Raw genomic sequence first — 144,179 nt, forward strand, 5'->3', positions numbered from 1 at the left:
AGCTTAAGGGCATCTTCAACGCGGCCCGCAAATTTTCTCTCACATTCGTCCGCGGACACGTATGCAGGAGGTTGTTCCTTTTTTTTTGAAAGTCCACACATTCAAATAGCCGCATACATAGAGTACAAACGTTTAAATAGCTGCATGCATAGAGTACAGACGTTCAAATAGCCACATGCATTAGTAGTTCAAATTTTAAAAAGCTCAAATATTACATTCCAACGTTGTTGTCCCTTTTAACCGCCCACAGATGCTCAATCAGATTTTCCTTCAGTTGCTCGTGAGTTGCTCAATGCCAAATTTGTTGATGCATGTGAATAAACTCTTCAAATGTGGTCGGATTCTGGTCTGGAAGTTCTGTTGGATAAGCCATGTTTTCAAATTCTAGAGCTGCGGCAGCATCCTCATCCTCATTCTCGACGATCATGTTTTGCTTGATCACACAACGTGTCATCACCTCCCACAAGATCTCCAAATCCCATTGTTTGAAAGAAGGGACAACTTTTTTAGCTCGGCAAATCATCGAACAATTGCCGAGCGTGGTGAGTCTAGCAGTAGTGGATGGTACCTGGCAGAGCCGTCGGAGGAGAGGGGTTGAACGGCGACTGAGGGGAAGTGGGGTGGAGCCCGGCTAGAACGCTGGAGCTGACGGAGACGTAGCGTTTCGACAGGGGTATGGCGTGACAGCGGGGGTGGTGGAGCAGTGGCAAAAGCAAGAGAGAAAGAAGGACAAAAAATAAGGTGGATGGAAGCGCGAGTCCGGTAATGGTTTTGAGAGGGCAGGAGTGTCGGAGGCGTACGTGGCTGCTGTCCGGACTCCGGTTAAGTCTCTCACGTTTGTCTCCATTTTGTCGAAAAAAATATGTCTAGACTGGTCGGCGGATCGATACGGACCCCCACTGCATGGCAAACCGTGTTCGGGCCGTATGATGCGAACTTATGGAGGTGGTACGAGGGTCGGCGTTGGAGATGCCCTAATAACCACAGGAGTGCTACGTCACCTGATCCATCGTGCCGCCACCAGCCAGCCCGGTGTGCCGCACCGCATCGACCGGTCACTACTCCCTGCCCACTAGCATGAACAGTCCGGTCACCGGTGGCCTGGCGTCTGGCGTTCCGGCCCGGGAAAACGAAGCTCCCAATACCTGCCCGGCCGAGCGAGACGTGCGCGCGTGTGAAATATCGTGGCTCGCTCGTCAAAGCTGTGGTCAAGCGCCCGTGTCTTCACTTCATTTTCCCCGCAAACCCCGACCCCGACCCCAACAATTTCCCTTTCTTTTCTCCCCGGACCGCGTGCCCCCGCCCTGCCTCTGCCTCTGCACCACCCCCAAACGCAAATCACATTTGCTCCAACCACTATATAAACAGCGGCAGCCCTCCACTGTCCGAATCACTCCCTCCCCCACACCGCCTACTGCTCCAGCCCACAAGGCCACTGCTGTCTGCTGCCACTAGCCAGCACCCATACGGAGCCGGCAGCCCGACACCCCTACCCGTTTCAGGACACAGCCGTTTTCGCCGCGGAGGACATGGACCAGCTCCCCAAGCTCGCGGCCAACTACGCGCCCCTCAGCCCGGTGGGCTTCCTGCCGCGCGCCAATGCCGTCTACGGCGACCGCGCCTCCCTCGTCTACGGCCGGGTGCGCTTCACCTGGAGCCAGACCCACGAGCGCTGCCGCCGCCTCGCCTCCTCCCTGCTCCTCACCCTCGGCGTCCGCAAGAACGACGTGGTCTCCGTGCTCGCGCCCAACGTGCCCGCCCTCTACGAGATGCACTTCGCGGTGCCCATGGCCGGCGCCGTGCTCAACACCGTCAACACCCGCCTCGACGCCGCCGCCGTCGCCGCCATCCTGCGCCACGCCGAGGCCAAGCTCTTCTTCGTCGACTACGACTACGTGCGCCTCGCCAGCGACGCGCTCCAGCTGCTCGCCGCTGCCGGCGCGCCCGTCCCGCTCGTCGCCGTCATCGACGACCTCGACCGCCCCACCGGCGTCCGCCTCGGCGAGCTCGAGTACGAGGCGCTTGTCGCGCACGGTGACCCCACGGTGGAGCTCCCGCAGCTCCAGGACGAGTGGGACGCGGTCACGCTCAACTATACGTCCGGCACCACGTCCGCCCCCAAGGGCGTGGTCTACAGCCACCGCGGCGCGTACCTGAGCACCACCAGTTTGCTCATGTCCTGGGAGGTCGGCACCGAGCCGGTCTACCTCTGGACGCTCCCCATGTTCCACTGCAACGGCTGGACCTTCACCTGGGGTATGGCGGCCCGCGGCGGCGTCAACGTCTGCATCCGCGAGAACCGCCCCGCCGAGGTCTACCGCGCCATCGCCCGCTACGGCGTCACCCACATGTGCTGCGCGCCGGTCGTCTTCAACATCCTCCTCGAGGGTGGCGACGCCACCGCGCGGCTCGCGAAGCCCGTCAACGTCCTCACCGGCGGCGCCCCGCCGCCGGCCGCGCTGCTGGAGCGCGTCGAGAAAATCGGCTTCAACGTAACGCACGCCTACGGGCTCACCGAGGCCACGGGCCCCGCGCTGGCGTGCGAGTGGCGCGCCCAGTGGGACAACCTGCCCATCTCGGAGCGCGCGCGCCTCAAGGCCCGGCAGGGCGTCAGCGTCCTGTCACTCGCCGACGCCGACGTCGTCACCGACGACGACGCGATGGCCAGGGTGCCGCGCGACGGGAAGACGCTGGGCGAGATCGTGCTCCGAGGCAGCAGCATCATGAAGGGGTACCTCAACAACCCGGAGGCGAACGCGCAGGCGTTCAGGGGCGGGTGGTTCATGACGGGCGACGTCGGCGTGGTGCACCCGGACGGGTACATCGAGATCAAGGACAGGTCCAAGGACGTGATCATCTCCGGCGGCGAGAACATCTGCAGCAAGGAGGTGGAGGAGGCGCTGTTCCGGCACCCGGCCGTGGCCGACGCTGCGGTGGTCGCGATGCCGCACGCGCACTGGGGCGAGACGCCGTGCGCGTTCGTGGTGGCCAAGGACAAGGCGGCCGGGGTCTGCGAGGACGACGTGATGGCCTTCTGCCGCAAGCGCATGTCGCGCTTCATGGTGCCCAAGAAGGTGGTGGTCTGGGACGTCCTCCCGAGGAACGCGCTCGGCAAGGTCGAGAAGGTGAAGCTACGGGAGGAGGCCCGGAAGCTGGTGCCGGCCGTGGCAGTGGCGCCGCCGGCACAGAAGACGAAGGGGAAGCCGACGACGAAGACGGTCGGCGGAGGGCGCCGGGACGAGCACCCGGTGGAGCAAGTCATGGCCATGTCAAGGCTATAGGGCATGCAGAGCGCCATTGCCAACAACAAGCATACGTACGTTCCTACGTGCATTTCTTCGTGATGATGTCGTACGGTTTCAAACCATGGTGGTTTGGTCAGGTAATTAAGAGATCTACGTGTGTTGGTAAAAAGTGTAGGAACTTGGCACCATGCATGCAGGCGTGCCAACGTTGCAGAAATAAGCAGGGAGTGCGGTTAAGACTTAAGAGAGCTGTGAAAGCTCTATTCTGTGTATAGGATGGAACGAGTCTGTATTAGTGCAGTGGCACCAAACTGTTTTTTACTCTGTTTTTCTCTTATTTTCTGATGATCAATTGGAACTTTCATATATGTATACGTTGTAAATATCGAGTGTGGAAATGTGAAGGAAATCTTCGTGTCAAATTCATCTGTAAGAACTTAACCGAAAGTCTAGTAAGTATAATCTGCCCCCTATGCCGTTAGCTACCATTTGACGAAACCTCGTCAAAGGTGGGAAGCTCCCGCATTGCATTAAAAAAAAAAGAGCTGGTCCAGCTAATAAAGGAAACCGGACGAAAAAACCATACATGGTACGGTTAATCAAGGTAAACCGGCAAAGACCACACACTTAGCTTCCATTTGCGTGTAAACATGCAAGGCCACACAAGTCTTATTAAAATGGGATCAACTAACCGCTCCTACTGAACGCCATTTTCCAAAGAGTGATAGTGATACCTCTTTTGTTTTTGCGGAGAAGAGTGATAGTGATACTACTCGCCAGAAATTACCATCTCCTGCTCTCACACGGTTTACGCTAGCTGCAAGACACAGAGGACACCAGGATATTCGTTGAGAACAGTGACAAGAGCTCTCGTGATTCTCGTTTCAACGCATTGTGAGGGTGACGCGCTGTACGAACTCGATTAAATCTATTTGCTTGCTCAACCATCTCTCGTGTCCGGTTGGCAGTTTGGATAAAAGAGAGCGACCACGACCCCAAGCAGCTCATGTGCGGCGTGTGAGCTCCAAGTCAAGCACTTGGCTCTTAGTTTATTCCTCTGCTGCTATAAGCACTGCCTTCGATCTTGGCACGTGTTGCATTGGTAAGAAGAAGGATTGGGAGCTTTGTGCTGATGGCAGTCATTCTATTTCTATTCATACAGAGGCAGCAGCAGCATTCATTCATTCAGCAGCAACAAGTCAACACAAAACAGCAGCCGCATTGAGCAGAAATTCAGCACAAAACAGCAGCAGCATTAAGCGGCAGTTCAGCCCAAAACAGCAGCTAGATTAAGCAGCAGTTCAGCACAAAACAGCAGCAGCATTAAGCAGCAGTTGAGCAGAAAACAGAAGGAGCCCATGCCCAGATTTACAGCAGTCCGTGTGGCAAAGTGGAACAGGGTGTGCGGCGCACACGGTTTTTTTTTTCTTCTCATCTGGCTATCACATGGACACCGTTGTGAAAACCCTAGGGCGGCGACGGCGCTCATGGCGTCGTGTCCTTCTTGAAGGCGCCGTAGGCGCCGTCGTGAGAGCTAAGTGGTGCTGGGCACGGCTTGTGTTCGTGGGCAGTTGCAGTTGGCGTGCCCCTCTTCCTCCAGGGGGCATCTGCTTCGGGGGATTAGGGTATCCCAGATCGGACGATGACGGGAACTATGGTGCCGTTTTCCTTCTTGAGGGCATCGTTTTGAAGCGGGTGCTATTTGGAAGGGCCCAGAGGCGGAGCGGGGTTCCATCTTCCGCATCGATGACGACGGATCTCGGCGGCAATGGTGCAGTGGAGGCTCGATGTTCGATGCGGGTTGACGGACTCGCGCAGGAGGGCGACGCTGTCTGGCGTCGTGGTGGCGTCGACGGCAGAGAGGCCTGGCAAGGTCGGTGCATCAGTTCTGCTTTGAGGATGGATCGATGGAATATGGAGGTCACGCCCTTGCAGCGTGCGATGCTCACTGGGAGTGTGCCGGACCGGTGTGTGACCCAGTTCAGATAGTTGCTTGGATGGGGCATCTGGCTTTAGATGTTAGGCTTTGGTGCGATGTCTGTTTGGTATTAGGCCCGGACATTCGGCACACCTTCATCAAGGGGATAGGAGTAGCAACAGGCGTTGCCAAGACGGTGGCTTCAGACTTATTGACGTATCACCTTGTATGGTCTTGTGAATAATTAATAAAATGACTGCATACATCGTCTAGATGCAGAGGCCAGGGGTACATCCTCCTTTTTCTAAAAAAATCACATGGACACCGCGGTGTGTGTGCGCGCGCCACAAACATCGAGCAGTGGCGAACAAAAAGGGGAACGAGGGCTTTCCTTGTGCGAAACGGGAGGAAACCTTTGTGAGGTTGACACGATTCAGACGAGATAATACAGCCCCGCAGCAAAGAGAGAGAGAGAGAACAAAAATCTGAAGGAAGTGCCTCGCTTATGCATCGCATTACAGGGATGTCTGTCTCCGATCCCAGCGGCGGCGTGGACAAGGACCGGCGGCGCCTGGGGTCAACTGATCGCCGTCGTGTTTCGTGTGCGTGGCCAGCACTGTGCGTGTGCGTACATCTGGTATTCTCTGCAGAAAATAGCATGGGAATAACAGGCAGGACAGCAAAATACCCAGCTCCTGTAGCGCACTGTTTCGGCACCGTCTCTCATCAGACTCAGAGTTTGCCTCGTGATACTCCTGCCTGTTGGCCGCATGGATTGATGATGCAGTGTGGAGTGATGTTGTGGTTTCCTGAAGATTTGCCAAGGTATCGTATCGAGACTGACTCAAACATGTCTGGCTGGCTCTTGGTCACGCCATGAAATACTACTTTCCCTTCATGGACTAAAGCAGATCGAGCATGGTCACGCCATGAAATACAATGCTGTATGTTTCAAATATTCTTTGGAAACATGATTCACTTTGTTTGAGCGAATTGTTTCCCTTTATTGAAAGTTTAAGATTACATGGGATACAAACGCCTGGAGGTGGATTCCACAGCCACACACGGGTTCCAGACAACACTTCCTTTATGATCCTCTCGTTTTCATGGTTGACAGATGAACCCTTTCAGTCTCCCAAAAAAAAACCCCCCGCAAAAAAAGATGAAGGAGATGAACTCAAAGTCAGAGATATGGGCCCTCACGTGACGAATGAAGGCCCAATTCGTCCTAATATCGATCTCAGCCCAGCCTCGCTGCCTGGTTTATGTGTCCGGTACTCCCAACGTGCTGGGCTCTATTAAGCCCCGCTAGCTGGCTGTTGTTTGTTACGCGCCTGTTGCTACCGGCGCCATGACGACAGCCACCGTGACCTGCTACGCTTGGAGTTGCTCGACACACCAATGGTGCGGGCATCATCACTGTAGGAACCATGGGCGCCAACGGGATCATCGGAGGCGGCGCGCAAAGAACCAGCCCCGGTTGGACTTGGATTACCCCTGGAGCAGCGGCGGCGACCGGCACCGGTGGCACCACGGCTGCAACCCCCGCGGGCTGCGTCATGCTGCTGCCGACGGCGACGGACATCGCCTGGACTTGACGCTGCAGTGACTTGATGTACTTGATTGTAAGGTCTAGTGTCGAGGCTTGGCTACACCGCTGAAATGTGCGGACGGTGGATCGTGATCAACAACTTAGTAGGTACTCGTATTTCCATAATTTTTGTTCAAGTTCATCAACTAAATATGAGGCATGGCGACGTGAGCATAGTACCTTCTCGCATCCTGGAACGAGACGCCGCAGGGTCTTTAAACACTTGTTTATCTTGGATCTTCGTCTCTGCGCATATATGCATGCCAACAATAATGTTTGGATGCATTTCTATGTGTAATCACTAAGGGGATCAGATTGTCACGATGGAGCTAGTACCTTTTCTGTTTGGCTGTGTGTTCCTCCTGTGGCCTTCCTCCTTACACTGGAGTCGCTTGCTGTGTCCTGTGTCAGACAACAGTTATTTTTCAAAATAAAGACAAATTATCTTCCATATTGAGAAGAGAAGGACACATAAGTACCGTTGCCATATTATTTTCCACTGTCTTCCCGCTGTTCTCCTTCAACAGCTTGTTCAAGTCCTCCGATGTTATCACCCGATTATCCGACCTCTGCCCGGCAATATCGTTGTCACCAGCACGATCTTGACCACCACATGTGATAATCGGGTGGAGCCACGTCGCCATTTTGTCCTCGGAAGGTGGCACATGCATCACCTCAGGCCTACGCGAACATGATGAGATGGTGATGCCTCCTCCTTTCCACGCCAACTCGTAGAGATCCCCGCTGCAAAGCAAGATATGCATGCGGGCTAATTTAAATGATAAACAGGTATTTATTAACAGGCTGTCTAGGAGAAATGCCATGATACCATGCACCTACACTCACATCCACCCCTCTGTGGTTTTTGCCTTGCAAGTTTCCAAAATTTGTCCCCAAAAAAACGGTGATGCATAGGGGCGAATATATAGTCACTTCTAGGAAAATCATAAAAAAAATACGACCATTTAAGCCCTGCATAAAATCAGAAAAAATCATGGCGCTACATGGTTAAAGGGGCGAGCTCCAAAGTTCGGAAACCATGAAAGTTTGCAGACAAGTATAGATGGGGTACACGTACAACATCTTTTTTTCTTTCGAAAAGGGGCATTGCCCCCAGCCTCTGTATCGCAATGGTGCGTATGCAACCATATTATTAAACGAAGTCTCCAACAAGTATGCAGTGCGTTACAATATCAAGAAAAGACTTGTAACACGTACAACATCTTACAATCGAGTCGATGCAATACACATGGATTTTTTTTTTCATACGATCCAGATTGGATCTGGTTCCACTATCATCAGATAACGGAACAAGTACCACGTGACACATGTAATAAGCAATCTAAATTATTCACAAATAAAAGATAACAAAACAAGTCACAGAGTACCATAGCGTCTTGGCGCAAGAGAAAAACATAAAAAGGTAAGCTACCAAGCAACGAAACACCCCCACCCCACGTTACCACCCCACAGGAGAGGTGGCCAACCTGCCGTATGCACCGCTACTGAAGTTTTAAAGAGCCATACGCTACCACGCTTACAAGGGGCAAGGGGAAAAGCACACCCTTTTGCACACCCCTAGATCAACGCACACGCAGGGCTAGCTTGTATGCATGCATGCACGTATAAGTTAAGGAGCGAGTAGATAGCGTGTGTACTTGGAGTACGGGCAGTCGCCGGACTGCTCGAGGAAGTTGCCGGCGCGGGAGGCGGGGACGATGGCCTCGCCGCGGTAGTCGCCGGAGCAGGTTGTCATCGATGCCCGCCCGAGAGTACTGATTGAGCACTTGCTTCTGGCCTTCTGGTAGCTTCCAGGAGGTATCGTATACGAACGATGTTTTGTGATGTCTATATATATACCTACCAGCTGCACGGACCGTAACCCATCTATGCCATTTCTTTCCTATAAAGGAGAAAAAGCCCATCCAAGTATCCTACTTGTAGCTCTCCTTTTAAAAGGGAAAAGAGCTCCTTCGCCGATTCCTATTGATAGAAAACAAGGTACTCCCAATAGTTGGAGTATAGGGGTATATCACTTACCTAGACGCTCTCGGGCTAGAGCGTACGGATGCATGCATCCATGGGTAGGTTCCAGACGTTTCCATCATTCCTTGCCGACTTGCGCGTCTGCTCCATCGGTAGTGGTTTCCCATATGCGCATGTCACGTGAAACCACGATCGTTCGGCCGATAAGCATGCATGGAACTGCGCACTCTCACTGTGTGTGCTCTGCATGGTACTTACGTGCGCCGCTGGTGCATGCATTCTTTGCATGCCAGCGTTGCATACTAGCTACTCCCTCCGTCCCATAATATAAGAACGTTTTTGACACTAATATAGTATTAAAAAAGTTCTTATATTTTGGGACAGAGGGAGTACCTTTTTGACTAAAGTACGTACCTAGTGCCCAGCCATGTCATCTACTTCTGCGAGGGCGAAAATGTCCCACCTTCAAAATTTTGTTTCCGCCAAACACTCTTCATAACCACAACCCCACCCCCAAAAGTTTTCAAGGTCTAACTTTGATCCAAATATTTTTACAGGAATTTCATAGGATTAGAATCCTTAGGAAATTTTTCTATGTTGTTTGTTAATTATTCATAGAATTTAATCCTATAGAAAGTTTCCTAAGGATTTTTTTTACTATTTCCCATAGGTTTTCTAGCATCTACTAAAACTTATTTGAAATAATCCTTTGCCTTTTTTATGATGCAACCAAACAACCAAAATCCTGTAGGATTGAAATGAAAATGACATTTAAATCATATATTCTTTCTATCCTTGCGTTTTTAGAATTTCAAGGTTCAAAAAGGCCCCCTACTTGGGCAACACTACCTTTCTAAGTTCACCGGTGCAGGGAAGCCTATGAGTGATGTGTCATCCATGCGTCACTAACAAGAAAAATCATGCAGTTAGTATCATTCATGTGGTAGGCGGCGTGCCCTCTGCATGCCACTAGTAACACACATACTAAGGGTCCTATCGGGTTTCGGTTTTCTGTGTTTCTTCTTTCGTCTTTCCTTTTTTTATCTTTATCCTTTTTCTTTTGTCCAAGATATATCTACTTTTTTCATTACACAATTTATATTTTTCATATACATGTTGAACATTTTTAAAATACATGTTTTGAACTTTTTTCAAATATATGTTAAACATTTTTTAAATACATGTTGAACATATTTTAATGGCATAAACATTTTTCTGGAACTACGTAAACATTTAAAAAAAATTATGTATATATTTTTTGAATGCATGAATATTTTTTAAATGATAGGTACATTTGTTTTGAATGGTATGAAACATTTTTTTGAAGTATGGATACATTTTCCTTATATTGTATTAAAATTTTCTAGAAATGACACAAACATTTTTTTCAATGCGTGAACATTTTTTTGAAGGGTACAACATTTTTTGTTACACTACATACTCATATTTTTTTGAAATGAGACAAACATTCTTTTTAATGCTTGAATGATCTTTAAACGACACATACACAATTGTAATGCTATCATATTTTTTAAATATGCATAGATTTTCTTATACTGCATAATCATTTGCCTTAATTTTCAAGAACATTTTTCGAAACTGTTGAACATTTCTCTTAAATGTGACGGACATTTATTTTGAAACAAACAACCATTTTAATACACTTAAGCATTTTTTTACGTACATGAACATCTTTTTTTTCAAACACGCTAGTTTACCCGAAATAGTGGAACCCCCCCCCCCCCCCCCCCCCCCAAAAAAAAGAGAAAACGGAAGAGAAAAACCATTGAGCGTTTGTCATGTCCATCTTTCGTTTTGTGAACATAGTAGTTGCTCGCCTCTTTTTTCTTCTAGAGGAAGTGTGTTGCTTTTACATGGATGTGCGTTTTTTAGTGGAAGGGAGTTTTTAGGGGAAACGATGTTGCTTTACTGATTAATGAGGTCCAAAGGAACTATTACAATATCATGTGGCTGCAGCAACCAGACATGTCTAATCGAGGCCAAAGAAAGCAAAATTTGATCTACGCTGTCCGCTTCAAAATTCCTACTTCTAGTCTCATGAATAAAATTACAACCTTCAAGCTCTCTCTGCTCTTCTTGATTTCCTTAACGATGCACCATGTTTCCCGCCCATGTCACAACAAATGCCGTTCTCCACCGTTCTGCAATCCGAAGATATAAGGATCGTCGTGAGGATGAGGTCATTTGCCAAGGCCATCACCTCTCTGCAGGCCAATGATTCAAGAGATGGAGCATCACAGACACCTCGTACTGTGATCGAAGAAGAGCCAAGATAACGACCGTCCTCGTCTCGACAAATTCTTGCCACTTGTCCTCTATTTTCAAGTGTCGCCACAACATCAACGTTAAGTTTTGGCCCTCTCAGAGGGGGGGGGGGGCAGATCCAGGGTTGCTCGTAATTGACTGGAACATGCAATACCACCCTCGGCTTGTCCTTGGGAAAATACCCAAGCTCGAATAGAAAGAAGTATGTTGGTAGCTACGAACAGGCACATGCGCTATAGTCATATTGTTTTTGGGCCACGAGCATTATTAGGACTTGCAAGAAGGTAGAAATAGATTTTTTTTTTTAGAAACTAAGGTAGAAACAGCAGCTCCCTCCAAAAGGGACCTCCAATTTATGGACAAGCGGGATGCGAAGCGCTGAAGCATGCACCCCCATCTCCCCGCGTTCCCTTTTGGGCTAACTCATCTATAAGGCAGGCACCCTTTTTTCATTTTTCTCTCTTGTTTTTTCTTTTTAATTTTTGTGCTTATTGAAATCATATTTAAGATTTGCAAGAAATATTCATATTTTTTGAGAAAACCCTAAAATTTACAAATGTACACGAATTTTAAAAGTTGTTTATGGATTTTAAGAATCGATTTTTCGCTAATTTGAAAAAAATTGTTCATTGAGTGAAAATCTTCATTGTTTCATGAATTTTTGGTCGAGTCAAACAATATTCATGAAATTCTAAAAACGAATATTTTTTCTTTTTGATGAACAATATAGAATTCAATGAACAATTTTTGAATTGGATGACTTTTTTAAAATTTAGTGAACAAGTTTTGAAACTGATAATTCAATGGACATTTTTTGAATTTTATGATTATTTTCTAATTTTGTGATCAAAATTTCAATCTCAATGAGTATATTTGGAATTTTGTGAACAACTTGTGAATTTGATAAAACAAAAATTGAATTCAATGAGCATTTTTTGAATTTTTTAAACAATATTTGAATTTGATGAACACAAAATATTCTCAATTTGAAAGAAATGTTTGCTAATCCAAAAAATGTTCGCGAATGAAATAGAAAAAATAATGAAAAATAAAAAATAAAACAAAAAATTTGAAAAATAAAAAATAAGGTTAAAAACATGAGAAAAAAGAAAAAAACTATTGGGGGAAGGTTCTAGAACAACAAAAACCGAGAGATGGATCCTGCGCTGGGCCAACCCCATTCACTTAGGACGCGTTCGGTAGGCTACATCAAGCCCAAGCAGGCTCTAGCGGGCTAAGTACTCAACTGTTTGGTTGCTTGGCCTGCACGCAGAAACTGGCTCGCACGAAACTTAAAGCACTCTCAGCAAGGCCCGTAGGGAATGCTCAGATCGACCGTTTTTCCAGTTGCAGGCTCGGCCTAGTGTAATTTACACTATGAGGAAGATGTGAGATGGGCTTGATGTAGCCTAGAAAACGACATGCAGATCATGGCCTAGATCTTTTATACGGTAAAACAGGCTCCACTAGGCCATGCTCCTCTGAGAATGTAACCAAATACGTCCTTTGCGAGGGGGGGGGGGGTGGTCAAGTGCCTGTCTACATACACGGGGAATAGGAATCACCCCTCTAAAGTGAGGGCGCTGATGTCTTGCCTATAGCGAGCATTTCGTTCAAGGCGAGTTCCATATGGGCTGGCTGACCGCGTCGCTGACCAGAGGCCACATGCCATATTCTCGTTATTTTTATGGTTTCTCTATCATTTTTTTATGTTTTTTGTTCCCCTTTTCACTTTCTTTTACATTATTTATATTTCCAGTTATTCTGTACTACAAAAAATACTTTACATAAAACATTTCAATAAATATTAATCAAGCATTTTAAAAATGTACAATGTGTATAGATATTTTTTTATCATGTACACAACGTGAAATGTGTATAGAAAAGATGTTGTCCATGTAATTAAAAAATGGTAATCCAGTTATTTTATTTGTTTTGAATAAGTGTACGAAAAATGTTAAACTTGTAATTGAAAAAGATTAAAATGTGTACATAAAAAGATTCACCATGTATTCCAAAAATATTTAACTTGGGTTTGAAAAATGTTAAATGTGTATAGCAAAAATATTGACCATATATTTAAAAAAATGTAGACTTGTTTTGAAAAAGGTTAAATGTGTCCAGAAAACATGTTTACCATGTATTCAAAGAATTTAAACTTGTCTTTGATAAATGTTAAATGTGTATAGAAAAAATGTTGACCATGTATTCAAAGAATGTTAAACTTGTCTTTGGAAATGTTGAACATGTATAGAGAAAATATTGACAATGTACTAGAAAAATGTTAAACTTGTATTGAAATTTTTAAAATGTGTATAGAAAAAATATTGACCATGTATTTTTTTAAAAATTTGTAACTAAAAAATGTTAATTGTGTATAGAAGAAATGTTTACCATGTATTCAATACATTTTAAACTTGACTTTGAAAAATGTCAAATATGTGGAAAAAATGTTTACCATGTATTCAAAGAATGTTAGACTTGCATTTGAAAATGTTAAATGTGTACGGTAAAACTGTTGACCATGTATTAAAAAAATTAGACTTGTCTTTGAAAAATGTTAAATGTGCATAGAAAAAAATTGGATATGTATTAAAAAATGTTAAACTTGTCTTTGAAAAATGGTAAGTGTGTGTCGAAAAAAATGTTGATCATGTATTCAGACAATATTAAACTTGTCTTTGGAAAATGTTAATTTTTTATAGAAAAAATGTTGATGATGTAATCAAAGAATGTTAAACTTGGCTTTGAAAAATGATAAATATGTATAGGAAAAATGTTGACCATGTATCAGAAAAAAAGGAAAATGGATAAGAAAAGAAAAACCAATAAAAACAGTGAAAGAAACAAAGGATAACAAAAATAAAAAAATAAAAAACTCGGGAAGAAAAAGGAAACCAAACAAAGAACAAAAGGAAACGGAAAATGGAAAAAACCTTGAGAAAACTGAATAAAAGTGAAGCAAAAAGAAAGATAAGAGAAAACAAATAAAAAAGGGCAACCGGAAAAAATCAATGAAAACCGGGCTCAATTCGCCTCAAGTATATCCCCCCCCCCCTACTTCATTCGTGCTCTTTTTTCCTCACCATTTTATTTTAAAGTGTGCGTCAGTGGGGCCGGTCCTTTACCGTTGAAGGTTACAGCGAGAGTTCCTATTGTCTAGCTTAATGCGAGATATAGTCACCGCGCCAAAGTGATGGGTTGTATTTTTGAGGAATCCAAGAGATGGGCTCAATCCAACAACAGTCAACTCTTTTTGCGTGGGGCTATGCCCATCAGACTAACTCCTGACGTGTTAGAGCATCCCCAACAGACGCGCGGTACCGCGACGCGCTAAAAAGTTCAGCACCACTAAAATAGTGTTTTTGCGCGTGGGAGGTTTAGCAGACGCACAAAAACACGGCGCCCAATTCGACGGCCCCACATGCAGCAGCCCGCGGCACAAGCCGGCGCCCCAAATTTGCAGCCAGCCCGCATGCGCTAAAGTTACAGCTTCGTTTTTGTGCGCGCTCTATTTTACAGCTTCTGCTGGAGCGCTATTTTTGGTCTCACGCGCGCTATATAGGCATCTTTTTCAGCGCGAGGCTTGTGTAGCGCGTCCGTTGGAGATGCTTTTATTATTACCGTGAGCTAAACGGAATCTAGCTTAAAAAAGCTTGTTTATAAGAACAAAAGCCGAGTGCTCAAGAAGAAAAGCTGAGATGAACACGTTGAAATCTGTTACTTTGCCCCGCTTTCCTTTTCTGAAAACGAGCTAGCTTTGTCCCGCTTTCCCGCTCCAATCCTTGTCACAGGCACGCACCTGGCGATCCCTTCCCTTGCACCTCCGCTGCGGCGATCCCTTGCTGACATTCCGCACGTCGGCACCGACGCGACTAGCCCAGCTTTTACCTATTTCGCGCCCTTTCCGCTTTATTCGCGATACGCTTTTGCCTCAGAAATCCGTCGACCTCGATCGAGATCGATTCGCGCGTGTGATGCGGACTGGTCGGATCGATCTCTCTCGATGGAACGAGCATCAAACGGTAAAAGGGTAAAGCGCCGCCGCTGCACCGCGCACCCTAGCAAGAATGCTACTGTAGATACGTTCGCCGGTCACCGGACCGAGGCGTGCGCAGCGGGGCCGCCGTAGCTAGCGTTCCGTGTTCACCGGACCGGAGGCGTTGGCGACAAAACCGTTCGCCGCTCTCACGGCGAGCCAACCAGTAATCCTCGGCGCCGTAGGTCACGTGAATTTGCTGTAGCGGCTCACCTTAGCTCGAGGACAAACGCTCGTAGCAGTTTCAGTAACGGCTAGTTGCTGGCTAGCTCCGCACTGTAATCGCCGAGGCGCTGGAGCGTGGCCGCAGCGGACGGTAGCAAAGCACGGCAGCCGTCCACGTTGCTTGGCGCTTTGTCGCCTTTTCCTTTGAGGCGCACACTTGCTCCTCTGACTGCCGCGCGCATCGGTGTGCGTGACCACCCGATGGCCATGGCATCGCTTGTGCGTGCGGCGCCGTGCCTCTATATAAGGCAGGCTCCCGGGCTGGGCTGCTCACACACAACACACCAGCTCTATCCCTCCCACAGCACCCTGACTTCCAAGCTGTAGTGGACCGATCCATGGAGGCTTCACGCAGGCTCCTCTCGGCGGCGCTCCTCCTCGTGCTGCTGCTCGCCGCCACAGGTACGTACATATAGATATAGCAGCGGTGCTATGTGCCGATGTGTGTGTGGCATTTGGTTTGGGTCTGAACTTCTGGAGTTCTGATCTGAGTGGGGTTGCAGGGGAGCTGGGAGGCCCGGTGATGGTGGCGGAGGCGCGGACGTGTGAGTCGAGGAGCCACAGGTTCAGGGGACCCTGCGTGCGCAGGTCCAACTGCGCCAACGTCTGCAGGACCGAGGGCTTCTCCGACGGCAAGTGCCGCGGGTTCCGCCGCCGCTGCTTCTGCACCACCCACTGCCACCATTAACAAGCCTCTCCTCCGGGTGATGCCTTCTTTCGGGTGGCCTTTCTGCGATCGTCCATGCGTGCGTGTCCATGAATAAATCTCAGCTTGTCTCGGCGAGCTGGGTGCGAGTCCTTCTTTGTTTTTTGTATGATTATTACCGAACCTGTGTGCACGCGTTGTTGTTTCTTGTTGGGTTCGTCCTCAGAGTTGCTGTGAGGTTTATGGGATTATCCCAGTCAATCCTTCTCTCATGTAAAATTTTTATTTTCGGCAAATCATGAGTGTTGTATGCGTGTTCCCTCAGTAACTCACTCGTTGTGTATACAATTGGACATGCATGTCACATGGTGCCTGTAGTTGTGATGTGCACGCTGTACCTCCGTGTGATCGAGATCGATCGATATGATCGATGCGCCATGTGTGCAGTGGCAGCTGACACCCGGCGCTACGCATGCGCAAGGACCGCTGCGAGACCTGAGCATTTCTTGGGCCGGGCTTTAAAAGGCCGAACCCCACAAATCTAAGCCTGAGCCATGCCCGGTCCTGAATAAGCGAACACTATTCTATTTTTTTCTATCCCCTTTTCGGGTAATGAATAGTACTTATCTTCCTATTGAAATTAATATATATTAACACATGAGTATGATTTTTAATGAAACCTTATTTTTAGTTTCTTAGAACCACAATGTAGGCTCAGAAGCTCACAATCACTATATATGTGGCAATTTCCCAATAGAAAAAACCCATGTGTGCCAACATTTTTTAAGAAAGATATTGATTTCCATTTCATTAACGAAACCCCCGCATGTCCTTACAAGATACAAACTACTAAAAGAGCCATGGAGGCCTTTATTTTGAAAATTTAAATATCCTATTTTTTCAGTTTCAGAAAATTCTGAAAAACATACACATGTATGCAAGGATGTAATGTGTATGTGTGTAAAATTTCAGTATGAAATTTCTTGATTTACGAGCTGCAATTTTTTTTATGGACTATGAGGATGAACAATACATATGCTAAAAAGCCCTAGATTTGTCTTTTTTTTTCTGTAGTTCTCATTTTAACCTATTTTGACCGGAAAATTTGCACACATGTACATTGTGTATATAGGTATACGTGAATTTGTTTTCATAATTTTTTGAAACTGAAATACGGTTAAGTGTACGTACGAATCTACAAAATACGTACAAGGTATTTGTAAATGATAAAAGTACTACAACAACAACTCAAAACAGGTGTTCGACGGTGGACCTCTTTCATTTCGCAGGAACATGGGAATTATTAATGTACAGTAATATATTTACAATCATGATTGAGCAACTCAGCAACAAACAAAGGGGCCTCAAGCAGCCAAACATTAGCCTCTACACCCGCTCCTAGCACTAGCAGCTCATGCAAGTTGGTGAGCTGCTCTGTGTCTTCCTCTGTTTCACAAACCTGAACCGAAATTCAGAAAGTTCAGCCGCAGTATCTCTAACATCAGCAAGCAGGTGTGCATGGCGCGACCATAAGTTGAGAGCCTGACTCCACTTGAGGCCAAACTGTTCCCGGGCATTGCTGGGATCTGCACATGTTCCCGGGCAAACTGCTATGCAAACATGCAGGCCAAACTTCACCGGGTGGGCACGCTAGAAAAATCGTGCTCGTGTCCACCGGCCGTATCGATGCGTTCGGGAGGGAGGAAGCGGCCATCCGTCCAGTCATCGGCGTCGCAGACCACGCGGATTTGTTGTAGCAATCCATCCACCTTGCTTGGACACAAAGTTCTGTTAGCGAGCTTCCAGCGCCGTGTCCTGGAGCAACGGACGGTGGCAATTGAAGCACGCGCATACGTGGGAGGGATACTACCCTACCCTACCCTACCCTACTTGCGGGTTGCGGCCTTTTCCTCTTTGAGAAGACGTGCACTCCGACTGCTGCATCGATCGTTGGTTGTGACTCGTGTGACCCCATTGGCATCGGTTCTATATAAGCTGGGGGTGCTCGCACAGCAGCTCCGTCACTCATCCCACCCTGATACCCTCGTAACAAACAAGCAGTCATCGATGGAGGCTCCACGCAAGCTCGTCTCCGCCGCGCTCCTCCTCGTGCTGCTGCTCGCGGCCACAGGAGAGATGGGAGGCCCGGTGGCGGTGGCGGAAGCTCGGAAGTGCGAGTCGCTGAGCCACAGGTTCGCGGGCCTCTGCCTGCGCGGCCACAACTGCGCCAACGTCTGCCGGACCGAGGGCTTCCCCGGCGGCAAGTGCCGCGGCGCCAGCCGCCGCTGCTTCTGCACCACCCACTGCCGCTAGTAGCCTAGCTGCATGCATGCATGCTGGCACCTTTGTGCGTGTACCGTGTCCGTGTCCATGAATAAACCTCAGCTTGTCTACTATCTTGGCATGCAGGCCGAGCTGGGTATAAGAAGCAACTTCTCCTTGTGTCCGTTCGATGTTTGGGTTCGTCCTCAAAGTTGCAGCGAGGTCCCATGTTTCCTTTCACGTGTGTTGTGTGCGTGTAAGCGTGTTCTCCCTCTCACTTGCTCTGTACACGAAACGACGTGCATGTCGCATGCTACTTCCGTGTGATCGAAAGCATGTTTTTTTGTTTGTTTGAGAAAAGTGTGATCGAGGCATGTGTGCAGCAAGGAACTTGACAGCTGCCACCCGGCGCTGCTCAATGCTCATGCACGATGGACTGGCCACGCGTAAAAGGTCCCGGCCTCTAGGAGTGGGAAGTTATGGTCACGGGCACCATGGTCCCCTTTATTAAAAAAAAACATATTAAGAAGTAAAAAAATTATCTGTGGAAACATGTATGTGTGCACTACGGATCCATGAAATTTTGTTTTGAAAAAATGTAATGTGTAAGCTGTAAAACATAATCTGGCCATATACTGATTGACTTTGTTCCATCGTTGAAAACCTCGTATATATTCTGTATATTCGATCTAAACCATTATGATCGTGCGTTAAGCAAGACTTGACTTGTTGCCATGGAGGAGAAAAGAATTGCTTGGAGGAGTGATTTTGCATCTCCCTAGCTACAAACTGCATGGGTAGTGACCCAGATGAAGCCAAGTTGCAAGTCCGTGCAGTTATTATGGCCTAATTAGTAAAGTCAAACACGAGTGTCCTATGAGCAGAGTTCTGTATACTGTCTGAATATCGCTAGGCTGTTTCTGCAAGTTACAAAGGGCATTTTGGTTTGAGAGTTATGCATCGGCCCCATGTGTGTTTCATACTACCGTTGATGAGGAATCCCCACATCATCACACCGAGATCATGGTAGGGTCTTGAGCAACATGATGAAGGACTCATGCCTCGGCAGAGTAATCAATTCGTTGATGCGAATTAGGTGGCTCATGGGGCCTCTGGTTTAGCCAGTGGAGTGCCATAATTGAGCGTCACTGCCCTAACAGACGCATACTGTCAGGCTCGTCAGCAACCTTCCAGAACACGATGGGCTGGGCGTTATGATTACCGTTTAGGCCAGACAAGGACAAGGACGGCCTCGTTAGTAGTAGAAGACACCAACCAAGTAATTATACTACGTAGTAGACAGCCATGTCTTGTGAAACTCTTAAGTATCCACATGCGAAAGTAAAATGTTGTGAAATTTTGCACATACATAATATACATGTGACTGTGTTTACAAAAAATTCCAATTTTTTGGTGTTTCACCAGCGCTGGTTAAACGTGTCCCCGCACGTAAACCAACTGGGCCGGCCTATAATGCATTGAAACATTCCTGATTTTTGTGCAGCTTTGTGGCCAATTCTAAGAAGCTTCTAGAAGCACCGAACAATTTTTGGGAAGCTTCTGACCGATTTTTTTTCTTTTCTTGGTTTTTTATTTTTATTTTTTATTTTCCTTTTTTCTTCATTTTTCATTTAATGTATTTTAAACTCACATTTTCAAAAACAATTCAAGAACTTTTTGAAATCCATGAGCATTTTTCAAATTGGTGATTTTTTTATAAATCCGTGAACATATTTAAAATATTTTTCAGATTCATGAACTTTTCGAAATCTGAATTATTTTTACAATCATTGTTTTTTTTAATTTGTGATTTTTTTAATTCATGACTTTTTTTCGAGCCACAATAGTTTTTCAAATATGAAAAAAAACTATCTTTAGTCCAAAAGTCAACGGTCAACCGTCCGACCAGGTCAACCATGAAGAGTGACTAGGCGTGTGCGCTTGATGAGCGAGCTGCTCGCTCGCATAGCTAGCCCAGCCCACACAAGGGGGCGCGTGAGCGCTGCCTCGCTACCAAGCGCAACGAGTGCTAACTAGGAGCTTTGACGGCAAATACCATAGCTGGCTTCTCTCTTAGTGACGAATTTGCACAAAATGACCCCTTTTGAAGAAATCTAAGCCCAAGAGGCCCCTAATTCACCTATGGACCCCCTCCAGGGGAGGATTGCGGTTCATATATTAACTTTGTCAGTATTGTCACGATTTCATCTGCTACTTATGTCTGCCGATAAAAATTGGTCCATATATTGCCACATATAAAGTAAACTAGATAGTAGCTCGTGCATTGTAATGGGGCACAATATTTTCTACCCAACCGTTGTGATTTATTGAACATTTTATTGTTTTATTATAGTTACATACTAAATGTCGCAATTGAATCAATACTTATTGATTTACCAAAGAAAACATGATTCTATTAGTTGCTGCATTTTTCTAAATCGTTTGGCTTAGATTAGGGGGGTAGCTGCAAATCAAACATGTGGCAACTCTAACGAGCTTGCAAAACTGGTTGTGTGACAAAGTATTGCAATCTTATTATACCAATTAAATATGTCTACATGCATCTAGCTGTCACCAAACCAAACACTAGCTTTTTGCCTATGTGTTTCGTCCCTCGAATTTTACTATGCCACGCACGACTCAATATTTTTCTTTGACTTTTTTGCTGTGATACATAATAATGATCACAAAAATTAGCTTCAACTATAATGAATTTTCACTAAATAAGATTGAAAGAGTGAAAAATCACTCCCTCCTATATGTCTAATCCTCACATATGCAACAAATATAGATCGGCCTAAGTATCAGAGCCAGGCATTCCAAACTAAAAACATTGAAGGAGCGTAAACATCAAGAACCACCATCACCCAAAAACAAATGAAGCAAGGACTAAAACTATAAATTCAAGAACTTGTAGGGGCCACACGGACTGTTCGGAAAAAAAAAATACCTTGAGAGCTGTGATATTTTTAAAACGAGATCAACCAGCACTAGCCCTTAGCGGCATATTTTTATGGAAGAAAATCTGTAAGCATCCGGCAGAGTATACTGCTTTAGCATATGACAAATCTATTTTTTTACGGGAGCATATGTACAGATCTACAAAACACACAATAGGTGGTAGTTAAAATTAAAATGTATGGCCATAAATGGTAAGGGTAGCACACATCTCAAAGCTTTCCCCGACGCTGGATTCTTTGCTGTTACCTACCGGGTGGGCACCCCAGAAAAATCGTGTTCGTGTCCACCGGCCGTATCGATGCGTTTCTGATAAACCGCTCGCCGCTCCCTACCCTTGCTAAGCTCACGGCAATCCAGTCGTCGTCGTCGTCGTCACAGACCACGTGAGTTTTCTTGTAGCAATCCATGGCGTCGCCGGATCGACCTTTGGCTCGTTGCACGTACTCCCACCGATCTACTTGCGGCACATATTTGTCGCCTTTTTCATTTGGATGCAGCTGCATCGCGTTCGGTTTGACCCCATGGCTTCGGCAGCTTGTGCGTGCCGCTACATAAGCTGGTGTGCTCTCCCAGCAGCTCCATCACTCCACCGCCACCCTCGTACAATGGAGGCTTCACGCAAGCTCCTCTCGGCGGCGATCCTCCTGGTGCTGCTGCTGGCGGGCACCGGGGAGATGGGAGGCCCGGTGGCGGTGGCGGAGGCGCGGACGTGCGAGGCGAAGAGCCACAGGTTCAGGGGCCCCTGCGTGCGCCACCGCAACTGCGCCAACGTCTGCAAGACCGAGGGCTTCCCCGGCGGCAAGTGCCGCGGCTTCCGCCATCGCTGCTTCTGCACCACCCACTGCCGCCAGTAACCAACCCACTACCTCTACTTCGTACGTCCGCCTAGCTGCAGCCTGCCTGCGTGCATGCTGGCTTGCTCGCACCTTCTGCGTGTATTGTAGTACTGTGTGTGTCCATGAATAAACCTCGGCCTGTCTGTCATGGCATGCTGAGATGGGTATAAGAAACGCAGGTTCCCTTTTACTCTGTGTTAATAATCATTCCTTGAGTCGTCGATTTCCCCGTTGGATATGTGGGTTCAAATTTTCATTTTTGAACTGCCCACCTGAATTTTCATTTCAAGCCCAAGAATGGCAAACCGACAGATTACAGGGCTTCTACCAGTTGAGAGAAACAGGGGTCGATGTTGCGCACTACTTCAGACAGCGCAAGGCCGCAAGGCATAGGTCACGCAAAATCCTGGCATGCGGGGAAGCCGACAGAGGAGCTTTGCTACACTTACGTAATTGTTTTACGTAAACTCTTTAGGAAATCAACTTGGCAACTGGTGATTGGTTAGTAGGAAATCATGGGGCAGGGCCTGCAGTTAAAATCAGGGGGACGGAAGAGAATTAGGGCTTCTTTGATTCATAGGACTGCAAAATCAGGGGAAGGTTTATGTAACAGGCTATGAGCAATGCTACACCTACGTACAGTTATTTTAGACAAACCTAACTAATTAAGGAGTACTAGTAGAATGCCCGTGCGTTGCCACGGGCATTTTAAAAAATTGACCGGTTTGTCATGATAATGTTCCACTGGAAAAAACATATGAGGTTTATGGATATATGATATTCCCCCGCACACGTGGTGATTATGCCAATATTATGACTCTGGCAAACCTCAAAAAAAAAATTATTGTGACACTAGCAGAATCCACGCACTAAACATGTGATGGTGACCGGGCTTGGTTAGCGGTTGAAACGTCCTACGTTTAAGAAATGTTTACTCAAAACAGATAGTTCCGGGGATAATTTATTTGAAGGAAAAGGAGCTATTTGGGTACAACCCAAATTACCGCATACATTTTAGGGAACAAATTTCATCAACTCCCCATCTAAAATAGATGGACTTCTTATTGGGGGTAGATAGAGTTGCAGAATAATAGAAAACGATGTTATATATACTCCATGATGGACTTTCTTATTATAGCCATAATTCTGTGAAGCAAATAGTGAAGACTCAATAGCATGAAGTTATTCCTTTTAAAAGGTAAGTCACATAACACCTATAAATCTATTTTTCCTTCCTCTTGGACACACAATAAACCGTGTCATTCTATATAGAGGAAATAAACTAATAACTACAAACAATAGCCTTCTACTTTGCGCAACAATCAGTATAAATATATTTTTATGACATTGTGCTAACGGGATCTAGGGGGTGGCTGCCCCGCCCATGCGTCGCCGTAACTTGGAGGTTGCGGTAAATTGATAGTCTTGGAAGAGTGGGCTTGGTCAAGTCGGTCATGTAGTAGCAGTAGCACATGCATAAAAGTTTCAGGCGATATTTCCATTTTTAGTGAAATGAAAGTAGAGAAGGATAAGCTAAGGCCATGTATGCACAACCAACATATGAAAGACCAATGTACTATAGCCGGACATCATTTCAGTTCATAGATAATCAGTGAACAAGAGGGCATCAATTTAGTTCAAAACCAACCTTCTATATAAATTCATGCTAATTGAAAGGGTAAAACTACTAACCCATCTCCAGTAATTCTACAGCCAGAGAAAGTTAGAACATAACTGCTCATTATAAATTCTAGAAATGATTTTCATCACTATTCCATGTTACAAAAAATACCCCCACCCAAAGGTTAAAACCTAAGAGAGAAAAAAAATGTATTTCAGAGTTCATGTAATATCCAGAAAATATTGAGCATCAACTGATCCACACATATTGCAACCTAGAGAAAATGGCTATCTGAATTTCTAAGAACTTATGAATGCTTAATAAAATCAATTAGCTTTAGGAGAAACATACTCAAACACTATCTGAGTCAACTGTTACTTATTATTCCCTATTATGACTTTTTATGCTACCACTACAACCTAAAACAGTAAATCATATAACAGCAAATTGAGGTACATCCAAGTGGATCGGACCCTGATTATTCTATGTACAAAGGATCACCAATTGGTATCTTATACATATATAAAGATTGATCCGCATATTGAATTTAGTATTATCAGAAGAATATGCAATTGATGCACATAACTATTGCTTGTGCTTAAAAAAATACAAATTGGCAATGTGGATGCAAAACTGCAACCAATGGTATAAAATGAGCTATTCTGCTTCCGCTCGTTAGATTTTCAAAGATGATTTAATGAGTGGCAAGCACAAACAATAGTTTCCACTGCAAATAACCCCCAAAACAAAAAGGAAACAAGCTAGTGTGGAATGGGTAATACACCAGCGACCACTATTGCACTAATTGACGATAAATAGATATAGAAGGTGGAGGGATAAATGTCTCAATGGCTTTAAAACATGAAAATTCTTTAGACGAACTTGTAAGCAGGACTCACCTGTTCACACCTTCAGCACCAGATTCAAGCAAGAATAAACATACACACACATATGGAGTCTCATATTCCAACTATAGAATGGATCCATAACTGCATATTTCCTAATAAAATCATCAAATAATGTTTAATTAGCATAGCCATCTTGTATATATGGCTTTACTCTGGAGATAAAATTATTAATATCTGCTAGATACAATAATGTTCTAGACATCGCTGTGAGCAAAAAATATGGGTCTCCAAATCTGAACTACCAATATTAGCCCAACAGATTAGGAAATCTGCTCCTACATGCATGCATGATAGACCATCGATCTTATCTTCATCAACGAAAAGGAAAAGAATGAGAATAAAACAAATTGTAGTGACTGTGGGTACGAACATTTTCAGCAATCAGCAGTCATGCATTTAAAATGTCTGAGATGCTTCCGATTCCCCCACCAATTGAAACACCCTGATAAAAGCTCTAATCAGATCCAGCGACTCGACAAAAATACAAAAAAGGAAAAGAGCTTCCACTAAAAGCAATTGGTACCGTTCTTTCCTTCTTCTTATTTTCCGAAGGCAACCAATTTTGATCTCTCAAAGCTTCATCAGCTGCACATAGAGCATATATGCTATAAATCCCATTCTTTCATTCTTCTGATTTTCCGAAGGCAGACAATTTGCATCCCTAAAAGACTCATCAGCTGCACATAGAGCATATGCTATAAATCCCGATATAGATCTACTGTCATGGAAACAAAAATGTTCAATAACCAATTCGAAATATGAAACAAAGTTTAACTATGAGACATAAAACATCACCAGTTACATATTAGTCATATGATAGCATCTCATCAGAACATAACAGATTTCCAATTGTAGAAGAGAGACAATCGGTCTACCACAATGAACGTGTAAATAATAACTTCTATCTACTTAAATCATTCTATCTACTTAAATCATAGAGATACCTGGCAGAAGAAACGCCAAAAATAGGTCCAACAAAGTGTTGTGGCATTGTAGATTGTTACTCCAAATGGCACTGAAGATAAGGGTCCTTATATCAGTACCAGTTATCACATGACAGTATTGCAGCATTGTCTACGGGAAAGCATGTATAGTATGCTGAAACATAACAACCTTATTTAAATTTCTCTTGAGCGGCTTATACATGAAATCCAAGAATGCACCGATACAGATACATGTACTAGTATAAGGCTGATAAGGATACGTAAATTCGCCATTTCCTAAAAGCACCAATATGGGGATACACTTTTTTTAGTTCACAAAAAATATATCATCACCATGAGCTAATTAAAATTCAGTTCATTGAATCAGTACACAACTTCATCAGCATTTTGTGCATAACATTCCCATCAGCGAGGGTGAGTTACCGAGCATGGCATAGAGCAGGGCGACCTCGGCAGGTGTGGGCAGAGTGCTGACCAGTCCGGTCAGATCTGCCAACATCCCGAGCTCCACCATGGCAGGCAACTCAAAGTCTCGGCCTTTGGCGAGAGAACAAACACAACCAGTAGTCAACAAGATGAGAAGAAGCAAGAAATCATGCTGGATCAAAAGGATGTCAAGTAGCAATTCATATATGATAAATCACAAGTGGAACAATCATGTGCAGAAAAGGGAACAACAATCCAATCTCACAGCTACAGTGCGAAAACCAATTTATACCGGATAGTTAGGCCTCGTGTCCAGGCCTCCTCGTCGAAGAAATACATGGGAGTGACAACTACGAAACTAAAGCAAAACAACACAGAAGAAACGTACCCATGAGAATAGAAAAATAACTAAAATAATAATAATTGGAAGAGAATGAATGGAGTTACCGTCAGCCAGCTAAGGTCGTGATCATTAGTTTCCTTTTATTTTGAGGGATTGATTGTTTCTTTCCTACCCAGGCAAACATATAACTAATAATATATATGCTGTGAAAGAAAAATAAGATATAGAGTAGCCTTAGAAATACTTCTCTTTTCCTACTTAAGTGATGGTGTACGAGCATGAATTAAATCTAATTTTGAGGGGTTGCATACGAGATTGTATTGAATAATTCATATGATAGCAAAAAAATGCTTCCATCCGGATCTTTCACACCCAATAATTATTTGTCTTATCCTTTATAACATATTGTATATCTATTTCCCACATTAATATCTATTTCCCTAGCACTACATGACCATCAGGTAATGTAGGTGCTGAACATTACGACTGATAAGCTTCTTGTCAGCAAAAACGCTTTAAAAGTCAACGCTGAAAAGATAGTACATCTACTGGAAGCAACAAGAATGCAGCACACAATTACATACATATATCATTTATAAATGTAATCTTCGTTCCTACTTAACAATGAAACTGGCAGCGGGGATGCATAATATAAACCCAGATGCAATAATTGATGTCTATATTTTACTGGGTGATGGGAACATGTAGGCTGCATCATACGAATCCATAAGCAATTGGAATTTTGCAAGGAGGCAAACAAATCGCTATGTGAGAACGACTCTTTCCTCGATAATGGCTGTTTTTATGTTTCGAACAAAACAACGACAAAGCTTATGAGACTTTGTTTGGTCTGATCCTATGAGAGAGTGTAAGCCCTGCCCAAATTGAACAACACTACAGAGGACTAAAAAACAGAGTGCAAATTCAGGAGGACTAAACCATTACATACCCGGTGGCCGTTCACATCGACTACCTTAGTCCTGCGTCGTTCTCCAACAGCACATCGTCCATGGCCATGCCCTCACACAAGGTCGTCCAGCGCAACAGCGATGCCCGCGGCACACGTTCTTCCAGTTTACGCTCCCCACATGCCGCAAAAGACCAACGAAACACATCCGTGCACAAATCATTCAACAAGGTGGCCCAAATCAGTGCCAATTCAAGGCCAGCAGTAGCAAAAATCATGTACATAATGACAATTTCAAAAGGAAAGATCAGGCATATATATATAAAAGAAACACTAATAGACATGATTTTGAGGAATCCAAGAATCTGGTAAAAGTTAAATGTCAAATGTATAGGGAATATTAGTATTATCTTTCTCATACCTTCTCTTCATTCTGGAAAAGACAGTGATTAGAGATATATATACCATGCAGATAATTGAGATTGTGTTAACACGTGCTACAGATAGTATTATCAGAAGAATATGCGATTGATGCACATAACTATTGCTTGTGCTTAAAAAAATACAAATTGGCAATGTGGATGTAAAACTGCAACCAATGGTATAAAATGAGCTATTCTGCTTCCGCTCGTTAGATTTTCAAAGATGATTTAATGAGTGGCAATCACAAACAATAGTTTCCACTGCAAATAACCCCCAAAACGAAAAGGAAACAAGCTAGTGTGGAATGGGTAATACACCAGCGACCACTATTGCACTAATTGACGATAGATAGATATAGAAGGTGGAGTGATAAATGTCTCAATGGCTTTAAAACATGAAAATTCTTTAGACGAACTTGTAAGCAGGACTCACCTGTTCACACCATCAGCACCAGATTCAAGCAAGAATAAACATACACACACATATGGAGTCTCATATTCCAACTATAGAATGAATCCATAACTGCATATTTCCTAATAAATTCATCAAATAATGTTTAATTAGCATAGCCATCTTGTATATATGGCTTTACTCTGGAGATAAAATTATTAATATCTGCTAGATACAATAATGTTCTAGACATCTCTGTGAGCAAAAAATATGGGTCTCCAAATCTGAACTAACAATATTAGCCCAACAGATTAGGAAATCTGCTCCTACATGCATGCATGATAGACCATCGATCTTATCTTCATCAACGAAAAGGAAAAGAATGAGAATAAAACAAATTTTAGTGACTGTGGGTACGAACATTTTCAGCAATCAGCAGTCATGCATTTAAAATGTCTCAGATGCTTCCGATTCCCCCACCAATTGAAACACCCTGATAAAAGCTCTAATCAGATCCAGCGACATGGCAAAAATACAAAAAAGGGAAAGAGCTTCCACTAAAAGCAATTGGTACCGTTCTTTCCTTCTTATTTTCCGAAGGCAACCAATTTTGATCTCTCAAAGCTTCATCAGCTGCACATAGAGCATATATGCTATAAATCCCATTCTTTAATTCTTCTGATTTTCCGAAGGCAGACAATTTGCATCCCTAAAAGACTCATCAGCTGCACATAGAGCATATGCTATAAATGCCGATATAGATCTACTGTCATGGAAAAAAATGTTCAATAACCAATTCGAAATATGAAACAAAGTTTAACTATGAGACCCAAAACATCACCAGTTACATATTAGTCATATGATAGCATCTCATCAGAACTTAACAGATTTCCAATTGTAGAAGAGAGACAATCGGTCTACCACAATGAACGTGTAATTAATAACTTCTATCTACTTAAATCATAGAGATACCTGGCAGAAGAAACGCCAAAAAATAGGTCCAACAAAGTGTTGTGGCATTGTAGACTGTTACTCCAAATGGCACTGAAGATAAGGGTCCTTATATCAGTACCAGTTATCAGATGACAATATTGCAGCATTGTCTACGGGAAAGCATGTATAGTATGCTGAAACATAACAACCTTATTTAAATTTCTCTTGAGCGGCTTATATATGAAATCCAAGAATGCACCGATACAGATACATGTATTAGTATAAGGCTGATAAGGATACGTAAATTCTCCATTTCCTAAAAGCACCAATATGGGGATACGCTTTTTTTAGTTCACAAAAAATATATCATCACCATCAGCTAATTAAAATTCACTTCATTGAATCAGTACACAACTTCATCAGCATTTTGTGCATAACATTCCCATCAGCGAGGGTGAGTTACTGAGCATGGCATAGAGCAGGGCGACCTCGGTAGGTGTGGGCAGAGTGCTGACCAGTCCGGTCAGATCTGCCAACATCCCGAGCTCCACCATGGCAGGCAACTCAAAGTCCCGGCCTTTGGCGAGAGAACAAACACAACCAGTAGTCAACAAGATGAGAGGAAGCAAGAAATCACGCTGGATCAAAAGGATGTCAAGTAGCAATTCATATATGATAAATGACAAGTGGAACAATCATGTGCAGAAAAGGGAACAACAATCCAATCTCACAGCTACAGTGGGAAAACCAATTGATACCGGATAGTTAGGCCTCGTGTCCACGCCTCCTCGTCGAAGAAATACATGGGAGTGACAACTACGAAACTAAAGCAAAACAACACAGAAGAAACCTACCCATGAGAATAGAAAAATAACTAAAATAATAATAATTGGAAGAGAATGAATGGAGTTACCGTCAGCCAGCTAAGGTCTTGATCATTAGTTTCCTTTCATTTTGAGGGATTGATTGTGACTTTCCTACCCAGGAAAACATATAACTAATAATATATATGTTGTGAAAGAAAAATAAGATATAGAGTAGCCTTAGAAATACTTCTCTTTTCCTACTTAAGTGATGGTGTACGAGCATGAATTAAATCTAATTTTGAGGAGTTGCATACGAGGTTGTATTCAATAATTTATATGATAGCAAAAAAAATGCTTCCATCCTGATCTTTCACACCCAATAATTATTTTTCTTATCCTTTATAACATATTGTATATCTATTTCCCACATTAATATCTATTTCCCTAGCACTACATGACCATCATGTAATGTAGGTGCTGAACATTACGACTGATAAGCTTCTTGTCAGCAAAAACGCTTTAAAAGTCAACGCTGAAAAGATAATACATCTACTGGAAGCAACAAGAATGCAGCACACAATTACAGACATATATCATTTATAAATGTAATCTTCGTTCCTACTTAACAATGAAACTGGCAGCGGGGATGCATAATATAAACCCAGATGCAATAATTGATGTCTATATTTTACTGGATGATGGGAACATGTAGGCTGCATCATACGAATCCATAAGCAATTGGAATTCTGCAAGGAGGCAAACAAATCGCTATGTGAGAACGACTCTTTCCTCGATAATGGCTGTTTTTATGTTTCGAACAAAACAACAGCAAAGCTTATGAGACCTTGTTTGGTCTGATCCTATGAGAGAATGTAAGCCCTGCCCAAATTGAACAACACTACAGAGGACTAAAAAACAGAGTGCAAATTCAGGAGGACTAAACCATTACATACCTAGTGGTCGTTCACGTCGACTACCTTAGTCCCGCGTCGTTCTCCAACAGCACATCGTCCATGGCCATGACCTCGCACAACGTCGTCCAGCGCAGCAGCGATGCCTGCTGCACACGTTCTTCCAGTTTACGCTCCCCACAGGCCGCAAAAGACCAACGAAACACATCCGTGCACAAATCATTCAACAAGGTGGCCCAAATCAGTGCCAATTCAAGGCCAGCAGTAGCAAAAATCATGTACATAATGAGAATTTCAAAAGGAAAGATCATGCATATATATATATAGAAGAAACACTAATACACATGATTTTGAGGAATCCAAGAATCTGGTAAAAGTTAAATGTCAAATGTATAGGGAATATTAGTATTATCTTTCTCATACCTTCTCTTCATTCTGGAAAAGACAATGATTAGAGATATATATACCATGCAGATAATTGACATTTTGTTAACACGTGCTACACATAGTATTATCAGAAGAATATGCGATTGATGCACATAACTATTGCTTGTGCTTAAAAAAAATACAAATTGGCAATGTGGATGTAAAACTGCAACCAATGGTATAAAATGAGCTATTCTGCTTCCGCTCGTTAGATTTTCAAAGACGATTTAAAGAGTGGCAAGCACAAACAATAGTTTCCACTGCAAATAACCCCCAAAACGAAAAGGAAACAAGCTAGTGTGGAATGGGTAATACACCAGCGACCACTATTGCACTAATTGACGATAAATAGATATAGAAGGTGGAGGGATAAATGTCTCAATGGCTTTAAAACATGAAAGTTCTTTAGACGAACTTGTAAGCAGGACTCACCTGTTCACACCTTCAGCACCAGATTCAAGCAAGAATAAACATACACACACATATGGAGTCTCATATTCCAACTATAGAATGGATCCATAACTGCATATTTCCTAATAAATTCATCAAATAATGTTTAATTAGCATAGCCATCTTGTATATGTGGCTTTACTCTGGAGATAAAATTATTAATATCTGCTAGATACAATAATGTTCTAGACATCGCTGTGAGCAAAAAATATGGGTCTCCAAATCTGAACTAACAATATTAGCCCAACAGATTAGGAAATCTGCTCCTACATGCATGCATGATAGACCATCGATCTTATCTTCATCAACGAAAAGGAAAAGAATGAGAATAAAACAAATTGTAGTGACTGTGGGTACGAACATTTTCAGCAATCAGCAGTCATGCATTTAAAATGTCTGAGATGCTTCCGATTCCCCCACCAATTGAAACACCCTGATAAAAGCTCTAATCAGATCCAGCGACTCGGCAAAAATACAAAAAAGGGAAAGAGCTTCCACTAAAAGCAATTGGTACCGTTCTTTCCTTCCTATTTTCCGAAGGCAACCAATTTTGATCTCTCAAAGCTTCATCAGCTGCACATAGAGCATATATGCTATAAATCCCATTCTTTCATTCTTCTGATTTTCCGAAGGCAGACAATTTGCATCCCTAAAAGACTCATCAGCTGCACATAGAGCATATGCTATAAATCCCGATATAGATCTACTGTCATGGAAACAAAAATGTTCAATAACCAATTTGAAATATGAAACAAAGTTTAACTATGAGACATAAAACATCACCAGTTACATATTAGTCATATGATAGCATCTCATCAGAACATAACAGATTTCCAATTGTAGAAGAGAGACAATCGGTCTACCACAATGAACGTGTAATTAATAACTTCTATCTACTTAAATCATAGAGATACCTGGCAGAAGAAACGCCAAAAATAGGTCCAACAAAGTGTTGTGGCATTGTAGACTGTTACTCCAAATGGCACTGAAGATAAGGGTCCTTATATCAGTACCAGTTATCACATGACAGTATTGCAACATTGTCTACGGGAAAGCATGTATAGTATGCTGAAACATAACAACCTTATTTAAATTTCTCTTGAGAGGCTTATACATGAAATCCAAGAATGCACCGATACAGATACATGTATTAGTATAAGGCTGATAAGGATACGTAAATTCGCCATTTCCTAAAAGCACCAATATGGGGATACACTTTTTTTAGTTCACGAAAAATATATCATCACCATCAGCTAATTAAAATTCAGTTCATTGAATCAGTACACAACTTCATCAGCATTTTGTGCATAACATTCCCATCAGCGTGCGTGAGTTACCGAGCATGGCACAGAGCAGGGCGACCTCGGCAGGTGTGGGCAGAGTGCTGACCAGTCCGGTCAGATCTGCCAACATCCCGAGCTCCACCATGGCAGACAACTCAAAGTCCCGGCCTTTGGCGAGAGAACAAACACAACCAGTAGTCAACAAGATGAGAAGAAGCAGGAAATCACGCTGGATCAAAAGGATGTCAAGTAGCAATTCATATATGATAAATCACAAGTGGAACAATCATGTGCAGAAAAGGGAACAACAATCCAATCTCACAGCTACAGTGGGAAAACCAATTTATACCGGATAGTTAGGCCTCGTGTCCACGCCTCCTCGTCGAAGAAATACATGGGAGTGACAACTACGAAACTAAAGCAAAACAACACAGAAGAAACCTACCCATGAGAATAGAAAAATAACTAAAATAATAATAATTGGAAGAGAATGAATGGAGTTACCGTCAGCCAGCTAAGGTCTTGATCATTAGTTTCCTTTTATTTTGAGGGATTGATTGTTTCTTTCTTACCCAGGCAAACATATAACTAATAATATATATGCTGTGAAAGAAAAATAAGATATAGAGTAACCTTAGAAATACTTCTCTTTTCCTACTTAAGTGATGGTGTACGAGCATGAATTAAATCTAATTTTGAGGGGTTGCATATGAGATTGTATTCAATAATTCATATGCTAGCAAAAAAAATGCTTCCATCCGGATCTTTCACACCCAATAATTATTTGTCTTATCCTTTATAACATATTGTATATCTATTTCCCGCATTAATATCTATTTCCCTAGCACTACATGACCATCAGGTAATGTAGGTGCTGAACATTATGACTGATAAGCTTCTTGTCAGCAAAAACGCTTTAAAAGTCAACGCTGAAAAGATAGTACATCTACTGGAAGCAACAAGAATGCAGCACACAATTACATACATATCTCATTTATAAATGTAATCTTCGTTCCTACTTAACAATTGAAACTGGCAGCGGGGATGCATAATATAAACCCAGATACAATAATTGATGTCTATATTTTACTGGGTGATGGGAACATGTAGGCTGCATCATACGAATCCATAAGCAATTGGAATTCTGCAAGGAGGCAAACAAATCGCTATGTGAGAACGACTCTTTCCTCGATAATGGCTGTTTTTATGTTTCGAACAAAACAACGACAAAGCTTATGAGACTTTGTTTGGTCTGATCCTATGAGAGAGTGTAAGCCCTGCCCAAATTGAACAACACTACAGAGGACTAAAAAACAGAGTGCAAATTCAGGAGGACTAAACCATTACATACCCAGTGGTCGTTCACATCGACTACCTTAGTCCTGCGTCGTTCTCCAACAGCACATCGTCCATGGCCATGCCCTCGCACAACGTCGTCCAGCGCAACAGCGATGCCTGCGGCACACGTTCTTCCAGTTTACGCTCCCCACATGCCGCAAAAGACCAACGAAACACATCCGTGCACAAATCATTCAACAAGGTGGCCCAAATCAGTGCCAATTCAAGGCCAGCAGTAGCAAAAGTCATGTACATAATGACAATTTCAAAAGGAAAGATCAGGCATATATATATATAGAAGAAACACTAATAGACATGATTTTGAGGAATCCAAGAATCTGGTAAAAGTTAAATGTCAAATGTATAGGGAATATTAGTATTATCTTTCTCATACCTTCTCTTCATTCTGGAAAAGACAATGATTAGAGATATATATACCATGCAGATAATTGAGATTGTGTTAACACGTGCTACAGATAGTATTATCAGAAGAATATGCGATTGATGCACATAACTATTGCTTGTGCTTAAAAAAAATACAAATTGGCAATGTGGATGTAAAACTGCAACCAATGGTATAAAATGAGCTATTCTGTTTCCGCTCGTTAGATTTTCAAAGACGATTTAATGAGTGGCAAGCACAAACAATAGTTTCCACTGCAAATAACCCCCAAAACGAAAAGGAAACAAGCTAGTGTGGAATGGGTAATACACCAGCGACCACTATTGCACTAATTGACGATAAATAGATATAGAAGGTGGAGTGATAAATGTCTCAATGGCTTTAAAACATGAAAATTCTTTAGACGAACTTGTAAGCAGGACTCACCTGTTCACACCTTCAGCACCAGATTCAAGCAAGAATAAACATACACACACATATGGAGTCTCATATTCCAACTATAGAATGAATCCATAACTGCATATTTCCTAATAAATTCATCAAATAATGTTTAATTAGCATAGCCATCTTGTATATATGGCTTTACTCTGGAGATAAAATTATTAATATCTGCTAGATACAATAATGTTCTAGACATCTCTGTGAGCAAAAAATATGGGTCTCCAAATCTGAACTAACAATATTAGCCCAACAGATTAGGAAATCTGCTCCTACATGCATGCATGATAGACCATCGATCTTATCTTCATCAACGAAAAGGAAAAGAATGAGAATAAAACAAATTGTAGTGACTGTGGGTACGAACATTTTCAGCAATCAGCAGTCATGCATTTAAAATGTCTGAGATGCTTCCGATTCCCCCACCAATTGAAACACCCTGATAAAAGCTCTAATCAGATCCAGCGACTCGGCAAAAATACAAAAAAAGGAAAGAGCACATCGTCCCACTTCGATTCCATCCAGTGGGAGGTCCGCGACATCCATATGGAGCCACCTCCGTTGCCAATTCCACCTCCCGAGTACCGCATCACCTGGCTGTCTTCTTCATCTCCGGCAAGCCAACGCCATCGGGTTTCCGTAACCTCCACGATGCTTCAAGTGTGGAGTAGCCACAGGGGTCGCGATGTGGGCGCTGAAAAGGGAGGAGGTGGGCAGGGCTCCGGGGGATGCGTCGGTGCGCGGAGAGAGAGAGAGAGGAGTCGCCGCCGCCGTGATCCAGATCGAGTTCCCAGGCGCAGGGAGAGATCGTTAGTTTTTTTCTTCGTGTGAGGGGTCGTCGTACGGTTCTTTTTCACGAGTGCGGTCGTCGTCCGTTTTTTTTCTCGCGCGAGGGGGCATCGTGCTTGGGTGCGAGGGAGGTGGGAGGATTGACCGAAAAAAAACAGCGAAAATAAACCGCGGAGACTATTCACCAACTCGTCCATTAGGAGTAGAGACTCGTTGCAAAGATCACTCCAACTCCCTTGGTTGCAACAAGTGGCGCACATGCAACGCGCCACTTGTCGCAACATGGTAGTTTTCCCTTTTTCCATAGATCCGTTTATTCAAAATGTTTTATCTCGCAAACCGTGCATCCAAATCTTGAACCGCTTTCACAGTTGGATTCCTCGCGCCGAGATCTTCAAAACTAGATCCCATGTTGATAGGTTTTGACGAACTTTTTTTTCATGAAAAAAACCGGACGAAAAAACCGAACCGGGAGCACGGGTTTTTTCCCTTTCTGAAAGAAGCACGCCCGTGGCTCTCAGGAAACCACAACCGTGCCTCTCGCGGAAGCAAAACCGTGACTCTCGCGGAAGGAAAAAAGAGAGAAAGCCTGTATTTTTTTTCTTTTCCGAGGAGGCACGGCCGTGACTCTCGTGAAAGCACAACCGTGCCTTTTTGCGGAAGCAAAATCGTGACTCTCGCGAAAGGACAAAAAGAACGGAAAACGCATTTTTTCCCTTTCCGAGAGGCACGGCCGTGACTCTCGCGAAAGCACAACCGTGCCTCTCGCGGAAGCAAAACCGTGACTCTCGCGAAAGGAAAAAAAGACAAAAAACGCGTTTTTTTCGTTTCCGAGAGGCACGGCCGTGACTCTCGCGAAAGCACACCCGTGGCTCTCGCGAAAGCAAAACCGTGACTCTCGCGAAAGCAAAAGAAAAACAGAAAACGCGTTTTTTTCGTTTTCGAGAGGCACGACCGTGACTCTCGCGAAAGGGAAAAAAGAAAACGCATTTTTTCGCGCAAAATTTTTTTTTTCAAATTTTTTTTGATTGAAAAGGTAAGGAAGACCGTTGAAAAACCAAAACGTCGAAAAAAACCGTTTAAAAAGCCAAAAACGTGTGTGGAAAAATAAAAAAATAAAATCCGGAGGGAGCGCCCAGAGCGCGACACGTGGCGAATGGCTGAGAGCGCGCCAAGTGGCGTTGATCGTTGCGAGGCTCCCGAAGGAGCGCTCGTTAACTAGTTGCTCTCTTATGTTACGGGGTGATGTGGAGCAACGCAATTGGGCCAAGATTAGTTGCTGGGCCTCACCCCAGATGAATTCAGGGGGCAGAAGAGAGTTTATGGAAGGGGAACGTTTTACGCCAACGCGTCGGCCGAAACGTTCGGCCGGTCGCGTCACGTGCGCTCGATCCACATGGATCCAATGTCTCTCGCGCGTCCTTCTCCCAATTTTTTTCTTTTGCCTTATCTTCTTCTTCCTTCCACCACTCAACCTCCCTCCACCTCAGGCGCTGCCGCCAAGCGCCGCGGCTTCTCCGGCGAGGCCACCACCGGCGGACCCCTTATCTTCTTCTTCCTTCTACCACTCAACCTCCATCCACCTTTCATCCCCACCCCCACTCCCCCCTCCGCGACCTCAGGCGTTGCCACCGAGGGCCGCGGCTTCTTCGGCGAGGCCACCACCGGCGGACCCCATTAGGTTGCTGCACGAGAGACCTGCCGACGATGGTGTCGCGAATGCTACAACCACGTACCACAAAGCTACAATCGGCTTGCAAAGATGCTATAACGTGTGCACAACGGAGCTGCAATCGGCAACGTGTGTCGACAAATGCTACAACCGTTCAACAAAAAAGTTACAACCACGTTCGTTAGAGCTGCAACCCGAGTTCGCCGGAGTTTGTAGCCACTATGATCCAGCGAATTTTTCTACAACTGGTGTAGAATTTCGCTACAACCAGTGTCTCATTTTGCGACATTACCATAGCCGGCGTCGGGAATTTTTGCTACAATGTTGTCACGCCGTGCTACAACCAGCACTTCAAATTGCTACAACCGGCACACGGGAATGCTACCACCGCTGAGAAAAAAAGCTCCAACCAGAGATACATGGAAACTGAGGCGGGGCGCCATGGAAGCTGCAATCGGCACCTGAGAAGGTACAACTGTTGATGGGAAAAGCTCCAACCGGCAAACAAGAATCCTTCAACTGGAGGTGACAGAAGCTATGGTCGGAGGACGAAAGCTGCAACCGGCTATGGCAAAGCTACAACCAGCGCTTGCAGAAGCTTTCACCATGTACGATGATGACCGTGGCGAGTTTTCGACTCGACAAGCCGGCGGGCTGCAACTGATGTTGCCGATGACCGTGACGGCGACGACTAAGGGACCCCGGTGAGCGTCGACCACCAGCGCTGCGACCGCGAACGATGGCGTCGTGGCTATGGAGGGCGAGAGCTGCGGGGGGCGGCTTTTGCAGTGTCGCGGCTGTAGCAACACATCCAACGACGGCCGGGGGCGAGCGCGCGGCGGCCGGGGGTGAGCGCACGGCGGATCTGAAGCAGAGGGAAGGGGGAAGAAGATGATGACGTGGGAGAGGAGGGATCGAACGGCTCTAATCCCGCGCATCGGGTGGCTGGGGCTAGTCCGGCCGAACTGTTCGGCCGGACTGCCGGAGCCTATCACTGCCCTTTATGGAAGGCGTACCAGTTTCTATTACTAGATTTTTTGCCCCCACCCACCCACCCGCCTGCCGCCGCTGCTGCTCTCGGCGTTCGCGACGGCGACCGGGCGACGGCGATGGAGTCCGTGGGCGTGCTGCTGCTGTACCCCGTGAACGCCTACCTGGAGCAAGAGCTCGACCGCCGCTTCCGCCTCATCCGCCTTTGGGACGCCCCTCCCGACGGCAGCGCCGAGTTCCTCCGCGCCAACGCCTCCGCCATCCGCGCCGTCGTTGTCTACCCCGGCTACGGCACCCTCGCTGAGCTCATCGACGCGCTGCCGTCGCTCGAGATCGTGGCGTCCTTCTCCGTGGGGATCGACCACGTCGACCTCCCCAAGTGCCGCGAGCGCGGGACGTCCTCACGGACGACGTCGCCGACCTCGCCGTCGGCCTCGCCATCGCCGCGCTACGGAGGATCCCGCAGGCCGACCGCTTCGTGCGCACCGGCCTGTGGAAGGCCAAGGGAGACTACGCACTCACCACGCGAGTTGGTTTCCTATATGCTTGGCTAGCGTTGACTTCCGTTTGTAGTATTTTTGCAGTCCGATAATCCACTGCCTCCTAGGTGATTTTGATTTATATACGATAGCTCATATATGGCGATGTGGTTCGTATTTTCCCTCCTACAATATCAACCTCATACTACTAGGCTAGGGAATTGCCGGCTCTTTTTTGGATGTTGTGCTGTGTGTCACTTGGAATCGTGGTAATACTAAGGCTGATGGATGATCAGAAAAGCATGAAAATCACGATTTTGTTCCTCCCTGACCATAGCTTCGTAGTAGCATAAATAGGAAATCAATTGCAACGCATTTTGTCATGCTTTCCATTTCCTTTATGGCTAGGCTAAGCCTACAGTTTGTGCATTGAAAGACTTTCTTATGAGCGGAATCCCGTTAGAATTGATGCAGGGACCAGAGGATAGCACCTGTACATTGTGAAAAATGGTCAGGGGCACCTATCTGAAGGATAGAATGTTCTCCCTCTGTAAACTAATATAAGATCTTGATCTAAAAGATCTTATATTAGTTTACAGCGGGAGTACTTAGCAAGATTGATCTGGTACTTATTATAATGATGAGTTATCAGCAAACGAAACTCTTGTAAAAGCATGGAGTAGTTGAGGATGCTGGTTTGCCATTCCATGCAATCCTAGGATCAGATTTGATCTTCTCAAAGAAAAGAAACAATCCACTCTCATTATTTTTTTTGCAGTAAGAAAAGGAGCTAAGGCATTTGGTTGCTCAATCAGTTATTATTCAGAATCGCATAAACCATTTTCCAAACTACAAGTTCTTCACAAATGGTGTTGACCTGGCAGGCAACTGTTATGCGCTTATTGTAGCATTTTCCCTTAATGCAGAGGCCAATTTCATTGTTAGTTGTACAATCATGGATGGAGTAGGACCAGTAGGTGTGCTCATAGACATTGGCCATGGAGCACATGCTGATCGATCTGAGTTTGTATCTGCTCATACCGAGAAGCCCTTTGCCCCAGAGCATCTTGGTTTAGATAATGTTGTTTTGGCCCCTCAGTAGGAAGTGACACGGAAGAAACATGCATTGCAATGGTTGATCTGTCTCGAAAGAATTTAGAAGCACATGCTTTGAGCTGTCTATTTACAGGGATATGTGCATCTGTCTGTGTGGTCAAGGTGTGCAATCTCAGCATTTCGTTTTGGATGCTTTCATTCTTATCTTCGTGTAAAGTGATTTCCTTGTTTACGCAAATATAGCATGATTTGTGATTTCACTTTCTCATGGATTTTGTTTATCCATTTGCAGTTCAGTGGCAAAACAGTGGGCATTATTGGGCTGGGCAGGATAGGGCTTGCTATTGCCACTCGAGTGGAGGCCTTTGATTGCCCAGTCAACTACTACCAGAGAACAAAGAAGGACTACCCCAATTACACCTATTACCCTTCTGTACTTGAATTGGCAGCAAACAGCGACGTCCTCGTGGTGGCTTGCCCATTGAGTGAACAGACCCGCCACATTGTCAACCGTGAGGTGATGGAGGCACTCGGACCCAAGGGCGTGCTCATAAACATCGGGCGCGGCCCTCATGTTGACGAGCCTGAGGCCTTGTACAATGGGAGATGCTTAGGGAGGTGTTTAGAAAAATAAACCGGGTTTTTCTGAAGCACCGGTGCCTATTTCTATAGAAGAGACGCTTAGTTAAGCGTCTACCATGTACAAATAAGCACCGGTGCTTAAGAAAATCCTGGTTTATTTCTCTAAGCACCTCTCCTAAGCACCTCCCATTGTACAAGGCCTGAGCTTGTCTCTGCGCTCGTTGAGGGGCGCCTTGGTGGGGCAGGCCTCGACGTGTTTGAGGATGAGCCCGATGTGCCTGAGTCGCTCTTCACGCTTGACAATGTTGTCCTGGCACCACACATGGGGAGCGGGACACACGAGACGCGCAAGGCGATGGCTGACCTGGTTCTCGGTAACCTGGAGGCGCATGTTCTAAAGAAACCGCTGTTGAGTCCTGTTATCTGATATGATGATCTCTGATCGCAAGCACGAACAAGCATTATAATGTGTTTTATATGCATTTGTGTGCTAATATGTCATCATGTTTGGTCGTACCATTTGAAGTTGTTGTCTCAAGGAATGTTCTATGTGGATGGCCTCAAAAATAATTTCTCTCTTCGAAAGCCCGTTTGTTTGGCTTTATCAATAATTAATAATATATGGTCGTATGCATCAATCGACGGAGAGTCCGAGGTTCTTCCCCTTTTCCATTTTATTTTGAAGAAGCACGATAAGATGTTTTCCCTTTCAATATCTCTTTGACATATGTAGCTTCTTATCGGTAAGCAGTTTGTGAGACCTATTGACAAGTTTGATTTCTTTTGGGATCGTCTCATATCTGGTTTTCGTGGTTTATGTTTTGTCGACGCAAATGTCATGCTATGTAATATGCCTGATTTTCTTGGTTGAGTAAATGTTGCCATTTAGTATGGATGGTTTGGTAGCTTGCAAGCTTTTTGCGCTTTTCGGTAGCTTGGCTGAGTTGGGCCTGGCTATGCATGTTGTGCATATAGTTTGGTAGCCTGCATGTTCCTCAGCCTAAGTCCTAGATGGAACGTTCTGCTATTTCATTACATTCACACTGATGATTAATCTCGCCTTTTATCCAAGTGGTAAACTTACCTCAGATAGAAACGGTTGCTGAAGGAAGAAGAGAAAGGCCGGCTCGAGCTAGAAAAAGGTATGGCATCCTTCGGATGCTCATCCAACGGGATGACTCGAGGTAGGAGGAGTGGCAGCCCTTGGATGCTCATTCAATGGTCATGAAATCGGATGGGCGCGAATATTTTTTTATGAGACAGATGCCCAAGTGTGATACGTTTGCACAATCAGTAGGAAAATGTATATCTACTCGTCTATGACCATCGAAATAGAAAACGTAACACAAAAGCTGTGTGAAACAGCAAGATGAAGTTACTGGTCTACAGAAATTTCAAACGGTCGTTCGGGTGCGAAGATTTTCTCAAACTTCATCGTTTCATAACATGGACACATGAACATGTTTGTGTGGTCCAGTAAGAGATGCAGATCTACTCGCCTAGAAAACGTCCAACACAAAAGTCATGGATACAGCGAAAAGAAGCTAGTGGTCGACTTGGTGTGAAGATTTTGCTGAAATTCATCTAAAAACCCTCCAAACATTAGCATGAAATTGAAGACTTACAGTCCATAAAATTAGAAACCGACGGTCTGAATGAAATATTTGCATATTTTTCATGTAGACCATATTTCGAGTCAAATCACCATTGTGTGTGAAGTAGATCAAAGAGGGTGAGTGCAATATAACATGTGCAAACCTCACCTACACGCTCGCACCACCGGAGCCACCACTTATGCTCAAGTTGCATCGCTCGCGTTGCTTTGAGAAAATGGACGATTCGAGCATTCCTGCGAAGCCAGGCCTGGAGTTGATTTATGCACCATGCTATGCAGGTCCAATAGCAACACACCTAGGGAGGCACGTGAATGAATGCCCCTTTTATCAGAAAATATTAAATCCATTTCACACTTGGGGAGATAGTTGATCGATGTCCATTTTCACACTTAGGCAGATAGTAGACCAATGCACTCGAGCCGCTCCCCTCACCCGTCCCACTCCATGGCCGTCGCCGTTCCAACCTCCTTGTCCTCCTTTTCCCCCTCTCCCATGCTCCTCCTCTAGCCTCCAGCTCCATAACTAACCACCACCACCATCTCCAGCCTCCCGATCTAGCAGAACTGGCAGCCCAATCTCATGAGTGGGATCGTGGTGGGGCGGCACAGGCGAACAGTGGCTTCAGGAGATGGCCGGCGTCAGTGATGCCCCTTGAGATCCGGTTTGGATAGCAGAAGGTTCCCGTACCTTTTCCCCAAGGAGTGACTCTGGGTATCAAACCCACTAGAGGATGTGCACCATGACAAAGAGGCAAACAAGTGATTGCTATCGAATTAAATTCTAGTTTTTTAATCAGACCTTTCTCACAACTTTTTTGGACGTAAACACTGGTATGAAAATAGGCATGAGTATATGTGGTCTTACTCTCACAACCATACATTCCCTCTGTCTCAAAATGTAAAAGGATATTTTACACTATCATGGTGTCAAAAATCCTCTTACATTTTGGGACAAAGAGTGTACATACCTGTGGGATCTCATCTTACTAATAAACATAGCTCTGAACACAACTGCCATGATGTGCTTGCTACGTGATGAAGTAGGGATGTGTTCAAAGTACGTCTTGACTGGTCACAACCTGCATCAAGAGTTAGTTGTCCAACTGATACATCATTTTGCATCATGTTTTCCTACTATTATTTATATAGTTTTGGGTCAATATTTCACTTCATGAGGTAATTCTAATGTCTTTTCTCTCTTATTATGCAAGATTTATATGAAGAGGAAAATTGCTGACAGCTGTAATTCTGGACCTGAAACGAGCTACAGCAGAGATAGCTATTCTCCGAAGCTCCAAATGACCTGAAAATTTACGAAGATTTATTTGGAACTAATAGAAAAATACAGGAAGAAGAATCACCAGGAGGGCCCCACCAGTGAGCCACAAGCTCAGGTGGCGCTCCCCTGGGGCACGCCATGTGAGCTTGTGGGCCCACCAGCAGGCCTTCGTGGCCCTCCTTCTCCTATATGATGTCATTTTCACTAGAAAAAAATAAAGAGAGGACATTCGGGATGAAGCGCCGCCGTCTTGAGGCGGAACCTGGGCAGGAGCAGTTTTGCTCTCTCGCGGAGCGATTCTGCTAGGGATACTTCCCCTCCGGGTGGGGAAAATCGAAGCCATCGACATCACCAACGATCCTCTCATCGTAGGAGGACTAATCTTCATCAACATATTCACCAACAACATCTCCTCTCAAACCCTAGTTCATCTCTTGTATTCAATCTTTGTCTCAAAACCTCATATTGGTACTTGTGGGTTGCTAGTAGTGTTGATTGCATGTTGTAGTTGATGCTAGTTGGTTTATTTGGTGGAAGATTATATGTTCAGATCCTTAATCATATACAATACTCCTCTGATCTTGAACATGAATATGATTTGTGAGTAGGTCCGTTTGTTCTTGAGGACATGGGAGAAGTCTTGTTATAAGTAATTATGTGAAGTTGGTACTCGTTCAATATTTTGATGATGTGTATGTTGTTCTTCCTGTAGTGGTGTCATCTGAACGTCGACTACATGACTCTTCACCATGTTTGGGCCTAGGGGAAGACATAGGGGAGTAATAAGTAGATGATGGGTTGCGAGAGTGCCAGAAGCTTAAACCCTAATTTATGAGTTATTTCATAAGGGCTAATTTGGATCCATATGTTTCATGCTATGGTTAGATTTATATTAATTCTTCTTTCGTAGTTACGGATGCTTGTGAGAGGGGGTAATCATAAGTGGGTTGCTTGTTCAAGTATGAACATCAATGCTACTTGTGAGTTGCGTTGGGATTTCCCCGAAGAGGAGAGGATGTTGCAGTACAATAGAGATAAGTATTTCCCTCAATTAAGAACCAAGGTTACCAATCCAGTAGGAGAACCACGCGAAACCTCGTTAATTAGCAGCACCTACACACACAAAGGCAAATACTTGCACCCAACGCAAACAAGGGGGTTGTCAACCCCTCGGCGGTTAATTGCAAGGATCAAATTTGGTAGTGATAGATAGATAGATTTAAACACAAAATAAAATAATGGTATATAAATTGAAGTAAGGTATTTTTGGATTTTATATATGATAAAAGTAGACCCCGGGGCCATAGTTTGCACTAGAGGCTTATCTCTCGAACAAAAAGCATACAGTGGGTAAACAAATTACTGTTGGACAATTGATAGAAAAACGCATAGTTATGACGATATTCAAGGCAATGATCATGTATATAGGCATCACGTGTGAGACAATAGACGGAGTCCTGCCTGCATCTACTACTATTACTCCACCCATCAACCGCTACCCAGCATGAATCTAGAGTATTAAGTTAATAAAAACGGAGTAACGCCTTAAGCAACATGACATGATGTAGACAAAGTAAATCCAACCAATATGAATAAACCCCATCGTTTTCCCCTTAATGGCAACAATACAAATACGTGTCTTGTCCCCTTCCGTCACTGGGATATAGAACACCGCAATATTGAGCCCATTACAAAGCACATCTCCCATTGCAAGATAAATCAATCTAGTTGGCCAAACCAAACGGAAGATTGAAGAGAAATACAAAGCTATAACAATCGTGCATAAAAGAGTTTAGAGAAGACTCAAATAATATTCATGAATAATCTGATCATCAACCCAAAATTCATCTGATCCCAACAAACACACCGTAAAGAAGACTACATCGGATAGAACTCCAAGAACATCGAGGAGAACATTGTATTGAAGACCAAAGAGAGAGAGAGAAGAAATCATCTAGCTACTAGCTATGGACCCGTAGGTCTGTGGTAAACTACTCACACATCATTGGAAGGGCAGAAAGGTTGATGTAAGGCCCTCCGTGATCGATTCCCCCTCCGACAGAGTGCTGAAAAAGGCCTTCGGATGGGACCGTGGAAGAACAGGGACTTGCAGTGGCGGAAAAAGTATTTTGGGTGGCTCCCTGTTGGTTTCCCGATTTTAGAGAATTTATAGAGGTGGAACTAGGTCCGTCGGACCCAAGAGGGGCCCACAATGTACTAGGACGTGGCCACCCCCTAGGCGTGCCCTACTGCCTTGCCATCAACTTGTTTGCCTTATGGCCTCCTCCCGAAGCTTCTTGGGTCTCTCTTGTCCCAGAAAATGATATATAATTGCATATAAAGCATCCAAGATTGATACTATAATAGCATAGAATAATAAAAAATTATAGATATGTTGGAGACATATCAATCATCCTAGCACTGGTCCACCCACATATCAAATTAACATAGTAGTGAATGCGGATCAACTAAACATAATGAACGCGGCTAGATGAGAATTCCCATGTGTCCTCGAGAACATTTTGCTCACTATAAGAAGTACTCCAGGCTTGCCTTTGCTATATAAAGGATTGGGCCATCTTGCTGCACCTTGTTACTATTGTCACTTGTTACTTGTTACGGATTATGTTGTTATCAAACTACACGTTACTACTACTTTAAGTGCTTGCAGAGAATACCTTGCTGAAAACCGCTTATCATTCCTTCTACTCCTCGTTGGTTTCGACAATCTTACTTATCGAAAGAACTACAATTGATCCCATATACTTGTGGGTCATCACCAACCGATGATCCTTACCACCTCACAGAGTCACCTCGTTTATTAAACACATATCTTGGGTACTACACCCGCCAAAGGTGCTGGTCGTGGAGGCACATCGCGTTCAAAGGGATGTGTCCCATGACTTTGTACGACCTCCAATTGAGCTACACCACATCATTTTACTTATGCACAAAGTATTTTATGAACAATGAGGGCTATTATTCATGAACAATTAGATTATGGTGAGTCAATGTGTCGAGCTCGTTGATGTATGACTTGTATCACCCCATCGAGGCCGATGTGGACACCTCCACAATAGCCCATGTGTACACGACAGTGGGGACGCGATCAGATCCCCATCATAAGACCACTGCCATTGTTTTGGTGGACTCGTGGAGCAATTATCAGTTCATGACCCAACATGGATATGTTCCGACATGCAAACCTACAGGGCCCACACAAAACCGCCAACGTAGGAGGTCGGCTTCCGCCTCCGATATGCCTCATCCATCTGTACATTCAAGGACAAGTTATACCATGATACCCAATCATTAAGTTCATACCTTGAACATTGATGCCTCTAGGTTTTACCTGCCGATATAAGAAAGCCAGTCCGACTAGCCTCCAACTCGACTTCATGTCCCAGTCAAGTAGCGCGTCCAAGTACATCCATGAGGCTATGTCCCCTTAACCATCTGGAAACACAACCAAAGTCAAGAGGTGCCACAAATATGCCCATGCGTACTTCTCCACACTCGCATCACCGACATTCTTAGACAAACCCATCTATATGTTCTCGTAGCCACGAGTACAATACACTAGCTAGCCTAGGATCATTCTTGGTTGGGTCAGTCCACAATGTAGGTTCAACACCAATCAATTATGCAACATATTTTCCCAGTAAGATCCCTTCCCTCGATCAAAAGAGCGCTGATCATCGCAAAGTCCTCCAAAGTGACCGTCATCTTGTCAAGGGGCAACTAGGAGGAGTGCGTCTCGGGCCTCCAATGGTCCAAAAGGGCGGTAAGGGCCATGGAGTTGAGAAAAAGCAGAGTGCCTTTAAAGTTGAGGACAAATGGGAGACGACCCATGATGCCCTTTGAGATACAGTTTGGATAGCAGAAGGTTCCCGTGCCTTTTCCCCAAGGAGTGACCGTAGGTTATTGAACCCAGGAGTGGATGGGCACTACGGCAAAGGGTCTGACAATTTATTGTTAGCAAATAAAATTCCAGTACTTCAACCAGATATTAACAACCTTTTTAGGTGTAAACGTTGTTATGAAAACATGCATGGGTACGATGTCTTACTCTTATGACCTTATATTTATGTGTGGGATCTCATCTTGATAATAAACGTAGCCACTATGATGTGCATGTGATGCAATGAAGTAGGGGGGGGGGTGGACAAAGCACGTCTGGACCGGGTGCGCAACCTGCATCAAGAGTCAGTTGTCCAACCGATGGGCCTGAAAGTCGCGCGGGGTTACCTCGGTTATTAAGAAAAAGTATCCCAAAAAGCATTGAATGTTTAATGACCACACCTATTTTGTCCCCGGGGAATTGCTTTTCACTACCATACTAACCCCTTCTCTCAGTGCTATTCCGGATAGTGTTCCACTCCTGGCTTGCTCTTTACATTCTTCTTGATCTATCTACGGATCCTGGGTCCTTGTTGTTGGGGATCGTTGCAGAAATTAAAAAAAATTCTACGCATCACCAAGATCAATCTATGGAGTTTACTAGCAACGAGAGGGGAGTGCATCTTCATAACTTTGAAGATCGCGATGCGGAAGCGTTGCAAGATAGCGGTCGGTGGAGTCGTACACGAAGCGATTCAGATCGCGGCCGATTCCGATCTAAGCACAGAACAACGGTGCCTCCGCGTTCAACACACGTGCAGCCCGGTGACATCTCCCGCGCCTTGATCAGCAAGGAGAGAGCGAGAGGTTGGGGAAGACTCCGTCCAGTAGTAGCACGACGGCGTGGTGGTGGTGGAGGAGCGTGGCACTCCAGCAGGGCTTCGCCAAGCACTGCGAGAGACGAGGAGGGAGAGGGGTAGGGCTGCGCCAAGAGAGAGGGAGACTCGTGTTTCTGGCAGCCCCAAAACCCCCACTATATATAGGGCAAGGGGAGGGGGGCCGGCCCCCTAGATCCATCTAGAGGGGGGGCGGCGGCCCCCTTAGGGTTTCCAACTAGGGGGCGCCCGCCCCCCGGGGGGCAGCGGCCCCCTAGGGTTTCCAACCCTAGGCACCATGGGCCCTTGGGGGGCGCACCAGCCCACTAAGGGGCTGATTCCCACCCAACTACAACCCGTTAGGTCCTTCGGGGCAGGTGGACCCTCCCGGTGGACCCCCGGAACCCCTTCGGTGGTCCTGGTACAATACCGATAAACCCCGAAACCTTTCCGGTGACTGAAACTGGACTTCCCATATATAAATCTTCACCTCTGGACCATTCCGGAACTCCTCGTGACGTCAGGGATCTCATCCGGGACTCTGAACAACATTCGGTAACCACGTACATCTATTCCCTATAACCCTAGCGTCATCGAACCTTAAGTGTGTAGACCCTACGGGTTCGGGAATTATGCAGACATGACCGAGACATCTCTCCGGCCAATAACCAACAGCGGGATCTGGATACCCATGTTGGCTCCCACATGTTCCACGATGATCTCATCGGATGAACCACGATGTCAAGGATTCAATCAATCCCGTATACGATTCCCTTTGTCTACCGGTATAGCACTTGCCCGAGATTCGATCGTCGGTGTACCGATACCTTGTTCAATCTCGTTACGGCAAGTCTCTTTAATCGTTCCGTAACACATCATCCCGTGACCAACCCCTTAGTCACATTGAGCTCATTACGATGATGTCTTACCGAGTGGGCCCAGAGACACCCCTTCGTTATACGGAGTGACAAATCCCAGTCTCGATTCGTGCCAACCCAACAGATACTTTCGGGGATACCCGTAGTGTACCTTTATAGCCACCCAGTTACGTTGTGACGTTTGGCACACCCAAAGCATTCCTACGGTATCCGGGAGTTGCACAATCTCATGGTCTAAGGAAATGATACTTGACATTAGAAAAGCTTTAGCAGACGAACTACACGATCTTGTGCTATGCTTAGGATTGGGTCTTGTCCATCACATCATTCTCCTAATGATGTAATCCCGTTATCAACGACATCCAATGTCCATGGTCAGGAAACTGTAACCATCTATTGATCAACGAGCTAGTCAACTAGAGGCTCACTAGGGACATGTTGTGGTCTATGTATTCACACATGTATTACGATTTCCGAATAACACAATTATAGCATGAACAATAGACAATTATCATGAACAAGGAAATATAATAATAACCATTTTATTATTGCCTCTAGGGCATATTTCCAACAGTCTCCCACTTGCACTAGAGTCAATAATCTAGTTACATTGTGATGAATCGAACACCCATAGAGTTCTGGTTTTGATCATGCTTTGCACGTGGAAGAGGTTCAGTCAACGGATCTGCGACATTCAGGTCCGTATGCACTTTACAAATCTCTATGTCTCCATCTTGAACATTTTCACGAATGGAGTTGAAGCGACGCTTGATATGCCTGGTCTTCTTGTGAAACCTGGGCTCCTTGGCAAGGGCAATTGCTCCAGTGTTGTCACAGAAGAGAGTCATCGGGCCCGACACATTGGGAATAACTCCTAGGTCGGTAATGAACTCCTTCATCTAGATTGCTTCATGTGCTGCCTCCGAGGCTGCCATGTACTCCGCTTCACATGTAGATCCCGCCACGACGCTTTGCTTGCAACGGCACCAGCTGACTGCCCCACCATTCAAAATATACACATATCCGGTTTGTGACTTGGAGTCATCCAGATCTGTGTCGAAACTAGCATCGACGTAACCCTTTACGACGAGCTCTTCGTCACCTCCATAAACGAGAAACATATCCTTAGTCCTTTTCAGGTACTTCAGGATATTCTTGACCGCTGTCCAGTGTTCCATGCCGGGATTACTTTGGTACCTTCCTACCAAACTTACGGCAAGGTTTACATCAGGTCTGGTACACAGCATGGCATACATAATAGACCCTATGGCCGAGGCATAGGGGATGACACTCATCTTTTCTCTATCTTCTGCCGTGGTCGGGCATTGAGCCGTGCTCAATCTCACACCTTGTAATACAGGCAAGAACCCCTTCTTGGACTGATCCATATTGAACTTCTTCAATATCTTGTCAAGGTATGTGCTTTGTGAAAGACCAATGAGGCATTTCAATCTATCTCTATAGATCATGATGCCCAATATATAAGCAGCTTCTCCAAGGTCCTTCATTGAAAAACACTTATTCAAGTAGGCCTTTATGCTTTCCAAGAGTTCTATATTATTTCCCATCAATAGTATGTCGTCCACATACAATATGAGAAATGCTACAGAGCTCCCACTCACTTTCTTGTAAACACAGGCTTCTCCATAAATCCGCGTAAACCCAAACGCTTTGATCATCTCATCAAAACGAATGCTCCAACTCCGAGATGCTTGCACCAGCCCATAGATCGAGCGTTGGAGCTTGCATACCTTGTCAGCATTCTTAGGATCGACAAAACCTTCCGGCTGCATCATATACAATTCTTCCTTAAGGAAACCATTAAGGAATGCCGTCTTGACGTCCATTTGCCATATCTCATAATCATAGAATGCGGCAATTGCTAACATGATTCGGACAGACTTTAGCTTCGCTACGGGTGACAAGGTCTCATCGTAGTCAACCCCTTGAACTTGTCGATAACCCTTAGCGACAAGCCGAGCTTTATAGATGGTCACATTGCCATCCGCGTCCGTCTTCTTCTTAAAGATCCATTTGTTTTCTATGGCTCGCCGATCATCGGGCAAGTCCGTCAAAGTCCATACTTTGTTTTCATACATGGATCCTATCTCGGATTTCATGGCTTCAAGCCATTTATTGGAATCTGGGCCCGCCATCGCTTCTTCATAGTTCAAAGGTTCACCATTGTCTAACAACATTATTTCTAGGACAGGGTTGCCATACCATTCTGGCGTGGAATGTGTCCTTGTGGACCTACGAAGTTCAGTAGTAACTTGATCCGAAGTTCCTTGATCATCATCATTAACTTCCTCTCTAGTCGTCTTGAGCTGCGCTACCTTCCGGTTCAAGAGGCAGTACTTCATCAAGTTCTACTTTCCTCCCACTTACTTCTTTCGAGAGAAACTCTTTCTCTAGAAAGGATCCATTCTTGGCAACAAAGATCTTGCCTTCGGATCTGAGGTAGAAGGTATACCCAATAGTTTCCTTAGGGTATCCTATGAAGACGCATTTTCCCGACTTGGGTTCGAGCTTTTCAGGTTGAAGTTTCTTGACATAAGCATCGCATCCCCAAACTTTTAGAAACGACAGCTTAGGTTTCTTCCCAAACCATAATTCATACGATGTCGTCTCAACGGATTTCGACGGAGCCCTATTTAAAGTGAATGCAATTGTCTCTAAAGCATATCCCCAAAATGATAGCGGTAGGTCGGTAAGAGACATCATAGATTGCACCATGTCCAACAAAGTGCGATTACGACGTTCGGACACACCATTACGCTGAGGTGTTCCAGGCGGCGTGAGTTGTGAAACAAGTCCACATTTCCTTAAGTGTGTGCCAAATTCGTGACTCAAATATTCTCCCCCACGATCTGATCGTAAGAACTTTATTTTCCTGTCACGTTGATTCTCAACCTCACTCTGAAATTCCTTGAACTTTTCAAAGGTCTCAGACTTGTGTTTCATTAAGTAGACATACCCATATCTACTTAAGTCATCAGTGAGGGTGAGAACATAACGATAACCACCGCGAGCTTCAACGATCATTGGACCGCACACATCAGTATGTATGATTTCCAATAAGTTGGTTGCTCGCTCCATTGTTCCGGAGGACGGAGTCTTGGTCATTTTGCCCATGAGGCATGGTTTGCACGTGTCAAATGATTCATAATCAAGAGACTCCAAAAGTTCATCTGCATGGAGTTTCTTCATGCGTTTGACACCAATGTGACCAAGGCGGCAGTGCCACAAGTATGTGGGACTATCATTATCAACCTTACATCTTTTGGCATTCACACTTTGAATATGTGTAACATCACGTTCGAGATTCAATAAGAATAAACCATTGACCAGCGGGGCATGACCATAAAACATATCTCTCATATAAATAGAACAACCATTATTCTCAGATTTAAATGAGTAGCCATCTCGCATTAAACGAGATCCAGATACAATGTTCATGCTCAAAGATGGCACTAAATAACAATTATTGAGGTTTAAAACTAATCCCGTAGGTAAATGTAGAGGTAGCATGCCGACGGCGATCACATCGACCTTGGAACCATTCCCGACGCGCATCGTCACCTCGTCCTTCGCCAGTCTCCGCTTATTCCGCAGCTCCTGTTTTGAGTTACAAATATGAGCAACCGCACCAGTATCAAATACCCAGGAGCTACTACGAGCGCTGGTTAGGTACACATCTATAACATGTATATCACATATACCTTTGGTATTGCCGGCCTTCTTATCCGCTAAGTACTTGGGGCAGTTTCGCTTCCAGTGACCGTTTACCTTGCAATAAAAGCACTCTGTTTCAGGCTTGGGTCCATGCTTTGGCTTCTTCCTGGTAACTGGCTTACCGGGCGCGGCAACTCCCTTGCCGTCCTTCTTGAAGTTCTTTTTACCCTTGCCTTTCTTGAACTTAGTGGTTTTATTCACCATCAACACTTGATGTTCCTTTTTGATCTCCACCTCCGCTGATTTCAGCATTGAATATACCTCAGGAATGGTCTTTTCCATCCCCTGCATATTGAAGTTCATCACAAAGCTCTTGTAGCTAGGTGGGAGCGACTGAAGGATTCTGTCAACGACCGCATCATCCGGGAGATTAACTCCCAGCTGACATAAGCGGTTGTGCAACCCAGACATTTTGAGTATGTGCTCGCTGACAGAACTATTCTCCTCCATCTTACAACTATAGAACTTATCGGAGACTTCATATCTCTCGACCCGGGCATGAGCTTGGAAAACCATTTTCAGCTCTTGGAACATCTCATATGCTCCGTGTTGCTCAAAACGCTTTTGGAGCCCCGGTTCAAACCTGTAAAGCATGCCGCACTGAACCAGGGAGCAATCATCACTACGCGACTGCCAGGCGTTCATAACGTCTTGAGTTGCTGGGAAAACAGGTGCCTCACCAAGCGGTGCTTCAAGGACATATGCTTTCTTGGCAGCTATGAGGATAATCCTCAAGTTACGGACCCAGTCCGTGTAGTTGCTACCATCGTCTTTCAGCTTGGTTTTCTCTAGGAACGCGTTGAAGTTGAGGGCAACATTAGCGTGGGACATTTGATCTACAAGACATATTGCAAAGTTTTAGACTATGTTCATGATAATTAAGTTCATCTAATTAAATTATTTAATGAACTCCCACTCAGATAGACATCCCTCTAGTCATCTAAGTGATACATGATCCGAGTCAACTAGGCCGTGTCCGATCATCACGTGAGACGGACTAGTCATCATCGGTCAACATCTTCATGTTGATCGTATCTTCTATATGACTCATGTTCGACCTTTCGGTCTTCCGTGTTCCGAGGCCATGTCTGTACATGCTAGGCTCGTCAAGTCAACCTAAGTGTATTGCGTGTGTAAATCTGGCTTACACCCGTTGTATTCGAACGTTAGAATCTATCGCACCCGATCATCACGTGGTGCTTCGAAACAATGAACCTTCGCAATGGTGCACAGTTAGGGGGAACACTTTCTTGAAATTATTGTGAGGGATCATCTTATTTAAGCTACCATCGTTCTAAGCAAATAAGATGTAAAACATGATAAACATCACATGCAATCAAATAGTGACATGATATGGCCAATATCATTTTGCTCCTTTTGATCTCCATCTTCGGGGCGCCATGATCATCATCGTCACCGGCATGACACCAGGATCTCCATCATCGTGTCTTCATGAAGTTGTCTCGCCAACTATTACTTCTACTACTATGGCTAACGGTTAGCAATTAAGTAAAGTAATTACATGACGTTTATGTTGACACGCAGGTCATAAATAAATTAAGACAACTCCTATGGCTCCTGTCGGTTGTCATACTCATCGACATGCAAGTCGTGATTCCTATTACAAGAACATGGTCAATCTCATGCATCACATATATCATTCATCACATCCTTTTGGCCATATCACATCACACGGCATATGCTGCAAGAACAAGTTAGACGTCCTCTAATTGTTGTTGCAAATTTTACGTGGCTGCTATAGGTTTCTAGCAAGAACGTTTCTTACCTACGCCAAAACCACAACGTGATATGCCAATTTCTATTTACCCTTCGTAAGGACCCTTTTCATCGAATCCGATCCGACTAAAGTGGGAGAGACAGACACCCGCTAGCCACCTTATGCAACTAGTGCATGTCAGTCGGTGGAACCTGTCTCACGTAAGCGTACGTGTAAGGTCGGTCCGGGCCGCTTCATCCCACGGTGCCGCCGAATCAAGATAAGACTAGTAACGGCAAGTAAATTGACAAAATCGACGCCCACAACAACTTGTGTTCTACTCGTGCATAGAAACTACGCATAGACCTAGCTCATGATGCCACTGTTGGGGATCGTTGCAGAAATTAAAAAATTTTCTACGCATCACCAAGATCAATCTATGGAGTTTACTAGCAACGAGAGGGGAGTGCATCTTCATACCTTTGAAGATCGTGATGCGGAAGCGTTGCAAGATAGTGGTCGGTGGAGTCATACACGAAGCGATTCAGATCACGGCCGATTCCGATCTAAGCACCGAACAACGGTGCCTCCGCGTTCAACACACGTGCAGCCCGGTGACGTCTCCCGCGCCTTGATCAGCAAGGAGAGAGGGAGAGGTTGGGGAAGACTCCGTCCAGCAGCAGCACGACGGCGTGGTGGTGGTGGAGGAGCGTCGCACTCCAGCAGGGCTTCGCCAATCACTGCGAGAGACGAGGAGGGAGAGGGGTAGGGCTGCGCCAAGAGAGAGGGAGACTCGTGTTTCTGGCAGCCCCAAAACCCCCACTATATATAGGGGAAGGGGAGGGGGCCGGCCCCCTAGATCCATCTAGAGGGGGGCGGCGGCCCCTCGGGGGGGCAGCGGCCCCCTTAGGGTTTCCAACTAGGGGGGCGCCCGCCCCCAAGGGGGACAGCGGCCCCCCTAGGGTTTCCAACCCTAGGCGCCTTGGGCCCTTGGGGGGGCGCACCAGCCCACTAAGGGGCTGGTTCCCACCCAACTACAGCCCATTAGGTCCTTCGGGGCAGGTGGACCCTCCCGGTGGACCCCCGGAACCCCTTCGGTGGTCCCGGTACAATACCGATAAACCCCAAAACCTTTCCGGTGACTGAAACTGGACTTCCCATATATAAATCTTCACCTCCGAACCATTCCGGAACTCCTCGTGACGTCAGGGATCTCATCCGGGACTCTGAACAACATTCGGTAACCACGTACATCTATTCCCTATAACCCTAGCGTCATCGAACCTTAAGTGTGTAGACCCTACGGGTTCGGGAATTATGCAGACATGACCGAGACATCTCTCCGGCCAATAACCAACAGCGGGATCTGGATACCCATGTTGGCTCCCACATGTTCCACAATGATCTCATCGGATGAACCACGATGTCAAGGATTCAATCAATCCCGTGTACGATTCGCTTTGTCTACCGGTATAGCACTTGCCCGAGATTCGATCGTCAGTATACCGATACCTTGTTCAATCTCGTTACGGCAAGTCTCTTTACTCATTCCGTAACACATCATCCCGTGACCAACCCCTTAGTCACATTGAGCTCATTACGATGATGTCTTACCGAGTGGGCCCAGAGATACCTCTCCGGCATACGAAGTGACAAATCCCAGTCTCGATTCGTGCCAACCCAACAGATACTTTCGGGGATACCCGTAGTGTACCTTTATAGCCACCCAGTTACGTTGTGACGTTTGGCACACCCAAAGCATTCCTACGATATCCGGGAGTTGCACAATCTCATGGTCTAAGGAAATGATACTTGACATTAGAAAAGCTTTAGCAGACGAACTACATGATCTTGTGCTATGCTTAGGATTGGGTCTTGTCCATCACATCATTCTCCTAATGATGTAATCCCGTTATCAACGACATCCAATGTCCATGGTCAGGAAACTGTAACCATCTATTGATCAACGAGCTAGTCAACTAGAGGCTCACTAGGGACATGTTGTGGTCTATGTATGCACACATGTATTACGATTTCCGAATAACACAATTATAGCATGAACAATAGACAATTATCATGAATAAGGAAATATAATAATAACCATTTTATTATTGCCTCTAGGGCATATTTCCAACACTTGTATAGGGCCTTAGAATGAGAAGAAGACAAGATACATCTCTGTTGCAATCGGACACATACAAATAATGTCAAGTACAAAAAGTCATTCCAATAATCCCATGCACAAATACATAGGGTTGCAAGGCCTTGCCTCAACCCATTGCCTTACAAAATTACTCATACTAGTAAGGTACACGTGCATTGCACGCATGAGATTTGGCAACCAAATTATGGATAAATACCACACTATAGCATGTAACCTTTGAGTCATATATGCATGATGTAGATGTTCGTTTAATTCTTATAGTTCATCTCATTCAAAATCAATTAGTTTTTATAAAAAAGTTGATCTATTTTAAGATTCATGGAATTGTGCGTTGTAAAGAATAAAGTAAAAACAAATAATGGCAATTCATCTAGACAAAAAGTTTGGGCAATTATGATACGAAAGAGTCTAGAACAAAGGAGAAGTGCGTGTGTTTTGAGATTTGTGCATTATGCTTAAGTTCAACCATGGAGTCTTCTAGATTGTACATGTGGAAGAATCTGGTGGAATGTAGATGATATCCAACGGCCAGTAGTGCTCGGATTTGCCATCTTTGCACTATCGGATTGGCTTCATCCAATGACCATCTTTCAAAGTTATTCGCACACTATATAGGGGTTCAGACATGGCGATCGAGTCGCAAGATGAACTCATTGAAGATGACATAAAGATGAATGTTTGATTGATAATATGGCTTGCAATAACTGTCGGATGTGATAAACCGATTACAAGTATGACTAACTTTGAGAGGAATGATGTGGTGATGATGGTGACGTCGGCCATGGAGATGAGGTGGGCAATGGTGGCAGCAGGGGTTGGAAGATGGGTTCTACTCCCTCCGTTCCAAATTACTCGTCATGGTTTTAGTTCAAATTTGAACTAAAAGCACGACGAGTAATTTGGAACGGAGGGAGTAGTTCTCTGTTCAGTGAATGGTTCTCTCCCTGTTGATATTTTGGTGTCAACTTCTTTATAGAAGCTGGTCAGGTGAACCATTTGAAGCTGGTGTTATGTCGTACGAGTGGCGGTACGAGCTGGTGTGCTTGTACCATGTGTTGTCTTGCGCTCTGTTTTGCCTACTGCACCTCCTATTGACATGCCTCTTCCACTAAACTTCGTACTTCCTTGTATATGATGATATCCTCCCATATTTATGCCCTTTTCCTGCAGAAGCACATTAAACAAAGGATTTACTAATCTCGCATTCATTAGTCATTAGTGGCAATATCAGAGTGATTTTGTCCGAAATTTCGAGATTATCAGCTTTAAGCAACGATGCGATGAGCGTAAAAACATCACTCATCACCAATCTCATGAAATAGACTCGTATGACTGTCGTATTCCATAGCCCAATTAGGATTGTGGCCCTTCATACAAAGAAGTGGTGGAACCTATAAAAAATAAACAACCTATTGCTTTCCTTCCTACTCAATAACAACAATTGAACAGTAGATCTAATTACCTGCCCTCTTTCGATGGCCCTTGCATGATGCTTCGCTTCATAAGAACCATCAAGTCTAGGGTACCTATTAACCCCCGCCATCCTACATAATACATATAGGTATATTAATACAAGCTACCATATCATAAATGTCCATTTATTTGTGATCATATTTATCCAATGCCTAGAAGTTCATGAAAATCACATAAATATGCCAACAAGTTTTTTATCCATAGACATTACAAAGTTCAAACAAATTTAAACATAAACTTATAATTTATTTTAGTGCTCAACAAACAGCCAACAATACCTATATCCTACTAACATGCCACTAACTTTTGATGAATGATATACAATCATAAATACATTTGAACAATCATATACAATCCCAATGATAATTCTCTCTAAATCACATACATATTTCACCAAAACATAGCCATATACATAGATAATCCCTAAATTTTTCGCTCTAAAGCAAGGATTCCACGATAAATACATGATAGTTCAACTATCTGTTGCTTCTCAACCAAATCTAGCCCAAATAATCTTCAATTTTGGGGGAAACTACTTTTAGCGTTTCACCAATACACAAAAATGCACCTAAAATAGCATATTTGAAACGCAGAGAATTGGAGGAATAGGGGAGAATACCTCAACAAGTTGGGAGGCTCAAATCCACAAGTTTTGGCGGGCAAACACCTCGATTTTAGGGGTATTTGATGGAGGAGAGAGGGGCGACGCCTCTGTTCTTCGTGGCGAAGTCGCCCCTGTTCTTCATGGCGACGGGGAGGAAGACGACCCCATGGGGTTGCGAATGGGTTGGGTCCCACCCGCAAACACTTGCCTATTTGCGGAAGAAATATCAAGGCCTGGAGTGTTTCCAAAAACACGTTTCACTTCGGTGTTTCCCCTGCCACGTAGGCGTTCAATGGTGACTTGACCAGGTCGTGGGCAAGGCCAGAAATACAATTCACTTTAGTGTGTCTAGCTGGAGTAGAAATGCCCGGAGGCTGCGTGTTTACCAAAAGAGTCAGATCGTGCTAAAGTTCCTGATAGCGTCAATTTTTTTTAGAAAAGGAGGATTACCCCAGCCTCTGCATCTGGACGATGCATGCAGCCATTTTATTAATTATTCACCAAGACCTTACAAAGTAGTACATCAGGTAGTCTGAAGCCACCATCTTAGCAATAGTTGTCTCTACTCCTATCCACTTGATGAAGGTGTGCCGATAGTCCGAGCCTAATACCAAACATATATCGCACAAATGAAGGAAATATGCCCTAGAGGCAATAATAAAGTTTTTATTTATATTTCCTTATATCATGATAAATGTTTATTATTCATGCTAGAATTGTATTAACCGGAAACTTAGTACATGTGTGAATACATAGACAAACAGAGTGTCACTAGTATGCCTCTATTTGACTAGCTCGTTAATCCAAGATGGTTAAGTTTCCTAGCCATAGACATGAGTTGTCATTTGATGAATGGGATCACATCATTAGAGAATGATGTGATTGACAAGACCCTGATACGTCTCCAACGTATCTATAATTTTTTATTGTTCCATGCTATATTATATTCTGTTTTGGATGTTTAATGGGCTTTATTATACACTTTTATATCATTTTTGGGACTAACCTATTAACCGGAGGCCCAGCCCAAATTGCTGTTTTTTGCCTATTTCAGTGATTGGCAGAAAAAGAATATCAAACGGAGTCCAAACGGAATGAAACCTTCAGGAACGTGATTTTCGGAACGAACGTGATCCAGAGGACTTGGACCCTACGTCAAGAAAGCAACCAGGAGAGCACGAGGTAGGGGGGCGCGCCTACCCCCAGGGCGCACCCTCCACCCTCGTGGGGCCCATGTTGCTCCACCGACGTACTTCTTCCTCCTATATATACCTACGTACCCCCAAACCAACATAAGCATCCACGAAAACCTCATTCCACCGCTGCAACCTTCTGTACCCGTGAGATCCCATCTTGGGGCCTTTTCCGGCGTCCTGCCGGAGGGGGCATTGATCACGGAGGTCTTCTACATCAACACCATAGCCTCTCCGATGATGTGTGAGTAGTTTACCTCAGACCTTCGGGTCCATAGTTATTAGCTAGATGGCTTCTTCTCTCTCTTTGGATCTCAATACCATGTTCTCCCCGATTATCGTGGAGATCTATTCGATGTAATCTTCTTTTGCGGTGTGTTTGTTGAGACCGATGAATTGTGGGTTTATGATCAAGTTTATCTATGAACAATATTTGAATCTTCTCTGAATTCTTTTATGTATGATTGGTTATCTTTGCAAGTCTCTTCGAATTATCAGTTTGGTTTGGCCTACTAGATTGATCTTTCTTGCAATGGGAGAAGTGCTTAGCTTTGGGTTCAATCTTGCGGTGTCCTTTCCCAGTGACAGCAGGGGCAGCAAGGCACGTATTGTATTGTTGCCATCGAGGATAACAAGATGGGGTTTATATCATATTGCATGAGTTTATCCCTCTACATCATGTCATCTTACTTAAAGCATTACTCTGTTCTTATGAACTTAATACTCTAGATGCATGCTGGATAGCGGTCGATGTGTGGAGTAATAGTAGTAGATGCAGGCAGGAGTCGGTCTACTTGTCTCGGACGTGATGCCTATATACATGATCATACCTAGATATTCTCATAACTATGCTCAATTCTATCAATTGCTCAACAGTAATTTGTTTACCCACCGTAATATTTATGCTCTTGAGAGAAGCCACTAGTGAAACCTATGCCCCCCGGGTCTATTTTCCATCATATTAATCTTCCAACACTTAGTTATTTCTTGCGCCGTTTATTTTGCTTTCTTTACTTTTAATCTTTATCCTAAAAATACCAAAAATATTATCTTATCATATCTATCAGATCTCACTCTCGTAAGTGACCGTAGAGGGATTGACAACCCCTTTATCGCGTTGGTTGCGAGGTTTTTGTTTGTTTGTGTAGGTGCGAGGGACTCGTGCGTGGTCTCCTACTGGATTGATACCTTGGTTCTCAAAAACTGAGGGAAATACTTACGCTACTTTACTGCATCACCCTTTCCTCTTCAAGGGAAAACCAACGCAGTGCTCAAGAGGTAGCAAGAAGGATTTCTGGCGCCGTTGCCGTGGAGTCTATGCAAAAGTCAACATACCAAGTACCCATCACAAACTCATCTCCCACGCATTACATTATTTGCCATTTGCCTCTCGTTTTCCTCTCCCCCACTTCACCCTTGCAGTTTTATTCGCCCTCTCTTTTCCATTCGCCTCTTTTTCGCTTGCTTCTTCTTTGCTCATTTGTTGGATTGCTTGCTTGTCACGATGGCTCAAGATAATACTAAATTGTGTGACTTTATCAATACCAAGAACGATGATTTTCTTAGCACCCCGATTGCTCCTCTTACCGATCCTGAATCCTGTGAAATTAATGCTGCTTTATTGAATCTTGTCATGAAAGATCAATTCGCCGGCCTTCCTAGTGAAGATGCCGCTACCCATCTAAATAGCTTCGTTGATTTGTGTGATATGCAAAAGAAGAAAGATGTGGACAATGATATTGTTAAATCGAAGCTATTTCCTTTTTCGCTTAGAGATCGCGCTAAGCTTGGTTTTCGTCTTTGCCTAAAAATAGTATTGATTCATGGAATAAGTGCAAAGATGCTTTTATCTCTAAGTATTTTCCTCCCGCTAAAATCATCTCTCTTAGAAAAGATATTATGAATTTTAAGCAACTTGATCATGAACATGTTGCACAAGCTTGAGAGAGGATTAAATTAATGATACGTAATTGCCCTACACATGGTTTGAATCTTTGGATGATTATACAAAAAATTTATGCCGGATTGAATTTTGCTTCTAGAAATCATTTAGATTCGGCCGTGGGAGGCACTTTTATGAAAATCACTTTAGGAGAAGCTACTAAACTCCTAGATAATATTATGGTTAATTATTCTCAATGGCACACCGAAAGATCTACTAATAAAAAAGTGCATGCGATAGAAGAAATTAATGTTTTGAGTGGAAAGATGGATGAACTTATGAAATTATTTGCTATTAAAAGTGTTTCTTCTGATCCTAATGATATGCCTTTGTCTACTTTGATTGAGAATAATAACGAATCTATGGATGTGAATTTTGTTGGTAGGAATAATTTTGGTAACAACGCGTATAGAGGAAACTTTAATCCTAGGCCATATCCTAGTAATGCCTCTAATAATTATGGTAATTCCTACAACAACTCTTATGGAAATTTTAATAAGATGCCCTCTGAATTTGAGACTAGTGTTAAGGAGTTTATGAATTCGCAAAAGAATTCCAATGCTTTGCTTGAAGAAAAATTGCTCAAAGTTGATGAATTGGCTAGGAACGTTGATAGAATTTCTTGATGTTGATTCTTTGAAACTTAGATCTATTCCACCCAAGCATGGTATCAATGAGTCTCTCAAAGCCATGAGAATTTCCATTGATGAGTGCAAAGAAAGAACCGCTAGGATGCGTGCTAAGAAAGATTGCTTTGTGAAGGCGTGTTCTTCTAACTTTTATGAAAATAAAGATGAAGATCTAAAAGTTATTGATGTGTCCCCTATTAAATCTTTGTTTTGCAATATGAATCCTGATAATGATGGGACTGAATATGAACCACCTTTACCTAGAAGGCATTCCAAAAATTCGGAGTCTTTAGATCTTGATGCTAAAATTGGTAAAAGTGGGATTGAAAAGATCAGAACTCTAGATATTAATGAACCCACTATTTTGGATTTCAAGGAATTTAATTATGATAATTTCTCTTTGATAGATTGTATTTCCTTGTTGCAATCTGTGCTAAATTCTCCTCATGCTTATAGCCAAAATAAAGCTTTTACTAAACATATCGTTGATGCTTTGATGCAATCTTATGAAGAAAAACTTGAGTTGGAAGTTTCTATCCCTAGAAAACTTTATGATGCGTGGGAGCATACTATTAAAATTAAAATTAAAGATCATGAATGCTATGCTTTGTGTGATTTGGGTGGTTTCCACGATTCCAAAAACTTTATGTGATTTGCTAGGTTTCCGTGATTTTGATGATTGCTCTTTAAACTTGCACCTTGCGGATTCCACTATCAAGAAACCTATGGGAAGAATTAATGATGTTCTTATTGTCACAAATAGGAATATGTGCCCGTAGATTTTATTGTTCTTGATATAGATTGCAATCCTTCATGTCCTATTATTCTTGGTAGACCTTTCCTTAGAACGATTGGTGCAATTATCGATATGAAGGAAGGGAATATTAGATTCCAATTTCTGTTAAGGAAAGGCATGGAACACTCCCCTAGAAAGAAAATAAAATTACCTTATGAATCTATTATGAGAGCCACTTATGGATTGCCTACCAAAGATGGCAATACCTAGATCTATCCTTGCTTTTATGCCTAGCTAGGGGTGTTTAACGATAGCGCTTGTTGGGAGGCAACCCAATTTTATTTTTAGGTTTTTGCTTTTTGCTTCTGTTTAGGAATAAATATTTGTTCTAGCCTCTGGTTAGATTTGTTTTTATGTTTTAATTAGTGTTTGTGCCAAGTTAAACCTATAGGATCTTCTTGGATGATAGTTATTTGATCTTGCTGAAAATTCCAGAAACTTTATGTTCACGAAAATAATTGTTAAAAATCAATAGAATGTGGTAAATATTGATTCCAATTGCTGCTTATCAATAAACAAATTGTCTAGGTCGTCCTATTTTGGCTGAATTTTTTTGAGTTCCAGAACTTTGCGTTAGTTACAGATTACTACAGACTTTTTGACAGATTCTGTTTTTCGTGTGTTGTTTGCTTATTTTGATGAATCTATGGCTAGTAAAATAGTTTATAAACCATAGAGAAGTTGGAATACAGTAGGTTTAACACCAATATAAATAAACAATGAGTTCATTACAGTACCTTGAAGTGGTGTTTTGTTTTCTTTCGCTAACGGAGCTCACGAGATTTTCTGCTAAGTTTTGTGTTGTGAAGTTTTCAAGTTTTGGGTAGAAGATTTGATGGATTATGGAACAAGGAGTGGCAAGAGCCTAAGCTTGGGGATGCCCATGGAACCCCAAGATAATCTAAGGACACCAAAAAGCCAAAGCTTGGGGATGCCCCGGAAGGCATCCCCTCTTTCGTCTACTTCCATCGGTAACTTTACTTGGAGCTATATTTTTATTCACCACATGATATGTGTTTTGCTTGGAGCGTCTTGTATTATTTGAGTCTTTGCTTTTTAGTTTACCACAATCATCCTTGCTGTACACACCTTTTGAGAGAGACACACACAAATCGGAATTTATTAGAATACTCTATGTGCTTCACTTATATCTTTTGAGCTATATAGTTTTTGCTCTAGTGCTTCACTTATACTTTTTAGAGCACGGCGGTGGTTGTATTTTATAGAAATTATTGATCTCTCATGCTTCACTTATATTATTTTGAGAGTCTTAAAACAGCATGGCAAATTGCTTTAATTATAATATCATGAGAAATTTGATGCTTGATAATTGTTTTGAGATATAAAGGTGGTAATATCATAGTTGTGCTAGTTGAGTAATTGTGAAATTGAGAAATACTTTTGTTGGAGTTTGTGATTCCCGTAGCATGCACGTATGGTGAACTGTTATGTAACAAAGTCGGAGCATGAGGTATTTGTTGATTGTCATCCTTTGTGTGGCGGTCGGGATCGCGCGATGGTTAACTCCTACCAACCCTTCCCCTAGGAGCATGCGTAGTAGTACTTTGCTTCGAGGGCTAATAAATTTTTGCAATAAGTATATGAGTTCTTTATGACTAATGAGAGTCCATGGATTATACGCACACTTACCTTTCCGCAATTTTCTAGCCTCTTCGGTACCGTGCATTGCCCTTTCTCACCTTGAGAGTTGGTGCAAACTTCGCCGGTGCATCCAAACCCCCGTGATATGATACGCTCTATCACACATAAACCTCCTTATATCTTCCTCAAAACAGCCACCATACCTACCTATTATGGCATTTCCATAGCCATTCCGAGATATATTGCCATGCAACTTTCCACCGTTTCGTTTATCATGACACGCTCCATCATTGTCATATTGCTTCGCATGATCATGTAGTTGACATCGTATTTGTGGCAAAGCCACCGTTCATAATTCTTTCATACATGTCGCTCTTGATTCATTGCATATCCCGGTACACCGCTGGAGGCATTCACATAGAGTCATATCTTGTTCCAAGTATTGAGTTGTAATTCATGAGTTGTAAGTAAATAAAAGTGTGATGATCATCATTATTAGAGCATTGTCCCAAGTGAGGAAAGGATGATGGAGACCATGATTCCCCCACAAGTCGGGATGAGACTCCGGACTAAAAAAAGAGCCCATAAAGAAAGGAGAGAAAAGGCCCCAATAAAAAATGAGAAAAAAGAGAGAAGGGACAATGTTACTATCCTTTTACCACACTTGTGCTTCAAAGTAGCACCGTGATCTTCATGATAGAGAGTCTCTCATTTTGTCACTTTCATATACTAGTGGGAAATTTCATTATAGAACTTGGCTTGTATATTCCAATGATGGGCTTCCTCAAATGCCCGAGGTCTTCATGAGCAAGCAAGTTGGATGCACACCCACTTAGTTTCTTTTTTGAGCTTTCATACACTTATAGCTCTAGTGCATCCGTTGCATGGCAATCCCTACTCCTTGCATTGACATCAATTGATGGGCATCTCCATAGCCCGTTGATTAGCCTTGTCGATGTTAGACTTTCTCCTTTTTTGTCTTCCCACATAACCCCCATCATTATACCTTATTCCACCATAGTGTTATATCCATGGCTTGCGCTCATGTATTGCGTAAAAGTTGAAAAGGCTGAAGCGCATTAAAAAGTATGAACCAAATGCTTGGCTAAAACCGGGGTTGTACATGATATGAATATTTTGTGTGGGGAAGATGGAGCATAGCCAGACTATATGATTTTGTAGGGATAACTTGCTTTGGCTATGTTATTTTGATAAGACATAATTGCTTGGTTAGCATGCTTGAAGTATTATTATTTTTATGTCAACATTAAACTTTTATCTTGAATCATATCGAATCTGAACATTCGTGCCACAATAAGAAGAACTACATTGAAATTATGCTAAAGTAGCATTCCACATCAAAAATTCTGTTTTTATCATTTACCTACTCGAGGACGAGCAGGAATTAAGCTTGGGGATGCTTGATACGTCTCCAACGTATCTATAATTTTTTATTGTTCCATGCTATATTATATTCTGTTTTGGATGTTTAATGGGCTTTATTATACACTTTTATATCATTTTTGGGACTAACCTATTAACCGGAGGCCCAGCCCAAATGGCTGTTTTTTTTGCCTATTTCAGTGATTCGCAGAAAAAGAATATCAAACGGAGTCCAAACGGAATGAAACCTTCGGGAACGTGATTTTCGGAATGAACGTGATCCAGAGGACTTGGACCCTATGTCAAGAGGGCAACCAGGAGAGCACGAGGCAGGGGGGCACCTACCCCCCAGGGCGCGCCCTCCACCCTCGTGGGGCCCATGTTGCTCCACCGACGTACTTCTTCCTCCTATATATACCTACATACCCCCAAACCAACAGAAGCATCCACGAAAACCTAATTCCACCGCCGCAACCTTCTGTACCCGTGAGATCCCATCTTGGGGCCTTTTCCGGCGTCCTGCCAGAGGGGGCATTGATCACGGAGGGCTTCTACATCAACACCATAGCCTCTCCGATGATGTGTGAGTAGTTTACCTCAGACCTTCGGGTCCATAGTTATTAGCTAGATGGCTTCTTCTCTCTCTTTGGATCTCAATACCATGTTCTCCCTGATTCTCTTGGAGATCGATGTAATCTTCTTTTGCGGTGTGTTCGTTGAGACCGATGAATTGTGGGTTTATGATCAAGTTTATCTATGAACAATATTTGAATCTTCTCTGAATTCTTTTATGTATGATTGGTTATCTTTGCAAGTCTCTTCGAATTATCAGTTTGGTTTGGCCTACTAGATTGATCTTTCTTGCAATGGGAGAAGTGCTTAGCTTTGGGTTCAATCTTGCGGTGTCCTTTCCCAGTGACAGCACGGGCAGCAAGGCACGTATTGTATTGTTTCCATCGAGGATAACAAGATGGGGTTTATATCTTATTGCATGAGTTTATCCCTCTACATCATGTCATCTTACTTAAAGCGTTACTCTGTTCGTATGAACTTAATACTCTAGATGCATGCTGGATAGCGGTCGATGTGTGGAGTAATAGTAGTAGATGCAGGCAGGAGTCGGTCTACTTGTCTCGGACGTGATGCCTATATACATGATCATACCTAGATACTCTCATAACTATGCTCAATTCTACCAATTGCTCAACAGTAATTTGTTTACCCACCGTAATATTTATGCTCTTGAGAGAAGCCACTAGTGAAACCTATGGCCCCCGGGTCTATTTTCCGTCATATTAATCTTCCAACACTTAGTTATTTCTTGCGCCGTTTATTTTGCTTTCTTTACTTTTAGTCTTTATCCTAAAAATACCAAAAATATTATCTTATCATATCTATCAGATCTCACTCTCGTAAGTGACCGTAGAGGAATTAACAACCCCTTTATCGCGTTGGTTGCGAGGTTCTTGTTTGTTTGTGTACGTGCGAGGGACTCGTGCGTGGTCTCCTAATGGATTGATACCTTGGTTCTCAAAAACTAAGGGAAATACTCACGCTACTTTACTGCATCACCCTTTCCTCTTCAAGGGGAAACCAACGCAGTGCTCAAGAGGTAGCAGACCCATCCGTTAGCTTAGCACTATGATCGTTTAGTTTGTTGCTATTGCTTTCTTCATGACTTATACATGTTCCTATGACTATGAGATTATGCAACTCCCGAATACCGGAGGAACACTTAGTGTGCTATCAAACGTCACAACGTAACTGGGTGAATATAAAGATGCTCTACAAGTGTCTCCGATGGTGCTTGTTGAGTTGGCATAGATCGAGATAAGGATTTGTCACTCCGATTGTCGGAGAGGTATCTCTGGGCCCTCTCGGTAATGCTCATCACTATAAGCCTTGCAAGCAATGTAACTAATGAGTTAGTTACGGGATGATGCATTACGGAACGAGTAAAGAGACTTTCCGGTAACGAGATTGGACTAGGTATAGTGATATTGACGATTGAATCCCGGGCAAGTAACATACCGATGACAAAGGGAACAACGTATGTTGTTATGCGTTTTGACTGATAAAGATGTTCGTAGAATATGTGGGAGCCAATATGAGCATCCAGGTTCCGCTATTGGTTATTGACCGGAGATGAGTCTCGGTCATGTCTACATAGTTCTCGAACCCGTAGGGTCCGCACGCTTAACGTTCGATAACTATCGGTATTATGAGTTTATGTGTTTTGATGTACCGAAGGTAGTTCGGAGTCCCGGATGAGATCACGGACATGACGAGGAGTCTCGAAATGGTCGAGACGTAAAGATCGATATATTGGAAGGCTATATCCAGACATCGGAAAGATTCTGAGTGGTTCGGGTATTTTTCGGAGTACCGGAGAGTTACGGGAATTCGCCGGGTGAAGTATTGGGCCTTCATGGGCCTTAGTGGAAAGGAGAGAAGGGCCACAAGGGGAGGCCGCGCGCCCCCCATGACTTGTCCGAATTGGACTAGGGAGGGGGCGGTGCCCCCCTCTTTCCTTCTCCCTCTCCTACTCCTTCCCTCTCTCCCCTCTTGGAAAAGGAAGGGGACTCCAACTAGGATTGGGAATCCTAGTTGGACTCCCCCTATAGGCGCGCCCCTCCTAGGCCGGCCTCCTCTTCCCCCCTCCTTTATATACGTGGCCAGGGGGCACCCCATAGACACACAAGTTGATCTTTAGGCGTGTGCGGTGCCCCCCTCCACAGTTTTACACCTCGGTCATATCGTCGTAGTGCTTAGGCGAAGCCCTGCGCCGGTAACTTCATCATCACCGTCACTACGCCGTCGTGCTGACGAAACTCTCCCTTGGCCTCGGCTGGATCAAGAGTTCGAGGGACGTCACCGAGCTGAACATGTGCAGATCGCGGAGGTGCCGTGCGTTTGGTACTTGATCGGTTGGATCGCGAAGACGTTCGACTACATCAACCGCGTTACTAAACGCTTCCGCTTTCGGTCTATGAGGGTACATGGACACACTCTTCCCACTCGTTGCTATGTGATAACCCACAAGTATAGGGGATCGCAACAGTTTTTAGGGTAGAGTATTCAACCCAAATTTATTGATTCGACACAAGGGGAGCCAAAGAATATTCTCAAGTATTAGCAGTTCAGTTGTCAATTCAACCACACCTAGATAACTTAGTATCTGCAGCAAAGTATTTAGTAGCAAAGTAATATGGAAGTAACGGTAACGATAGCAAAAGTAATATTTTTGGGTTTTGTAGTGATTGTAACAGTAGCAACGGAAAAGTAAATAAGCGAGGAACAATATATGAAAAGCTCGTAGGCATTGGATCGGTGATGGAGAATTATGCCGGATGCGGTTCATCATGTAACAATCATAACATAGGGTGACACAGAACTAGCTCCAATTCATCAATGTAATGTAGGCATGTATTCCGAATATAGTCATACGTGCTTATGGAAAAGAACTTGCATGACATCTTTTGTCCTACCCTCCCGTGGCAGCGGGGTCCTAATGGAAACTAAGGGATATTAAGGCCTCCTTTTCATAGAGTACCGGAACAAAGCATTAGCACATAGTGAATACATGAACTCCTCAAACTACGGTCATCACCGGGCGTGGTCCCGATTATTGTCACTTCGGGGTTGCCGGATCATAACACATAGTAGGTGACTATAGACTTGCAAGATAGGATCAAGAACTCACATATATTCATGGAAACATAATAGGTTCAGATCTGAAATCATGGCACTCGGGCCCTAGTGACAAGCATTAAGCATAGCAAAGTCATAGCAACATCAATCTCAGAACATAGTGGATACTAGGGATCAAACCCTAACAAAACTAACTCGATTACATGATAGATCTCATCCAACCCATCACCGTCCAGCAAGCCTACGATGGAATTAGTCACGCACGGCGGTGAGCATCATGAAATTGGTGATGGAGGATGGTTGATGATGACGACGGCGACGGATTCCCCTCTTCGGAGCCCCTAACGGACTCAAGATCAGCCCTCCGAGAGGTTTTAGGGCTTGGCGGCGGCTCCGTATCGTAAAACGCAATGAATCCTTCTCTCTGATTTTTTTCTCCCCGAAAGTGAATATATGGAGTTGGAGTTGAGGTCGGTGGAGCTTCAGGGGGCCCACGAGGCAGGGGGCGCGCCCTGGGGGGGCAGGTGTGCCCCCCACCCTCGTGGACAGGGTGTGGGCCCCCTGACGTGGATTTTTCTTTCAGTATTTTTAATATTTTTGAAAAAGATGTTCCGTGGAGTTTCAGGTCATTCTGAGAACTTTTGTTTCTGCACATAAATAACACCATGGAAAGTCTGCTGAAAACAACGTCAGTCCGGGTTAGTTCCATTCAAATCATGCAAGTTAGAGTCCAAAACAAGGGCAAAAGTGTTTGGAGAAGTAGATACGACGGAGACGTATCAACTCCCCCAAGCTTAAACCTTTGCTTGTCCTCAAGCAATTCAGTTGATAAACTGAAAGTGATAAAGAAAAACTTTTACAAACTCGGTTTGCTCTTGTTGTTGCAAATATGTAAAGCCAGCATTCAAGTTTTCGGCAAAGATTATGACTAACCACATTCACAATAACTCTTAGGTCTCATGTTTACTCATATCAATGGCATAATCAACTAGCGAGCAATAATAATAAATCTCGGATGACAACACTTTCTCAAAACAATCATGATATATATAATAGGATGGTATCTCACTAGCCCTTTCTGAGACCGCAAAACATAAATGCAGAGCACCTTTAAAGATCAAGGACTGACTAGACATTGTAATTCATGGTAAAAGAGATCCAGTCATAGTCATACCCAATATAAATTAACAGTAATGGATGCAAATGACAGCAGTGCTCTCCAGCTGGTGCTTTTTAATAAGAGGGTGATGACTCAACATAAAAGTAAATAGATAGGCCCTTCGCAGAGGGAAGCAGGGATTTGTAGAGGTGCCAGAGCTCGATTTTGAAATAGAGATAAATAATATTTTGAGCGGCATACTTTCATTGTCAACATAACAACCAAGAGATGGCAATATCTTCCATGCTACTCACATTATAGGCGGTTCCCAAACAGAATGGTAAAGTTTATACTCGCCCTCCACCAACAAGCATCAATCCATTGCTTGCTCGAAACAATGAGTGCCTCCAACTAGCAATAGTCCCAGGGGGAGTTTTGTTTGCAATTATTTTGATTTAGTTTGCATAAAGCATGGGACTGGGCATCCTGGTGACTAGCCATTTTCTCGTGAGTGAGGAGCGGAGTCCACTCCTCTTGAGAATAACCCGCCTAGCATGGAAGATACGGACAACCCTAGTTGATACATGAGCTATTCGAGCATACAAAACAGAATTTCATTTGAAGGTTTGGAGTTTGGCACATGCAAATTTACTTGGAACGGCAGGTAGATACCGCATATAGGAAGGTATAGTGGACTCATATGGAATAACTTTGGGGTTTAAGGGATTGGATGCACAAGCAGTATTCCCGCTTAGTACAAGTGAAGGCTAGCAAAAGACTGGGAAGCGACCAACTAGAGAGCGACAACAGTCATGAACATGCATTAAAATTAATAGACATTGAGTACGAGCATGAGTAGGATATAATCCACCATGAACATAAATATCGTGAAGGCTATGTTGATTTGTTTCAACTACATGTGTGAACATGTGCCAAGTCGAGTCACTTAAATCATTCAAAGGAGGATACCACCCCACTATACCACATCACAACCATTTTAATAGCATGTTGGCACGCAAGGTAAACCATTATAACTCATAGCTAATCAAGCATGGCACGAGCAACTATGATCTCTAATTGTCATTGCAAACATGTTTATTCATAATAGGCTGAATCAGGAACGATGAACTAATCATATTTACAAAAACAAGAGAGGTCGAGTTCATACCAGCTTCTCTCATCTCAGTCAGTCCATCATATATCGTCATAATTGCCTTTCACTTGCACGACCGAACGATGTGAATAATAATAAGAGTGCACGTGCATTGGACTAAGCTGGAATCTGCGAGCATTCAATAAACAGGAGAAGACAAGGCAATATGGGCTCTTGGTTAAATCAACAATAATGCATATAAGAGCCACTTCAACAATTTAATTATGGTCTTCTCCTATCGACCCCCAAAGAAAAGAAAAGAAATAAAACTATTTACACGGGAAAGCTCCCAACAAGCAAAAGAAGAACAGGAAATATGTTTGGGTTTTCTATTAATTATTACTACTACAGAAAGAAAGGTAAATTAACTAAAAGCTACTACTATTTTTTTTGTTTTTCTTAAGGTTTAACAAACACACAAGAAGAAAGCAAGAAAAAGAAAATAAACTAGCATGGATATTACAGTGAAAGAGTATGAGCACCGACATCTAGCAATGAGTGTGTGAACATGAATGTAATGTCGGTGGGAAATACGTACTCCCCCAAGCTTAGGCTTTTGGCCTAAGTTGGTTTATTGCCACGGATGGCCTGGCGGATATCCATAGTTGTAGCTGGGGTCGTACTGCGCTGCGGCAGTTATTGCCTCATGAGCTGCAGCGTGACGGCGAGCTACCTCCGCCCTCCTCTCGTACTCATCTGCCTCCTCTCTGGTAATAAAATGTCTTCCTTTTGCCTGATAATCAAAGAAGGCAGGAGCAGGGAGAGTAATACGGACAGCACGACGTCTGTCAAAGATTAAGCGATACTGGAGAGGTGATTCATTCCTCTCGACAAACTGGTAGTGAACCATAGCATTAAAGTCTAGGTAAGTAGGAGGCAATTCAATATCATCATCACGTATGCTTACACCAAGAAAATCAGCTAAGCGGGTTGCATAAATTCCACCAAAGAAATCTCCATTAAATCTATTATGATGCAACCTACGTGCTTGAGCTGGATGGTGATTTTTTTGGGAGGAAGAAGAAGTGTGTTGGTGCAGGAATAAGGGGAGGGGAGCCACCATGAGCCCACGAGGCAGGGGGCGCGCCCTCCACCCTCGTGGTCAGGTGCTTGCCCCTCCTGTTGTGTTCTCAGTGCCAGATATTCTCAAATATTCCAGAAAAATCATATTCCATTTTCAGGGCATTTGGAGAACTTTTATTTTCGGGGTATTTTTATATTGCACGGATAAATCAGAAAACAGACAGAAAAATACTATTTTTACTTTATTTCAACTAAATAACAGAAAGTAGAAAGAGGGTGCAGAAGGTTGTGCCTTCTAGTTTCATCCATCTCATGCTCATCAAAAGGAATCCACTAACAAGGTTGATCAAGTCTTGTTAACAAACTCATTTCGAATAACATGGAACCGGAGAAATTTCGAATAACACTATGTTACCTCAACGGGGATATGCACATCCCCAATAATAAGAATATCAAATTTCTTCTTGACAGTAGGAAGAGGAAATTCAAAACCTCCAAAAATAATCGATGGAATTTTTCCAATAGAATTGATACTGTGGACTTGAGGTTGTTTCCTCGGAAAGTGTACCGTATGCTCATTACCATTAACATGAAAAGTGACATTGCCTTTGTTGCAATCAATAACAGCCCCTGCAGTATTCAAAAAGGGTCTTCCAAGAATAATAGACATACTATCGTCCTCAGGAATATCAAGAATAACAAAGTCCGTTAAAATAGTAACGTTTGCAACCACAACAGGCACATCCTCACAAATACCGACAGGTATAGCAGTTGATTTATCAGCCATTTGCAAAGATATCTCAGTAGGTGTCAACTTATTCAAATCAAGTCTATGATATAAAGAGAGGGGCATAACACTAACACCGGCTCCAAGATCACATAAAGCAGTTTTAACATAGTTTCTTTTAATGGAGCATGGTATAGTAGGTACTCCTGGATCTCCAAGTTTCTTTGGTATTCCACCTTTAAAAGTGTAATTAGCAAGCATGGTGGAAATTTCAGCTTCCGGTATCTTTCTTTTATTAGTAACAATATCTTTCATATACTTAGCATAAGGATTCATTTTGAGCATATCAGTTAATCGCATACGCAAAAAGATAGGTCTAATCATTTCAGCAAAGCGCTCAAAATCCACACCATCCTTTTTCTGGGATGGTTTGGGAGGAAAAGGCATGGGTTTCTGAACCCATGGTTCTCTTTCTTTACCGTGTTTCCTAGCAACAAAGTCTCTCTTATCATAACGTTGATTCTTTGATTGTGGGTTATCAAGATCAACAGCAAGTTCAGTTTCCACATCATTATCATTACTAGGTTGAGCATCATCATGAACATCATCATTAACATTTTCATTAGGTTCATGTTCATTACCAGATTGTGTTTCAGCATCGGAAATAGATATATCATTTGGATTCTCAGGTGGTTCAGCAATAGGTTCACTAGAAGCATGCAAAGTCCTATCATTTTTGTTTTTCTTCCTTTTAGAGGGACTAGGTGCATCTATATTATTTCTCTAAGAATCTTGCTCAATTCTCTTAGGGTGGCCTTCCGGATACAATGGTTCCTGAGTCATCTTACCAGTTCTAGTAGCCACTCTAACAGCATAATCATCATTCTTACTATTCAATTCATTGAGCAAATCATTTTGAGCCTTAAGTACTTGTTCTACCTGAGTGGTAACCATAGAAGCATGTTTACTAATGAGTTTAAGTTCACCTTTAACTCTAGACATATAATCACCCAAGTGTTCAATCATATAAGCATTTTGTTTTAATTGTCTACCAAAATAAGCATTAAAATCTTCTTACTTAACCATAAAGTTATCAAACTCATCCAAACATTGGCTAGCAATTTTAGTAGGAGGGATTTCAGCTTTATCATATCTATAGAGAGAATTTACCTTTACTACCTGTGTCGGGTTATCAAGACCATGAGTTTCTTCAATAGGTGATGAATTAAGATCATATATTTCTTCGACAGGCGGTAAATTAAGACCATGTATTTCTTCAATAGGAGGTAAATTCTTAACATCTTCAGCTTTAATACCTTTTTCTTTCATAGATTTCTTTGCCTCTTGCATATCTTCAGGACTGAGAAATAGAACACCTCTCTTCGGAGTTGGTTTAGGAATAGGCTCAGGAAGTGTCCAATTATTTTCATTTGTCAACATATTATTCAATAGAATTTCAGCTTCATCCGGTGTTCTTTCCCTGAAAACAAAGCCAGCACAACTATCCAGGTAATCTCTGGAAGCATCGGTTAGTCCATTATAAAAGATATCAAGCATTTCATTTTTCTTAAGAGGATGATCAGGCAAAGCATTAAGTAATTGGAGAAGCCTCCCCCAAGCTTGTGGGAGACTCTCTTCTTCAATTTGCACAAAATTATATATATATCCCTTAAAGCAGCTTATTTCCTATGAGCAGGGAAATATTTAGCAGAGAAGTAATACATCATATCCTGGGGACTACGCACACAACCAGGATCAAGAGAATTAAACCATATCTTAGCATCACCCTTTAATGAGAACGGAAATATTGTAAGGATATATAGGTAGCGAGATTTCTCATCATTAGTGAACAGGGTGGCTATATCATTTAATTTAGTAAGACGTGCCACAATAGTTTCAGATTCATAGCCATGAAAAGGATCAGATTCAACCAAAGTAATTATATCAGGATCAACAGAGAATTCATAATCCTTATCAGTAACACAGATAGGTGAAGTAGCAAAAGCAGGGTCAGGTTTCATTCTAGCATTAAGAGATTGCTGCTTCCATTTAGCTAATAATTTATTAACATCATATCTATCTTTGCAAGCAAAAATAGCTTTATCAATTTCTTCATCCATAACATAGCCCTCAGGAACAACAGGCAATTCATAGTTATTAGGGGGAGAGTCTTCATCATCACTTTAATCGATATTATCAGTTTCAATAATTTCATTCTCTCTAGCCCTAGCAAGTTGTTCATCAAGAAATTCACCAAGTGGCACAGTAGTATGAGCATAGAAGTAGTTTCATCATAAGTATCATGCATAGCAGAAGTGGCATCATCAATAACATGCGACATATCAGGACGAATAGCAGAAGAAGGTTTAGGTGTCGCAAGCTTACTCAAAACAGAAGGTGAATCAAGTGCAGAGCTAGATGGCAGATCCTTACCTCCCCTCATAGTTGAGGGATAGATTTTTGTTTTCTCGTCTTTCAAGTTCTTCATAGTGACCAGAAGATATAAATCCCAAGTGACTCAAAGAATAGAGCTATGCTCCCCGGCAACGGCGCCAGAAAATAGTCTTGATAACCCACAAGTATAGGGGATCGCAACAGTTTTCGAGGGTAGAGTATTCAACCCAAATTTATTGATTCGACACAAGGGGAGCCAAAGAATATTCTCAAGTATTAGCAGTTGAGTTGTCAATTCAACCACACCTGGATAACTTAGTATCTGCAGCAAAGTATTTAGTAGCAAAGTAATATGGAAGTAACGGTAATGATAGCAAAAGTAATATTTTTGGGTTTTGTAGTGATTGTAACAGTAGCAATGGAAAAGTAAATAAGCGAGGAACAATATATGAAAAGCTCGTAGGCATTGGATCGGTGATGGAGAATTATGCCGGATGCGGTTCATCATGTAACAATCATAACATAGGGTGACACAGAACTAGCTCCAATTCATCAATGTAATGTAGGCATGTATTCCGAATATAGTCATACGTGCTTATGGAAAAGAACTTGCATGACATCTTTTGTCCTACCCTCCCGTGGCAGCGGGGTCCTAATGGAAACTAAGGGATATTAAGGCCTCCTTTTAATAGAGTACCGGAACAAAGCATTAGCACATAGTGAATACATGAACTCCTCAAACTACGGTCATCACTGGGAGTGGTCCCGATTATTGTCACTTCGGGGTTGCCGGATCATAACACATAGTAGGTGACTATAGACTTGCAAGATAGGATCAAGAACTCACATATATTCATGAAAACATAATAGGTTCAGATCTGAAATCATGGCACTCGGGCCCTAGTGACAAGCATTAAGCATAGCAAAGTCATAGCAACATCAATCTCAGAACATAGTGGATACTAGGGATAAAACCCTAACAAAACTAACTCGATTACATGATAGATCTCATCCAACCCATCACCGTCCAGCAAGCCTATGATGGAATTACTCACGCACGGCGGTGAGCATCATGAAATTGGTGATGGAGGATGGTTGATGATGACGACGGCGATGGATTCCCCTCTTCGGAGCCCCGAACGGACTCCAGATCAGCCCTCCCGAGAGGTTTTAGAGCTTGGCGGCGACTCTGTATCGTAAAACGCGATGAATCCTTCTCTCTGATTTTTTTCTCCCCGAAAGTGAATATATGGAGTTGGAGTTGAGGTCGGTGGAGCGTCAGGGGGCCCACGAGGCAGGGGGGCGCGCCCTGGTGGGGCACGCACGCCCCCCACCCTCGTAGACAGGGTGTGGGCCCCCTGACGTCGATTTTTCTTTCAGTATTTTTAATATTTTCCAAAATGATGTTCTGTGGAGTTTCAGGTCATTCCGAGAACTTTTGTTTCTGCACATAAATAACACCATGGAACGTATCACTATGCTTCTCCTAGATACATCTTGCGTGATCGTAGGCAAATTTTTTGAAATACTACGTTCCCCAACAGTGGCATCCGAGCCAGGTCTATGCGTAGATGTTATATGCACGAGTAGAACACAAAGAGTTGTGGGTGATAATAGTCATATTGCTTACCAGCATGTCATACTTTGATTCGGCGGTATTGTTGGATGAAGCGGCCCAGACCAACATTACATGACCGCGTTCATGAGACTAGTTCTACCGCCGTGCTTCGCACACAGGTGGCTAGTGGGTGTATGTTTCTCCATCTTTAGTTGAATCGAGTGTGACTACACCCGGTCCTTGTTGAAGGTTAAAACAGCACACTTGACGAAAAATCGTTGTGGTTTTGATGCGTAGGTAAGAACGGTTCTTGCTAAGCCCGCCGCAGCCACGTAAAACTTGCAACAACAAAGTAGAGGACATCTAACTTGTTTTTGCAGGGCTTGCTGTGATGTGATATGGTCAAGACATGATGATATATAAATTGTTGTATGAGATGATCATGTTTTGTAAAAGTTATCGGCAACTGGCAGGAGCCTTAAATCACCATGTAATTGCTTTACTTTATCACTAAGCGGTAGCGATAGTCATAGAGATCAAGGTGTCAAGCCGGTGACGATGGTGATCATGACGGTGCTCTGGAGATGGAGATCAAAGGCACAAGATGATGATGGCCATATCATATCACTTATATTGATTGCATGTGATTTTTATCCTTTATGCATCTTATTTTGCTTAGTACGGCGGTAGCATTATAAGATGATCTCTCACTAAATTTCAAGGTATAAGTGTTCTCCCTGAGTATGCACCGTTGCGACAGTTCGTCGTGCCGAGACACCACGTGATGATCGGGTGTGATAAGCTCTACGTTCACATACAACGGGTGCAAGCCAGTTTTGCACACGCAGAATACTCGGGTTAAACTTGACGAGCCTAGCATATGCAGTTATGGCCTCGGAACACTGAGACGGAAAGGTCGAGCGTGAATCATATAGTAGATATGATCAACATAGTGATGTTCACCATTGAAAACTACTCCATCTCACGTGATGATCGGACATGGTTTAGTTGATTTGGATCACATAATCACTTAGATGATTAGAGGGATGTCTATCTAAGTGGGAGTTCTTAAGTAATATGATTAATTGAACTTTAATTTATCATGAACTTAGTACCTGATAGTATTTTGCATGTCTATGTTGTTGTAGATCAATGGCCCGTGCTACTGTTCCTTTGAATTTTAATGCGTTCCTAGAGAAAGCTAAGTTGAAATATGATGGTAGCAACTACACGGACTGGGTCCGTAACTTGAGGATTATCCTCATTGCTGCACAGAAGAATTACGTCCTGGAAGCACCGCTAGGTGTAAGACCCGCTGCAGGAGCAATGCCAGACGTTGTGAATGCCTAGCAGAGCAAAGCTGACGACTACTCGATAGTTCAGTGTGCCATGCTTTACGGCTTAGAACCGGGACTTCAATGACATTTTGAACGTCATGGAGCATATGAGATGTTCCAGGATTTGAAGTTAATATTTCAAGCAAATGACCGGATTGAGAGATATGAAGTCTCCAATAAGTTCTACAGCTATAAAATGGAGGATAATAGTTCTGTCAGTGAACATATACTCAAAATGTTTGGGTACCACAATCACTTAACTCAGCTGGGAGTTAATCTTCCGGTTGATAGTGTCATTGACAAAGTTCTTCAATCACTGCCACCAAGCTACAAAAGCTTCGTGATGAACTATAATATGCAAGGGATGGATAAGACAATTCCCGAGCTCTTCGCGATGCTAAAGGCTGTGGAGGTAGAAATCAAGAAGGAGCATCAAGTGTTGATGGTCAACAAGACCACTAGTTTCAAGAAAAAGGGCAAAGGGAAGAAGGGGAACTTCAAGAAGAACAGCAAGCAAGTTGCTGCTCAAGTGAATAAGCCCAAGTCTGGACCTAAGCCTGAGACTGAGTGCTTCTACTACAAAGGGACTGGTCACTAGAATCGGAACTGCCCCAAGTATTTGGCGGATAAGAAGGATGGCAAAGTGAAAGGTATATTTGATATACATGTTATTGATGTGTACCTTACTAATGCTCGCAGTAGTGCCTGGGTATTTGATACTGGTTCTGTTGCTCATATTTCCAACTCGAAACAGGGGCTACGGATTAAGCGAAGATTGGCTAAGGAGGAGGTGACGATGCGCATGGGAAATGGTTCGAAAGTCGATGTGATTGCCGTCGGCACGCTACCTCTACATCTACCTTCAGGATTAGTTTTAGACCTGAATAATTGTTATTTGGTGCCAGCGTTAAGCATGAAAATTATATCTGGATCTTGTTTCATGCGAGACGATTATTCATTTAAATCAGAGAATAATGGTTGTTCTATTTATATGAGTAATATCTTTTATGGTCATGCACCCTTGATGAGTGGTCTACTTTTGTTGAATCTCGATAGTAGTGACACGCATATTCATAGTATTGAAGCCAAAAGATATAAGTTTAATAATGATAGTCCAACTTATTTGTGGCACTGCCGTTTGGGTCATATTGGTGTAAAGCGCATGAAGAAACTCCATGCTGATGGGCTTTTGGAATCACTTGATTATGAATCACTTGATGCTTGCAAACCATGCCTCATGGGCAAGATGACTAAGACTCCGTTCTCCAGAACAATGGAGCGAGCTACAGACTTGTTGAAAATAATACATACTTATGTATGCGGTCCGATGAGTGTTGAGGCTCGCGGCGGGTATCGTTATTTTCTTACCTTCACAGATGATTTGAGCAGATATGGGTATATCTACTTGATGAAACATAAGTCTGAAACATTTGAAAAGTTCAAAGAATTTCATAGTAAAGTGGAAAATCATCGTAACAAGAAAATAAAGTTTCTATGATCTGATCATGGACGAGAATATTTGAGTTACGAGTTTGGTCTTCACTTGAAACAATGCAGAATAGTTTCGCAACTCACGCCACCCGGAACACCACAATGTAATGGTGTGTCCGAACGTCGTAACCGCACTTTATTAGATATGGTGCGATCTATGATGTCTCTTACTGATTTACCGCTATCGTTTTGGGGTTATGCTTTAGAGACGGCTGCATTCACGTTAAATAGGGCACCATCTAAATCCGTTGAGACGACACCATATGAACTGTGGTTTGGCAAGAAACCCAAGTTGTCGTTTCTTAAAGTTTGGGGCTGCGATGCTTATGTGAAAAAGCTTCAACCTGATAAGCTCGAACCCAAATTGGACAAATGTGTCTTCATAGGATACCCAAAAGAGACTGTTGGGTACACCTTCTATCACAGATCCGAAGGCAAGATATTCGTTGCTAAGAATGGATCCTTTCTAGAGAATGAGTTTCTCTCGAAAGAAGTGAGTGGAAGGAAAGTAGAACTTGATGAGGTAATTGTACCTGCTCCATTATTGAAAAGTAGTTCATCACAGAAATCAGTTCATGTGATTCCTACACCAATTAGTGAGGAGGCTAATGATAATGATCATGAAACTTCTGATCAAGTTACTACCGAACCTCGTAGGTCAACCAGAGTAAGATCCGCACCAGAGTGGTACGGTAATCCTGTTCTGGAAGTCATGTTACTTGACCATGACAAACCTATGAACTATGAGGAAGCGATGATGAGCCCAGATTCCACAAAATGGCTCGAGGCCATGAAATCTGAGATGGGATCCATGTATGAGAACAAAGTGTGGACTTTGGTTGACTTGCCCGATGATCGGCAAGCCATAGAGAATAAATGGATCTTCAAGAAGAAGACTGACGCTGACGGTAATGTTACTGTCTACAAATCTCGACTTGTTGCGAAAGGTTTTCGACAAGTTCAAGGAGTTGACTACGATGAGACCTTCTCACCTGTAGCGATGCTTAAGTCCGTCTGAATCATGTTAGCAATTGCCGCATTTTATGATTATGAAATTTGGAAAATGGATGTCAAAACTGCGTTCCTGAATGGATTTCTGGAAGAAGAGTTGTATATGATGCAACCCGAAGGTTTTATCGATCCAAAGGATGCTAACAAAGTGTGCAAGCTCCAGCGATCCATATATGGACTGGTGCAAGCATCTCGGAGTTGGAATAAACGTTTTGATAGTGTGATCAAAGCATATGGTTTTATACAGACTTTTGGAGAAGCCTGTATTTACAAGAAAGTGAGTGGGAGCTCTGTAGCATTTCTAATATTATATGTGGATAACATATTGTTGATTGGAAATGATATAGAATTTTTGGATAGCATAAAAGGATACTTGAGTAAGAGTTTTTCAATGAAAGACCTCGGTGAAGCTGCTTATATATTGGGCATCAAGATCTATAGAGATAGATCAAGACGCTTAATTGGACTTTCACAAAGCACATACCTTGATAAAGTTTTGAAGAAGTTCGAAATGGATCAAACAAAGAAAGGGTTCTTGCCTGTGTTACAAGGTGTGAAATTGAGGCAGACTCAATGCCCGACCACTGGAGAAGATAGAGAGAAAATGAAAGTCATTCCCTATGCTTCAGCCATAGGTTCTATCATGTATGCAATGCTGTGTACCAAACCTGATGTGTGCCTTGCTATTAGTTTAGCGGGGAGGTACCAAAGTAATCCAGGAGTGGATCACTGGACAGCGGTCAAAAACATCCTGAAATACCTGAAGAGGACTAAGGATATGTTTCTCGTTTATGGAGGTGGCAAAGAGCTCGTCGTAAATGGTTACGTCGATGCAAGCTTTAACACTGGTCCGGATGACTCTAAGTCACAAACCGGATACTTATTTTTATTGAACGGTGGAGCTGTCAGTTGGTGCAGTTCCAAGCAAAGCGTCGTGGCGGGATCTACGTGTGAAGCGGAGTACATAGCTGCTTCGGAAGCAGCAAATGAAGGAGTCTGGATGAAGGAGTTCATATCCGATCTAGTTGTCATACCTAGTGCATCGGGTCCAATAAAAATCTTTTGTGACAATACTCGTGCAATTGCCTTGGCAAAGGAATCCAGATTTCACAAGAGAACCAGGCACATCAAGGGATGCTTCAATTCCATCCGCGATCAAGTCAAGGAGGGAGACATAGAGATTTGAAAGATATATACGGATTTGAATGTTGCAGACCCATTGACTAAGCCTCTCTCACGAGCAAAACATGGTCAACACCAAGACTCCATGGGTGTTAGAATCATTACTATGTAATCTAGATTATTGACTCTAGTGCAAGTGGGAGACTGAAGGAAATATGCCCTAGATGCAATAATAAAGTTGTTATTTATATTTCCTTATATCATGATAAATGTTTATTATTAATGCTTGAATTGTATTAACCGGAAACTTAGTACATGTGTGAATACATAGACAAACAGAGTGTCATTAGTATGCCTCTACTTGACTAGCTCGTTAATAAAAAATGGTTAAGTTTCCTAGCCATAGACATGAGTTGTCATTTGATGAACGGGATCACATCATTAGAGAATGATGTGATTGACAAGACCCATCCGTTAGCTTAGCACTATGATCGTTTAGTTTGTTGCTATTGCTTTCTTCATGACTTATACATGTTCCTATGACTATGAGATTATGCAACTCCCGAATACCGGAGGAACACTTAGTGTGCTATCAAACGTCACAACGTAACGGGGTGATTATAAAGATGCTCTACAGGTCTCTCCGATGGTGCTTGTTGAGTTGGCATAGATCGAGATTAGGATTTGTCACTCCGATTTTTGGAGAGGTATCTTTGTGCCCTCTCGGTAATGCTTATCACTATAAGCCTTGCAAGCAATGTAACTAATGAGTTAGTCACGGGATGATGCATTACGGAACGAGTAAAGAGACTTGCCGGTAACGAGATTGAACTAGGTATAGTGATACCGACGATCCAATCTCGGGCAAGTAACATACCGATGACAAAGGGAACAACGTATGTTGTTATGCGGTTTGACCGATAAAGATCTTCATAGAATATGTGGGAGCCAATATGAGCATCCAGGTTTCGCTATTGGTTATTGACCGGAGATGAGTCTCGGTCATGTCTACATAGTTCTCGAACCCGTAGGGTCCGCACGCTTAACGTTCGATGACGATCGGTATTATGAGTTTATGTGTTTTGATGTACCGAAGGTAGTTCGGAGTCCCGGATGAGATCACGGACATGACGAGGAGTCTCGAAATGGTCGAGATGTAAAGATCGATATATTGGAAGGCTATATTCGGACATCGGAAAGATTCTGAGTGGTTCGGGTATTTTTCGAAGTACCGGAGAGTTACGGGAATTCGTCGGGGGAAGTATTGGGCCTTCATGGGCCTTAGTGGAAAGGAGAGAAGGGCCACAAGGGGAGGCCGCCCCCCCATGGGCTGGTCCGAATTGGACCAGGGAGGAGGCGGTGCCCCCTCTTTCCTTCTCCCTCTCCTACTCCTTCCCTCTCTCCCCTCTTGGAAAAGGAAGGGGACTCCAACTAGGATTGGGAATCCTAGTTGGACCCCCCTATAGGCGCTCCCCTCCTAGGCCGGCCTCCTCTTCCCCCCTCCTTTATATACGTGGCCAGGGGGCACCCCATAGACACACAAGTTCATCTTTAGCCGTGTGCGGTGCCCCCCTCCACAGTTTTACACCTCGGTCATATCGTCGTAGTGCTTAAGCGAAGCCCTGCGCTGGTAACTTCATCACAACCGTCACCACGCCGTCGTGCTGACGAAACTCTCCCTCGGCCTCAGCTGGATCAAGAGTTCGAGGGACGTCACCGATCTGAACGTGTGCAGATCGCGGAGGTGCCGTGCGTTCGGTACTTGATCGGTTGGATCGCGAAGACGTTCGACTACATCAACCGCGTTACTAAACGCTTCCGCTTTCGGTCTATGAGGGTACGTGGACACACTCTCCCCGCTCATTGCTATGCTTCTCGTAGATAGATCTTGCGTGATCGTATGCAAAAAATTTGAAATACTACGTTCCTCAACAACAAAAGCTTAACATCTAAAGCTGGAGGCCCCAAGCAAGCCACATACTGGGTTTGGAGCACAAACCGGTCCTACGCACTCTCATGTGTCGCCGCCACCATCTTCCACCAATCCATCTTCAGAGCGGAAACTAATGCACCGACCTTGCCAGACCTCTCTGCCATCGACGCCACCCTCAGTGGCGGAGCTTCATGGGGGCCAACCTGGCCGGTGGCCGCCCCAGCTCACAGGAAAATATATGTATATATCTTAGTTTTAGGCCTATTTTTTCACCAAAAATCAGCCTGTAGTGATTTTGCTTCCCCCCCACAGCCATTAGCCCCTCCATGATTCTTGCCCAAGCTCCGCCAGCGTGAGTCCATCTTCGCGCATCAGACTCCGAATTTCCACTGCACAACGCCGCCGAGATCCGTCGTCTTTGATGCGGTAAATGAAAAACCACTCCACCACTTGTCTCCTCCATCCAGCCGCTGCTCCAAAGACAATGCCCCCATGAGGGAGAACGACGCCTAATCGTTCGATCCGGGAACCCCGGGTCTAGGTTTTCGCCTGGAGCAGCGCAAGCGAGTCGACGGTAGATACAGTGGTGATGTCTTCACCAAGATAACGACGTGAAAACGCCGCCATCGCTCGCCATGACCGGAGTGATAGCATGGTTTTCACCGGCAGCATCGTCTTCCCACTCGGCCCCCGTATTGGACGTGTGATGCCACAACCAGCTGGCTGACCACCTCCGGCGAAGGAGGTGGCCACCACCGCCACGCCCAAGGTCAGAGCCCCCATGTCCTCGTGTTGCGGATCGAGCCCGGGAGCAGTCCATTGACGGAGTATGGAAGATACATGTCAGCAGCATGCATGGCACATCGAAGCCCATCTGGGCCCAGATCGGACGCCCTAGCCGTCGCCGTTGGACATCTCGCCATACGCCGCCGCCTCCTACTGGACCTGGCCGCCGCCGCCCCGCACCACTGGTGCCGCCACGCAGCCACCGCCCAATCCCGCCATCGGCGTGACTGTACGCAGCCCCGCCACCATGCACTGCGCTAGAACAAGGCGTCCCCGCCGAGGTGCCGTGCCTGCGCCGCAGCAGATCGCGCGAGGAGGAAGGAGATCCCCGCCTCCGCCAACGCCGGCCGGGCTTAGCCCGGCGGCGACGAGGGAAAGTTAGAGAAGCGAGGGGGCGGGGTGGCGGCCCGATAGGTTTCGCCCTGTCTCTCTTAGGAGAGACGGGATGAAACGTTTCCTAGGCGAGAGCGATAGCGGTCAAATCATGCTAATCTTGTCATTAAGGGTCAAAACAGCGATTTTGGCCAAGTGCCCATGTTGCCACCCTGAGGAGGGGCAGTTGTGGGCCTATATTCAATGAAGATATTTTATTTGGCTGTTTTCATTGCGATATTCTTTTTCTTTCAATCTTCTTCGGTGGAATGTGATACTTACAATCATGATCTACTCGAGTTTCCTGTAGTGAAATCAAGTTATTTTTCGACTGATTAATAATTATTACCTGTACTAGTAATATTACACACACCACGTACCAAGTTACGGTAATTTTCTCTTGTTTCTTGCAGTTCACAAGTTCGCTTAGGTTTGCTTTTGCCTTCAAAATAAGAGACCATGCATAGCTTTCCTCGTCCACGAGCATATTGGCCGAAATGGATTAGCAGGATGTGGGTTTATGGTGGGGTTCAAGGTTGAGTTGGCTGCACCTTTTCCTGTTCGGGCTCCCTCAAAGTTTCCCTCGATTTATGGGTCCAGATATCCTTTAATCCACTAAGCTCCCTAGGATTGAAGCTCTCCCAGTCAATTGTGGGCGTCGATTTGGTGGTTGGCCCCATTTTGATTGGGTCATGACACTGGAGTTACTCAAGGGTGGGTGGTCGGACGGGGCCCGCTGTTGAGTGTGAGGGGCGCTTTGTGGTCCACCATGGCCAAGGCTGTCGCGTGGCGCTGCGGGTGGTACCTGGGAGCATGCATGTCGGCGCGGCGTCCCCTAAGGCTCTGGATTGGAGGTGTGGTGATTTGGAAAGCGGTAGGAGCTGTCGGCGGGGTGATTTGGGTGGTGTTTTGCCGCCGGTGCATTTTCGTGCGGGCCGTACTTCCGTGGTGGCGCCGCCATTATAGGGTTTCCCTTTCCGGCGGAGTGGCATGCAGGCATTGTTTCTAGAGAGCTTCGCTGCCGGTTCGTCTTTGGGCGGGCGTGCAACATACGCTCCTTCATCCTCAGCTGTTCCATCGTCCAGACGGCCTAAAAGTTTCTTTCCCATCACTTAATCTTGTGTTTTGATGCAGAGGCTGGCGGTTTCAACCTCCTTTTCTAGAAAAAAAAAACTTAATCTTCCGTTGTTTCTGTTTGATGCAGAGGTCGCTTGAGAAGAGGCAATTTGGGGTGCTTTGACGCCGCTTCATCTAGGTTGTGCTGCTGTTTCATCTAGGTTCTGCCGCCACTCTGTCTGGCTCTTCAGTGCGGCCCTTCTTGCTTCGTCCCAATGGTGGGTCGGGCTGCTGAGCATTCCTGCTGCTCTCCCCTCTCCGTGCAAGTGCTTATGGGGCCTTTCCTTGTTGATTGCTATCATGTGCCAGAGGTGTGTTTAGGGATTTTATGTGTGGGGGCATTGAAGGCGTTTGTCTGCTCGCTAACTGTAGGAGGCAGGCGAAACTACAACAGATTGGCAGATTAGCGACTTGGCCCTCCGAGCAACAAAGTCAGCTCAGTTGGTTCATCTTTCTCGCTTATTGGTCAGATTCTGAATCCAGATTCAGCTATTTTGGTTCATATTCTATTGATTTGGTACGCACATCTACGTTGATGTATCAACTCTACTCCATAAATACGGATACAAAGTGTTTGATGGTAGTTTTCTTTGATAGTTTTGTGTTGTCATTGCTTCCAGTCACCAGTTTTTGAATTTAATGGTGAATACTTATCCATTAAATTACAAATTCCTTCAAGTGTTGCATTCTCTATGCAAAGATAAATGATGTCTGCCTGAGATTTGGATCTCTCTGATCTTAAATTATTTGGAATCGAGTAGTAAGTTATTTATCTACCAACTCTCCTACTGGAGTTAGCATATATTATTGTATAAATTTAACTATTTAAGAGCACATGAATTGTGCTGATGAAGAACTTAGGATAGAGGGAATGCAGAATTTACTAAAGTTTGAAGAAACTGCATGTTGGTTTCTTCTTTTTGTTGTTCTGAAATTGCTGCTCTTGTTGGATTGTTCTGTGTTGTACCTAAATCAAACTAAACAATTATTATATAATTCTATAGACCATATTCTTAATTTTGGGTCATGTCTAGGGCACTAGGAATCATTCCCATATATTTATAGTTTGGTACTCTTGAGCTGGTCCATGACAGTGCTTCTGTCATATATTACTCTTGTGGGTTACTATATTGGAAGGGGGGTTATTGTGAGGCAGAATCGAGGGGACTGGGAATTTCTACCAGTATTAAACTAAAAGATACTTCCTTTATTTTTCTTCTCATTGATCAGCTCTAGAGATGTATCGATGCACATACCCAAGGTAGTTTTCTAAAAATTACAGCATGGTTCGCTTTCATTGCTCTATGGGTATAACTTTTATAGATATGATCCCTGTTTTTTTTTTTTCAAAATTGCCGTGCTTTTGTATTCAGGTTGGAAACAGTAGAGCAGCAAGCCTGAGGTGTCTTCTTTTGTGATGCACATGTTCTCTGATTAAGCAAATGTCAAGTGGCCCTCTTGATGATGATGATGACTCCAGAAGGCTAGAAGGCTATGCACTGTTATTTTTTTTTCATACAAACTAGAGATTATTAGCATCATTGTATTCCAATTTCATGCTCGGTAATTTACACTAGCATTTGTAACGAATAGACAACCATTGTTTTCCCATTTTGATCTCGATGCACATGCCATTGTCTGATACTAAAACGCCAGGGAGAAACCGGCGCAGCAAAGCGCGCAATCTCTTCTAGTTCAGATTACTCCTAACGAAATTGATGAGCCACGGATGGCTAAAAGTGTCAGAACCTTCGTGTGTAAACATATACGGACGGTTTGGTAATCCGCGTTGCTCTTACTACTATTAGAACCAAAAATAAATAAAACTATAGTACATTTTGGTATAGCCACAATGGAGAGTAACATACACTAGTAACATACATATATCGCTAGACTATGTTACTACCTTCATAGTGTGGTATCATGCAAAGTTTCATTTATTAGGTTATAGACTCATACTATTGCATTGGGACATGTGATGTTACAGTAACTAGCTAAGGCTGGTCATAGTGGGAGTAACATAGGTAGTAAAGCAAAAAGGATGATGTGTCAAGTAATTAATGAGGAGAGAGGCAAATAGAGTAACATAATATGTTACCATCACATAGCGCTTTCCAATGCAAAATGAGTCTACAAAGCAATAAATGAAGATTTATATGTTATCACACTTATGTTAGTACCCACTATGAAGGTAGTAACATAGACTAGTAACATGTGCATGTCATTAGTCTAAGTTACTCCCCACTATGACTAGCCTAAGTCACTGAAACCATCCCTCTCCTCATTACAATTCATTGCCACATAAGCAAGTTTACTGAGTTGGACTCGATGTTACTGTTGAAATTATTCTCGCTGTGGCTAAGAGATATTTTATCATAGTTTATCACGAGAGCGTAGGAGTGGAATAGACTAGTCGTATGCTTAGTCGGCGAATGGCTGTATATATGCTCGATTAACGCAATGGAGCCATTATTACAGTGTGCATGGGATCTAATGACACTACAGGTCGAGGTCAACCCAAAGACTTAAGACACACTCTGGGGTATGAGAAAGCTCGGATTAAACTAAGCTCGCGCATTAAAGCGCGTTCAGAAACGAGATCACATCACGCTTCACTTGTACTAAATCTTCGGGTTGACCTCGAGTGCCATTAAGTCCCACGCACACATACTATACTAGTAGCTCCGAGGTCAGTGAGGGAGGATCAGTGACCACCATTATTCAGTAGAGCTGAGTGCTCAAGCCAGTACAAGAGCAGCCCGGCTGCGAGATGAAAAAGGCGAGGAGGAACGAGAGCGGCAAGAAGCTTGCGAGCAGAGCAGGAGCAAGGGCCATCGTGTGGCTTCTGCTTCCTATCCTCGTCTTCGTCCTGCTCAATGCCGATTACATGCCCCAGGTTCCCCGACGTAAGTCCTCTCGATTATAATCAAAACTCTTTTTCGAGTGTTCATCTGATCTATGTACGCGTGTGCGCTCTTCTTCGATTCATCTTCCCAAGAAGAAGAGTAGTACTGTTGGTCCATAGTAAGCTGTAACAACGATTCGACATATTTGTTGCAGCATGAGTATGTATGTATTGCCCATGAGCTTGATCATCTTCGATAAAATGCTTGAGTTTTTGGATTCACCAAGAATTAAACAACTGTTCAAAGTTGGGTCTACTGATTTTTTCCACATGCATGCACGCCAGCCAATGAATCAAATCAATCCCTTGCTTTGAAGTTGACAAGATCTCGATCCGGATCAACATTTTAGTGATACTTTTAAGGGCGCGTACGTCTCGAGACATCGGTTTTGATGTTCTCCGCAGCGCGTAGTTCGATGTCGGCAGCTTTACATGTAAAATCTACAGCTGAACATGAATTTCCTCCATGCATGGTTTGCAGTTACAGGGACCAGCGTTACCGAAGCTGCGGAGTATTTTCGACAATCGACTCATAAGGTTCCGTCTTCAGGTGAGCGGAGGGAAAGCGTATGCACTCTGGATTGTTAACGTGAAATCCATGCGATTAACTTCCCGCTACGTCCTCTTTCGCCATCACAGGTATAGAGGATACAATATGGCAGCAGCAGGAGCGACTACTACATGATGTAGCCAAGTTCAGAGCTGAGCATGGTACTCAATCTTTGACCGAGCTACAGTAGAGAATCTTGAGCTCTCTAAGTAAATCATCAATTGGCGCTAACAACAATGGTATATGGATCCTTCATTTAATTCAGATTCGGTCGTCGAAGCACCACCTTCTCGCGAATCCAGCCACGAGATGGCCGGCAAGCTTGTCGGTGCGGACAGAGGTAATTTTATTCTTTTGCCGACATAGGCAATTAATTGCCTTTTTCTCTGCAGAACGGAAGTTAAGTTAATTAGCTTGTCCAAAAGTCAAGTTTGGCTAAACGCGCAGTGCACCACACGTTCTATAATACTCGCTCCGTACCAAATTAATTGAAGTTCGTGTTTGATCATAAGCCAATTTTTTCTAGGTTTGACCAATTTTTGTAGTAAAAAAAATTAACATCTACAATGTCAAATTAGTTTTATTCTAAAATGCATTTTCATACTATATGTATATTTGATGTTACATATTAGTACATTTTCATACTATGGACTCTAAGAAATTTGACTTAGAATACAGCTTAATTGAACTTCATTAATTTGGAATGAAGTACTAGCATTGGCTACAGAATGCTTTACGTTTTGAGGTATGGAGTATGGGTTACAATGAAATAGAGCCTAGCTTTACGAAAGCTGATCTCAACCATTGTATAATCCAGGCAATTTAACTCCGCCACTACGTCCTCTTTCGCCGTCCCAGGTACAGAGAGTGCAATATGGCAGCAGCAGAGGCAGCTACTGCGTGAGGTGGCCGAGCTAAGAGCTGCGCACAAAGAACTACTACTTGAGGTAGCCAAGTTAAGAGCTGCGCATGGTACGCAACAAAACTCATTCTTTAACCGAGCTTGAGAAGCTTCAGTTCTCTAATGAAATCCTCGATTGATGCTAATAATAATAGTATATGCCCTGTGGTTGACCCTTCATTTAATTCAGATTTGGCCGTACGAGCACCACCTTCTCCCGCATCAACCGACGAGACGCCCGGCGAGGCCGTCGACGCACAACCTTCTCCCCCATCAAGCGATGAGACGCCCGGCGAGGCCGTCCATGCACAACCTTCTCCCGCATCAAGCAACCAGACACCCGGCGAGGCCGTCGAAGCACCACCTTCTCCCCCATCAAGCGACGAGACGCCGGTCGAGGCCGTAGAAGCACCACCTTTTCCCACATCAAATGAAGAGACGCTAGGCAAGGCCAATGATGCACCACCTTCTCCCGCATCAAATGACGAGACGCACAGCGGCGCCGTGGATGCACAACCTTCTCCCCCATCAAGTGACGAGACGCCCGGCCAAGCCGTTGAAGCACCACCTTCTCCCACATCAAGCGACGAGACCCCCGGCGGCGTCGTGGATTCCAAGAGAGGTAATTACTCCTTTTCTCTGGAGAACAGTTGTTAAGTTAGCTTTTTTTCAAAACTCAAGACTGACTAAATTAAATACTTCCTCCTTTCCATAATGTAAGACGTTTTTTGACACTACAGTAATGTCAAAAACCGTCCTTTATTATGGGACAGAGGGAGTAGCAAACAAACTAATGCTACTCCCTCCTTCCAAATACACAAGGCTTAATACATTTTTACGGTATCCTTCGAGGCTTTGACCATTGGTTAGAATAATAGTATATGACGATGTGTATGTTCAAAAAATATATCATTGAACAATAGTATATGATGTGTATGTTTAAAAAGGTATATCAACAAATTCATATGTGGAAGAAGTTTTTTTTACTAATGATATTTAATTTCATACATCTTATATATTATTAATTTTATCAATAATAAAAGAAAATCTAGAAAAATGTGTTAGCCTTTTTATGTTTGGACAGGCGGAGTAACACACACGGTATTAGTTGTACAGTACCAATATGAAGTATATACTCTCTCTGGAATAAAATAAAAGTCAGCCACCTGGATTTCAGGACTTCAATTTGATTAGTGAAAAATGTGTTGTATATGAAAAAAAATATTTTCAACATTCAATCATCCAATGAACTTTGTAAACATATGTTGTTTTGGCATATTTTACATGTTTTCGTAGTTAAATTAACGACCTAAATTCCCATGCGAAACTTATATTCCACCCGTAAAGAGCACTGTATAGTTAGGTGCTGCTCGTAAATGAAATAGTCTAACGGCAATAGAAAATTACCCAATAGTGACCAAAGAAAACTTAATAGAAGTTTCAAGCTAGTGTACTAATCACTAACTCTTGTCTGCAAGATACAGATGTGGCAGCACCAAGAAGCAAGTCAACTTGCGATTTCAGCGGTAAACGAATGGACATCTGCGCCATGGAAGGTGATCTCCGTATGCATGGCAAAGCCGCCACAGTGTATGTGGTCTCAGCGTCTGGCGACAGCTACCGGCCAGAGAACGGGATGGTGACGATCCACCCCTACCCGCGCAAGATGGAGACAGAGACGATGCAGACTATCAGGGAGGTGACCATCCGCTGGAATGACCCTCCAGGACCGGATGCGCCACGGTGCACGGTGACGCACGATGTCCCTGCGTTGGTCTTCTCCACCGGCGGCTACCTCAGCAACTTGTTCCACGCCATGACCGACGGCATCATCCCTCTCTTCAACACCGTGCGGGAGTACAACGGCCGCGTCCAGCTCGTGGTCACCGACTACAACCACGAGTGGGTTGACAAGTTCCGAGACATCCTCGCCGCGCTCTCCAACTACCCGGTCATCGACTTCGATGCCGACAACGAGGTACGTTGCTTCCCGTCGGTGCACGTCGGCACCGAGAGCCATAAGGAGCTAGGGATCATCCCTGCCCTCTCCCGCAAGGGCTACACTATGACGGACTTCCGGGACTTTCTCCGGTCGGTCTACTCGCTGAAGCGTGAGTGGTCGACCCCCGTAAACCGGGCCTCCGGCGACAGGCCTCGTCTCGCCATGATACTGCGGCGCAACTCGAGGACGTTCGCAAACGAGGCGGAGACCATCGCAGCAGCCACGGAGGTCGGATTCGAGGTGGTGCCGGCAGGGCCGGAGGCCATGAGCGACATGGCCCGGTTCGCGGAGGTGATGAACTCGTGCGACGTGATGGTGGGCGTGCATGGTGCTGGGCTCGCCAACATGGTGTTCCTCCCTCGCAACGCCACGGTGCTGCAGGTCGTCCCGTGGGGCGACCTGAGCTGGGCGTCCTTCAGTGCCTTCGGCGCGCCGACGGCTGACATGGGGCTCCGGTACGTCAAGTACGAGGCCACCGCCGAGGAGACGACGCTCAAGTATGTATACCCGAGGGACCACGCCGTCTTCACCGACGTCCCCTCCATAAACAAGCAAGGGTACAGTATGACGTGGCGGATCTTCCTCAACGGTCAGAACATCACCCTCGACATCGACCGCTTCAGAGGGGTGCTGCAGCAAATCTACCAGAGTACTATAATGGCCGATCCAGTCGTGGAAGCACTACCTCCTCCCAACGAGATGCCCAGCGAGGCCGTCGATGCGAACAAAGGTAACTAATAACCTTTTCTGTGCAGAACTTGTGAGGCTCAGTTAGCTTGTTCGAAAGTCAAAATCTGAATAAATTGAATATTGCAATCTGTTGCAGATCTCAAAAACGAGGAGAACGGGGGAGCAGATGGTTCTTTGATAAAACCAGGTACGTACAAAGTATGTTGCATATTCAAGCGCTGGGTATTTGCATTCGTATTTGGTTGGGCCACTCTGGCTAGCAAGGAGAAAACATATAATTGTTGGCGATAATAGAGTTTGGTAGCAAACTAACTTACAATACTAACAGACTTACTCGAAAATATAACTAATAAATATTGTGTGCATGATGCAGATGTGCCGGCACCAAGAAGCAAGTCAAGTTGCGACTTCCGCAATGAACGCATGGACGTCTGCGCCATGGAAGGCGATGTCCGTATGCACGGCAAAGACGCCACCGTGTACGTGGTCTCAGCGTCCGACGACAGCTATCGGCCAGAGAACGGGGTGTTGATGATCCACCCTTACACACGCAAGTGGGAGCCACAAACCATGCAGACTGTCCGGGAGGTGATCATCCGCTGGAGCGACCCACCGGGACCAGAAGAGCCACGGTGCACGGTGACACATGACGTCCCCGCGGTGGTCTTCTCCTCCGGCGGCTACCTCGCCAACTTCTTCCATGCCATGACTGATGGCATCATCCCTTTGTTCAACACTGCGCGGGAGTACAATGGCCGCGTCCAGCTCGTGGCCACCGACTACGACCCCAAGTGGATTGGTAAGTTCCGGAATATCCTCGGCGCGCTCTCCAACTACCCGGTCATCGACTTCGACGCCGACGATGAGGTGCGTTGCTTCCCGTCGGTGCGCGTCGGCACCGAGAGCCATAAGGAGCTAGGGATCATCCCTGCTCTATCCCGCAAGGGCTACACGATGACGGACTTCCGAGAGTTTCTCCGGTCGGCCTACTCGCTAAAGCGTGAGTGGTCGACCCCCGTAAACCGGGCCGCAGGCGACAGGCCTCGTCTCGTCATGCTGCTGCGACGCAGGTCGAGGGAGTTCGCAAATGAGGCGGAGGCCATCGCAACTGCTACGGAGGTTGGCTTCGAGGTGGTCCCTGCGGGGCCGGAGGTCGTGAGCGACATGGCCCAGTTCGCGGAGGTGGTGAACTCGTGCGACGTGATCATGGGCGTGCATGGCGCAGGGCTCACCAACCTGGTGTTCCTCCCGCGCAATGGCACGGTGCTGCAGGTCGTCCCGTGGGGCGACATGAGGTGGGCGTCCTTCAGTGCCTTCGGCGCTCCGACCGCCGACATGGGGCTCCGGTACGTCGAGTACGAGGCGACCGCCGAGGAGACGACGCTCAAGTACGTATACCCGAGGGACCACGCCGTCTTCACCGACCCCCGCTCCATACAGAAGCAGGGGTTCGGTGTGGCTTGGGGGACCTTCTTCAACGGCCAGAATGTCACCCTCGACATCAACCGCTTCAGAGGGGTCTTGCAGCAAATCTACCATGATAGTGTGTTGCCCGATCCTTCGCTTGATTCAGCTCCGGTCGTGGAAGCACCACCCTCTCCCGGATCAAGCGACGCCGTCGATGCGAACAGAGGTAATCAACTACCGTTTCTCTGCAGAACGGAGGTTCAGTTAGCTTGTTCAAAAGTCAAGTCTGACTAAATTGAATTTCTGTTGCAGATCTCGGGAATGAAAAAGGGCTCCAAGCCATGAACGGGGGAGTAGATGGTTCTTCGATAAAATCAGGTACGTGCAAAGTATAGTGCATATTCAAGCGCTATGTATTCACATTCGTAATTTTGTTGAGGCAACGAGTTTCGCGATATATACTAGAATTTGGTAGCAAACGAACTAATACTAACAGACATTGCGTTGGTTGTACATACAGTAGCAACATATAGAGTATATAAAAAGCATCAGGGAGCTTGGAATTTTTGCTAGCGAAAATACATTTTCTACATCATAAAAAATTTGGAAAAAAATACACATATAGTATGAAATTTATGAACATATATGTTCATATGTGATGTACACACAAAAAACAAATATATAGATCACCCGCAAAAAAAGACAAATATATTAGATAAAATTGGTTAAATCTTTGTTACATTTTGTGCCATAATTTTGTCTTCTTTTTGTAGCCTTCCAATAATCATATATTATTTAATAAAATTTTACACAAACTTAGAGAACATGTGTACGTAGTTGTAGAAAAAAACGATATTTTTTGTAAATTTTAAATATATTTTGATTTTTGTTTTGAAAAACGGCACCCTAGAGCCAGTCCTATAAAACGCCGTTCTCGTGTAACAAGGAGCTGCCAATGATGAAATAATCCAACTGCAATTGAAATTTTCCCAAGATTGACAAAAGAAAACCTAAAGCGAAGTTTCTGACTAGAACTAATTAAGACTATTGTTCCTCAAAGAAAAAACTAATAGCTATTGTGTGCTGATACAGATGTGGCAGCACCAAGAAGCAAGTCAAGTTGCGACTTTCGCAGTGAGCGGATGGACACTTGCGCCATGGAAGGCGACGTCCGTATGCACGGCAAAGCCGCCAGTGTGTATGTGGTCTCAGCGTCTGATGACAGTTACCGACCTGAGAGCGGGACGGTGACGATCCACCCGTACACGCGCAAGTGGGAGCCACAGACTATGCAGACTGTTAGGGAGGTGACCATCCGATGGAGTGCCCCACCGGGGCCGGATCCGCCAGGGTGCACGGTGACGCACGACGTCCCCGCGGTGATTTTCTCCTCCGGTGGCTACCTCGCCAACTTCTTCCACGCCATGACCGACGGCATCATCCCTCTTTTCAACACTGCGCGGGAGTACGAAGGCCGCGTCCAGCTCGTGGCCACCGACTACGACTCGAAATGGCTTGGCAAGTTCAAGGATATCCTCGCCGCACTCTCCATCTACCCCGTCATCGACTTCGACGCTGACGACGAGGTCCGTTGCTTCCCGTCAGTGCGCGTCGGCACCGAGAGCCATAAGGAACTAGGGATCATCCCAGCTCTGTCCCGCAAGGGCTACACAATGACCGACTTCCGGGACTTTCTCCGGTCAGCCTACTCATTGAAGCGTGAGTGGGCGACCCCCGTAAACATAACCTCCGGCGACAGGCCTCGTCTCGTCATGGTGTCGCGGCGCAGGTCGAGGGAGATCGCCAACGAGGCGGAGGCCGTCGCAACTGCCACGGAGGTTGGCTTTGAGGTGGTCCCTGCGGGGCCGGAGGTCGTGAGCGACATGGCCCGGTTCGCGGAGGTGGTGAACTCATGCGACGTGATATTGGGTGTGCACGGCGCCGGGCTCACCAACCTGGTGTTCCTCCCGCGCAACGGCACGGTGATGCAGATCGTCCCGTGGGGGGACATGAGGTGGGCGTCCTTTAGTGCCTTCGGAGCGCCGACGGCTGACATGGGGCTCCGGTACGTCGAGTACGAGGCCACCGCCGAGGAGACGACGCTCAAGTACATATACCCAAGGAACCACACCGTTTTCACCGACCCCCGCTCCATACAAAGGCAGGGGTTCGGTGTGGCTTGGGAGACTTTCTTCAACGGCCAGAACGTCACCCTCGACATTGACCGCTTCAGAGGGGTGATGCAGCAAATCTACCAGTCTGCTACCATTACATAGCTGGATTACGGCCGATGTTAAGCGCATCAATGTGATTTTTTTGTTTTTGCTGCTTCGTTTCTGGAGTACTCTTCAAGTGAAGCTTATCGATAGTCATATCAATCATGTGTAAATTAATTAGCTGAGGGTAAAGCACAAGCTTCATTATGAATGCACATTTTGGGCCAATTCGTCCATTATTTTTTTATTTTGAATTTTTAATTCGTCCATTATATATACAACGCCAGGTATCTCGCCAAAGTCCCTTTCTAGCGATGCCGGTACAGTAGGTCTCTATGCCTGAGCAGCCCCGAAGATTTATTTACTCTGTTCCTCTAGATTTTACTGCTTTTTGCTGCAAAACTGAGCAAGAATTAATCTAGTTGCACAACGGATGAATCAAAGCAAAAGGATCATTGATCCTCTTGTCTGTAAAACAAATATCATTTCTACTCCTCCAAATAGTTCAGAACAGAACACCTTTCGCAAAAAAAAAAAAAAAGGGTTCAGAACACAGCAGCAATTCCGACAGAGTCGGAGACCAAAGATTTATAATTATGTGGAAAACTCCTGAGCCAAATCCCAAAATATTGTTTTAGGTTAACAGGCACCGTTCTTAGATTAAAATTACATTGCAGCAAATTCGAAATGATCCTAGCCACAAAAAAATAAAATAAAAAGTGATCCACGATTTCATCAAAGCAAAAGGGTCATTGATCCTCTTATATGTAAAACAAATATCATTTCTACTCCTCCAAATAGTTCAGAACACGACAGCAATTCCGACAGAGTCAAAGACCAAAGATTTAGAATTATGTAGAAAAATCCTGAGCCAGATCCCAAAATATTGTTTTAGGGTAACAGGCACCGTTCTTAGATTAAAAGCACATTGCAGCAAGCTCCAAATGATCTTAGCCACAAAACAAATAAAAAAAATGATCCACGGTTTCATCATTTCCAAATTAGCCGACAAAAAGACATCCGTCGGCCCACGGCAACGGTCGCACGTGAGGGAAGAAATTCCAAATGAAACTATTACATTTTGTAAAATAACAAAATGCTGCCCACGAATTTGCGCGGGCCACCATCCTAGTTTCGAAAAAGGATGCTTCCTTAAATGTTGACTTGGCTCAGAAGGAAGATTCAGAAGAGTTTACTGTTTGAGATGGAGTGCCGTGCTGGTTGATGGAGCAAGATATGCATCTCCTCAAAAAAAACATACACTATCCATCCGGGAGCTTCCCTAAAAAATAAATGTACACCGGTTCAAAAAAAAACGTACACTGTCAATCCCTTCTTTCCACTTCACCATGGATCTGCATCTCCTCTCCCCTGAATCACTCGCCAGAGAGCAGCTCCCTCCGCCGTGGTGACCTTTCAAGCTTTCACAGAAATGGGGCGGATTTCTCCACCTCCCGTCCAGTCTCGTTGCGCCAGCGTCGACGTTAGTGAGCAGGGGAGGCGACCGGTGTGAGAGGAGGAAGAGCACAGGGGTTGCGCGTCAGAACGGCTCTCTCGCTCCCCTCCCCGGAGACTCATGCAGAAGCGAAGGGATAAAGGGAATGCGCGCCGGAGCGGGAGGTGACGCAACCGACTCATGTCTATTATGGGTAAGACTGATGCTTCTCCGTCCTCCCACATCGTTGATCCACAACGTTTTGCACCGATTTAAGAGTGTTTTCCTCAGCAGGGCTATCGGCAAGTAGCAATAGAGTAGAGATAGAGTACACGGTCTAAGGCTGAAGGGGTGCGGGTAGAGGGGGGAGCTATGTCGTATGGGAAGCTATGCCTTTTAGGAAAAATGCCAAAAAGAAGGGAGAGAAGTGGCGACTCTCGATAGGAAGAGAGAAAATGAGCCGTGACAACTGACAAATTGGCCCTGTGAGAGCATCTACAACCGCAACATGTAAATTTGACCCTTAAACATCAGCGAATGCCCTCGTGGATAGTGACCTGGCGGGCCTCAAATTTTACCATTTGCAAACACAAAATCTATTTTCAAAATAGCTAAGACATGCAAACACATGCACGTCGATGTTGCGGACGTTGGGCCGGCGGGGCTGTCAAAAAACACCGAATAATAAATTGTTCATACTAGAATTTTCACATTTTTATTGGGTCGGCGGCTTTCGGATGTTTAGTCCCACCTTGCCGCGTGAGGAGCTAGTCGACTGGCTTAAATAGCCAAGTCGTCTAGAAGCGATAAACTTCAGTCATCACACTAGTGCAGAACCGGGCTTTAGCGCCGGTTCGTAAGGGCCTTTAGTGCCGGTTCCACAACCGGCACTAAAGAGTGGGGACTAAAGCCCCTCCCCCCTTTACTACCGGTTCATCACGAACCGGCGCTAAAGTGCCACCACGTGGCACGAGCCAGGCCCGGGTGCGGGTAGACCATTAGTACCGGTTGGTAACACCAACCGGTACTAAATGTTTGGGGGGTTTTTGGTTTTATTTTTTATTTTTTCATTAATTTTATGTTTTTCATTTAATTTTTTTTGTTTGCTGGTATTTTACGATACTACATATTGTACACGTTATGCATATATATAAATAAATTTTCTCGTAGAACCATATATATATATATATATATATATATATATATATATATGTATATATATATATATATCATCGAATGTCTCACAACCACCATTAATTATTCACACATACACATGTATATATATATATATAATTCTCCTACATGTTGCCTTGGTGCCTTCGGAGCACGATGACAAGTGGTTCATGGGGGCGGTAGCGGGTAATAGTATATTCTCCTTTGGGATCTATGACCTGGTCGAGCAAAAATCCCGCTATTTCCTCTTGAAGTGCTAGTATGCGTTCCGTTGGTAGGAGTTGCTCCCGCACCTCTCTGAACTGTTAAGAAGGAGATCAATATGCATGTGTATTAGTTGTGTGACTAGATATCGATAATGGTGTAAAAATTTGTGAATAATGAACGTACCCAGTCCTGTCTTTGAGATCTGCTCCTTTCGGACGCCATCATGCGAATGTTCTCGCAAATGTAGTATGCACACAGATCAGTCTCCGACGCCTGCTTCAGGGCCTTTACGAGAATGGAATTGAATCAGATAATGATTAATCAAGCATGATAATTAATTAATGGTATTAAAACAAGAATTAAAGAGATGGTAGCTAGCTAGCTAGTACTACTTAATTACTTACCTTGGGTCGATACCAAAACAGCTTTTTGCCCATTTGACTGGAGTCACCTTGATGAACTTTGCCCAAGCCCTACCCGCCGGCAAAGAAAATTAATAAAGGGGTTATTAAATAGTTCTTATCAGGAAATGACAAACTAAATAGGTCGAGATATAGTTAATAATGATTGAAATTATCTGTTGACTATCCCAAACAAGATGGTGTAGTCACTTTCTTTTTTAAGTATTGAGTCCAATACTTCAACTTTTCCTTCTTCAACTTTAATGTCTAACAAGATCTAGTGGAAACTGCATGCGCACACGTTTGCATGTCTTAATTAAGCGGGCATGTGCATAACACTAATCAACTACCCTAAACCCTATACACTTAATTATTAACATCTAGCTAGCTAGTAAGCAAAAAACAAAATTTGTAGTACAAGACAGTGTGACTCACAGGAAGTTGTAAGGAAGTAGTATATCTTCATTGGTATTGAGGCGCTTGAAGAACTCTAGCATGTTTTCCTCTAAACTTGCTCGACAACTTGGAATATTCCATGTGTACTCATTAACGGTATTTGGGTCAATGAACCCAATGCCATAGCGTCCAGATTTTTTCATTTCATACATCTTCATCTTGCATAATACCACATAAAAGAATATAGTGAGGATAATTACAGGTAATGATTGATCAAAATGATCACTACAGCTAGCTTGAGACTTAAATTACAGAAAGAAATCACTTACAGACAATAGCAACTGACGATAGATTTGTCGAGTGCGTCTTGATTGTATAACTGAAATAGTTATGAATACTCAACGAACACAGCTTTCTCATGGAAGTAATGCTCCTCCTTGACATTCACCATGAGGGACTCTCGATTGGAAATCTTGGTAATGTTCATGTACCATTGATGCAATTCATACATTCTCGTTGAGAGGTTCTTGACCTCGTCTGGCTCGACCAAAGATTGGCCCCGGACATATTTCCGTTTTATTTCCTCCTCTCTAAGGGGAGACATGGGCTCGATCTCGAGGAGTTGTCCAACAGTGATCTTGAGCATTTCAGCCTGCATTATATGCTCCTCGGTTATTACCACATTGTCCAGCTGGGGAACGTTAACGGTTTGCCAACAATAATATTGGGCACGCGTACTCTCATGTGTTGTTGGCACAACAAGCGGGGGGATCGATTGTGCCGCCTGTTCTCCCAGCTGGGGAACGGTTTTCCCTCATTTTTTTACAGCTGCTTGTAATTGGCCCGAGCTCGAGCTCGCTTCTTTCTGTAGTCGTGCTCGATGTGCCTTCCTGATTTGGCGCTCATAGTCTGAGTCAACAGGCTTGGGAGCTAGTTTTCTTGCCATATGAATAAAGTGGTCAATAACTTTCTCAGGCACTTTCTCCCTTGGCGGCGGTGCCGGTTTCGGTCCAAAATGGGCGTCCACTTGGGCCCGCACTATGGCATCATTTTGCTCCTCAGTCATGTCGTAAGGCCTCTGAGGAAGAGGACCGAGGCTTGGACCATATTTATATCGCTTGCCTCCGCCTGTACCTTCTGTACTACCTCAACTCGTACCGCTACGCACCATAGCTGCGGCGTGTCTCTTCTGCGATTGCTGAGGCGGTGGAGACGGCTGACGTGGCTGAGTTGGAGCAGGAGTCTGCTCACGCATTGGTGGACTTGGAGGAGCGGGAGTCTGCTGACACGGTGGCGGACTTCGAGGAGGAGTCTGCTCACGCGTTCGTGGACTTGGAGGAGCGGGAGTCTGCTGACACGGTGGCGGACTTCGAGGAGGAGTATGCTCACGCGTTCGTGGACTTGGAGGAGCGGGAGTCTGCTGACACGGTGGCAGACTTCGAGGAGGAGTCGGCTCACGTGTTTGTGGACTTGGAGGAGCGGGAGTCTGCTGACTCGGTGGCGGACTTCGAGGAGGATTCGGCAGACGCGGTGTCGGTGGCCTTGAAAGATGATGCAATCCTTTCTCCATAGGATGATACGATGTATGGACTCTCCCAGTGTGTGCTCGTCGTCACCTCCAGGAATGTCAAGTTGTAGCCCCGAATATGGGTCCACCACCTCATCAACCAAGACACGAGCATAGCTCGCTGGAATCGGGGTGCAGTGGAAGGTTGCTTCGGGGGTGATTGTAAAAGCAACGGCGTCCGCCACCTTCATGGATATGTTCTTCATTTTGAAGTGTAGCTCACAGTTAGTGTTCTCTATGATGTCATCCATAGGGTATGTATCCAGCAGTGCGTCGCCCGGGGCGGAACCAACGTTGCTTCTCGGCATGGATGGGACGGTGCTATCCAATGCTGGACGATCATCCGCTTGCTGATGTCGCTGCTGAGACCCCCTTTCCTGGCTAAGTGAGTCGATCTGCTGCTGCTGTTGCTGGAATTTGAGTGCCAAGTCCGCGTGCCTTGCTTCTAGGCCTTGAAGGCGTTCTGTGTCCCGCTTCCTCTGCTCCTCCTCCAGCTTCCTCTTCTTATCCTCCTCCATCTTCTTTCTTGCACGGGTCCTGTAGTCGTCGTTCCATTCCGAAAAGCCCTCATACCAGGGAATAACGCCCTTGCCTCGTGTTCTTCCCGGGTGTTCAGGATTTCCCAGGGCGTGCGTAAGCTCGTCGTTCTCTCTGTTGGGCGTGAACACCCCCTTTCGAGCATCTTCTATTGCGTCAAGTAACTTTTGTTCGGCTCCTTTTAGACTTGCCTTCTTCGAAACCAGGCCCGTCTTCGGGTCCAACGCCCCCCCCATGCGCATAGAACCAAGTTCTGCACCTGGGGGGCCAGCTCCTAGTAACCGGAGTGACCCCTGCATCCTCCATCTCTTGCTTAGACTTATCCCACTTAGGCATTGCCACCGCGTAGCCACCTGGCCCCAGCCTATGGAACTGCGTCTTTTTTGCGGCATTGGCCTTGTTTTTTCTCGACCGTTCCTTAGATAATTCTGATTCCTTGAATTTCACGAAAGCGGGCCAGTGTTCTCTTTCCGTCTCCAGTGTTCCCTTGAATTCTGGAGTCTTCCTTTCTGCAGCGAGGTAGTTGGCCCATACAGTTTTCTTGTGGGTGTTGAATGCAATTGCCATCTTCTTAAGAGCAGCGTCCTTGACATTCTGCACATCTGCATCAGTGAAATAATCTGGTACGGTGAAATGTTCCATCAGAGATTCCCAAAGCTTTTGTTTTGCTCTGTCGTCGACCCAAGTAACATTTGGACGTTTAGTTTTTGGCTCTTTCCATTCTTGAATGGAGATCGGGAGTTGGTCCTTCACAAGAACTCCGCACTGACGAACGAACTTGTTCGCAATGTTCTTAGGCGTGAGGGGTTCGCCACTAGCTTTGATGGAATCAATGTTGTACTTTACACCCTCCTTAAACTTTTTGCCCGGGACTCGCTTTGTCCTGCTGTCTGTAGAAGCAGATTTGCTCGATCCGGAGGGCTGAAAGAAGAAAGATCGATTCGTTAATATATCTTCAAATAAAAAAACATGTGATGATCACTAGATGCCTGCTTATATAAATATACCTCGCCGGTAGTCTTTGTTATTTCAAGATCAACATTGTATTCGTCATCATAATCATTGTCTGCGTCATCATAATCATAATCATAGTTCATGACTTCATCAGATCAATCGTCGAGATCGAATATCTTATCATCACCCTCCCCGGTATTGTTCAGATATTGGGAGCCGTCATCTGCTTCATTCAGATCATCTGGCCTGTTAGGGTTGCGTATGATCTCGAACAGGGCCTCTTCTCCCTCTCTGCCGGTATTGTCCGCCATAGCTTTTATTTAACTAATACAGAAGAAATATAAAACAATTTAGTATTCAAATTACAATGCATGGATGTAATCAATAAGGAAAAACTGAATCATATAGTACATGATATGCATCGTATCGAATAATATATAATCTCGAATACATCGTCTCGAATAATATATAATCTCGAATACATCGTCTCGAATAATATATAATCTCGAGTACATCGTCTCTAATAATATATATATTCTCGAATACATCGTCTCAAATATTATATATCAAATATATCACTGGCTAGGTAGCTAATAAAGATCGAATAATACAGAAGAATCTAGGCCACTCGCGGTTCCTGGGGCGCGGGCGGTGGACACCCAAAGAGAAGGAACCATCACAGGATCATATCTCCTGTCATCTGCCTAAAGAACCTGCCAGGTATTGGAGAACCTGACGTCCATAGCAGCGATGTAGCGATGGACGTGCTCGTCCTCCTCCCTGACACGGCAACGCACCACCTCCGGCGGGGCCGGCTCCCTCTGCACCGAATGTGGCCCACGCGAACGCCACCAAAGGAGATCAGGGTCGAGGACGGGACCCGAGGTCGGGTTCCTCACCAAGCGGCGCGCCCCTCCAGGTAGCACCTCCCAGTGCCAGCCCGGCGGGGCCCAGTCCTGGACATGGGTCAGCCGGACGTCGTCGCAAACGGGTCGACGGCGAGGATGCGGGCCGGGCATCGTCGAGAACAAATACTATATGCCCGCAAAAATTAACATTTTTTAAATGATTGGATTGTGATAACTAAAATTCTATATGCAAATTCTAAATTTTTCTATAACAAAAATTATAAGAAACTAAAAAAACATCGATCATCGTCTAACAATTTGACATTAATCTAATTCATCTAGCTAAAACTAATTCTAAAATTTCTAACATTTCTAATATTTCTATAACTAAAAAACAGAAAAATTGCTAACATTTCTATAACTAAAAAACAGAAAAATTTATAACATTTCTAATATTTCTATAACTAAAAAACAGAAAAATTTCTAACATTTCTATATAACAAACATTTCTAATATTTCTATAACTAAAAAACAGAAAAATTTCTAACATTTCTATAGATATTTCTATAACTAAAAAACAGAAAAATTTCTATAACTACAATTTATAACTAAAAAACTAAAAAACAATGTGTTTGTGTGTGTGGACATGGCGACCAGGGCAGGAGCTCACCGGCGAGGCGCGGCGACGGGGGCGGCGACGGGGACGGAGACGGGCGGTGACGACGGGGATGGGGACGGGGCGGCAATGACGGGGACGGGCCGGGCGGGGACGACGGAGCGGGGCGCAGCGACGGGGCGGGTGCGGCGACGGGGACGGCCGGGGCGGCGACGGCGACGGGGACGGCGACGGGGGCGGCAACGGGGGCGGCGACGAGGGGCGGCGGCGACGGGGCAGAGGAGAAAGAAGCAGAGGGAGAGATGAGAAACTGAATTTTTTTGAAGTGTTTTCTTATATAGAACACCCCTTTAGTACCGGTTGGAGCCACAACCGGTACTAAAGGTCTGTTTTGGCCAGGCGAAGCGGCGGGAAGCGCACCCCCTTTAGTACCGGGTGGTGGCACCAACTGGTACTAAAGACCCCCCTTTAGTACCGGTTGGAGCCACGACCCGGTACTAAAGGGTGTGCGCTGCCAGGCGAGGGGCGCAGAAGTTTAGTCCCACCTCGCTAGTTGAGGAGCGCCAAGACCAGTTTATAAGCCCCGGCGCGGGCACTGCATTGAGCTCCTCTCAAAAGCAGGCCTTCTGGGCCTACCTCTCCTACTCTGCCTGTGGGCCTACTGGGCTTGCGGGCCTGCATCCTGGCCCAACTACAGGTTGGGTTTCTAGTCGTATGCAGGCCGCTCTGGCCCAGTAGGTGGGCTTTTTATTTTCTTATTTTTTGCTTTATTTATTTTTGGTTTATTTATTTTTGAGTTGTTTTTTGCTGTATTTAGAGTTTCTTTGTGAATATTTTTGCTTTAGGTACAAAAAATTACAAACTTTCTGTTAGTGCCGGTAGTTTTCAAATTTGAATAGTTTAAATTTTGAATTATTTGAAATTTGTGTGAATCACTAGTTTGTGAATAACTTAACTTTGAAAATAGATTTTTCAGTGATTCTTTTTTCTTATGTTTAATATTAGTGTGTTTTATCATTATATTCAATTTGGTAATGCTTAGGTTATTTAAAAAATGAAATGCCTTTGTAACAGATGAGTTTTCGTCCGAAACCCTGATACTTCGAAAGAGATTGTCCATTTTGTACACGAAGTGCATCCAGTTTTTGCGGTAACCCTCTCTACTTTTTTGCACATGCTATGTGGGTGAAATTATGATACCATGCCAACTTTCAACCTTTTCTGAGTTCATTTGAAATGCTTTTCAATTTCAGGGTCATTTAGCTGAAAAAATCAGTAAATGCATGAAAGAATTTGTTTGCACATAAAATTTCTTCGCGTTTCAAATGCCAAAACACATAACTACCCTAACTATTACAGAGATTCCCTCCTGGGTGTGAAACACAGAAGAAAGTGATGATAGTGAAGCCGATCACATCCCAGATCTTTGGGTGTGAAACTTTTTCTTCGCGTGTGTCCCTTTGCGCCGTAGCCATGGAAAATCTTCATCATTTAACTGGATGCTCGGGTCAATATTCACTGTGAATGGAGCAATTTCATCAAACTTTTCATAATCTTCTGACATGTCTGTCTTGTCATCCACTCCCACGATGTTTCTCTTCCCAGAAAGAACTATGTGGCGCTTTGGCTCATCGTATGATGCATTCGCTTCCTTATCTTTTCTTTTTCTCGGCTTGGTAGACATGTCCTTCACATAGAAAACCTGTGCCACATCATTGGCTAGGACGAATGGTTCGTCTGCATACGCAAGATTGTTGAGATCCACTGTTGTCATTCCGTACTGCGGGTCTTCCGTTACCCCGCCTCGTGTCATATTGACCCATTTGCACCGAAACAAAGGGACCTTCAAACCACGTCCATAGTCAAGTTCCCATATGTCCTCTATGTAACCATAATATGTTTCCTTTCCCGTCTTGGTTGTTGCATCAAAGCGGACACCACTGTTTTGGTTGGTGCTCTTCTTATCTTGGGCGATCGTGTAAAATGTATTACCATTTATCTCGTACCCTTTGAAAGTCATTATATTCGAAGATGGTAACTGGGACAGCGAGTACAGGTCATCTTCAATAGAGGCGTCATGCATGGTACGTGTCTGCAACCAGCCGGCGAAACTCCTGGTTTGTTCACGTGTAATCCAGTCATCAGACCGCTCCGGGTGTTTGGAGCGTAGAAAATTCTTGTGTTCGTCCATATACGGAGCCACCAAGGCGGAATTCTGTAGAACTGTGTAGTGTGCTTCAGTGAGAGAATGTCCGTCCATACATATTAGTTGATTCCCTCCTAGCGTGCCTTTTCCATCCAGTCTGCCCTTATGCCGCGATTCAGGAACACCAATCGGCTTAAGGTCAGGAATAAAGTCAATACAAAACTCAATGACCTCCTCATTGTGATGGCCCTTGGAGATGCTTCCTTCTGGCCTAGCACGGTTATGAACATATTTCTTTAAGACTCCCATGAACCTCTCAAAGGGGAACATATTGTGTAGAAATACAGGACCCAAAACGTTAATCTCTTCGCATAGGTGAACTAGGACGTGCGTCATGATGTTGAAGAAGGATGGTGGGAACACCAACTCGAAACTGACAAGACATTGCACCAAATCATTCTCTAACCTTGGTATGATTTCTGGATCGATTACCTTCTGAGAGATTGCATTGAGGAATGCACATAGCTTCACAATGGCTAATCGAACGTTATCCGGTAGAAGCCCCCTCAATGCAACCGGAAGCAGTTGCGTCATAATCACGTGGCAGTCATGAGACTTTAGGTTCTGGAACTTTTTCTCTGCCATGTTTATTACTCCCTTTATATTCGACGAGAAGCCAGACGGTACCTTAATACTGAGCAGGCATTCAAAGAAGATTTCCTTCTCTTCTTTGGTAAGAGCGTAGCTGGCATGACCCTGATGTATGTCGTCTTTTCCGTGCATACGTTGCTGGTCCTCCCATGCCTCAGGTATATCTTTTGTCTTCCCATACATGCCCAAGAAGCCAAGCAGGGTCACGCAAAGATTCTTCGTCACGTGCATCACGTCGATTGCAGAGCGGAGCTCTAGGTCTTTCCGATAGGGCAGTTCCCAAAATATAGATTTTTTCTTCCACATGGGTGCGCGTCCGTCAGCGTCATTCGGAACAGGTTGTCCGCCAGGACCCTTTCCAAAGACTAACTTCAAATCCTTGACCATATCATGTACATCAGCACCAGTACGGTGGCGAGGCTTCGTCCGGTGATCCGCCTCACCTTTGAAATGCTTGCCTTTCTTTCTTACGGGATGCCTGCTCGAAAGAAATCGACGATGTCCTAGGTACACATTCTTCCTACAATTGTCCGAATATATACTGTCGGTATCATCCAAACAGTGCGTGCATGCGCGGTATCCCTTGTTTGTCTGTCCTAAAAGGTTACTGAGAGCAGGCCAATCATTGATGGTCACGAACAGCAACGCCTTTAGGTCAAATTCTTCCCCCATGTGCTCATCCCATGCACGTACACCTGTTCCATTCCACAGCTGTAAGAGTTCTTCAACTAATGGCCTTAGGTACACATCAATGTCGTTGTCGGGTTGCTTAGGGCCTTGGATGAGCACTGGCATCATAATGAACTTCCGCTTCATGCACAACCAACGAGGAAGGTTATACAAACATAGAGTCATAGGCCAGGTGCTATGGTTGCTGCTCTGCTCCCCAAAAGGATTAATGCCATCTGCGCTTAGACCAAACCATACGTTCCTTGCATCATCTGTAAACTCCTTCCCGTACTTTCTCTCGATTTTTCTCCACTGCGACCCGTCAACGGGTACTCTCAACTTTCCGTCTATCTTACGGTCTTCTCTGTGCCATCGCATCGCCTTGGCATGCTCTTTGTTTTGGAACAAACGTTTCAACCGTGCTACTATAGGAGCATACCACATCACCTTGGCAGGAATCTTCTTCCTGGGGCGCTCGCCCTCGACATCACCAGGGTCATCGCGGCTGATCTTATGGCGCAATGCACCGCATACCGGGCAAGCGTTCAAATCCTCGTACTCACCGCGGTAGAGGATGCAGTCATTAGGGCATGCATGTATCTTCTGCACCTCTAACCCTAGAGGGCAGACAACCTTCTTTGCTTCGTACGTACTCTCGGGCAATTCGTTGTCCTTTGGAAGCATATTCTTTATCATTACCAGCAACTTTCCAAATCCCTTGTCAGATACACCATTCTCTGCCTTCCATTGCAGCAATTCCAGTGTGGTGCGCAACTTTTTCTTGTCAGCTTCGCAATTCGGGTACAACAATTTCTTGTGATCCTCTAACATGCGCTGCAACTTCTTCTTCTCCAAATCACTTGCGCAGTTTCTCTTTGCATCGGCAATGGCCCGACCTAGATCATCAGCGGGCTCATCTGATGCCTCTTCTTCAGCTTCTTCCCGCATTGCCGGCTCAGCTTCTTCCCCCATTGTTGTATCATCGTATTCAGGGAACCCATGGCCAGGATAGCTGTCGTCGTCCTCTTCTTCTTCATTGTCTTCCATCATAACCCCTCTTTCTCCGTGCTTGGTCCAAACATTATAGTGGGGCATGAAACCGGACTTAAACAGGTGGACGTGAATGGTTCTTGACGTAGAGTAATTGTGATCATTCTTACAGACAGCACATGGACAAGGCATAAAACCATCCGCCCGCTTGTTTGCCTCAGCCGCAAGCAGAAAAGTATGCACGCCATTAATGAACTCGGGAGAGCATCGGTCATCATACATCCATTGTCGGCTCATCTTCATTACACAACACCGAAAAGACCAAATTAATACAAGTTCATACATAAAGTTCATACATATATAGTTCATACAACACTTAAATGCAACAAACAAATAACTCTCTAGCTAAAGCATTTAAATGCAACAACAAATGCGATCAAGATCGCAACTAAGGTAACAATTGATCCAACAGCATAATGATACCAAGCCTCACTATCAATGGCATATTTTCTAATCTTTCTAATCTTCAAGCGCATTTTCTCCATCTTGATCTTGTGATCATCGACGACATCGGCAACATGCAACTCCAATTCCATCTTCTCCCCTCAATTCTTTTCAATTTTTCTTTCAAATACTCGTTTTCTCTTTCAACTAAATTTAACCTCTCGACAATAGGGTCGGTTGGAATTTCCGGTTCACATACCTCCTAGATAAAAATATCTATGTCAACTTGATGGGCATAATTTGTCATAAACACGAAATGCAACAACTAGTTTTAAAAGAGAATATACCACATCCGAATCATAACAAGGACGAGGGCCAACGGGGACGGATATCAAAACCATGGCACTATGTATAACAAACAACGTACGGGTAAGATAATTATACGAGTAACTATATATCCAAATCACACAAACATCAATTTGGTAATGTAAAACATTCATGAACAAGAGGCTCACCACAAGGTGGTGCCGGCTACGGTACGGTGCGGGCGATCGACGGTGGTTACGACGGAGATTTAGAAGGCACTAAGTAAACCACACCTACATATGCAAACTAAGTGTTATTTTTGACCTTAAATTGCATATAAATCAAATACTAGCACATATAATTCCTCCCAAATTACTAAACTCGTAAATTAATCACTATACAAAGCATTGCAAGAGCTAATCTAGCAATGAGAGATGAAAGGACAAAGTTGCTAACCTTTGTGATAATTTGAATGGATGGGGGCCTTCAAATCTTGAGAAATTTTGGGCAAAATGTGTGATGAGCTCGAGAGGAAGATGGGAAGAACAGAGAGGAGAGGGGAAAGGGGAAGAACAGAGCGAGCTCGGGTGGACGAAGGGTTTATGTAGGACGACCTTTAGCACCGGTTCGTGCCACGAACCGGTAGTAAAGGTGCTGGAGGGGCCTCGGACTGACAACATCCTGCCACCACTCACTTTAGTACCGGTTCGTGGCACGAACCAGTGCTAAAGGTTCGCCAAGAACCGGTACTAATGAGAGCGGCCGGCGAGCCGTTGGAACCGGCACTAATGCACACATTAGTGCCGGCTCAAAATCAAACCGGCACTAATGTGCTTGACATTTAACCCTTTTTCTACTAGTGTCAATGCATCCTTTGTTATCATAGAGAAGATTAATAGTCATGGTCTATCTTCTTCTTTTTTGGCGAAAAATGATCCAGATCTATTATCAGAGTTCACCGAAAGTATAAAGCATCTCAAACATAATAAAAAGTACATCAAGATTCTGAGACCACCGAGCGACCACTACCGCAGTCAGAACGAGCCGTCGACGCGCCGCTGTCGCCGCTCCCATATCGGAGTCAGCTTGACCTTGTCGATGACAGTCGGGAAGTCTTCATGCACGTGCCCCTAAGGACCAGCACTCTGGAGCCACAGTCATCGTCGTTGAATCCCTGAATAGATCTGAAACACCTGACACCAAATCTCGCCATATGACAAGAAACCCTAACATCACCGTCTCAAGGAGATGGCGGGAATCTACGCCGAAGCTCCGTCGACTACGTCTAGATAGACGAACTCGAGGAGGATTGGAACCCGGAATACAAACTCGAAGAAGAAGCGCCAACATCCGCCCGAGCGCCGCACCTACGAGGACTAAAAAAATCCTAACATAAACTACTAACCACAGCGGAGGCACCGGGATTCCCCTTCCCGCCACCGGCCGCCAGAACCGCAGGTAGAGAGGAGGTGAATCTATGAGCTCGCTGGCAAAGTCTAGAGAAGAGAGTTTACCCTAGCAACGAAAAGGTAGGGGAGGAAGAGAGAAACCCTAGACGGGTTCCCAACTTTCTATCATGGTCTATCTTCTTCACAAACGGAACATTGATGTTCGCACGGCTCTTTTTGAATCACAATGCGACGAACGGTGCAAGGGTGTAGGCCAAAATAAGATTCGATGAACAATTTAAAAATTATTTGATTGTAGTAGGGCTATCAGCGTATATGAACGAGATAACTTGACACTCGATGAACAATCATCGGTTGATGAAATGCAATCTAGTGTCAAGCTACCTCGTTCACACAAACGAGAATTGATCGACCCATGCAACAAGAGAGAAGTTTGCCATCATCCGCCGGCGTGGCTATTTAAGCCAGTCGGAGTTAGCCTCACGCGTTGAGGTGGGACTAAAATTTAGGGCATGTTCTGATGTCCTCCAGCTCCACGCTTCAAAAACTTCGCAGATGAAATTGTCCCGAACGGTTAAGCCCGAGAAGCTGACTTCACGAAGCTCCTCCTTCCCTATGTGTAAAAAAGAGAAGCAAGGCTGGCCCAGCTCCACCGAAACGTGAGGCGTGGAGTTTGCTCTATTTACAGCGAACTGCCATCGCCAAGGATATGTTGAGGAACGTAGTATTTCAAAAAAATTCCTACGATCACGCAAGATCTATCTAGGAGAAGCATAACAACGAGCGGGGAGAGTGTGTCCATGTACCCTCGTAGACCAAAAGCGGAAGCATTTAAGTAACACGGTTGATGTAGTTGAGCGTCTTCGCGATCCAACCGATCAAGTACCGAACGCACGGCACCTCCGCGATCTGCACACGTACAGCTCAGTGACGTCCCTCGAACTCTTGATCCAGCTGAGGCCGAGAGAGAGTTTTCGTCAGCGCGATGGCGTGGTGACGGTGATGATAAAGTTACTGGTGCAGGGCTTCGCCAAAGCACTGCAACGATATGACCGAGGTGTGTTTCTGTGGAGGGGGGCACCGCACACGGCTAAGAGAAACTTTGGTGTGCCTTTGGAGTGCTCCCCTCCCCTGTATATAAAGGAGGGAGGGAGGAGGCGGCCGGCCTAGGAGGCGCGCCAAGCATAGGGAGTCCTAATAGGACTCCCAAGTCCTAGTAGGATTCCCTTTCCTATTCGGAGTAGGAGAGAAGGAAAGAGAGGGAGAGGGAGAAGAAAAGGGGGGACGCGCCCCCACCCCTTGTCCAATTCGGTTTGGGCAGTGGGGAGGCGCGCGCCACCTCTTGGCCCTTCTCCCCTCTCTCCACTAAAGCCTAATATGGCCCATTACTTCTCCCGGTGAATTCCCGTAACTCCCCGGTACTCCGAAAAATACTCGAATCACTCGGAACCATTCTGATGTCCAAATATAGCCTTCCAATATATGAATCTTTACCTCTCGACCATTTCGAGACTCCTCGTCATGTCCGTGATCTCATCCGGGACTCCGAAAAACCTTCGGTACATCAAATCACATAACTCATAATACAAATCGTCATCGAACGTTAAGCGTGCGGACCCTACGGGTTCGAGAACTATGTAGACATGACCGAGACACATCTCCGGTCAATAACCAATAGCGGAACCTGGATGCTCATATTGGCTCCTACATATTCTACGAAGATCTTTATCGGTCAAACCGCATAACAACATACGTTGTTCCCTTTGTCATCGATATGTTACTTGCCCTAGATTCGATCGTCAGTATCATCATACCTAGTTCAATCTCATTACCGGCAAGTCTCTTTACTCGTTTCGTAATGCATCATCCCGCAACTGACTCATTAGTCACATTGCTTGCAAGGCTTATAGTGATGTGCATTACCGAGAGGGCCCAGAGATACCTCTCCAAAACACGGAGTGACAAATCCTAATCTCGATCTATGCCAACTCAACAAACACCATCAGAGACACCTGTAGAGTGCTACGTCTTGAGCATGTGTTGGCTTTCCCTTGAAGAGGAAAGGGTGATGCAGAAAAGTAGCGTAAGTTTTTCCCACAGTTTTTGAGAACCAAGGTATCAATCCAGTAGGAGGTTACACGCAAGTCGCCTTATACCTGCACAAACAAATAAGAACCTTGCAACCAACGCGATAAAGGGGTTGTCAATCCCTTCACGGCCACTTGCAAAAGTGAGATCTGATAAAGATAATAAGATAAATATTTTTGGTATTTTTATTGTATAGATTGGAAAGTAAAGATTGCAAAATAAACAACGGAAGAAATAACAAATTTATAGTAAAATAATATGATGGAAGATAGACCCGGGGGCCATAGGTTTCACTAGTGGCTTCTCTCAAGATAGCATAATCTACGGTGGGTGAACAAATTACTATCGAGCAATTGATAGAAAAGCGCATAGTTATGAGAATATCTAGGCATGATCATGTATATAGGCATCACGTCCGCGACAAGTAGACCGAAACGATTCTGCATCTACTACTATTACTCCACACATCGACCGCTATCCAGCATGCATCTAGAGTATTAAGTTCATAAGAACAGAGTAACGCATTAGGCAAGATGACATGATGTAGAGGGATAAACTCAAGCAATATGATATAAACCTCATCTTTTTATCCTCGATGGCAACAATGCAATACATGCCTTGCTGCCCCTGCTGTCACTGGGAACGGACACTGCAAGATTGAACCCAAAGCTAAGCACTTCTCCCATTGCAAGAAAGATCAATCTAGTAGGCTAAACCAAACTGATAATTCAAAGAGACTTGCAAAGATAACAAATCATAATATAAGAATTCAGAGAAGAACCAAATATTGTTCATAGATAATCTTGATCATAAACCCACAATTCATCGGATCTCGACAAACACACCGCAAAAAAGAGTTACATCAAATAGATCTCCAAGAGAATCAAGGAGAACTCTGTATTGAGATCCAAAGAGAGAGAAGAAGCCATCTAGCTAATAACTATGGACCCGAAGGTCTGTGGTAAACTACTCACACATCATCGGAGAGGCTATGGTGTTGATGTAGAAGCCCTCCGTGATCGATTCCCCCTCCGGCGGAGCGCCGGAAAAGGCCCCAAGATGGGATCTCACGGGTACAGAAGGTTGCGGCGGTGGAAATAGGGTTTCGTGGTGCTCCTGGATGTTTTCGGGGTATATGAGTATATATATGCGAAAGAAGTAGGTCGGTGGAGCCACGAGGGGCCCACGAGGGTGGGGGGCGCGCCTACCCCCCTGGGCGCGCCTCCTTGCCTCGTGGCCGCCTCTTTGCTTCCTTGACGTCCACTCCAAGTCTCCTGGATTGCATTTGTTCCAAAAATAACTCTCCCGAGGGTTTCATTCCGTTTGGATTCCGTTTGATATTCCTTTTCTGTGAAACACTGAAATAGGCAAAAAAAACAGCAATTTGCATTGGGCCTTCGGTTAGTAGGTTAGTCCCAAAAATAATATAAAAGTGTATAATAAAGCCCATTAAACATCCAAAACAGATAATATAATAGCATGGAACAATCAAAAATTATAGATACGTTGGAGATGTATCAAGCATCCCCAAGCTTAATTCCTGCTCGTCATCGGGTAGGTAAATGATAAAAACAGAATTTTTGATGTGAAATGTTACCTAGCATAATTCTCAATGTAATTTTCTTTATTGTGGCATGAATGTTCAGATCCGAAAGATTCAAGATAAAAGATTAATATTGACATAAAGATAATAATACTTCAAGCATACTAACTAAGCAATCATGTCTTCTCAAAATAACATGGCCAAAGAAAGTTCATCCCTACAAAATCATATAGTTTGGTCATGCTCCATTTTCGTCACACAAGAATGCTCTCATCATGCACAACCCTGATGACAAGCCAAGCAATTGTTTCATACTTTATTAATCTCAAACTTTTTCAACTTTCACGCAATACATGAGATTGAGCCATGGATATAGCACTATGGGTGGAATAGAATATAATGATGGGGGTTGTGTGGAGAAGACAAAAAAGGAGAAAGTCTCACATTGACGCGACTAATCAACGGGCTAGGGAGATGCCCATCAATTGATGTCAATGCAAGGAGTAGGGATTGCCATGCAACGGATGCACTAGAGCAATAAATGTATGAAAGCTCAACAAAAGAAACTAAGTGGGTGTGCATCCAACTTGCTTGCTCACGAAGACCTAGGGCATTTGAGGAAGCCCATTATTGGAATATACAAGCCAAGTTCTATAATGAAAAATTCCCACTAGTATATGAAAGTGGCAAAATAAGAGACTCTCTATCATAAAGATCATGGTGCTACTTTGAAGCACAAGGAAAAAGAGGATAGTAGCATTGTCCCTTCTTTTTTTGGGCCTTCCTTTTTTTATTTGGCCTTTCTTTTTTTTGGCCTTTCTTTTTTGGGGGACAATGCTCTATTAATGATGACCATCACACTTCTATTTATTTACTACTCAATGATTACAACTTGATACTAGAACAAAATATGACTCTACATGGATGCCTCCGGCGGTGTACCGGGATGGGCAGTGAATCAAGAGTGACATGTATGATAAATGCATGGTGGCTTTGCCACAAATACGGTGTCAACTACATGATCATGCAAGGCAATATGACAATGATGAAGCGTGTCATAATAAATGAAATGGTGGAAAGTTGCATGGCAATATATCTCGGAATGGCTATGGAAATGCCATAATAGGTAGGTATGGTGGCTGTTTTGAGGAAGATATAAGGAGGTTTATATGTGATAGAGCGTATCGTATCACGGGGTTTGGATGCACCGGCGAAGTTTGCACCAACTCTCAAGGTGAGAAAGGGCAATGCACGGTACCGAAGAGGCTAGCAATGATGGAAAGGTCAGAGTGCGTATAATCCATGGACTCAACATTAGTCATAAAGAACTCCCATACTTATTGCAAAAATCTACAAGTCATCAAAAACCAAGCACTACGCGCATGCTCCTAGGGAGATAGATTGGTAGGAAAAGACCATCGCTCGTCCCCGACCGCCACTCATAAGGATGACAATCAAAGAACACCTCATGTTTCAAATTTGTTACACAATGGTTACCATACGTGCATGCTATGAGACTTGCAAACTCTAACACAAGTATTTCTCAAATTCACAATTACTCAACTAGAACAACTTTAATATCACCATCTTCATATCTCAAAACAATCATCAAGTATCAAACTTCTCATAGTATTCAATGCACTCTATATGAAAGTTTTTATTATACCCATCTTGGATGCCTATCATATTAGGACTAATTTTATAGCCAAAGAAAATTACCATGCTGTTCTAAAGAACTCTCAAAATAATATAAGTGAAGTATGAGAGATCAATAATTTCTATAAAATAAAACCACCACCGTGCTCTAAAAAGATATAAGTGAAGCACTAGAGCAAAATTATCTAGCTCAAATGATATAAGTGAAGCACAAAGAGTATTCTAATAAATTCCGATTCATGTGTGTCTCTCCCAAAAAGGTGTGTACAGCAAGGATGATTGGGGTAAACTAAAAATCAAAGACTCAAATCATACAAGACGCTCCAAGCAAAACGCATATCATGTGGTGAATAAAAATATAGCATCAAGTAAAGTTATCAATGGACGAAGACGAAAGAGGGGATGCCTTCCGGGGCATCCCCAAGCTTAGGATTTTGGTTGTCCTTGAATTTTACCTTGGGGTGCCTTGGTAATCCCCAAGCTTAGGCTCTTGCCAATCCTTATTCCATAATCCATCAAATCTTTACCCAAAAACTTGAAAACTTCACAACACAAAACTCAACAGAAAATCTCATGAGCTCCGTTAGCAAAATAAAACAAACCACCACTTTAAGGTACTGTAATGAAATCATTCTTTATTTATATTGGTGTTAAACCTACTGTATTCCAACTTCTATATGGTTCATACCCCCCAATACTAGCCATAGATTCATCAAAATAAGCAAACAACACACGAAAAACAGAATCTGTCAAAAACAGAACAGTCTGTAGTAATCTGTAACAAACGCAAACTTCTGGAACTCGTAAAGATCTACCAAAATAGGACGACCTACATAAATTGTTTATTGATATACTGCAATGGGAATCAGTATTTTATCACTTTCTGGTGATTTTTAACAATTGTTTTCGTGAGCAGAAAGTTTCTGTCTTTTTCAGCAAGATCAAATAATTGTTATCCAAGAAGATCCTATAGGTTTAACTTGGCACAAACACTAATTAAAACATAAAAACACATCTAACCAGAGGCTTGATTAATTATTTATTACTAAACAGAAACAAAAAGCAAGAAACAAAAATAAAATTGGGTTGCCTCCCAACAAGCGCTATCGTTTAACGCCCCTAGCTAGGCATTGATAATTTCGATGATGCTCACATGAAAGACAAGAATTGAAGCACAAAGAGGGCATCATAAAACACGTGACAAACACATCTAAGTCTAAAATACTTCCTATGCATAGGCATGTTATAGGCAAACAAATTATCAAGGCAAGCAAAAACTAGCATATGCAAGGAAGCGGAAAGAAACAATAGCAATCTCAACATAACGAGAGGTAATTTAGTAACATGAAAATTTCTACAACCATATTTTCCTCTCTCGTAATAATTACATGTGGGATCATAATAAAATTCAACAATATAGCTCTCACATAAAATTTTCTCTACATGATCCACATGCATGCAAAGTTGACACTCTTCCAAAATAGTGGGAATATCATTAACTAAAGTCATGACCTCTCCAAACCCACTTTTATCAAAAACTTCATAAGATTGATCAAAGTCCAAATATGTGGGATCTGAAGTTGACACTCTTCCAAACCCACTTTCAATATCATTGCAAACATTATTATCAATCTCATATTCATCATGGGGCTTAAATAAATTTTCAAGATCATAAGAAGAATCACCCCAATCATGATCATTGCAACAAGTAGTAGACACAGCAATCTTAGCATCCCCAAGCTTGAGGTTTTGCATATCATTAACACAATTGACATTCATAATAACATCATTGCAATAAAGCTTTTCATCGAAGGAACTATCAAGTATGGGTGCAATAGCAACGATCTCATGTTTAACATAAGGAACTATAGCAAATTCATCTTCATAAATATTGGCATCATGGCCACAAGAATAGCAAGCATCATGTTCATCAAGGGATATTTCAATCAAATCATCGGAATCATAACTATCTATAGATTCATGCATATCATTATTTTCTTCAGAAGCAACGGTCATTCTTTCAATAAATTCTTTGACATAGACATTATGAGCATAGTTTTCATAGCAATATTTAAGTATGTCAAAATTTTCAGATTCGTAGAGAGTAATATCATACTTTTCAATCAAAGAAGCAACTTCATAAGCACCCTTAAAAGCAACAAATTCTTCAATTTGTTCGATATCATAGTAACTATAGACACCCTTTGCATAAGAAGATAAGATTTCATTATCATTAAACTCACATAGGTATGGGAGGTGTTTTTTAGGGTTCTTAGAGCAACAAGTAAAACCATAAATTTCACAAAGATTCCAAGCATAACACAGCAATCTGTTTATTTGATCCCATAAGAGTCTCCCTTTTTCAGACAAACGATGACGCACAAAATGAGCATGCTCATCTAAAGATTTCCCATCAACTAGGCTAGTTGGGGTTTCAGCACGAGCGCATAAGGATCGAAGATGATCCAAGTAGAACACTTTAAGTGGATCCATATCAATAGATTTTTATCAAGCAAAGATGCAAGCAAATAGAAGGCACATGGAAACACAAACAAAGATACATATGGGTAGAAGGCGAAGAAAAGGCAAAGGTGAAGTGGGGGAGAGGAAAACGAGAGGCAAATGGCAAATAATGTAAAGCGAGGGATAAGAGTTTGTGACGAGTACTTGGTATGTCTTGACTTGAGCGTAGATCTCCCCGGCAACGGCGCCAGAAATGGCTAGTTGCTGGGAGATCAAATCTTGACTTGACTTGGCGTAAACCTCCCCGGCAATAGCACCAAAAATCCTTCTTGCTACCTCTTGAGCATGCGTTGGTTTTCCCTTGAAGAGGAAAGGGTGATGCAGCAAAGTAGCGTTAGTATTTCCCTCAGTTTTTGAGAACCAAGGTATCAATCCAGTAGGAGGTTACACGCAAGTCGCCTTATACCTGCACAAACAAATAAGAACCTTGCATCGACGTAACTCTTTACGACGAACTATTTATCACCTCCATAACCGAGAAAATATTTCCTTAGTCCTTTAAGGATATTTTTGACCGTTGTTCAGTGATCTACTCTTGGATCACTATTGTACCCCCTTGCCAAACTCATGGCAAGGTACACAATAGGTCTGGTATACAGCATGGCATACTTTATAGAACCTATGGCTAAGGCATGGGGAATGACTTTCATTCTATCTCTATCTTCTGCTGTGGTCGGGCTTTCAGTCTTACTCAACTTTATACTTTGCAACACATGCAAGAACTCCTTCTTTGACCGTTCCATTTTGAACTACTTCAAAATCTTGTCAAGGTATGTACTCATTGAAAAAAATTATCAAGCTTCTTGATCTATCTCTATAGATCCTGATGCTCAATATGTAAGCAGCTTCACCGATGTCTTTCTTTGAAAAACTCTTTTCAAACACTCCTTCATGCTTTCCAGAAAATTCTACATCATTTTCGATTAACAATATGTCATTCACATATACTTATCAAAAAGGTTGTAGTGCTCCCACTCACTTTCTTGTAAATACAAGCTTCATCGCAAGTCTATATAAAACCATATGCTTTGATCAACTTATCAAAGCGTATATTCCAACTCTGAGATGCTTGCACCAGTCCATAGATGGATCACTGGAGCTTGCACACTTTGTTAGCACCTTTAGGATCGACAAAACCTCTTGGTTGCATCATATACAACTCTTCTTTAAGAAACCCATTAAGGAATGCAGTTTTGACATCCATTTGCCAGATTTCATAAAATGTGGCAATTGCTAACATGATTCGGACAGACTTCAGCATCTCTACGAGTGAGAAAATCTCATCGTAGTCAACACCTTGAACTTGTCAAAAACCTTTTTCTGACAAGTCTAGCCTTGTAGATAGTAACACTACTATCAGTGGTCGTCTTCCTCTTGAAGATCCATTTATTCTCTATGGCTTGCCGATCATCGGACAAGTCCACCAAAGTCCATACTTTGTTCTCATACATGGATCCCATCTCAGATTTCATGGCTTCGAGCCATTTCGCGGAATCTGGGCTCATCATCGTTTCCTCATAGTTCGTAGGTTCGTCATGGTCAAGTAACATGACCTACAGAACAGGATTACCGTACCACTCTGGTGCGGACCTTACTCTGGTTGACCTACGAGGTTCGGTAGTAACTTGATCTGAAGTTTCATGATCATCATCATTAGCTTCCTCATTAATTGGTGTAGGAATCACTGGAACTGGTTTCTGTGATGGACTACTTTCTAATTCGGGAGAAGGTACAATTACCTCATCAAGTTCTACTTTCCTCCCACTCACTTCTTTCGAGAGAAACTACTTCTCTAGAAAGGATCCATTCTTAGCAACGAATATCTTGCCTTCGGATCTATGATAGAAGGTGTACCCAACAGTCTCCTTTGGGTATCCTACGAAGACACATTTCTCCGATTTGGGTTCAAGCTTATCAGCTTGAAGCTTTTTCACATAAGCATCGCAGCCCCAAACTTTAAGAAATGACAGCTTAGGTTTCTTGCGAAACCACAGTTCATACGGTGTCATCTCAACGAGATTTAGATGGTGCCCTATTTAACGTGAATGCATCTGTCTCTAATGCATAACCCCAAAACGATAGCGGTAAATCAGTAAGAGACATCATAGATCGCACCATATCCAATAAAGTGCGGTTACGGCGTTTGGACACACCATTATGCTGTGGTGTTCCAGGTGGCGTGATTTGCGAAACTATTCCACATTGTTTCAAATGAAGACCAAACTCGTAACTCAAATATTCACCTCCACGATCAGATCGAAGAAACTTTATTTTCTTGTTACGATGATTTTCCACTTCACTCTGAAATTCTTTGAACTTTTCAAATGTTTCAGACTTATGTTTCATCAAGTAGATATACCCATATCTGCTCAAATCATCTGTGAAGGTCAGAAAATAACGATACCCGCCGCGAGCCTCAACACTCATCAGACCGCATACATCGGTATGTATTATTTCCAACAAGTCCGTTGCTCGCTCCATAGTTCCGGAGAACGGAGTTTTAGTCATCTTGCCCATGAGGCATGGTTCGCAAGCATCAAGTGATTCATAATCAAGTGATTCCAAAAGCCCATCAGCATGGAGTTTCTTCATGCGCTTTACACCAATATGACCTAAACGGCAGTGCCACAAATAAGTTGCACTATCATTATTAACCTTGCATCTTTTGGCTTCAAAATTATGAATATGTGTATCATTACGATCGAGATTCAATAAACCATTTATATTAAGTGTATGACCATAGAAGGTTTTATTCATGTAAACAGAACAACAATTATTCTTTGACTTAAATTAAATGAATAACCATATTGCAATAAACATGATCACATCATATTTATGCTCAACGCAAATGCCAAATAACATTTATTTAGGTTCAACACTAATCCCGAAAGTATAGGGAGTGTGCGATGATGATCATATCAATCTTGGAACCACTTCCAACACACATCGTCACTTCACCCTTAACTAGTCTCTGTTCATTCTGCAACTCCCGTTTCGTGTTACTAATTTTAGCAACTGAACCGGTATCAAATACTCAGGGGTTGCTATGAACACTAGTAAAGTAAACATCAATAATCTGTATATCAAATATACCTTTGTTCACTTTGCCATCCTTCTTATCCGCCAAAAATTTGGGGTAGTTCCGCTTCTAGTGACCATTCTCTTTGCAGTAGAAGCACTCAGTTTCAGGCTTAGGTCTAGCTTTGGGCTTCTTCATGGGAGTGACAACTTAATTGCCATTCTTCTTGAAGTTCCCTTTCTTTTCCTTTGCCCTTTTCTTGAAACTAGTGATCTTGTTTAACCATCAACAATTGATGTTTTTTCTTGATTTCTACCTTCGTCGATTTCAGCATCGCGAAGAGCTCGGGAATCATTTTCGTCATCCCTCGCATATTATAGTTCATCATGAAGTTCTAGTAACTTGGTGATAGTGACTAGAGAACTCTGTCAATCAGTATCTTATCTGGAAGATTAAGTCCCACTTGATTCAAGTGATTGTAATACTCAGACATTCTGAGCACATGCTCACTAGCTGAGCTATTCTCCTCCATCTTGTAGGAAAAGTACTTTGTCAGAGGTCTCATACCTCTTAACACGGGCATGTGTCTGAAATACCAATTTCAACTCTTGGAACATTTCATATGCTCCATGGCGTTCAAAACGTTTTTGAAGTCCCGGTTCTAAGCCGTAAAGCATGGTGCACTAAACTATCAAGTAGTCATCATTCAAATATTCATAACGTCTGCATCTGCTCCTGCAATAGGTCTGTCACCTAGCGGTGCATCAAGAACATAATTCTTCTGTGCAGTCATGAGGATAATCCTCAGATCACGGACCAAGTCCACATCATTGCTACTATCATCTTTCAACTTATTTTTCTCTAGGAACATATCAAAAAATAAACGGGGAACTACATCGCGAGCTATAGATCTACAACATAATTTGCAAATACTATCAGGACTAAGTTGATGATAAATTTAAGTTCAATTAATAATATTACTTAAGAACTCCCACTTAGATAGACATCCCTCGAGTCATCTAAATGATCACGTGATCCATATCAACTAAACCATATCCGATCATCACGTGAGATGGAGTAGTTTTCAATGGTGAACATCACTATGTTGATCATATCTACTATATGATTCACGCTCAACCTTTCGGTCTCAGTGTTCCGAGGCCATACCTGCATATGCTAGGCTCGTCAAGTTTAACCCGAGTATTCCGCGTGTGCAAAACTGGCTTGCACCCGTTGTATGTGAACGTAGAGCTTATCACACCCGATCATCACGTGGTGTCTCGGCACGACGAACTGTAGCAGTGGTGCATACTCAGGGAGAACACCTATACCTTGAAATTTAGTGAGAGATCATCTTATAATGCTACCAACGTACTAAGGAAAATAAGATGTATAAAGGATAAACATCACATGCAATCAATATGAGTGACATGATATGGCCATCATCATCTTGTGCCTTTGATCTCCATCTCCAAAGCACCGTCATGATCACCATCGTCACCGGCTTGACACCTTGATCTCCATCGAAGCATCGTTGTCGTCTCGCCAACTATTGCTACTACGACTATCACTACCGCTTAGTGATAAAGTAAAGCAATTACATGGCGATTGCATTTCATACAATAAAGCGACAACCATATGGCTCCTGCCAGTTGCAGATAACTGTTACAAAAGATGATCATCTCATACAACAATTTATATATCATCACGTCTTGGCCATATCACATCATAGTAAGCCCTGCAAAAAACAAGTTAGACATCCTCTAATTTGTTGTTGCAAGTTTTACGTGGCTGCCACGGGCTTCTAGCAAGAACCGTTCTTACCTACGCATCAAAACCACAACGATTTTTTGTCAAGTGTGCTGTTTTTACCTTCAACAAGGACCGGGCGTAGTCAAACTCGATCCAACTAAAGTTGGAGAAACACACACCCACTAGCCACCTGTGTGCGAAGCACGGCGGCGGAACCAGTCTCATGAACGCGGTCATGTAATGTTGGTCTGGGCCGCTTCATCCAACAATACCGCCGAATCAAAGTATGCCATGCTCGTAAGCAGTATGACTATTATTGCCCACAACTCTTTGTGTTCTACTCGTGCATATAACATCTATGCATAGACCTGGCTCGGATGCCACTGTTGGGGAACGTAGTATTTCAAAAAAATTCCTACGATCACGCAAGATCTATATAGGTGAAGCATAGCAACGAGCGGGGAGAGTGTGTCCACGTAACCTCGTAGACCAAAAGCGGAAGCGTTTAAGTAACGCGGTTGATGTAGTCGAACGTCTTCGCGATCCAACTGATCAAGTACCAAACGCATGGCACCTCCGCGATCTGCACACGTACATCTCGGTGACGTCTCTCGACGTCTTGATCCAGCTGAGGCCGAGGGAGAGTTTTCGTCAGCACGACGGCGTGGTGACGGTGATGATGAAGTTACCGGCGTAAGGCTTCGCCTAAGCACTGCAACGATATGACCGAGGTGTGTTTCTGTGGAGGGGGGCACCGCACACGGCTAAGAGAAACTTTGGGGTGCTCCCTGTTGGGGAACGTAGTAATTTCAAAAAAAAATCCTACGCACACACAGGATCATGGTGATGCATAGCAACGAGAGGGGAGAGTGTGTCCACGTACCCTCGTAGACCGAAAGCGGAAGCGTTAGCACAACGCGGTTGATGTAATCATACGTCTTCACGATCCGACCGATCCAAGTACCAAACGTACGGTACCTCCGAGTTCAGCAGACGTTCAGCTCGATGACGTCCTGCGAGCACTGATCCAGCAAAGCTTCACCGGAGAGTTTCGTCAGCACGACGGTGTGATGACGGTTATGATGATGCTACCGACGCAGGGCTTCGCCTTAGCACCGCTATGATATGATCGACGTGGATTATGGTGGAGGGGGGCACCGCACACGGCTGGGAGAGATCAACAGATCAACTTGTGTGTCTTGGGGTGCCCCCCTGCCCCCGTATATAAAGGAGGGAGGGAGGAGGAGGCCGGCCCTAGGAGGGGCGTGCAAAGGAGTAGGATTCCTACTCCTAGTAGGAGTAGGTTTCCGCCTTTCCTAGTCCAACTAGGAGAAGGGGGAAAGGAGGGGGAGGGGAGAAGGAAGGGAGAGGGGGGCCGCGCCCCAAACCCCTTGTCCAATTCGGACTGGGCTTGGGAGGGGCGCGCGCCACCTCCTGGCTGCTGCCTCTCCTTCCCACTAAGGCCCATTAAGGCCCATTGACTCCCCGGACGAATTCCCGTAACTCCCCGGTACTCCGAAAAATACCCGAATCACTCGGAACCTTTCTGATGTCCGAATATAGCCTTCCAATATATCGATCTTTACGTCTCGACCATTTCGAGACTCCTCGTCATGTCCCCGATCTCATCCGGGACTCCGAACTATCTTCGGTACATCAAATCACATAAACTCATAATACCGATCGTCACCGAACTTGTAGCGTGCGGACCCTACGAGTTCGAGAACTATGTAGACATGACTGAGACACGTCTCCGGTCAATAACCAATAGCGGAACCTGGATGCACGTATTGGCTCCTACATATTCTACGAAGATCTTTATCGGTCAAACCGCATAACAACATACGTTGTTCCCTTTGTCATCGGTATGTTACTTGCTCGAGATTCGATCGTCGGTATCTCAATACCTAGTTCAATCTCGTTACTGGCAAGTCTCTTTACTCGTTCCGTAATGCATCATCCTGCAACTAACTCATTGGTCACATTGCTTGCAAGGCTTATAGTGATGTGCATTACCGAGAGGGCCCAGAGATACCTCTCCGACAATCGGAGTGACAAATCGTAATCTCGAAATACACCAACTCAACAAGTACCTTCGGAGACACCTGTAGAGCACCTTTATAATCACCCAGTTGCGTTGTGATGTTTGGTAGCACAACAAGTGTTCCTCCGGTATTCGGGAGCTGCATAATCTCATAGTCATAGGAACATGTATAAGTCATGAAGAAAGCAATAGCAGCATACTAAACGATCAAGTGCTAAGCTAACGGAATGGGTCAAGTCAATCACCTCATTCTCTTATGTTGTGATCCCGTTAATCAAATGACAACTCATGTGTATGGCTAGGAAACTTAACCATCTTTGATTCAACGAGCTAGTCAAGTAGGCATACTAGTGACACTCCTTTTTGTCTATGTATTCACACATGTATCAAGTTTTCGGTTAATACAATTCTAGCATGAATAATAAACATTTATCATGAAATAAGGAAATAAATAATAACTTTATTATTGCCTCTAGGGCATATTTCCTTCACTCCCCTCCCCCGTATATAAAGGAGGGAGGGAGGAGGCGGCCGGCCTAGGAGGCGCGCCAAGCATAGGGAGTCCTACTAGGACTCCCAAGTCCTAGTAGGATTCCCTTTCCTATTCGGAGTAGGAGAGAAGGAAAGAGAGGGAGAGGGAGAAGGAAAGGGGGGGCCGCGCCCCCACCCCTTGTCCAATTCGGTTTGGGCAGGGGGGAGGCGCGCACCACCTCTTGGCCCTTCTCCCCTCTCTCCACTAAAGCCCAATAAGGCCCATTACTTCTCCCGGTGAATTCCCGTAACTCCCCGGTACTCCGAAAAATACTCGAATCACTCGGAACCATTCCGATGTCCGAATATAGCCTTCCAATATATGAATCTTTACCTCTCGACCATTTCGAGACGCCTCATCATGTCCGTGATCTCATCCGGGACTCCGAACAACCTTCGGTACATCAAATCACATTACTCATAATACAAATTGTCATCGAACGTTAAGCGTGCGAACCCTACGGGTTCGAGAACTATGTAGACATGACCGAGACACATCTATGGTCAATAACCAATAGCGGAACCTGGATGCTCATATTGGCTCCTACATATTCTACGAAGATCTTTATCGGTCAAACTGCATAACAACATACGTTGTTCCCTTTGTCATCGGTATGGTACTTGCCCGAGATTCGATCGTCGGTATCATCATACCTAGTTTAATCTCGTTACCGCCAAGTCTCTTTACTCCTTCCTTGATGCATCATCCCGTAACTAACTCATTAGTCACATTACTTGCAAGGCTTATAGTGATGTGCATTACCGAGAGGGCCTAGAGATACCTCTCTGAAACACGGAGTGACAAATCCTAATCTCGATCTATGTCAACCATTGGAGATACCTGTAGAGCATCTTTATAATCACCCAGTTACGTTGTGACGTTTGATAGCACACTAAGTGTTCCTCCCGTATTCGGGAGTTGCATAATCTCATAGTCATAGGAACATGTATAAGTCATGAAGAAAGCAATAGCAATAAACTAAACGATCATAGTGCTAAGCTAACGGATGGGTATTGTCCATCACATCATTCTCTAATGATGTGATCCCGTTTATCAAATGACAACACATGTCTATGGCTAGGAACCTTAACCATCTTTGATTAACGAGCTAGTCAAGTAGAGGCTACTAGGGACACTCTGTTTTGTCTATGTATTCACACATGTACTAAGTTTCTGGTTAATACAATTCTAGCATGAATAATAAACATTTATCATGATATAAGCAAATATAAATAACAACTTTATTATTGCCTCTAGGGCATATTTCCTTCAGGATACCGTTTCGATGCCTCCTCTCGAAAAGAAACAGAACCTCTCGAATCGTTACGTGAATCCTCGGTCGAACGGCTAGCCCCTCCTAATTGCGCTGCATCTAGCCGGCCAACCTACGCCTAACATTGCCATAGCCCTCTCAACTGGGCTGCAGCTGCGGAAGAAGTTGCCGATCTCCAGAACGCTCCTGGAATCGCTACCTGAAGCTAGAAGCGAGGAGGAGAAGTTGAATCCGTGGAGTTTTGTGAAGCTGGAGAGGATCCGAACACGCCCTTAGATGCCTCTGTCTTGACCAGGAAGGAGTTTCGGATGGCTGCTGGTTGGACCACTATGACCTGGAGTCTGGTCGCGTTTGATCACCCTTATATCATCCCTACATTCGATGCCGATTTAAGGGGTGCCGGTCACGGACGTATAGGAACTAAGTGTGAGGTCCGATTGATCAACATTTTTTGACCGGGCGGACGTTGAAGACGTTTACGGAGGAAACAGGGTCCGGTAGATGCTGAGAAAGGATATTCTCCGGCGTCCAGATTCGAATCGGACGGTGAGACCGTACTACTACTGCCGTTCGGCACGAACAACTTTAACCTCGCGCGCGCCACGCATGCACCCGTTCCAGAGGACCACGGACACCGACAGGTAGGGCCGGTGCACGCGTTGGCACTGGACCCGCGCCACGTCTCCCTCGCCTCAGCCCGGCATCGTCTTCTCCCCCACCCCCCGCCTCCCTCCCCATCCTCGTCGCATCTGTGCTCGCGAAGCCGCTGCGCGCGCGTACAAATACCCGGCGGAGGAAACGGCGAGGGGCCACCGAACCCTAAAACCCCACGCCTCCGTCTCCGCCACGCGCCTGCCTCACCATGGCGGCCGTACAGCGCCTGCTCCGCTCCTCCTCCGTCGCCGCGGCGGGCAGGAGGCGCATGGCGACGTCGCTGGCGCCCGGGCAGGCGCCCGCGGCGGCGCCGGCCTTCCCGTTCGCGGGGGCGGAGAGGAGGCGCCGGCCGGCGCACGAGAGGAACGTGCAGTGGGTCTTCCTGGGCTGCCCCGGCATCGGCAAGGGCACCTACGCCAGCCGCCTCTCCCGCCTCCTCGGCGTGCCCCACATCGCCACCGGTGACCTCGTCCGCGACGAGCTCGCCTCCACCGGGCCCGATGCTGTGCAGGTGAGTCCCTCTCCCCCATTTCCCTCCCCGCTGATTTCCAGATCCCGATCTGGATCTGTGATTGGGATTCGCGGCTCGTTTCTGCTCGTTTCTGCCCGCTGATTTGTTTATTGATCTACTGCAAAAAGAATCAACTGAAAAGAACATTTCTGTGATTTATGAAAACTAATCTCGTGCGCGCAAAGTTCTGTTTTTTGCAGCAAGATCAAATAACTATCACGTTAGGTTGTCCTAACGGTTTTACTTGGCACAAACACTAATTAAAACACAAAACCACATCTAACCAGAGGCTAGATGAATTATTTATTATTAAACAGAACCAAAAAGAAAGAAACAAAAATAAAATTGGGTTGCCTCCCAACACGCGCTATCGTTTAACGCCCTAGCTAGGCATAAAAACAAGGATTGATCTAGGTATTGCCATCTTTGGTAGGCAACCCATAAGTGGCTCCCATAATGGATTCATAAGGTAATTTAATCATCTTTCTAGGGAAGTGTTCCATGCCTTTCCTTAACGGAAATTGGAATCTAATATTCACTTCCTTCATATCAATAATTGCACCAATCGTTCTAAGGAAAGGTCTACCAAGAATAATAGGACATGAAGGATTGCAATCTATATCAAGAACAATAAAATCTACGGGAACATAATTCCTATTTGCAACAATAAGAAAATTGTTAATTCTTCCCATAGGTTTCTTGATAGTGGAATCCGCAAGGTGCAAGTTTAAAGAGCAATCATCAAATTCACGGAAACCTAGCAAATCACACAAAGTTTTTGGAATCGTGGAAACGCTAGCACCCAAATCACACAAAGCATAGCATTCATGATCTTTAATTTTAATTTTAATTGTAGGTTCCCACTCATCATAAAGTTTTCTAAGGATAGAAACTTCCAACTCAAGTTTTTGGTCATAAGATTGCATCAAAGCATCAACGATATGTTTAGTAAAAGCTTTATTTTGACTATAAGCATGCGGAGAATTTAGCACGGATTGCGACAAGGAAATACAATCTATTAAAGAACAATTATCATAATTAAACTCCTTGAAATCCAAGATAGCGGGTTCAATGCTATCTAAAGTTTTGACCTCTTCAATCCCACTTTTACCAATTTTTGCATCAAGATCTAAAAACTCCGAATTATTGGGACGCCTTTTAACTAAAGTTGACTCATCTCCAGTACCATCATTATCAAGATTCATATTGCAAAACAAAGATTTAATAGGGGACACATCAATAACTTTTAGATCTTGATCTTTATTCTCCTAAAATTTTTCCGGTTTAGCGGCCATCTTATTAACTAAGGTGGCCTGCTTATCCGAGATTTCAGCTATTAATTTTTCAAGATGAACAATCTGAGATTTCAAACCATAAAATTCCTTAGACATACCACTAAGCTCTTTATTCATGTATTCCATAAAGCCTTTTTGTTCCTTAAGCTCGTTTCTAAAGAAATTATTGTGCTCAAATTGTAAAGTCATAAAACTTCGGACATTGCTTTCAATCTCTTCCTGTCTTTTAAGGTGAAGATCACCAAATCTAGGCAGGGCCATAGGGGCAACAAGCAACAAGAGGCAAGCAAAAAAGAGGCGAACGGAAAAGAGGGCAAATAAAACGGCAAGGGTGAAGTCGGGGAGAGGAAAACGAGAGGCAAATGGCAAATAATGTAATGCGAGGGATAAGAGTTTGTGATGGGTACTTGGTATGTCTTGACTTGTGCGTAGACTCCCCAGCAACGGCGCCAGAAATCCTTCTTGCTACCTCTTGAGCACAGCGTTAGTTTTCCCTTGAAGAGGAAAGGGTGATGCAGCAAAGTAGCGTAAGTATTTCCCTCAATTTTTGAGAACCAAGGTATCAATCCAGTAGGAGGCCACACGCAAGTCCCTCGCACCTACACAAACAAATAAGAACCTTGCAACCAACGCGATAAAGGGGTTGTCAATCCCTTCACGGCCACTTGCAAAAGTGAGATCTGATAGAGAAGATAAGATAATTTTTTTGGTATTTTTATGATAAAGACTAAAAGTAAAGAAAGCAAAATAAACGGTAATAGAAATTGCTAGTTGTTGGGAGATTAATATGATGGAAGATAGACCCGGGGGCCATAGGTTTCACTAGTGGCTTCTCTCAAGATAGCATAAATATTACGGTGGGTGAACAAATTATTGTCGAGCAATTGATAGAATTGAGCATAGTTATGAGAATATCTAGGTATGATCATGTATATAGGCATCACATCCGCGACAAGTAGACCGACTCCTGCCTGCATCTACTACTATTACTCCACACATCGACCGCTATCCAGCATGCATCTAGAGTATTAAGTTCATAAGAACGGAGTAACGCTTTAAGCAATATGACATGATGTAGAGGGGTAAACTCAAGCAATATGATATAAACCCCGTATTTTTATCCTCGATGGCAACAATACAATACGTGTCGTTTCCCTTACTGTCACTGGGATCGAGCACCGCAAGATTCATGCAACAGCGAAGGGCTGAAGGAAGAGCACAGGGGTTGCGCATCGGAACGGCTCCGTCGCTCCCCTCCTTGAAGACTCATGCAACAGCGAAGGGCTGAAGGGAATGCGCGTCGGAGCGGGAGGTGACGCAACCGACCCATGTCTATTATGATTAAGACTAATGCTTCTCCGTCCTTTTTGGTCCCACGTCGTTGATCCACAATGTTTTACACCGATTTAAGAGTGTTTCCCTCGACATGGCTACCGGCAAGTAGCAATAGAGTAGAGATAGCATGGTCTAAGGCTGCAGGGGCGCGTGTAGAGCGCACGCGGGGGGGAGGGGGACGTGGGGTATAGGGAAAGCTATGCCTTTTAGGAAAAATGTCAAAAAGAAGGGGGAAGAAGTGGCGACTCTCGATAGGAAGAGAGAAAATGAGCCGTGATAACTCAAGTTGGCCCTGTGAGAGCATCTACAGCTGCAGCCTGTAAATTTGAGCCCTCAAACGTCAGCGGACGCACCCGCAGACAATGGCCGGGCGGGCCTCAAATTTTTACCATTTGCAAACACAAACCCTATTTTCAAAACAGCTAATACATGCAAACATATGCACGTCGATCATTTTGGAAGCTGCGGATGTTGGGTCGGCGGGGCTGTCGAAAAACACCGAATAATAAAATGCTCATACTAAGATTTTCACATCGGTATTGGGCAGGCAGGTTTGGATGTTTAGTCCCACCTCACCGCGTGAGGAGCTAGTCGACCGACTTAAATAGCCGAGTCGTCCAGAAGTGATAAACTTCAGTCATCAATGCATCCTTTGTTAAGGAGATGCACTATCACTATTATTTTTATGCCGATTACAGAGAAGATTAATAGTCATGGTCTATCATCTTCACAAACGGAACACTGATGTTCGCACAGCTCTTTTTGAATCACAATGTTACGAACGGGGCAAGTGTCTAGGCCAAAAATAATAATTTGATGAACAATTTAAAAATCTCTTTGATAGTAGTACGACTATCACCGTATATGAACGAGATGAACTTAACACTCGATGAACAACCATCGGTTGACGAAATGCAATCTAGTGTCAAAGCTACCTCGTTCACACAACGAGAATTGATCGTCCTATGCAACAAGAGAGAAGCTTGTAGTTATCCGCCGGCGTGCCGATTTAAGCCGGTCGGCGTCCGTCTCGCGCAGTGAGGTGGGACTAAAATTTGGATGCCTCTGTCTTAACCTGGAAGGAGTTTCGGGTGGCTGCAGGTGGGAGTGGGACCGCTATCACCTGGAGTCCGGCCGCCCTTATATCGCCGATTTGAGAGGTGCCGGTCAGCGGGTGTATATGGATCAAGTGTGAGATCCGGTTGAATCATTTCTTTTGTCCACCGGATGTTAAGGACGTTAGGGATGAAATTGGGTCCAGTAGATGCTGAGAAAGGATATTCTCCGGCATCCAGATTCGCATCGGCACAAACATCCAGATTCGAATCGGACGGTGAAACCGTACTACTCTACTGCCGTTCGGCACGAACAGCTTTAACCTCGCGTGCGCCACGCATGCAGCCGGTCCAGAGGACCACAGACACCGTCAGGTAGGGCCGGCGCACGCGTTGGCACTGGACCCGCGCCACGCCCTCCCTCGCCTCAGCCCGGCATCGTCTTCTCCTCCCAGCCCCCCTCCCCACCCTCGTCGCATCTGTGCTCGCGAAGCCGCCGCGCGCGCGTACAAATACCCGGCGGAGGAAACGGCGAGGGGCCACCGAACCCTAAAACCCCGCGCCTCCGTCCCCGCCACGCGCCTGCCTCACCATGGCGGCCGTACAGCGCCTGCTCCGCTCCTCGTCCGTCGCCGCGGCGGGCAGGAGGCGCATGGCGACGTCGCTGGCGCCCGGGCAGGCACCCGCGGCGGCGCCGGCCTTCCCGTTCGCGGGGGCCGAGAGGAGGCGCCGGCCGGCGCACGAGAGGAACGTGCAGTGGGTCTTCCTGGGCTGCCCCGGCGTCGGCAAGGGCACCTACGCCAGCCGCCTCTCCCGCCTCCTCGGCGTGCCCCACATCGCCACCGGCGACCTCGTCCGCGACGAGCTCGCCTCCACCGGCCCGGACGCCGTGCAGGTGAGCGTCCCTCCCCCCATTTCCCTCTCCGCCGTTTTCCAGATCCCGATCTGGATCTCTGAATTGGGATCTGCGGCTCGTTTCTGCTGAGGTGTATAGACCGCAGATCCGTAGAGGTGTGCCTAGTCATGGTGCGTGGTCTGCCTCTACGTGATCCGCCCTGAAATGGTTTTCGGTCGGCCATTTACTTGACCTAGATTTAGATCCAGGGGTAAAGATTTTAGTTTTATACAGAGCATTACGGTGATGTGCGAATTTGAGCTCGAGTTGGACATGATATGCCATCTAAATTCAGTGAGCTATTGCGATCCATTCCGTCTCCGTTGCAGACCCGAGATCATAATTTGGTAGGAATTTTGCATCTATTATAGATATGTGGATTGAGAACGAAAAAGCCAAACAATAGTGATTTTTTCTTTTAGAATTCATAGACACCAACTCCTTCGGCTATTTTATTCCAATTGGGAATGTGTAGCTGGCTATTCACTAAAACTTTTGCTAATACTTCCAATAATACTTCCAATTTGGAAAGTGTAGCGAGCCACTAGAAGATTTTCTAATACTTCCAATCCTGGATAGACGGGAAGAATAAAGAGATACTTATCCTGTTGCTCGTCCATAGCTAATACTTCCAATTGGAAAAGTTTAGCGAGCTATTCAATAGAAGATTTTCTGATACTTCCAATCCTGGATAGACAGGAAGTATAAAGGGATACTTATCCTGTTACTCTCCCTAGAGTCCATAGCTAAATTGCTTACGAACTATCAATGTACCGTTCATATTTAATTAATGGTAATGATGCATGCAACGGATTTTTTTCTACCGTGTATTGACATGGGAGCTGCATGATCGTGCTATATTAGCTCTGCCCTTTATCTGATTATCCTTTTTTTCCTTTGGAAATGACATGGTTGGTTTTTCTTGCAGCTTAAGGAAATTGTTAATCAAGGAAAGCTGGTTTCTGATGAAATTATCATCAATCTCTTATCTAAACGGCTTAAGAAAGGAGAAGAGAAAGGCGAATCAGGGTTTATTCTTGACGGTTTTCCACGCACCGTAAACCAAGCGGTGAGGATCATTTTGCATATCACGAGTCATTTCTGCTTTGTTTATTCCTACTGGTAGAATGAACTTGGTGATTGAATTCCATCTATGTCAATTAATTATTTTCCTGCTCACTTGATTATACAGAAGTGCAATACAATATATCTAAAAATCTTTATTTAGAGGTGTGATTGTGTGAGTACTTTCTGCTCAGCTTGCTGATATATAACGCTTTGATTAACTGGCTGTGTCAAGCAAAAGCTGCTATCAGATTCTCTTTGATGGTTGTTTACTTAATCATGATGTTCCAAACTAACAATGTTTTTCTTCCATATGCCTTGCTCAGGAAATTCTTGACGGAGTTACAGACATTGATATGGTGGTTAATCTGAAGTTGAGAGAAGATATCATAGTACAGAAGTGCCTTGGTAGACGGATTTGTGGCCAATGTGGTAAGAACTTCAATTTGGCCTGCATTGATGTCAAGGCCGAAAATGGGCTACCACCGATCTACATGTCACCATTGTTACCCCCCAATAACTGCATGTCGAAGCTTCTTACTCGAGACGACGACACCGAAGAGGTTGTTAGAAACCGCCTACGGATCTACAATGAAATGGTATTGCACTCTGCTTTTCCACTCTTGCTACATAACTCCTTGCTGTTTACTCCAGCTAGTTTAATTTAGTTCCTGAAGCATACGGTTCTTGCACTCTGTTAATGTGCCGAGCAGCATCAGTAGCGCTACATTGTTGCATACTTGATGGAACTGTATTCACAAGTAGCATTTTGTCTTTTCAGAGTCAACCTGTGGAGGATTTCTACCAGAAGCAGGGAAAGGTTCTCGAGTTCGATTTACCCGGAGGAATCCCTGAATCTTGGCCAAAGCTGCTCGATGTTCTGAATCTCGAGGACCAGCAGGAGATGAAGTTGGCCGCGGCGTAAGTCCTGTGGGACATACCTTACATAGTCCAAAGCATACCATACATTTTTTCAATAATGGAAAAGGGATAAAAGAACTCTTGTTTCCATAGATATGTGTGCCTTTGTGAGCGTAATTTTTGACCAGTAGCGAGCTGTTTATTCTTGCCGGCGTTTTCGCGAGCCGGTGCTATGTAACGATCATAACGATATTTTGATCCTGACTTTTTTGAGTTAGGGGTTTGTGGTGCGTAAGGACACCATGTAATGTTGATTCAAAGATGAAGAGTGGTAGACCGTCATCTGTGCTTTTTACATTCCGATTCTGGTGGTAAGCTTGTCGCGTCGGGCGATTAGGTTAGCGGAGCATGTTATGAGCTTAAATTAGTTCCTATTTTCAGTTTCATTCGATTCAAGTGACACATGCTGGATCTTCTGAAGAAAGATGATGCAAGTTCCTATACACTAAATGTAGTGTCATTTTTCTTTCCTTTTCTTCCATGGTGCATGCTTATGCTACCGAGGCGTGTGGGCATCTGGCATATGATATGTGTCCATGCCCGCATCTTCAACCGAGTAACCTGTCGCTGATCAAGTCGCCGCTTGCCTGTATCGTCGTTGACGGGGTGGTGTCGCCACCCCATGCGCCCCATGCGAGCGTATCCTCGCCAGGTGCTCCGGGTTCGCCGCCCCTGCCGACTCCGCTACGCGCGCGGCCGTCGTTCGAGTTAGGGTGTCGGCGAGGGTATCAGACGCAACCGATCCTATCCCTTCGCTTCCGCCATGCATCGGTTCCTTTGCCGCACGCGCTCCGGTGACGACCTCGACTCGTCGGCGAACAACCCCTTCGCCCCCTTCCCTCTGGCCGCAGCTCCTCCTCCTACGCCCTTGGCGACCCCTGCTCCACCGGCCGCGCCCCGCGCGGCGCGCCTCGCCCCCGACGTTCTCCGCGGCAAACAGGCCGTACCCGAGGCCGCCCCTCCTCCCCCGACTCCGGCGGCTGCTCTCCGCACTGCGGGGAGCGTCCCCGTCCAGCCGCTCGCGCCCGGCGGCTCCGGCAGCGCCCTGGCTCTCCGTCCCGACGTGCCCGATGTCGGCTCCTCCACCGCTGCGACCGGCCTGCCGCCCTCCATCAACCACTTCTTCCAGCACCGGCTCGAGCTCGAATCGGGTAACTACTCTAAATGGCGCCAGATCTTTTACGTCGTTTGTTGCAAATATCAAGTGCAGCACCACCTCGACGTCCCTGCCGAGCCGCTCCTCCAAAGCGCCGTGTGGCGCAACGATGACCTGTCCATCGTCCTCTAGTTCCACGGCGTCGTCGCCGATGAGCTCCTGGATGTGGTCGCCTTGCCGAACAGCACCGCCTTCGACATCTGGCAGCAGCTACACCTTCTCTTCCGCGACAATCAAGCCGGCCGCGCGGTGATCCTCGGCGCGGAATTCCGCAACCTCGTCCAGGGGGATTTCTCCATCGCTGAGTACTGTCGGCGTCTCAAGTCCCTCGCCACGGACCTCGGTGACGTCGGCGAGCGCGTCACCGACCGCACGCTGACCCTTCAGCTCATCCGCGGCCTCAACAACAAGTTCCGGATCATGGCGACTCTGCTTCCCATGCAGACGCCCTTCCCGACGTTCGTGCAGGCCCGCTCCCGGCTGCTGATGGAGGAAATCTCCGCCAACGAACGCGCTCGCCTCGACGGCCGCCCGGAGGCCACCGCCACCGCCCTCACCAACGGCTCCGGCTCGGGATCCTCGGGCACCTCCACCGACCGGGGCAAAGGCGCCACTCCTCCCGCCACAGATCGCGACACCGGCGGGCGCGGGCGTGGCCGCGGGCGCGGTCGTGGCCGCGGACGCGGCTCTTCTTCCCCTGGCAATGCCCCGTCCGGGCGCGGCGTGCCTGCACCCGCTCCCGTCGCCAACGCGCCGCTCCACGGTTACTTCGCCCCGTACGGCGCTCTTCTTCACGGCCCGCCCCAGCCTCGCGCGCCCTGGGCCGCGCCGAACGCCGCAGGCGTCTTGGGCCCTCGTCCACCGCCACCCCAGCAGGCCTACCCGGCGGTGCACGCGCCGTCGTCTGCCGGCCCGACGTGGGAACAATACCATCAGCTGTACGCGGCTCTGCAGAACCTGTCGACGCAGCAGAACGCCGGCGACAGTCAGGACTGGATTCTTGACACCGGCGCCTCTTCCCACGTGACCGGTATGGCCGACTCCCTCTCTCAGTGTTTTTCTCCATCTTTGCGTCATTCTTCGAGCATCTTAGTTGGTAACGGTTCTCGCTTACCCGTGACGGCCGTCGGCTCCACCAAAATATCTTCCTTCTCTCTCAACGATGTACTTGTCTCCCCTACTGTCATCCAAAACCTCATCTCTGTACGTCGCTTTACCATTGACAATTCATGCAGTATAGAATTTGACCCGTTTGGTTTTACCGTGAAGGACCTAGCTACCCGCAAGATCATCATGAGGTCCAATAGCCATGGAGACCTCTATCCATTCTTCACCAACTCCGGCGTGCAAGCTCTTCTCACGGTGGTGGGCAGCGACGTGTGGCACCGGCGCTTGGGGCATCCTAGTGACAAGACCATCTCCACTTTAGCTCGTTTTTTTCTTCCAACATGTAATAAAGGCGTGCCCCATACTACCTTATGTACGGCATGCCAATTAGGCAAGCAGCCACGGCTGCCTTTTTCCCATTCAAACTCATTTACTACAGCACCGTTTCAGCTCATACACTGTGATTTATGGACTTCTCCTGTTTGTAGCTTCTCGGGGTTCCAATATTACCTTGTGATTCTAGATGATTACTCCCACTACTTTTGGACTTTTCCTTTACGCCACAAGTCCGATACCGTAGATATCCTTCATCGCTTCCACGCGTACGTCCTCACACAATTTCATGTCCCTATCCAGTGTATGCAATGCGATAACGGCAGCGAATTTCTTACCACATCCCTCCGCGACCTCTTCTCCCGCTACGGTGCCTCTCTTCGCCTCTACTGCCCGCATACATCACCGCAAAATGGAAAAGCCGAACGCCTCCTCTGTACAACCAATGACATCCTTCGAGTCCTCCTCATACACGCCACACTACCTCCCGCTTTCTGGGTTGAGGCCCTTCACACCGCAACCTACATCCTCAACCGCCGGCCCTCCACTGCCATCGCCTCCGACACCCCTTACTTTCGTCTCCTCGGTAAACACCCTACGTACGACCACATGCACGTCTTCGGGTGTCTTTGCTTTCCGAACACAATTGCCACTAGCCCTCACAAACTTGCCTCTTGCTCCTCACGTTGTGTTTTCCTCGGGTATCCCTTGGAACACAAGGGGTATCGGTGCCTGGATTTAGAATCACGCAAAGTTATAATTTCCAGACATGTCACGTTTGATGAAAACGTTTTTTCCCTACTCTCCTACTCCAGCCACACCGCAGCCCGCACGTCGCCCGGCCGCACACGATCTCGGGCCGCAAATCTTCCCCGAAACGCGTGCTGTCGCTCCACCCAATCAGCTCCCGCCCGCTCGCACCTCGGGATCCCCTTCCTCGGACTCCACCCGATCCACCTGCCCCTCCCGATCCGCCTGCACCTCGGGATCCCCTTCCCCAGTCCTCGCCCCGCAATCCCCATCGGGATCCGCCCCTGCGAGCCCCACCGCGACCGCTTCGCCCCCTCCCATGCCGCCTCCCGCGCCAACCCCGGGCCCACCCTCCCATGCACCACCAATGCATGCGCCTGCTTCGCCCGGCTCCCATGCACGCCACCACAGCCCCTCCCATGCACGTACTACCGCCTCCCCCACTGCCCGCACGCCCGTCGCACCCACGCTCCCGCCGCGCGCCGTGCCAGTAGTGCCACCCGCTAATTTCCACCGCATGCGTACAGGGGCAAAAACGGGGTTTGCCCAGCCCAATGCTCTGATACCAAGTTAGGTTCTGTAACTCTCTCACACTCTGTATTGATGGCCTCGATGGGCTTATATAGTGTTACAACAGCAGTACAGAGGGAGGAGAAGGAGAGTACAACGGCAGTCCTGCATGTGAGGACGTGCGAAGCGCACGAGGCGCATGACCTGTGCCAAGTTGTTGGAGACGTGCGGGAGTGGAGCTGCTGACCGTTAGCCACCAGAGGGGCGACCTGTAGATGGCGTCGAACAGTTCGTCCCATGGCCCCGCCATGTGCTACAGGTTTGCCGTCGCTACAGATTCCGCCATATATATATGCGTGCGGCCGTCGTTCGTCTACGACTCCAGCGGTCTCAGTCCGGGTTCGCCCGTCATTGAAGACCCAGCGACTCGCGCGCGCCCGACACCGCCATGCGCGCGGCCGTGCGGCGAACCCCAGGATGCCCGTCTACATCGACCGGGCTCCCCGGGCGGCCGGGATCTGTCTCCGTCGGCTGCTGCCATCGGGGACGCAACGTGGCCGCAGCCCTCCGCCATGATCCGCGTGAGGTCTCCTACGTTGGGGACACCGCAACCGGTGCACGCTGCAGGGTCGCCTGGGACGTCACGTCGACGTCGGGGGGACCGTGGTTGCCTACTACTCCTAAGATGGCCTGGGACATGTCACACACAATGATGCAACCGCCTCCGTTTGAGTGCAAAGACGCAAATACCCCCCTATCAAAAAGATTTGAATCTAGTCTTCGTTTAGGTGTTTACAGGTTTGATTCTTCTGATCTACGACTTTCTTCATCCGCGACGATTGCTATTCTGATGCGCTGGTCTTATGGGGCTTTAGCACAACGACTTCCCGACTGGCTACTATAACAAGGTTTGCTCGGCTCCGGTGAGGGAGGGGCGATGACGGTTGCGCGCCTTCGGCTCGCTCCAGTGCTTGTAGTCGTCACTAGGTGGTCCACAGACATGGTTGTAATTTTTATTACCTCTGTTGTTCTTTGTACTACCATGTTTGAAGATGAATAGATTGGAAATTTCTCAAAAAAAGGTACTTGGTCTATAGAAAAAAAAACAAGACCATCCAGGATTAGTCAGACGGCGGCTGCCAGAAGGCGGAGGACCCAAGAAGATGGCCATGAAGTGGGCCGCCTCCTAGCAGGCGGCCTCTAGGGAGGCCGGCTCCTAGCAGGCGGCCTCAGGCGCCCTCAAAGTCTGCACCCCATAAAAGTGACGAGACGGGGTGTGGTAACAGTGAAGCCTGCCACCCCCAAATCCAGGGTAGTCGTGGTTACAGTGCGCCGTACAAGCCGGAGATCCCCGGCACGGCGCGGCACTGTAGCCTCTCCGCCCGTGACATCAACCAAGTCAGAGGGGCCATGCCCCCACGACGGGCTGTCGGTACGGCCCGCGGGTGGCGGGCCCTACTGGTCAGTCAGAGACCAGAAGGCAGCAAGTCTGGCCAGTCGGCCAGGGAGGGAGGTCGGCATCCAGCAGGCGGCCCTCCCCCCTCCTAAGAGTCTGCGCACCAAAACCCCGACATTTGGCGCCCACCGTGGGGCTAGGTGCACCGTCGTCTGGAGATCTGTTATGAACGGGAACCCTCTTCCTCCCCCGTGAGCGCAGCCAGCCCGGCACGCCAGACGGCGTTTGCGCCGACTGCGCTGCATGGCGCGGAGGTCGCCTGCGCAGCGAGCTGCCTCGCCGACCTTGTTGGCGAGGTCCGCCTCTTCGATGAGCCTGCATCCGACGTAGGCACAGCTGACCTGAGAGCCACATCGTCAGCCTCCTCGACCAGCTTCACATCGCCAATGAGCCGGCCGTTGACTTGGAGTCGGTTGGCTCCACCGACCTGAGGCTCGTTGACTCCGACACGGCGTGGCTTGATGCGTTCCCCACCAACGTGGTGGTCATCGACGATCCTCTCCCTTGCGCCGACACCAGCGCCAGCACCGTCATGGAGGTGCTCGTCATCAGCCACGATGGAACCTCTGGCGGCGGCGCCCAAGGCCCGCTCGAAGCAGCGTTATGAGACCTGTCTGCACCCATTGCGGAAGACGCCGACGCCGAGACGCTGGAGGCGCGCCGCGTCCAGCTCGTCGAAAGCGCCAAGAAGCTAGCTAGCATGAGACGCCTCTTAGAGGCTTACCAGCGCAAGATGGACCGCGCTGTTGGCGGCACGCCGGCTCCTGGCGAGCCCAACCGCATCGGCACGGTCCGGCAGCACGGCGCGGCTATTGCCAGCATGTTTGGGGCAGACCGCCCCGTCTACGCCACGCCTGCAGAGAACATACGAGCTGCCCAGGCAGCAGCAGACGAGCTGGACAAACTCGAGGGTGACGAGCGTCGCCACATGACGGAGCGCGTCCAACGGCTCATTGACGCGGCTGCTGGGCAACAAGAAGCCGGCTGCCGCACCGAAGCACCCAACCGGCGGAACGACAACCCGCCTCCCCGCCGAGATCAAGGCGCGACATCCTGGATGCCGACTGGTGGCGTCCGCGACAGAAGAGACAAGGAGCCGGCTGCCAGCCGCAGTCGGACCCGCATCACCATCGAGCGCGACCAAGACGGCCCCCCAAGGGCAGTGGAACGACGGGACGACTGTCCGCCTCCCCCTCCTCCCCGCAGGGAGAGGCGCACCTCCCCCGCCTGTTGACCACCCGACACTCGGCGACCACCTTGGTCGCCGAGAAGGAGTCGGGGAGAGCGATGCCCGCCACCGGATCGACCGCCTCAACCGATCCCTGGCGCTAGAAGAAGAAGACACGCTGGGCCCACCTTGCTTCGGCCCCCGCATCCGCGACGAGCCATTTCCTAAAGGCTTCACGCTCCCAAGAGATACGCCCAAGTACACCGGCTCCGTGAAGCCGGAGGACTGGCTGGTCGACTACTCCACGGCCGTCAGCATAGCAAACGGTAACAAGCGCGTTGCCGTGAAGTATGTCTCGCTCATGCTCCAGGGCACCGCCCGGACATGGCTGAACAGCCTGAAGCCCCGCAGCATCAATAGCTGGGTAGATTTCACTGAAGCCTTCGTCCGCAACTTCACCAGCACTTACAAGCGGCCGCCCAAGCCTCGCCAACTCTCCTTGTGCGTCCAAGGCCTCAATGAATCAACTCGCGACTTCCTCACGCGTTGGGCCGAGCTACGCAACTCTTGCGAGGGCGTGCACGAGGTGCAGGCCATCGAATACTTCACCGTCGGGTGCAGAGAAGGCACCCTGCTCAAACACCGACTCCTCTGCGACGAGCCGACAACCCTCGACGAACTGCTAATCATAGCAGACAAGTATGCCACGGCCGACTCCTTCATGAAGACGGAGATTCAAGTTGATGCATCCGACAAAGCGGCTCCTCAAGCTCCCCGGACTCCGGCTGGTGACACCAGTCGGCGGCAGCAGCAGAGCGACAACAAGCGCAAAGCACCACAGCTGGCTTCCACCAGCCGGCAGGTGGCGACAGTCGCAGACCAGCAGCTGAAAGGCCAGCCCGCTCCCAAGCGTCAGAAGGGCGGCAAGCCAAATTGGTTGCCCGCCTTCTCCTATGAGCAAATTCTTGATGCACCCTGCAAGTTTCACAGTGGCGCGAAGCCGTCCAACCACACCACTCGGAAGTGTCACTGACTCACCCGAATTGCCAAGGGCAAAGGATTGCTGCCTCCTCTACTGGCCGGCCCGCCGCCGCCTCCTCCCCCGCA

General features: G+C 45.2%; 7 protein-coding genes, 3 long non-coding RNA genes and 1 pseudogene across 10 annotated transcripts; 8 read left to right on the forward strand and 3 right to left on the reverse strand.

The window, feature by feature from the left end:
* The first annotated feature begins 1,286 nt into the window (after nt 1-1,286).
* On the forward strand, nt 1,287-3,613 carry LOC123098858 (trans-cinnamate:CoA ligase, peroxisomal). The gene has a single exon (XM_044520936.1). The coding sequence runs from the start codon at nt 1,530-1,532 to the stop codon at nt 3,279-3,281; it is 1,752 nt and encodes a 583-aa protein (XP_044376871.1). The 5' UTR covers nt 1,287-1,529; the 3' UTR covers nt 3,282-3,613.
* Nucleotides 3,614-15,470: 11,857 nt separating this feature from the next.
* LOC123100463 (defensin Ec-AMP-D2) lies at nt 15,471-16,300 on the forward strand. The gene is made up of 2 exons (XM_044522396.1): nt 15,471-15,692; nt 15,794-16,300. The coding sequence occupies exons 1-2, from the start codon at nt 15,629-15,631 to the stop codon at nt 15,976-15,978; spliced, it is 249 nt and encodes an 82-aa protein (XP_044378331.1). The 5' UTR covers nt 15,471-15,628; the 3' UTR covers nt 15,979-16,300.
* A 1,648-nt stretch (nt 16,301-17,948) lies between these two features.
* Nucleotides 17,949-18,382, forward strand: LOC542926 (defensin Ec-AMP-D2). The gene has a single exon (XM_044522397.1). It carries the CDS (start codon nt 18,004-18,006, stop codon nt 18,247-18,249), a length of 246 nt encoding a protein of 81 aa, XP_044378332.1. The 5' UTR covers nt 17,949-18,003; the 3' UTR covers nt 18,250-18,382.
* Nucleotides 18,383-21,726: 3,344 nt separating this feature from the next.
* LOC123100464 (defensin Ec-AMP-D2-like) lies at nt 21,727-22,185 on the forward strand. The gene has a single exon (XM_044522398.1). It carries the CDS (start codon nt 21,765-21,767, stop codon nt 22,011-22,013), a length of 249 nt encoding a protein of 82 aa, XP_044378333.1. The 5' UTR covers nt 21,727-21,764; the 3' UTR covers nt 22,014-22,185.
* A 2,098-nt stretch (nt 22,186-24,283) lies between these two features.
* Nucleotides 24,284-25,181, reverse strand: LOC123100465 (uncharacterized). Its single transcript, XR_006448405.1, has 3 exons — nt 25,048-25,181; nt 24,895-24,966; nt 24,284-24,616 (listed from the first exon to the last, which is right to left on the reverse strand). It is a non-coding gene; the product is annotated as an uncharacterized lncRNA (long non-coding RNA).
* A 6,929-nt stretch (nt 25,182-32,110) lies between these two features.
* On the reverse strand, nt 32,111-32,921 carry LOC123100466 (uncharacterized). Its single transcript, XR_006448406.1, has 3 exons — nt 32,873-32,921; nt 32,398-32,468; nt 32,111-32,148 (listed from the first exon to the last, which is right to left on the reverse strand). It is a non-coding gene; the product is annotated as an uncharacterized lncRNA (long non-coding RNA).
* A 5,546-nt stretch (nt 32,922-38,467) lies between these two features.
* Nucleotides 38,468-41,067, forward strand: LOC123100467 (hydroxyphenylpyruvate reductase-like; annotated as a pseudogene).
* A 16,468-nt stretch (nt 41,068-57,535) lies between these two features.
* Nucleotides 57,536-58,881, reverse strand: LOC123100468 (uncharacterized). The gene is made up of 3 exons (XR_006448407.1): nt 58,709-58,881; nt 58,079-58,160; nt 57,536-57,780 (listed from the first exon to the last, which is right to left on the reverse strand). It is a non-coding gene; the product is annotated as an uncharacterized lncRNA (long non-coding RNA).
* A 30,825-nt stretch (nt 58,882-89,706) lies between these two features.
* LOC123098859 (uncharacterized) lies at nt 89,707-97,910 on the forward strand. The gene is made up of 11 exons (XM_044520937.1): nt 89,707-89,917; nt 90,398-90,466; nt 90,556-90,627; nt 90,732-90,806; nt 91,325-91,438; nt 91,558-91,989; nt 92,852-94,099; nt 94,196-94,246; nt 94,433-95,692; nt 95,779-95,844; nt 96,559-97,910. Exons 1-11 carry the CDS (start codon nt 89,782-89,784, stop codon nt 97,740-97,742), a joined length of 4,707 nt encoding a protein of 1,568 aa, XP_044376872.1. The 5' UTR covers nt 89,707-89,781; the 3' UTR covers nt 97,743-97,910.
* Nucleotides 97,911-129,639: 31,729 nt separating this feature from the next.
* Nucleotides 129,640-133,221, forward strand: LOC123097109 (probable adenylate kinase 1, chloroplastic). Its single transcript, XM_044518867.1, has 2 exons — nt 129,640-130,026; nt 133,204-133,221. Exons 1-2 carry the CDS (start codon nt 129,724-129,726, stop codon nt 133,219-133,221), a joined length of 321 nt encoding a protein of 106 aa, XP_044374802.1. The 5' UTR covers nt 129,640-129,723.
* A 908-nt stretch (nt 133,222-134,129) lies between these two features.
* Nucleotides 134,130-136,887, forward strand: LOC123098861 (probable adenylate kinase 1, chloroplastic). Its single transcript, XM_044520938.1, has 4 exons — nt 134,130-134,606; nt 135,535-135,675; nt 135,998-136,270; nt 136,453-136,887. Exons 1-4 carry the CDS (start codon nt 134,304-134,306, stop codon nt 136,594-136,596), a joined length of 861 nt encoding a protein of 286 aa, XP_044376873.1. The 5' UTR covers nt 134,130-134,303; the 3' UTR covers nt 136,597-136,887.
* The last annotated feature ends 7,292 nt before the right edge of the window (nt 136,888-144,179 follow it).

This window comes from Triticum aestivum, chromosome 4D (assembly GCF_018294505.1).
Source record: "Triticum aestivum cultivar Chinese Spring chromosome 4D, IWGSC CS RefSeq v2.1, whole genome shotgun sequence".
Classification (NCBI taxonomy): Eukaryota; Viridiplantae; Streptophyta; class Magnoliopsida; order Poales; family Poaceae; genus Triticum; species Triticum aestivum.

Coding starts and splice junctions, on each gene's coding strand:
- LOC123098858 (XM_044520936.1), top strand. CDS start 1,530: ATGGACCAGCTCCCCAAGCTCGCGGCCAACTACGCGCCCCTCAGCCCG.
- LOC123098861 (XM_044520938.1), top strand. CDS start 134,304: ATGGCGGCCGTACAGCGCCTGCTCCGCTCCTCGTCCGTCGCCGCGGCG. Junction 134,607..135,534: donor CCGGCCCGGACGCCGTGCAG/GTGAGCGTCCCT, acceptor TTTTTCTTGCAG/CTTAAGGAAATTGTTAATCA. Junction 136,271..136,452: donor TACGGATCTACAATGAAATG/GTATTGCACTCT, acceptor TTGTCTTTTCAG/AGTCAACCTGTGGAGGATTT.
- LOC123097109 (XM_044518867.1), top strand. CDS start 129,724: ATGGCGGCCGTACAGCGCCTGCTCCGCTCCTCCTCCGTCGCCGCGGCG.
- LOC123098859 (XM_044520937.1), top strand. CDS start 89,782: ATGAAAAAGGCGAGGAGGAACGAGAGCGGCAAGAAGCTTGCGAGCAGA. Junction 90,807..91,324: donor GCTTGTCGGTGCGGACAGAG/GTAATTTTATTC, acceptor TCGCCGTCCCAG/GTACAGAGAGTGCAATATGG. Junction 91,439..91,557: donor CAAGTTAAGAGCTGCGCATG/GTACGCAACAAA, acceptor CATTTAATTCAG/ATTTGGCCGTACGAGCACCA.
- LOC542926 (XM_044522397.1), top strand. CDS start 18,004: ATGGAGGCTCCACGCAAGCTCGTCTCCGCCGCGCTCCTCCTCGTGCTG.
- LOC123100463 (XM_044522396.1), top strand. CDS start 15,629: ATGGAGGCTTCACGCAGGCTCCTCTCGGCGGCGCTCCTCCTCGTGCTG. Junction 15,693..15,793: donor GCTGCTGCTCGCCGCCACAG/GTACGTACATAT, acceptor GTGGGGTTGCAG/GGGAGCTGGGAGGCCCGGTG.
- LOC123100464 (XM_044522398.1), top strand. CDS start 21,765: ATGGAGGCTTCACGCAAGCTCCTCTCGGCGGCGATCCTCCTGGTGCTG.